Genomic DNA, 143,880 nt, shown 5'->3' on the forward strand with positions numbered 1-143,880 from the left:
GCCGCGCCTGCCCCCCCCCCCCCGCCCCGCGCCGCCACCACCCCTACCCGCGCCGGCTCGCCTGGCCCGGCAGCGGCCCCCGGCCCACTCGGCGGCCACGGCCCCAGCGGACGGCTGGCCCGCGGCGGCGGGCAGCGGAGGCAGCGCGCTCCCTTCCGCCTTTTCCTGGGTCTCTCTCGGGCAGTGACGTGACGTGCTGACGGCGGGCCCGGCCCGGGGAGCTTGGCCGCTTCCACTCAGCTCCGAGCTCGGCCCCTCCCTCCCCTCCCGCCCGCCCGCCCCGCCGCAGCCGCCGCCGCCGCCGCGCTCGGCCCAGTCGCGCTGAGAGAGGCCGCGCCGAGGCGAGCGCCGCCGCCCGCCACCCGCACGGTAAGCAGCCCCGGGGCTGGGCCCCGCCGCCCGGCCCGGCCCGGGCCTTCCCCTGCCCGCACCAGGCCGCAGCGCAGGCCCCGAGGAGGCCGCAGCTAGGCCGCGCCAGAGCTCCGGCAAAAGAGCGGGCCGCAGGGCCTGGGTCGGCGCGTTCCGCACGCCCAGCGCGGCCCTGGGCAGCGGGGGAGGCGGTATGAGGGGAGCGGAAGCGGAGGGGGGTGGTTGCGGGCCCGAGGGGAGACAGACGAGGTCGGTGCCAGGCCCCAGGCCCGGCCGAGGGGGGTTTGGAGAGTGTCTGGAGGAGGAGACAAAATGGCGGCGCGCGGGGGGGGAGGTGGAGGGCGCCGGGCGCCATCTTGAATTAATCGCTCGCCATAGCCTGTGCCTCCGCGCAGGCCGGGCCGGGCCGGAGGGGGGAGCCCCTGGCCCCGCTCATCGCAGCGCCGGGCCGCAGGCTCCGGAGAGGGAGAGCCCGTAGCCTCCCCACCCCCTCTTCTCTCTCCTCTCCCCTGGCTCTCCCTCCTCCCCGCTTCGGCGCCTGCCAGCCAGCGAGTCGCAGCGGAGCTCGGCGCTTTCCGGCCCGTGGCGGCTTCCTGCGCGGCCGCGCCGGGGCTGCCGGCCGTTTCTCGCCAGCCCCGCCATCACCTCTCCTGCCGGCCGGCCGGGAATCCGGGCAGCGGTGCGAGGTTCGCCCTCAGCCTCCTTGGCCCGGCCGCCCCACGGGGTGCGGAGGCGCGGGGCTCCCCAGGCCCCTTGGGGCTCCCCCTTGGTGATGGCTTCTGCTCCCCCCTGGCTGTCCCGTCTCCTGCACAGGCCCCCAGCTGAGTGGAAAGTAGTTTCAAAGGCTCGCCAGGGACTGGTTATTTTCCCTAATTGAGGTTTCGTTAAGAATTAGTTTAGGTGTTGTCTAATGCACAACATCCCTATGAAATATGGAGAGCCCTTCCCCCCCCCCCCTTTTTTATTTTAACTGGTTTCTGGAAATGCCCACACCACTGAACTACAACAAAGAGGAGAATACTTGATTTTTTTTTTTTAAATCAAATGGTAATGAAAACATCAGTACTGATTCTCCTGCCAAAACTGAAGGAGATGCATCAAGAAATAAACAGCTAAATGATTACACTGTCACATTTGTAACATTGTTTATATTCTTCCATTTCTTCACCTAATAATCATGGGACATATTTCCAAGATAAGAATTAGATGCTATAGTTTTTTTGTTTGTTTGGGGTTTTTTTTTAACCCTTCACGTGTATGTGATTGAGAGCGTGTGTGTCCATCGCGTTCTCCCTAAGTGGGTCACGTAGGGAGAGTTGTGACACTGCAGCAAGAGTGTAGACGGAACCCACAGCCGTCTCATAACCACAGCGAAGCTTCGGGTAGCTCGGAGCTCTCGCTCAATTGGGACATGCAAGGCGTGCTGCAATTTTTAATGGGATGTGGCAAGGCACGATGGGAACTTTGTTATAGTCGTACACTAAAGTCATCTCAGCGTTGGTCGTGGCCAGGGCTTGGACGTGGGGAATTTTTGCTGTTTATGCGTTGATTTGGGAAAGGTCAGAGTTTTGCTGCATCGGTATTTGGTTGATGCCCTTACTGCAAATAAGCAGATGTACTTTTCTTTCATTAGGAGCAGGCAAAGGACTATGTTATGCATTTATTTTTCATAAGGATGGCTTTTCTGAAGTTTCCTCTTTTTCCTTTCTTCCCATTTTCGTTTTTTCCTTTTTTTGGTGAGAGCAGAGAAACTGACAGTTTCTGTGGCATATTAAAGCTCTTTCTTCTAAGGAACTCTATTTTTATAGTTGTTCTCTCTTTAAAAAGTGACAGCTTGTCTTTTTTTTTATTTCATCTTTATTACCTTGCTAGGCCTTTTGAGTCAAGGATTGTAATGTGGCAAGAGCTTCTCTTGACTGATTGTACCCAAGATGAGATTTTCAGAAAATATCTGTTTTTATTTTTGGAGGTTACTTTATTGGTCATAGCTTAATACCATTTCTTCCATTAATATATAATTTTTTATGTGTCCTTGTACTTGAAAATACTGCCTCGACTTTCAGAAAAACCAAACCAGCCAAGTCTCCGAATAAATAGGTAAAAATCAATACGTAAGAACTAACCTTACAAGTGGAAATAGGTGTATTTCAGAGTTGTATTAGTTCTCAATCCATGTGAAGCTGGCATAGACCCAAGCCAGGTAAAGAAGATGTAGGTATTTAGTTTTTTTCAAAGGTATAAAACCTGGTTTTATCTGCCTAGGCTTTTTCTGTCATAATCACAGAAGAACAATTCCCGAATTACTGTGATTTGAACAAAATGCCATGTAGATTGGGGCATTGAGAAGGACTAAATGTAGGGACATGGCTGGGCACCTGCTTCTCTTTGGGAGTTTAGGTTCCCAAACTAGAACTGAAAATTGATTCTGTCCGCTTTGGCGCAAGGACCTGCTCCTGAAGTGAGTGTCAGCTGGAATATTTTGACAGAACTGAGAGGAGTTTCTGCCCTTCTGGAAATCTTGCAGGAAGATGAACTACTGGAATTGCTTCTTAGCCTTATGGTACCATGGAGCTTAGGGTGCTTGCCAGAGAATTTGGAGGTGTTCGGTGTGGTGCTCTCAGGAAGCAGCTCTGGTATTTCCTGTGTTGCAGACCAGTGTCTTCCTCATGGAGCTGCCGGTTGGTGCAGAACCACATGCCGTATCTTCCTTTGCCTGGCTGTGTTTTGGGCCCCTGTGCTGGCTCAGAAGAAGAGCAAGCAGCAAGAAAGACAGTGTTTTCTCATCTATTGGTTAGAGTGTCCAAACCTTGAAATTATTTCAGGAAATGTTTGTGGAATTTTTTTTCCCCCATCCATGAATGAATGTCTTGATGCCTTTTTGGACCGCAGATTTCGTTTTAGGCACCTATATAATTTTAGATAATCTAGTTAAATCCTATTTTAAACACTTGCATCCTCTTTTGGTCCTCTTGCCGCAGCAAATTTCTATGGAGGTGGAGTCCGTGCCCTAGTGGAGCGCTTTTAGAAGTCTTGATGGTCCTGCACAGGAGTAAGAATTTGTGCATATGAATTAGTTGGCTGGGTCTGGGTGCAAAAAAGCATTATGGGAAACCTTATTTAGGAAGAAACTCATTCACTCATTTCAGGTTGGGGTTTTTTTCCTTCTCCTTTGGAACGAGTACCAAAGTATACATCTGTGGCCTTTTAAAGACTCAGTCTTGAAAACTCATGCTCCTGGGAAACTTCTTCAGTTTGTGTAGAAACTGAGCCTTCGTTTTGCAGCATATTATGCCCCTGTAGGTGACAAGGCCTTGGCAGTAGAGAAGAGGCCACACTTGTGCAGAACGTGCAGTTGAAGGCCTGCGCCTGTCACTGCTGGTGGCAGTGTCTTCATGGAACTGCGCCATTGCGAACACCTCAGACTTGTTGTTTTTAGTGTTTGTCGGCTGGAATCTGGGCAGCAGTGAAGAAATGGCACGTTCTGGGCGCTGCGAAGTAGTGGTGGCAACCTCTGGGTCTTGCAGGTGAGAAGGGTAGACGGACGATGGAGGAGGGCGTCACTCAGACCTAAGTCAGGAATTTGGAGAGAGGGCGCGTTAGAGAAAGTGTATGCATGAATCATGGGAAGTAGGAATTTGTGGTGGAGCGGTGGTCAGGTGGGTGATGAAAGCAGGAAGTGGAGAAAACGAATGCCAGTTCTTCCAGTAGCTAGTGGTGAACTGGTGCTTCAAGCTGGTTGGGTCCCAGCCAGTCAGAGGCTAATGTGTGTGGTAATACAGTCCTCAAAAGCACAGGCAGAAACAGCATCTTGACTTTTCCCAGAGAGCTGGACAGCAAGTGCTGGCTTCTTATGTGTGTATCACCTGAGGAGAGAGGCCATTTATTTCTTCTAACCCTTAATGCCCCCCCTTGCCTCCTCCAGAAAAAACCTCTCTGAATTGTTGATACAATCTTTGCTACAAATCGATCAGTAGCACAGCTTTGAGTGAATGTTGGGAGTGTTCTGTAGTTACAAGCTGGATAAATTAAATAAGCATGTGAGGAGGTAATGACCATAATACACCCTGTGTCCCTGAAAATAAGATAGGGTCTTATATTAATTTTTGCTCCCAAATATGTCTTTTTTAACATGCATAGCTGCCTGGACACTATTTAAATTGACTTTTTTATGAACTGTAACTAGGGCTTATTGTTGGAGTAGGGCTTATATGTCGAGCATCTTCAAAAATCCTGAAGAATCATGCTAGGGCTTATTTTTGGAGTAGGTCTTGTTTTGGGGGAAATAGGGTAGGTACTGGCACACAAGAAGTTGGAGGAGAAGCAACAGAAAAGATGAAACTAAACACTGAAGACAACACAGAAAAGATGACAAGATTAATAGGAAAGACATTTGTGATAGACCAGCTGGCCATATACTGAATAAATAGAAGTAAACCAGTTTGGATATGAATAATTATTGCTTAAATAACCGTATGAAACCTTGTTATTCCGTTCTTGTTTCTGTGGCATGGTAGAAGTTGGTTGCCATCAGTCAAGCTATGTCTTGTATCTGAGGCTGAGAAACACTTTTCTTCTGCTCTTGGTTCTGGAAAAAAGCATCTGTGTGAAGAGCTGTTCCTGTTAATAGTGGGTGCTTCTGACAGAAACGCTTGACAGAATAATTGTGAGGCGATTTATGTCCAGATGGACACCACAACAATTTGTTAGTGCAGCAATCTTTAAAATATAGGGGCCTTCCAACCAAACATCACACAAATATGGAACCCCTTGGAAAATTAGGAAAGCAAATGTCACTCCGGTCTTCAAAAAGGGCAAGAAGGAGGACCCGGGCAACTATAGACCGGTCAGCCTCACCTCCATCCCTGGGAAAGTGATGGAACACCTTATCCTTGGTGCCATCTTAAGACATATCAAGGATAAGAGGGTCATCAGGGACAGTCAACATGGCTTCACCAAGGGGAAGTCATGTTTGACCAACCTCATAGCCTTTTTTGAAGACGTAACAAGGTGGATTGACGATGGCAGAGCAGTGGATGTGGTCTACCTTGACTTCAGCAAAGCATTTGACACCGTCTCCCACAGCATCCTCACGGCAAAACTGAGGAAGTGTGGACTGGATGATCGGGTAGTGAGGTGGACTGCAAACTGGCTGAAGGAGAGAAGCCAGAGAGTCGTGATCAATGGGGCAGAGTCTGGTTGGAGGCCTGTATCTAGTGGAGTGCTTCAAGGGTCAGTTCTGGGACCAATACTGCTCAATATATTCATCAATGACTTGGATGAGGGAATTGAGTGTACTATCAGCAAGTTTGCTGATGACACCAAGCTGGGAGGAGTGGCTGACACGCCAGAGCGCTGTGCTGCCATCCAGCGAGATCTGGACAGGCTGGAGAGTTGGGTGGGGAAAAATTTAATGAAATATAACAAGGGCAAGTGTAGAGTCTTGCATCTGGGCAGGAACAACCCCAGGTTCCAGTACAGGTTGGGGAATGACCTATTAGAGAGCAGCGTAGGGGAAAGGGACCTGGGGGTCCTGGTGGACAGCAGGATGACCATGAGCCAGCACTGTGCCCTTGTGGCCAAGAAGGCCAATGGCATCCTGGGGTGTATTAGAAGGGGGGTGGTTAGTAGGTCCAGAGAGGTTCTCCTTCCCCTCTACTCTGCCCTGGTGAGACCTCATCTGGAATATTGTGTCCAGTTCTGGGCCCCTCAGTTCAAGAAGGACAGGGAACTGCTGGAGAGAGTCCAGCACAGGGCCACAAAGATGATTAAGGGAGTGGAGCATCTCCCTTACGAGGAAAGGCTGAGGGAGCTGGGTCTCTTTAGCTTGGAGAAGAGGAGACTGAGGGGTGACCTTATCGATGTTTATAAATATATAAAGGGTGGGTGTCACGAGGATGGAGCCAGGCTCTTCTCGGTGACAACCAACAGTAAGACAAGGGGTAATGGGTTCAAGCTGGAACACAAGAGGTTCCACTTAAATTTGAGAGAAACTTCTTCTCAGTGAGGGTGACGGAACGCTGGAACAGGCTGCCCAGGGAGGTTGTGGATTCTCCTTCTCTGGAGACATTCAAAACCCGCCTGGACGCCTTCCTGTGTAACCTCACCTAGGTGTTCCTGCTCTGGCAGGGGGATTGGACTAGATGATCTTTCGAGGTCCCTTCCAATCCCTAACATTCTGTGATTCTGTGATTATTGGACTGCTGTTGCTTTTCCTCCAGTTCAATTTCTGGCTATATTTCTCCCTCAAATTGTAAAAATATTTTTTTCTCATATATAAATTAGCTGGTTAGCTGCAAAGAGCTGAGGAAAGTTGAGCTAGAAAAAATAGTGATGTCTAGAAAATGCTTGCTACAGATTATGGTTGTAGGCCTGTGGTTTGGAATAGTTGTTAACTTTTGTATAGAACTTTTCCCCATGAAGACTTAATTAATATAAATGTTAGTTGATGTAATTTGGAAAGATTATGATTCTTATGGAAACCTTGGGCAGAATCTTAATGTTTTTTCTAGGTCTTTTGTGAAAGGATCGCAGGAATGGGGAGATTTCTGCCTGTCTCTGTGAAAAAAGTTTGAAGGAAGGAGAATTGCATCTTGATCTCTACAGAAACACGAGCAGAAACGTGTAGCAACATTCTCTTGCCTCTCACTGGTTCTGCACTTAAGAAACTAGTTGGACTAAGTGCAAGGAAGTAGTACAAGTTTATGTTAGATCACATTTTACCCAACTAAGTTTGCCTGATCCTAATTATAATGCACATATGTAAGCAGCGAAATTTAGACTGCAGTTTCAGATTTTAGTAGGTATTTTAACTTTGTGGTCTTGTTTGGTAGTTTTGTTAAAAAAATTGAAATCTTAGGTTGTTATTATGCATTGAAGATATGTTAACATTCTGTTCAAAGAAATCTGGTAGCATATGGCATTGGTAATTTTTGAGAACTGGTAATATTTTTTAATACAAAAACAAACAGGTACTTTGTCTTGGGGCAGGAGTTTTTAAAATATTCACACATCTGGGGCTTGAAAACAGATGGTGTTATGTTCTGGAAGCAGTTTACATTTATGATTTCAATTCCTGAAGTCACATGATAGTAACTTCTTCCTGAGTGCCCAAGTATGGACAGAGGGGAATCAAAAGCCATGTGCATTTCAGATTATTGGCTGTCTGCCTTTAACTTACCTTATCAAACTTTATTGATTCGACAACACTGATTTGACAACGACTCATCATCCAAAAGAGACTTGAGAGTGAACTTGTCTAGACTTTGTCTTTTTTTATTTTTTTCTTTGTAAGATTATAAGGAGATCATATTTTCATATCCCTTTATCAGCTGCTTCTATGTTTGTGGAGCTGTGGGGTTTTGAGAAATAGACCTGGAGTGCTGGAGCTCATACTCCCCTTACTCAGACCCTAGGTGTTTGGTGTTCTAGAATAGTATTTCTGGGATCCCAAACAGAAGTACCCTGAGTGAAACCTGGTCCATCTTAAAGTCAAGAGATGTCATCTGTTAACTGCCATGCACCCAAAATTTCTGCTTTTCAGTGCACAGGAAGAGGCAATATTCATAGCATAATACAAGTTAAATAACCTTTCTTCTTTACCTCTTACAGACACTGTGACTGATGAGAATTAAAGGCCATGGATGAAGATGGGCTTGAATTGCAGCCACATGAGCCAAATGCATTTTTTGATCCAACAGGTCAGTTAGGAGATAACATGTGGGTAAGAGTGTTCACATTAGATACTGTTGACTGTTTATCGTTAATTTTGTCTTTGCTTAAGAGTGCTGTGCTGCATCAATGCTTTCGTATAGAGTAGTCACTTTCGATTTTTGGGTGTTTTTGTTACTCAGCAATATGAATGAGTTGCTGTTTTGTCAAGTAATAGTAGTTTGGATATTGGGGAGAGTCTGAAAATTGTAACCTTTTCCAGGAGAGAAAATGTTCATCTTAGTTCTGTTAGCACCTACTGAGGACTTGCTTTATCAGCTCCCCATATATCTGCCTATCTTAAATGCTTATAGGCTATTATGCCTGTTTTACTAAATTGCAGCATAATGCATGACTTGAAGTAAAACAGAAGTAATTCCAATTATTAACCACTTAATCTGAGTTAGTTTTGCAATTTAATTGCTATTCTAATCATGTTTTTCAGGAGCTGATGCAGGACATATGGATGGAGATCAGATTGTTGTGGAAGTACAGGAAACAGTATTTGTTTCAGATGTAGTCGACTCAGATATAACTGTGCATAATTTTGTTCCTGATGATCCAGATTCTGTAGTAATCCAAGATGTCATTGAGGATGTTGTTATCGAGGATGTTCAGTGCCCAGACATCATGGAGGAGCCAGACGTAGCTGAAACTGTCATTATTCCTGAACAAGTGCTGGACACAGACGTAGCCGAAGAGGTTTCTCTGGCTCATTGCACTGTCCCAGATGATGTTTTAGCTTCTGACATAACAGCAGAAGCAATGTCTATACCAGAACATGTACTGACAAGCGAGTCAATGCATGTACCTGAAGTTGGACATGTAGAACACGTAGTTCATGATAACGTTGAAGAGGCAGATATTGTTACTGATACTCTGGGAACAGATGTTGTTTCTGAAGAAGTCTTGGTGGCAGACTGTGCATCAGAGGCAGTGATCGATGCCAATGGAATCCCTGTGGAACATCAAGATGAAAAGGGCAATTGTGAAGATTACCTTATGATTTCCTGTAAGTGTCTGGGTAAAGCCATTGAAATTCTTACTATATGGGCTTAGATGGTGTTTGAAATATCTGAGGGAGATTTTCTGTATTAGTTAATGAAATGCACATCTCACAAATGCACTTAAATGGGGATATTTTTAAGAACATGTACCAGCTAAAAATGCTGGTGAAGTTAATGGAGAGAAATACTGGCAAATGCATGTCTGATTATAAATTATTTCTGTAGCATTTTATAGCATATGAACAAAAGAGTAAGAATTCTGGTAAACTAAATTCCATATATTAGTAAGAACTGAAAGAAAATGAAAGTGACATTGTTTGAAAATGAATGTATATGCAGGTTACTGAGATTACTGCCAAGACATTAAGAAAACAAACAAACAAAAATTCATGGAAAAGGGAAAGTAAAAAACCCCATTTTTTGGAACTCCACGTGACAATTTGTTATCTTTGTCCTGTTTTTTGCTAGGCCCCCTCCACTTCTCTTATAGTTAGATACAGGCAACAATATGGTTTTCTTTGCTGTTAGAATGTGCTTTCTTCTTTTGATTAAGCAAAGGACGGAGGTATGCTGCTAACAAAAAGAGTAGCTATCACTGCTCACAGCTGCGGAGCAACCATGAATATCTTCGTCTACTTTAGGAACACTGGCACAATCATGTTCAATCATATTTCAAAAGATGTAAAAGTAGAGGGTGGAGAAAAACAGAGCATATCATCAGTCCTTTTTCTGCTGAGGATATCCATTCGTGCGAACTAGAGCTTACTCTTAAGTATGTTACTTATAATGCTTATTCAATGCATAACCTGGGAACATCACATCAGTGTCACTGCTGAACATTTGTTTGTCGTAGAAATCAAAAAGCTTTGTTAGGCTGATTTGGTTAATTGCCATTTCAGGCACTTCACTTTTTTCTGTCATTAAATGACTCTGTTGATGAGGCATACTTCATGCTCTGCTTCAGTTACCTTTTTTTTTTTTCTATTTTGTTTTTTCCCCCTTTGGACACTTTTTTGAAATGTATAATAACTTGTTTTAATTTTATATTCTGTACTTATGGATTTTAATGTTGCTTCTCCTTGCCTAGGATCACTGTGTTTCTTAATTTATCATCTCTTGTGTTCCATGAGTAACCTTGTGCAGCCATGTTTTGAGTTTATATGAGATACAGATAATTCTCTATTATCTGGGAAAACAATGAAATGGGATAATGCAAAATATGGATAACACACACAATATTGTAAAATTAAGCTGCAAGATCGTACTGAGGTGAAATAGATCAGGGATGCTGCTCTCTGAAATAGCATTCATCCAAACTCATAAATAAATGCACTCTGTACGTTATGGTACAGATACAACTTTCTGGGTCTGGACCCAAGTTAGGTCAGCTGAAAGCAGCCCAAATGCTTCCACACCTGTGGCATAGTTAGGCAACAAAGTGGATAATCCACTTAAGGATGATTTAGGCCTGACTGTGTCAAGACTCTGGTGGTGATCCTTACCTGGTTCTTATCCCTGACTTAGCTCTTGAAGATGCTGTTGCTCCTGTCTCTCTGCTCACCCCTCTGCTGCAGGTTGTCATCCCACAGCACGGGCAGCAGTGTGAGGCCTGTGGGGCTGCTGTCATGGGAACACTTTGCAAACTGTGTCTGTGTAAATTCAAGTCAGAGGGATGGGTAGGTGCGTGTCCCTTTCAACCATTGCCAGTGGCTGAATGAGGACAGAATGTCTTGGTGGGTGCTGTATTGCATGACCCCTAATGTACCCACTCAGCTAGGAAGTCGTCTTAGATATACCAGGCGTCAACAGGTGGTAACTGGCAGAAGACACAGGAATTTCATTGTTCATCTGTGCTGGGATATTCTCTGTTTTCAGTCATGTGTTTCTGCAGTTTCATACTCTATTTAATATTGCTTCGTGATAGTCTTGCAATGTACTTTGTTTAGATTCAGAACCTTAAATAAGCCAGCATTTAAAATAATGGTTATGCTGCAAAACATGCATCCTCTCTATTTGTGTTTAAAATGTTGAGTATGTTCTACAGTTCATTTTAAAGTGAAGTTCCCTATTACCACCTACTGTGTTTAAAGCCTGCATAACAAGTTCTTCTGGTTGTGAAGCCAGTCTGGTGCTTTTCTGTGAAGTAAAGACTATCTTGCCAAATAGTCTCTTTGTTGTATGGAAAATATTATTTGAATTAATTTTATTCTCTGTGTGTGTGTGTGTTGCTAGTATATGTGTTTATTGATCTGTTGACTGTCTCAGTTCTTCAGTTGAACTTAGATGGTTTTTTAAAGGTAGTAACATCAGCCTAGTTTTTGATTTTTCATCCTGACCTGTAAATTCATGCTTAATTCTGGCAAACCTCCCTGGACTGCTGGGGCAGGTGTTGGAATGTAATTTTGTCTGCCATTGCAGTAGCCTGATGTAGCTGATTCTCAAATCTGGGAGCTAGACTGTGTTCTTCAGGATGCTTTTGCCCATCTTCTTTTATCTAGGCACTTGAGAAACAGAGGATGACAGTTTGTGTTCTTTCTGTGGAAGGTTTCTCAGTTTGTATTCTTCAGTGGAAGTTATTGGCAAAATCTTCTTGCTGTCTTTTTCTTGTGTCTCTCTTTAAGCATTTACATTTTTGTCCCTAATGAACTGAATCTACATAGATTTTCTTAAAATAAGATAATTTTCTTAGCTTTAATGACTAACCTATGTGCACTTTTTTGGTATTGTCTTTTTACCTTGATTTCAGACTGGTTTGTCTTTTCAAAAAGTATAGTCCCAGTAGGTTTCATTCTGTGGCTTTGCTTCAATAAACTCAGTATTATAATATTTCTTTTCCCATTTAGATTTAATTTAGTTTCTGCATTGATATGCCTTTGTTTTTTTCATTTCCAAGATAACGTTTCTTGGCACAGCTTATGTTATCACTTACCTTTTGATGTACTTACCTTTTTTTCTTGGATACTTTGTCTTTGCCCTCAAGCTTCATTTTTGATCAATGGTAGATTTGGGGCACTTAAAGCAGAGCAGAATCAGATACTTATTCAACAAAGCATGCAAACTGCTACTAGTTAGTAGCTTGAAAAGGGCCCAGGAAGTTTGCTAAATCATTTTTTCTTTCACATATGCCATAACAAGCCAGCTCATGAGTTTGGTCAGGAAAGGATAAATTGTGTACTGACTCACACTGGCACTAATTATTTAGTAGCAAATTTTGAGACTTGGAAAATAGTTTCTCCATAAATGAAACAGTAATGGTGAGATTAGCTAGTGTTTGTCAAAACAACAACACTGCCCCTCCCCCCCCCGCCCAGCATTTACTAACCAAGGAAAGTATTGCTTTACACCTGGCCATAAGATGGAAATTAAGATTTTTGCTTGTCTGATTTTATTCTATTTGGCAAAGAAAGACGCATGCTCTGGCATGAACTCGTTCCATAAGACAAAAAGTTGTATTCTGATAATACTCGTGTTTAATTGCAGTAAAAATGGTGAGGCGCAAGGGAGGTTTGACAAGGGGGGTGTGGAGAAAGGGACGAGTGACCTCACAAAGTTTTAGCTGCAGTTTTAGGAAGTTACAAGATGTTTGCTAGTACAAGGGCTTTGTTACGTCCATCCATATCCTTACTTTGCTCTGAGTTAGGCATATCTTTTGTTTGTTGTCTCTGAATTAGCACTTTTCATTACAGAATCAGAACCCAGCGTACTCAGAGAGAATAATGATTGCATCTTTTCATCGCTATGGGTGAAACCTATCTTTTCTCATCCACGTTGGATGCTTAAGTTGAAAGCAGTGGATCTGATCAACAAAGCTATAACGTTCATGCCTTCAGTAGAGCCATCCGGTAGATTTCCAGACAAGAACACAAAATGATTTTATTTGCTTTTTTAGCATGAATAAGTACTCCCCTCTTTTTTCCCTGGAGGTTCTTAAAAGTTGCAGGAAATTACTTTTTCTTTCTGTAAGGTAGAACTTGCTGCCGAGCTTCTGCCTGACCACTGGAACGTCACCAGCCACTGTTGCAACCGAGGCTGCTCAGGAGGTGACCATGAGAGAGAGGTGGGGGAGATGAGAGTTCCCTGAGTGATACCTTGGAGCTTTGTCTGGTTTGTGTGCTGGGGACAGCAGTATGAGAAGGACAAGTGTTAGATACCAGTGTGGTGGTCAGGAAGGTCTCTGCTAGACTGCTGCCCTGAGGGGAGTTTCAGATGCGTAGTGTGTACTGTTGACCATGTGGCAATGGCATTGGCAGAACAGATTTCTGTTTTCCCACAGCTTAGGATACCTGCTTTGCCATTTAAGAAATAACTGGACAGTGAAAATAACTTTTTCAGTGGATGAGAAATTCTCTGCTATCAAGTGAAGTACAAGTCAAATGTTTCTGTCACAGATAACTGAAGAAAGTCTGTCTGGGGAATACAGCATGCTTTTTATCTGTTTGAGAGAAAACATAATAGTTAGCAGTGGCCTTTTTCATTAAGAATGGTTAAATAGGGTTATTTATTTTGTAAGCAGGAAAATATCCCATTATACGCATTTTTTTTAGCAGCAAAGAATCACTTGGGAACATAAAGGCTGATAAAATAGATGATTTCTCATCAAATTGCTCCATAGACAGATTTTAAGATCTGTTAAACTGGTGCAGAGACAGGCTTTCTTAGAATATTTGTAAGAATTGTTTCAGTATGTTATTTAGCAGTGAGCAGTGTATACTTGAAAAAGATGGAAGGTTTCTTAGTCCTTAAGCGAATGTTGTCTTCTACAATCCTTTTATTTCCTCATTAACCCCATATAGAGGAGAAATGGTAGGAAAGAATAAATGTAAAAGCTTATGGAAGCCATTAAAAAATAGGGACAGTTACAAATATTTGGATTTTTGTACTTAGGAGTAAAAGACTGCAAGGAAATGGTGCTTTGTATGATAGATACCCATTCTGTTTCCCCTTGTTTCTCTCAGGGAAAGTGGCTGAGTCACCATCGCTGGAGGTGTTTAAAAGGCGCATAGATGAGGTTCTTAGGGTCATGGTTTAGTGACAGTGTTGGATTAATGCTTGGGCTCTGATCCTGAGGGTGTTTTCCAACCAAAATGATTTTATGATTCTTCTGATTTTTATCTTTTTTCCTACCTTTTTCTTTCCACCCTACTTTTCCTGTTACCTGTTTGCTACTATTCTGCAAATACTATAACTTTTTAAGCCCTTCAGGTACTTCAGTTTTTCAAGTTTTACTACCTGCTGAGAGTGAAATATTTTCCTTTCAGATGAGAAAAGTTTGCCTAATATTCTTACACATGAATTTCCTTACAGTTTAATGGTGCTGTTAAAAATATTTAAGCCAGTTGTTACATTTTGAAAACGCTGTTGAATATAGAGGGAAATCAGGGATAAATAAACTCCAAATTATATCATGACTTTTTTTTTTTCTTTTTAAAATCATGTTGGCTAAAAGATTACTTTGAAGCTTGGAGAACTTACTTCAAAGAGTAAATGGGGCATATTTTTAAGATCTAGAATTCTTCCGTTGTGTGAATGTTATCAATGGATACTTCCATTAATGTACGGAGGTAAAAAACTCACTTGTAGTTAAAAGAAACCAGCCCCTTTCACATGTCGCATATAGGTTTGTTTCCTCTTTTATTGCTACAGCCATAATTTTCCTTCCTCGAGTATGTTCCAGCGTGAGTTGAGCTGGGTGGCAGACGTCCCCCTTGGCTTCAGCAGTGTAAAATCAGTCTACGCTGATTTGAAAGCCTTCCAAGTAGATGTGCGTGACACTGGAAACAGCCAAGTTATGGGAGAGTGACTACATAAATCTAGCATAGGAACGAAAGGAAGTTTTCTTTTTGTCAAGAGTTCCAGTGACGTTTGATATTTCATGCATATGCCAAAGAATTTATGAAATTCTGCTCAATAACTGCATATACGTACTGTGTAGCTATGTTGTTAACATGAGTCAAAAGAACATCTTAAGGTTTTTGCTTCTGAAATGCTTTGGGGTTTCAGCTACAAGATGTTATATTGCCATGTGTGGCACAAAATCATTTTTTAAACATCATACTGCTTGAAACATTCTGTATGGTGGCCATCGATCATGAACTTGCCATAAGAGTATGTAGTGTTTTTTCTGTTGCTCTTTTGGTGAGGAAGGTGATGAATTATGAAGCACTAAAATAAATTTAATGTTATTCATATTTCGTTGTGAATAATGATGCCTGATTGAGAGATTGTACTTAGAGTTGTGTTTGATACCTGAGACAGAACATGTGCTGGTTTATCTAATTCAAAGGCTAATTTATTGACCTAATGACAGGAAAATAATAGTAGATCTTAAAATAAATGGATGACTTGCAGTTACTGAGTAGTAGAGCTATGACTTAGTTAGGAGGCTAGTTAAATGAGTGCTAGTAAAATGAGCATACTTTGTTAAGTATTTTGTATGTGCTAGGCACAGTAGTTAAAAATTGTACAGCATTTATGGGGCAGTTCTTATACCTGGTTTAGTATAAAGTTCATGCCTTGTAATGAATTGAAGTTATGCATGGCTCTGAGGGGAGCCATGTCAGCCTCCAGAAGTGACTTAATCAACAGTGAAGTCACAAATGATGAAAGTATGACATGATGTTAAGAATTCTTAAATAATCTCAACACTCAAGAAACTTCTGAGGCTTCTGAAGTTGAGAGGTTCTCTGAAGGTCTTGAGATGCTGGATTTGATTTTCGTGAATGCGTATTGAAAATCAACTTTCGGTAAAGGAAGGTGGTGCGTGTATGCATGTGCCTCTGTGGAGTACATCTTAAAAATCAGAAATGTGTTCCTCACAAAGCTGGCTGTTGGCCACGTTTGTGTGGGAGGCCAAAGCAAGTCATGGCAAGTCAAACTAAAGCGTGGTGTTGGTGTGCTTCTGGAAGGAAGAGAGCAAAATTTGAGATGGTCGTAAGGAGAATATAGAGGGCTACAGCATAAAATCCAGTGCAATTCCCTTTCAGTAAGGGCACTGTGAACAATTAGTCAAACAGATTCAGCAGTGCTGTAGCGTCAGGGCTGTGCTTTGACACTGCGCTCGATCCCTCAGCTGTTGAGTGCGTGAGAGAGAAGTGGAGAGTTTTCTTCCTGGAGTTTTCACTTTGATTTCCTCTCCAGTCAGCTGAAGAAGCACCAATAACACTGCTTTGCAAGGAACCAGGCCTGACTGGCTTGTGTTAGAGATGGGGTTGAGCCATAGGTAATGCTTTTGAAAAAACCACTTAATAGCATGTTAGTTGTGAAGGAGAATGCAATTACAACTGAGAATAAGTGAAATATGCCACAGAGTAAGTACTAATGTGCAGTTTCTTCCTACCATGATCTTGAGGCCGGTCATTATTTCCCTATTAGCATTGCCTGGTGTGGTCCTCATGCTTCTAGTCATACCACTGCAGCACTCTTGCACTTCCACCTTAACTAGAAGATATGGCTTGAATTTATTTCTGTGGTTATTGTCGTTGTTTTCAAGGATATGAAAAAGATATTTATGCATAGGTTCTTTATCACAATGTAATTTTAAACTGTTTCCAAATTTGAGTAATAACGTCTTTCATATATGTCTGTCTGTAGATGACTGGATAATTGTAATAACTTGTTTTTGTAGTGGATGATGCTGGTAAGATAGAACAAGAAGGTTCTGCTGAAATTACCATGGAAGCAGAGCCAGAAAGTGGCTCTTGTAAAGTGGATGGCATTTGTCCAGAAGTCATCAAGGTCTATATATTCAAAGCAGATCCTGGAGAAGATGATTTAGGTAAAATATGCTCATTTTGGAATACTCCACCCTGACATTTGAAATTTTGCATAAGTAGAGACTGTGGTTTCTCTCAAGTCATCTGTAAAGAGCTGTGGGTCTGATGTTAAAGAGTGAGAAACTTCCAGTTTTCTGTGGTTTAGCACAGAGCTTGAACCAAGTGTATTTAAAATATTTTACTCTGGTCTTCCTAACTAGGGGGCACAGTAGACATTGTGGAGAGCGAGCCAGAGAATGACCACGCAGTCGGATTACTCGATCAAAATAGCAGTATTCGTATTCCAAGGGAGAAAATGGTTTACATGACTGTAAATGATTCTCAGCATGAAGATGAAGACTTAAGTAAGTAGGTGGCTTTCATTTGGGAGCAAGGATTTTAATTTTCGACAGTTCAGTGTTCCTATTAACTTTTTCTTGACTTTTTTTTCTCTTAGATGTTGCAGAAATAGCTGATGAGGTCTATATGGAAGTGATTGTAGGAGAGGAGGATGCAGCAGTGGCCCATGAACAGCAAATTGATGACACTGAAATTAAAACTTTCATGCCAATAGCTTGGGCAGCAGCTTATGGTAGGTAATGCTTAAAGAGTTCTTCCTGGTGATACTGTCTGTAGCAAAATGTTGGGGATTGTTTTTTGGAGGGCAGTATGTTTATTTTTAAAAGTTTAGTTTCAGTTTTCGTTTTAAAGTTGTAGTTTAAGAATGGTTTCTTTGCATAATGAGCCTTAAGCAGAGAGAATCTGTAAGGCAGGCAGGTTCTTATTCCTATTTTAACAGGCATTTTCCTTCATATTTTCATGATGTAGAAGGGGAAGTACACGAGCTTTCAGCTGAAAAATTGCACCTCAAGTACACCTGTCCTTCACAGTTTAGGACACAGTAAGATCTGGCTTGGGAGTAGAACTGAATGTTTTTATTTTGGGGGGGGAAAGAGAAGGCAGATGGGAATATGTGAGATACAGTGTAATAGTGGAAAGCAACACTGACCTCTGGCTTGATTTAAATGCTTTCTAGAAGGAACATATAAATATGTGATTTAACTAATGGAAATAATTAATTGATTCACAAAAAAGAAGCTGGAAGGAGACATCTTAAAATTATAGCAGAACCTCGAGAACATTTCCAGCATGCAGAGCCATGTTTCTTGCACATTAATATCTGAGCACCAACACATGCACAAACTGATTTCCAAAACTCACATAAGCTGGTAGAGCAAAATCTCAGAAATGTTTCTGTGTTGTCCCGTTCTCCTTCGAAACGTACTTTGAGTAAATGAAGCAAAAGAAATAGTGGAGTAGAGGACAGAACTTAGGTTATATGTCTGCATGACGAGGGTTGTGGTGATGATGCCAGCAAACAAATGGCAGAAAAGTGCTGAGAATGCGATGGGGGCTGGAATCACGGATGTAAGTCAAGAGAGGGCAAGATTTTGGGGAGCAGCGTGTGTTGGAGGTTGCTTAGGAGGTGGATGGTAGTGCACCCACAGCCTTATCTTTGGCCATAGACTAGTGAGCATGGTTTGAGTGAAGAAGAAAGGAGAGAAGCTACGGTGAATGCGAATTAAAAAAGGAATGAAGTGAACTCAACAGTTGTAGACTGAAAGTTCAGTGATTTTGGAGAAGAAGAAAATGGAGCAGAGTGTACTGAGAACAGAGAGATGGAATTGAAAGGAGAATTGAAAAATGTGGGAAACAGTGAAGTCATTGCACTGTCAGCAGTAAGCAACCTAACATGCAAGGTGGTGGGAAAGGGAAGGAATAGTGAAGCATGGAGGCATGAAAATGGCGGAGATTTGTCATCTGCACTTCTCAGAACTCTGATGGCAGAGCTGATAACAGTGGCATCTTGAAATGTTAGATGTAGTTTGTTGCTGTATTGTAGCAAAGCCCAGTCCCACTCTGCTTTACATTGCAGAAAGTTTTTGTGATTTTATTCTAGTAGTAGAAGATGTTTGGGGCCTTTTTTGTGTTATACTCTAGAAGGACTCCATGCACCTGTTGCAAACTTCCTGCACGTAAGATGTGAAATGGGTTTTCATTTTCAGCATTTGTCACTTGCCACATTTGCTGTTCAACACTTGAGCCAGCATATAGATCTGAATCTTCAGGCTCTACACGTGCCTGTTTCTGGCTCAGAATCGTGCGTTTATTCTTACGTTAACTGTGACTATTCATTCTCGGCACACTACAAAGGAAACAGCTATTGAGCATCTTGCACTTTTGTCCACTTCAATCTTCCTTTCTCATTTGCGTGCTTTGCTTTCCCTTGGAACTGTTGCCTTCTATTGATTCAAGTAAATACTTAACTGTGAAATTTATTATTAAAATTTATTTATACCCTTAAATGATGAATGTTAAACTGATTGCCAGTAAATACCTTCCCAAATATATAGATATATTTATCTGTAATTTTCTTATTTGTTTTGCATCCAGTGATACCATTTGTGTAGCAAACACGAAGCTCTGTGAGGCAAAGATTATTTCCTTCTTTTTCTATTATACAATACAGAGCATGCTCTTTGTTCCCAGTAGAGAGAATTTGTAAGTGTTAAAGCATCAGGTGTGCAAAGAGTAAGTCGTGTACTTTGTGTGCAAGTTATGGGCTGTTCAGAACGATTCTTTGATCACAGTTCCAGTTCTGAAAGCTGGTGTGTGAGAAACTTCAGTCAGGTGAGTTCAGATGTCCAGAAGTGAATGGGAGCTCACACATGAATGTATTTCAGGACTAGGAAGAAAACAGGGCACAGTAAATACTGTGACGTGCTACTGTTTACTGATGTTAAACATGTTGGGCATAATTAGCAACCAAAGAAATGCAAAAAATCTTGCATTTAAACGAGAACTCTTTGTAAAATGGAAAACCATTAATTGCTGTAAATTGTGTACTCCTGTAAAATTAGCTTAACAAAGCCAGTGCTTCCAGGGTCATAATATCACACATAATTCCTAAGTTACATATAGAGAAGTTTTGCAGCGCATCCTGTGCATCATTATGGTTTGATTAGATGTCCAGATAATAGTTTATAGTTTCTTCCGTTATCATCGTAGAGTCTGTTGCTCGAATAAACTGTAGAGTGATGACGGTAGATAACTGTTTAACTTATCTTGTTAGGTAATAATAATGATGGCATTGAAAGTCGGAATGGCACTGCAAGTGCTCTTTTGCACATAGATGAGTCAGCTGGACTTGGAAGACTGGCTAAGCAAAAACCAAAGAAAAAAAGGAGACCTGAGTCCAGGCAGTATCAAACAGGTGAGTGGCTGGTGATACTCCGGTTCCTCTAGATGCTTATCCAAAACCAGATTTATTTTGCTGGTGGGCTGTGCAGCGTCTTGTAAAAAGCAGCGATTATTTGGGGAGTTACTTTGTTGACAACACTTCTGTATCATAAGGGAATGCGTATTTTATTTTCAAGTTTTTCAATAGACAGTTCATTTGGATTGGGGCGTGATTTACAGGAAACAGTCCCTGATGTAGAAAAAAATCAGTATCATAGCAAAAGGTTAAAAATCTGTATACTTAACTTGCCACACCAATTTTAATGTTAAATGTTACTTTTTTAAAGGTGATGTTAGATAATGTGTTCTGTCCCAGTACTTTTTAAAAACGCTTTTTGAACATATGTAGAACACCACATTTTGTTATATCAGCTCAATAAGTAACTGGAAAATCTGAACATTATGTGTTGTAATAGGTAGTATAACTTCTATACCCTTTTCTGTTTTAATTGTGAAATGAATTGCCTTGATGTTCATGCCAGTGTTCTTAATTGCATCTGTAAGAACAGGTGCGCTGTTTTGGCATGATTTCATTTCTGCTGTTTGTATGTTATGGTCTGAATGATTTATTTGGTCTGATAAAGTTGAAGAAATGCATGACTGTTTTCTTTAGTAGCCTTGCCTTAAATGATACTAAAAGTTTCTTTCCAAATTGTGACTTAACTGTAGGAGTTCTCTTTTGTCTAGCACTGAATTAGTAAACCACGCAAATTTTAATCTTGAAGTTTGCTTTTTCTATTTCCAGCTACCTAGTCAGTTCTCCTTCTAAAACATTTTTGGAAAAGAGAGCTTTTTAGCATGCCTAGACAAATTCAGGGTAAACAAATCAGGCCGATGGATGAGTCCAAATAAGTTCCAAAGCTTTGAGGTGTCTGTAAGTGAAACGTGTTCTCATTGATTCCTGCTCGATGCCTGTTCAGATTGTAACTGTGACAGATGGCACAAGAAGGAGGTGTTAGTTTGGAGACATATGAACTGTAGTCAGCGGTAGGTGATTCAACTACCAGATTAAATTTTACACATTGTGGAAAGTCGAAGAAGGTCATGTATTATGCTTACTATGTAATACTCAGTCTAACAAGTTGGCTGCTGTTCTTTGCACCAACATCCGTTTCTGCGTGTGTTTAATGCGTGAGCTCAGTCAGAATTCTTCAAAGTAGGATTATCTAAAGTGAAGAACAGCTGGGTGATGCTTTGGTTGTCTCCATAAAAAAACAGTATTTCCTTTCTCCTGATAAGAATAATGAATGAAAGTAGTAACTCCCTCAATTTCTCCTACCTGAGTTTATTCTATTATGTAGTGTAGTGTGTGTGTCTGACTCTGATGTTATTTAACAATTCAGCTTATTGTGAAGGTTGAAATATGACATTTATTGAAGCGTAATATTATTGTATAATATTGAGGAAGGGTTTCTTGTTGTTTTTCAGCAATAATCATTGGCCCTGATGGTCACCCATTGACAGTCTACCCCTGCATGATTTGTGGAAAGAAATTTAAATCTAGAGGTTTCTTGAAAAGGCACATGAAAAACCACCCGGAGCACCTTCTTACTAAGAAGAAATACAGGTGTACAGACTGTGATTACACTACAAATAAAAAAATAAGTTTACATAACCACTTAGAGAGTCATAAGCTGACCAACAAAACAGAAAAGCTTATTGAGTGCGATGAGTGTGGGAAAAGCTTCTCTCATGCGGGAACTTTATTTACTCACAAGCTGGTGCACAGGGACAAAGGAGTTAATAAAACGCACAAGTGCAAATTCTGCGATTATGAGACAGCAGAACAAGGATTGCTGAGTCATCACCTTTTAGCTGTCCACAGCAAGAACTTTCCTCACATTTGCGTGGAGTGTGGCAAAGGATTTCGCCATCCGTCAGAGCTCAAGAAGCACATGCGAATCCACACTGGTGAGAAACCCTACCAGTGCCAATATTGTGAATACCGCTCTGCCGACTCTTCTAACTTGAAAACGCACGTAAAGACTAAACACAGTAAGGAAACGCCACTCAAGTGCGATATTTGTTTCCAGACTTTTTCAGATACCAAAGAGCTACAGCAGCATACGCTTATGCATCAAGAAAGTAAAACACATCAGTGTTTGCATTGTGACCATAAGAGCTCAAACTCGAGCGATCTGAAACGACACATAATTTCAGTCCACACAAAAGACTATCCTCATAAGTGTGATATGTGTGACAAAGGCTTTCACAGGCCTTCGGAACTGAAAAAACACGTGGCGGCTCATAAGGGTAAAAAGTTGCACCAATGCAGACATTGTGACTTTAAGATTGCAGATCCCTTCATTCTGAGCCGTCACATACTCTCAGTTCACACAAAGGATCTTCCATTCAGGTGCAAGAGATGTCGGAAGGGATTTAGGCAACAAAATGAGCTGAAAAAACACATGAAAACACACAGCGGCAGGAAGGTTTATCAGTGTGAGTACTGTGAGTATAGCACTACAGACGCCTCAGGCTTCAAACGGCATGTTATTTCCATTCATACAAAAGACTACCCTCACCGGTGTGAGTATTGCAAGAAAGGTTTCCGAAGGCCTTCAGAGAAGAACCAGCACATTATGCGGCATCATAAAGATGTTGGGCTGCCTTAAAGTCTCTTTCACAGACTTACGGCTGGAATTATAAAGGAATTTTGCCTTTCGGGCAGTTAGCTTATTTTAAAGCAAATCACCTGCGATCACACACACACACACAAAACTACAAAAAAAACATACTGTGCATTTGATTTGTTGCTGTATAAAAATAGGATTATTGCTTCTAGTTGACTTTTATACTTTTTGTTCAATAGCGTGTTCTGAATTCTATTCAGTTTGTTTAATAAATGAAGAAAAGATGGCAACAATAAAGTTGCATTTAATAAAGTAAACCCTGTCTCTTACTGAATTTTTCAACCGTAATAGTTTATTTAAGTATATTTGTCTTACTGACCTCGTTGATACTCACAGTGTCCATGTTAATGCAGTTTTGTCGTGAATTTTAAAAATACGAAATTTCTCTTGATAAAATTGTCAGAGGTGTGTATAAAATGGGGAATTGTGATGCTGAAGATGAAGTCAGTAGGGCCCACCTCGTTGTCTTGTTTTGACTATACAGACTTTGTGGAAGGTAAACTATTTTCCATTTGAGGAGTTACACATGTGACTTTATTGCAGAAAACCGTTCTGCATTTTAATTCAGGTTTCACCTATAAAAATTTTTAAAAAGTGGTTTGGGGCATTCGTTAACTTTCTTTGGCGAATTCAAAAGTATGCTCATGTACGCATGTGTTTATTGTTCTGTGCTTCTTTGTCTTTGAAAGGTTTTGCCTGTTAAAAAATGAGTTGGGTTTTTTCCAATTTACTGCTATCTTAGTGTTGGAAACATAAAATACTGTTGTTCCATCCGCAGAGTTAATAGATGGCAGCTGTCTGTACGTGCCAGTAAACGTACCTCAAACGTAATGCTTTTATGTATATCACTATTTCTTTGAAAGAACAGTTTGTGGTTCAAGTCACGCTTTTATTGTGAGTTGGTTGAGAACAAAATTTAAGACCAAGAGGTGCCTCTATTTTGGAAATGAGATCTTTACAGTGAGGGCTTGAGAGGGGGATGGAGTGGAGCAGGTGCATTCAGAAGGAGTAGAGGTGTTCTAATGTAGATATCCTTAATAAGAAAAATAACTTATGATAGAACTGTTTCTAAATTGAATGTTTTTCCTGAGCCATTAGCAGCCGTGTTAAGCTGCTGTTTATTAATTAGTACAGTATCCAGAATTAACCCAGTTCTTGTAATCTGTTTATAGACAGCTGGGAGAACATTACAATTATTATATGCAATTTTGCCACCTGAAGACTATTATAAAATAGCGCCATGTCGTTTGTTAATTGCAGCATAAACGTACCAAGCACGAAGTCGTGTACCTCAACAACAACTGTGGAGCGAAAAACCCAAACCACTTAAGTACATGCCAGATTTTAGGCCCCAGGCCTGCTCCCCTTGCTCGGATTCCCCCCGAAGCCACTGGCTGACGATGGATTGCAGAACTGGGAGGCAGCTGCCTGCCAGCTTAGGGTAGATTTGTGACCAACAATTCGCTAATGGGAAGAGTTTGGAGCATGGCCTGCTGTTGACTCTTGTTTCTAGGCAGGCAAACCTCCTGTTGAAATGGAACAGGAATTTTAGTGACGGTGTCAGGTTTGGGGTGATGGAGGGACAAAGGTTTCCTTTCAGATGTGCATCTTCTAAGCCTTTTGTATTTAGTTATCTTCCCGAGCCCTGTTCCTGCTCAGCCCTTCTGTTTCCCTGTAAGCTGAAATACTTGTGTTTAATTTGCAGTTCAGGAGAGTCAGATGCCGTGTCACTACCTTTATTGTATAATTTTTTTTTTTCTTTTGATGCTTGCTTGGCAGTGCCCCCGGACTTGTCCAATGCGCTCTTGTATAATATTGCTACTAATGGGCTGTGAGCCTTTAGTGTGTAATCCCCAGGTGTGCTGCGCTGTGCCTTCCTTGAAATCCCACGTGAAGTCGAGCAGATTTTCTACGTGGCCGTAGCTGTCTGGCTGTTGCCCACTGGCTGCCAAATCAGATGCAGTAAAACCCAGTGCGCGTTTTCCCTTTGTGTCTTCCCCCCAACCCCACCCCGCCCCTTATGTTCAAGCATTTTCTAACTGGAAACCTGAAAAGTGTACAAAATCTGCATAAACTCCCATAGCATTGCCGAGGATTTTAGCCATTTCGAACTTTATTTTTTTAAATAAGCTGAAAGACAGAGAACACAATTTTACACGTTTTCTTTCTCTTACGTAGCCTGGAATCATACACACTTTTTTTTTTAAAGCACAATGTTGAAACTTTTTTTTAATAATTAAAGGTTTGGTCAAGTGGTTTTTGTAAAATGTATTTGTCTGTATAAAGAGAAAATGAAATTATAGTTATTGTTAATGTACTGACATTAGTTACAGGTTAGTTTTAATTCTTAAATAATTTGCTTAGCAAATGCTATAAAATGGATGTTTCAGTTTAATGTTTAAAAAAGGTACAGATTTTTACAAGGACATAATATAAATTATTGTTCTGTAGAAAATACCCTGTTAAATATTGTATACGTCCTTCCCTCTGTACACTTTGTAAAAAAGACAAAAGAAAAAAACAAAATACATAGAATCATATAGGGATGTGTGACATTATTGTAATTGTGTACTTGATAATAACGTGAAAAAATAAAATTCAAAATATTTTCCTGTTAATGAACGTTCAGTCTATTTGATGCCAGTACTGAGACCAAGCGTTGTTCTGAGGGACACAGCCACCTGCAGCTCTCGCGCGCTTCAGTTTATATTTCTGCTCCCCGTTTTTCAGCTCATTCTGTGTAGTGCTGAGGCGCAGGTGATTCAGTCCCTCATTCGGTTGAATTGTATCTGTGCGTGGAGAGCGAGGGGCTTTGTGGTGGTTTTTCCCACATATTAAACTCTGCACATGGGAACTGTTTTGGTAATGGTTCATCGGGCACAGGTTGTCCTGCGTTAGCCGTGTGTGTGACCTCATGTCAACCCCCTGCCCCCACTAACCTAATGACAGAGGTGCTGTTGGGTGTCCCTGCCCTCCCTACCTGCCTGCCTGAGAAGGGAGGAGGTGAAACGTGGAGGTGGTGCATCTGCTGGCCCACATACCGCCAGGGTATTCAGTCCAGCTAGTTTGCTCTCACTGGATACCTTTAGGAAATGCTGACTCCTTCACCCCTCATCTTGGTTCGTCGTGCAGCCAGATGAGCACTGGGTAACTCTTGCCAGTAAGAAGCTGTCATGCCGAGTTGCCATCAACCTGCTTTGGTTTGATTTGTTTTCTTGTGGGTTTTTTTTCCATCTACCTGGTGTTCCTCAGCTACTCATCATGAAACTGCATGTTGAGTACCAGAGACGTTCAGGGCACTGAAGAACAAATATCCCCATTCCTGGCTGCTGTGAGGAAGAACCAGGAGGAGTTATGAGTTCTTCCAGCTCGTGCAGACTAACAAATCTCTCCCTCCCCTTGGACCTACTCCCTTCCTCTTGGATTCCCTTAGCTGTGAAAGCCTCACTGCTTGGCCGCCAGGCTCTGCTGAAGGCTCCTCAGCTTGCCCAGGTGCCTGCAGCCCCTGCAGGTGACGTCCCCCTCGCTGGGACACGGCAGCAAAGGCACCCGAGTGATGAGGCAGGAGAGCCTGGACGCCATCCTGGGAGTTCTTTGACAGCCTTATTTGCGAGCCAAAAGGCTGCATCACTAATTAGGAAAAGAAGCATCTGGCTAACAGCTTACTGCAGTTCCCCGGCTTATTAAAGGCGGTAATTAAAATTAAATAATATATCATTAATAGGAAACACAATTAATACCTTAACAATTGTGACAGGTAGAAAACAGACCAAGGAGTGGCTGACTGGAACTAATAAGCAGGTCAGCAGAGGGGTCAGGAGCGAAGAAGTAGTTGTCAATATACATAAAAGGCAAGCACGCCAAAAAGGCTCTTAGTAGGTGGAGAGGATTGAAGGGAGGGTTGTTGTGGTTTCCTTGAAATGACGATGCAGAAAAGGCAAGCGTTTCGATGGCGTTTTTTATTTTCTAGAAGTAGCAGAAGCATTAAATGAGGCTGGGGATTTTTGTTTGTTTTTTCTGGACCTGTGCCAGTCAAGAGTGCTATTAATTTCTATAAGGCAATAAGCACTTTAAAAACTGCAAGCACAGGTGGTTCGGAGGCCACGTAGCACACAGGCTTTGTAGTAGTTACCAGAATCCCACAGAAACTACATGAATCTGGAAAAAATGTTACTATTGTATTGAAGACAAAACTTACCAGATCATCTCAGCACGATCCTGGCGAAAACATCAGGATAAGAATTGCTGCCATTAGGACCAAGTAAAGAACCTGACAGGAAACAGCAAAAGAGGCAAACACAATGAACGCATCCTATGTTATAGATATAAGGCATATATATATATATATATATATATATGCCTTTTGAACAAGCTCATTCGACCCTTGGTAGCACAAGTACCGCCACACCTGCTCACCCCTGCTCTGTCTCTCACCTTATTTTCTGCTGCAGTTTAACTATGGATTGAAGCTGACTTCAACCAGTTCCAGCATGGACCCCAGGGTGGGGTGTCAGGAGCTTCGGGACAGGTGACTGCCATTGTGGTGCCAGTCTCTGCTTGTCCCCTAGCTGGGGGATGTCTGTCCATCCCACCACCCAGAGATGCCGATACTGCTGGCCAGGGGCTGAGGTGCCCAACTGAGCATCCTGGAGTCTCTTTTGAGGAGCTAAGTGCTTGAAATCAGGGTTTTGATGGAAAAACTTAACATTCCATAATCAAAGTCCAAAATGGGTCACCAGAGAGCACTGGCACTGATGAGGACATTTCCAATAGGGACCACAGAGATGTTCATGCCTTAAGAAAGAGAAAGCCACGCAAAGTGCTCATTTTGAGATCTTTAAGCCAAAGTCTACTGCATTGGCTGGGCGCTTGGAGGACAACCTACAAGTACAGTGGCATGGGTCCAAAAGTCCTGCCTCATTCTACTTAGGCTTCTTGGTCTCAGTTCAGTAGCTCACGCCTAGGCACCAAAAGCCACACCTTGGGACTGGCAGGTGATCCGCAGTCGCCCCGGGGGACCCGCACCCCAGTGGTGTGGTGCCCAGGAGCTAGAGCACCTCCCACAGCACTTGGAACCCATGGAGGGGCAGCCACATCCTCCAATTGGCTTGCGCCCAGTTGACAAGATGAGTCCTTTGAGACAAACACGGGTGAAAAGACACTCCACGTGACACGCAAAAAAGGAGGTAACATGGACCTGATTTTTCCCTTGCGTTGGCATGAATCAGGAGTTTTGTTAAGGCTGGTATGGTGAAGGTAGCTTTAAGAAGTCTGGGAGATGTTTTGTCTGACACAGCCCAGGAAAACAGGGAATGCTAGGATTGTATCCATTTGAAAGGATGAGTCATAACTAACAAGCTCTCACAGGTACAGGAGCTGGGATGGGAGCTGGGATGTTACAGTAGGTCAAGTGACTGGCAGAAGCAGAGAGTGCTAAGAATAAAGAAGTGCTTGAAACTGAGAAAATTAATATATACTTTATATATTTACTATATTTTTAATGTAATTATGGTATCACTAATACCATTTTACCTCTCTATCATAGAGCTATTAATAAAGTACTTTAGTTTCCTCACTTGTTAGGCTTTCGATGCAGTAGTTTTGCTGGGAAGCCTCTGCCAAGGAGCAGTGTGAACTCTCTGTGGGCAGCCAGAGCAACGCTGACACTTGACCAGACCCACTAAGCTCCTTTGCAGCAGTACCCAAAGCTGTCACCTCTCTGGACAGCTGACCAGTATCAAAATAAACCTACCATGGATGCAAGGAAAAAGACTTCCACAAGCCTATATTGCCATGCGACAGACCTTTCTATGGTACAACATACACCTTGCAAAAAGACGCCAGCAATGAGGCGATGCCGCCTCACGGCAGCTGCAGAGGAAGGAGAGCCCCATTCCTTCTCTTTTTAGAGCAGGTCTGGGGCTTGGGGCTGTCACCACAAATTCAGATGCTTCACACATGCAGGCACAGGGCCTGGGAAGCCTCAAGAGAAGCTGGTGGCTGCAGAAGGGCAAACAGCCCGCGTTCCAAGTGCCCTGTGCCGGGATTTCTGTGCAAGCCTGAAGAGAACCAGCAAAGGAGGGCAGGATCCACTTCTGGATACCAGAAGGGACGGGGGAGCTATATCGCTGAGACCAGGGAGCTCTTACCTGCAAACACGGACCAAAACCTGCCCTGTAACGTGGGCGTGAAGCACTTGCTCCGGCGTGGCTGGCAAGCAGGATCCCTGTTTGGCCACCTTCCTGGGAGTCCGAATGGCTGGTTCTGGGTGGTGGGGCCTCCCGAGGGCTGAGGGGCGAGGAGCTAAGCCCCTCTCCTCCTCTGGCTCTGGCTGGAGGGAGGGACGGCCGCTGGGCTGGCAGGAGTGGCTGAGCAGCAACTCCTTTTCTTACCACACGTCCCTTTTTGTAGCGTAGAGCTTTTGGAATGAGCTGCAGGCAAACCAAATGCAATGTAAGTACCGGCTTGGGCATTTACTTACAGGGGGTGGTTACAGAAAGGACTGGCAAAAAAGAGGTTTCCTTCCTGCTGCAGGGTGACAAGGAGGCTGGGAAGGGGACACCAGCAGTCAGGCACTGGCTGTGTCGTATTTCCCAATGCAAAGGACCCATTCACAGCAAAGAGAAACCCCCTGTATTTGAACTGACATCCCTGGCTCCCCAGGGAGGGGAAGGACTTGATTTACCACCTCTGTTTAAATAAACACAAGTCAGAGAAGGTAAGAGAGGTCCCCCAGAACATACACCCGCCTGTGGAATACAGGTGTGCTTGAGAGGTAAAAATATTTGGCAAGCGACGTCTGTTCAGTGTGTCACAGATCTTGATCTTGACTCTGAAACTTGCAAAAAAAGGATCAGATTACAGAGGAGCCTCTTAGAGTTGAGTTTCAAGAGTCTAAAAATAGTGCGGGTTTTTTCTGTTTTTTCTTCTTTCTTTTTGTTTTTTTTTTACGGAAGAACATACAACAAGCTGTAATGCAAGTGGCAGGTAACATACAACTAGCCCCAAAGGCTCTGCCTACATTAACCAGCAGGCTGCATTGTTAGAAGAGGACCTGTCGAGAAAAAGGGTCAATGCTGAGGGCACAATGTCCACCCATTAGTCATCCTGGTGGCTTTTGTATGGTTTGTATGCCCAGGGCCACTTCTGGGCTGCAAGATCACCCCTGCAGGGCTGGGGACACCATGTCAACCTCCAAGACCCAAAGTGAACCCTGTGCTGGCATCTCCCAGCCAAGCACCTTGCTTCTCTGCAGGTGAGTTTTCCTTCCCAACCCCAGGATTAAGTAAATTCTAGTATCCAAAGCCTCGTCAGACCTGCCATGCTTAGCTCGTTAACACTAAGAGGCTTGTGAGCCTTAAATCAGTGATCCCTTTGATGGACCAGTGGTAGGAACCTGTAGGGGTCCTGTTCCCTCTTGGGGCTGCCCAGTTCAAAGGCTAGACGGAAATCACTGGGGGCTGTTTCCTTTGGTTTTCAGTTGGCCTGGCCAAGATCAAGCTAAACCATAGAATCACGGGATGCTTTGGGTTGGAAGGGACCTTCAAAGGTCATCTAGTCCAACCCGCTGCAATGAGCAGGGACATCTGCAACTAGATCAGGTTGCTCAGAGCCCCGTCCAGTCTGGCCTGGAATGTCTCCAGGGATGGGGCATCCACCACCTCCCTGGGCAACCTGGGCCAGTGTTGTACCATAGAATCATAGAATCATTTCAGTTGGAAGAGACCCTCAGGATCATCAAGTCCAACCATAACCTAACCTAACTCTAGTACTAAAACGTGTCCCTAAGAACCTTGTCTAAACGCCTTTTAAACATCTCCAGGGATGGTGAATCCACCACTTCCCTGGTCCGCCTATTCCAGTGCTTTGCAACCCTTTCTGTGAATAAGTTTTTCCTACTATCCAATCTGAACCTCCCCTGGCACAACTTGAGGCCATTTCCTCTTGTCCTATCACTTGCTACTTGGGAGAAGAGACCAACCCCCTCCATGCTACAACCTCCTTTCAGGTAGTTGTAGACAGCGATCAGGTCTCCCCTCAGCCTCCTTTTCTCAAGGCTAAACAGCCACCTTCATCATAAAAAATTTCTTCCTTATATATAGTCTGAATCTCCCCTTTTTTAGTTTAAAGCCATTACCCCTTGTGCTATCACAACTGGCCCTGCTAAAAAGTCTGTCCCAGTCTTTCCTATAGGCCCCTTCTTAGTACTGAAAGGCCACAATAAGGTCTCCCTGGAGCCTTCATTTCTCCAGGCTGAACAACCCCAACTCTCTCAGCCTGTCTTCACACGAGAGGTGCTTCAGCCTTCTGATCATCTTTGTGCCCCCCTCTGGATTCACTCCAACAGTGCTTCTCATGTTGGAGGCCCTAGAACTGGATGCAGAACTCCAGGTGGGGTCTCACCAGAGCAGAGCAGAGGGGCAGAACCACCTCCCGCAACCCGCTGGCCATGCTCCGCAGCCTGTATCGATACTAGGGGTGCCCCAAGCCATGTGCAAGACCTTGCACTTGGCCTTGTTGAACCTCCAGAGGTTCACATGGGCCCACTTCTCAAGCTTGTCCAAGTCCCTCTGAATGGCATCCCATTGGCCCTGCCAACAAATACAACGATGGCATAGAATCACAGAATCACAGAATGTTAGGGATTGGAAGGGACCTCGAAAGATCATCTAGTCCAATCCCCCTGCCAGAGCAGGAACACCTAGGTGAGGTTACACAGGAAGGCATCCAGGCGGGTTTTGAATGTCTCCAGAGAAGGAGAATCCACAACCTCCCTGGGCAGCCTGTTCCAGTGTTCCGTCACCCTCACTGAGAAGAAGTTTCTTCTCAAATTTAAGTGGAACCTCTTGTGTTCCAGCTTGAACCCATTACCCCTTGTCTTACTGTTGGTTGTCACCGAGAAGAGCCTGGCTCCATCCTCGTGACACCCACCCTTTATATATTTATAAACATTGATGAGGTCACCCCTCAGTCTCCTCTTCTCCAAGCTAAAGAGACCCAGCTCCCTCAGCCTTTCCTCATAAGGGAGATGCTCCACTCCCTTCATCATCTTTGTGGCCCTGCGCTGGACTCTCTCCAGCAGTTCCCTGTCCTTCTTGAACTGAGGGGCCCAGAACTGGACACAATATTCCAGATGCGGTCTCACCAGGGCAGAGTAGAGGGGAAGGAGAACCTCTCTCGACCTACTAACCACCCCGCTTCTAATACACCCCAGGATGCCATTGGCCTTCTTGGCCACAAGGGCACAGTGCTGGCTCATGGTCATCCTGCTGTCCACCAGGACCCCCAGGTCCCTTTGCCCTATACTGCTCTCTAATAGGTCATTCCCCAACCTGTACTGGAACCTGGGGTTGTTCCTGCCCAGATGCAAGACTCTACACTTGCCCTTGTTCTATTTCATTAAATTTTTCCCCGCCCAACTCTCTAGCCTGTCCAGATCTCGCTGGATGGCAGCACAGCGCTCTGGCGTGTCAGCCACTCCTCCCAGCTTGGTGTCATCAGCAAACTTGATAGTTCAGCTTTCTGAGGAGGGCATGGCTTTTCCTCTAAGCACTGAGGAGGTCTCACCAGTGTGTGAAGCTCCCGGCTGCAGAGACTGGGTTTGAACACCAAACCAACCCTGAAACCAATACTTTGAAAGCTTTGGGGAGAGGTGTTGAGGGGTGTCTCCAAATGAAGAGAAGATTGTGCAGCTTTCCTGGCCCATGGGTACTCAGAAAGCTTGTGGTACTCCTGACTTGCTAGGCTCCTGCTGCTGGGACCGTTCTGTTTGGAGCTGTTAGGAGCAGGATGCAGAAGTGGTGAGCAGCAGGAATTGCTCTGATAGAGCTGGAAAGCCCCCTGCCTGCAAAGCTTGCCCTAACTTCTGCACCTCTCACTGACTCACTGGCAGCAACCCCTCTATGACAATCCCGGGCTTTTCCACGGCAAAAGCCCCGCCGTCACCAGCTTGCCAACGCCAAAATGACGTGCAGAGGTCCTGCTGCTCCCGGGCACGGTGAGTGGCCATTTGTGTCCCCACGGACAAGGGCGGTTTTGCCGGGATGCCCTGCGGCTGCAGCGCTGGGCTCCCCCTGTGCAGACGGGCTTTCTCCTTCCTGAGGTCTCCCCACCTCAGCGTTCAGCCCAGAGCCGCACTCCCCCTGCCTGGCCCCTGCCTGCAGCCCATGCCTGCGGCTCCCCGGCCGGGCAGCCGAGCCACCGCCGAGCGCAGCCTCTCGCCCCCCAAAGCCGGAGCTCGACATCTCCACCTCTCCCTCGCCCATCGCCCCCGCTGTCCATCAGCCCTGCCCCCGCCCGGGGCAGCGCCCCGGGACAGGTACCGCCCGCGGCCGCCGGGCGCCCCGGGGCCGTGTCACTAGGTGGCGGTGGCGGATAAGGCCGGCGGCAGCGCGCAGGGAGCTTCTCCGAGCCCCAGGACCCCCACTCCACCGAGCCCTTGTCCCCCGCCACAAGGGCTCTTCACCCACCCTCGCTCCGCTCCGGGACCCCTCTCGCCCCGCGGGGGACGGGGGGAGCGCCCCAACGCCCCCCGACACACGGTGTGAATTTTAGGGTTGTCCTGTGCAGGGACAGGAGTTGGACTCGACGATCCTTGTGGGTCCCTTCTAACTCAGGGCATTCCACGATTCTGTTAAACCTGTTTTCACCGCGTAGTTTGGGGGACCCCATCAGCAAAGGTGTTTCCCAGGGGTGTAAGACCCGAGGGAGTCTGGGTGTTTGAAAGAGACCTCCCTGCAGAGGTATCGCCCTGCAGGGAATAGGAACACCAGCCCCTATAGGCATTAGTTACCTTATTCCCAGGAAAAAGTTAAATGCATGGCTCTGCACTGGCAGCAAAGGGAAACAGACCTTACCCCAAAACTCTTGCTCAGGCTCGGTGTAAGTGGTACCTTGCCGAGTCCCCAAGAGCGAGACAAAACAAAGATGCCCACTCCATGGGCCATGGCAGTGAGCGAGGAGACCAGGACACCATCCCGTGTGAAAGCAAGCTCAAATCAGTGCTGGCAATTCACTAGCGAGGGGTATTGGTTAATGCAAAGCGAGGATGGGATGGGATTATACATTGTCTCCATCATACAGGCAAATACCTTCATCACAGCTATTGTTGTTACAGCAAGTACTAAAGGAATTAATGATTCACCACTTAATTTCCTCTTCCCCTACTCCATCTTTCTTTTGCTTTAATAAACTGGTCTGGAGCCAACTGCAGCATCAGGTTAGTAATGACTTTAAGCACCAGTTATGCTGCTATCATGGCAATTTAAATTGTCACTTTCTATTAAAAGGTCTAACTTCAAATAGTTTTAGCTGAAAGCATCGGCACTGACAGTGCAATTAAATAAAGAAACTCTTTTCTTGGGATGTCAGGGCAAATACATTTTAAATAAGGGTTCAGAAGCACCTTGCTAATTTAAACTACAGTATAGCTTTCTAGTGAAGAATAATACCTGGTGCAGAGATTTTTTTTTTCCATGCTGTGTGATGGTTTTCATTGTCATGGCAAGACATTAAAGGAGTGATGTGCCAAAGGAGTCCAGCAGCCTTTGAAAACCTCTTCTCTTCACAATAAATACAGGCAGTGCTGCATAAGCAAAAGGCATCATTTCTCAGCAGATACCTATGAAAATATATTCCTCATATTCCTAAAGGACTCTGATTTACAGTCTTGCTTTCCTCCAGACAGTTCATAAAAACAAATCGCTTTACTGGGCATCCACCTGTTTCTTTGTCTCTAGCTACACTGGTTATCTCTCAGAAACATACTATGTATGGCGCACTTGTCATGTCTCGTGTTCCTTTTTTGTAGGGCTCTTAAGTCATTTATAAACCATATTGTTCTGTGGCAAAAGAAACTCCATCTGTATTGCAGCTCACCTGTAAAAAACACATGCGGTTCCTCAACTGGCTGCAAAAAAAAGGCACTATTTTGCAAGCTGTGTGCAGCAGCTGCAGTGCCCATGCCAGGCTGGCCAGTCAGCTCTTCCTTCCCCATCTGCTCTGCCTCCACATCACCTTCCCTCTAGGTCTGGCCCTTTCCTTCTGTGCTGGGCACAGGCTGGTCCTCCTTTATTTAGCAAACACCTCTGGGCTTCTGATCTTCTACTCTACTCGGCATGTTACGCTGTTTATCTTTTGGTACCAAATAAAAATCCTTTTGCTGCAAGAGGGCAGAATGTAGTGCTATTTCACATGTAAAAAGTGTTTAACATCCTAACTGAATTACCTAGCATAAGTATTATAAATCACAGCATCACAAAGATACCTTGGCTCAACTTGGGTTGATTTTCCTTAGTCCTACAGAAGAGGCAGCCTGACAGCATGGCCTTTTTAGTTTTTTATAAGAATTACTAGACATCAGACAGAATAATATAACTGCAATCTTCAATGTCTGTGCTTTAAATAAGAAGTTGAAAAATACCTGAACAGCTGTAATGGTTCGTATTTTATTTTAATGGCTTCAAAGCTTCTCTAGTACATGAGAGTGTCCCTTATGTGTTATGACCACTATAGTTTATCTGAAGTGCAGTTTCACCTGCTGGAAATAAATGAGCCATAACAGTTAAGCTCCTCCTGTCCCATTCTCAGTTGCTACAGTTATTGCTCTGAAGGACATAGAGACACATCTTGAGATAAGTATTCGTACGATGGTTATGGATATGATTTTTATGTCTACACAATTGCATTTCTAGCTACAGAGCACTCCACATTTTACCATTTCACTGCAAAGAAAAAATGCAGCAAGAAAGATTGATTTATGGCTGACCTTTACAAAAATAATATGCAAGGGAATAGGATTGAAAGTAATTTTATTTACAGAATTATGAATATCATTCTGCTTAATTTCTTTTTAAGAAAGGGAGAAGAAGAAGAAAAATATACTGGTGTTCTGAGGAGAATTGAAAGAATGGTACTGCATAGTTGTAGAAGAAGGGAATTGGGTGAACATGTGCTGTGCTGGTTTGACTGAAACAAGTTAATTTCTCTTCATGCAGTTAGAAACTTTTCTTTTTTGTTGCTAGCACAGTTATTGTTTGGATTTAGTTTGAGAACAAGAAGATAACACCCTGGGACAGAGTTAATGTTTTTAATTGTTGTTGTCTGCCAAGGACTTTTTTTGAGCGCTCTGCCCACAGGTGTGAAGCAGCTAGGAAAGGGGGCATAGATGGGGCAGACCTTGATGGACATCCAGACTGATCAATAGGAATATTCCATGCCATTACTGCTGTGCTTCATATTTAAGGAGAGCTGGGATCTTCCAGCTAGGTTCAGGTTTCCTTGGAGCCGGGATGGAGACCTATTTGGGGAAGTTCTGTTTGGGACTTCCTTTGGTTCAGCCTTTTTGCCATTCTGTTGTTTCGCAGAGGTCTCTGGGCCTTTTTGCCTTTTTCTGTCTTTTCTCTCCAGGATCAGCTGTTGGGACCCAGTGCTGTTGCCTGGGGCTGGCTGCTCAGTGCGGACAGACTTCATGAGGAATTGCTTTACTTTTACTCCTACTTTCAAAGACCTCCATTTTCCAAAGCTTAATTTTTTTTTTCTTTTTTTAAATATAAAAATATTTTTACGAGGCAGAAGAAGTAATTTACTGACCAAGTCTAAGTTTGGATTAGAAAATAAAGAGATCTGGGAAATGTGATCAGACAGAAGCACTCTTCGAGGACAAATTGTACATGCAGGATGGCTATGGGAATGTGCAATGCCAACGTGCCCAAACATTAGTCAAAGCAGGTGATGGAAAGTGAAAGAAATTTGCAAAAAAATAAGTTACCCTCTTCATTCTGCAAATATCCACATGGGTCTGAAACTCAGAGACAGAGTGTGAGAATACTATATGATAAAGCGGGGCTCTACCTTCAGCAGCATTTTAACAGCAGCGGGCCTCACCCCTGTACTGGAGAGCACGTCTTCATCCAAGCCCTGGGCAGGCGGAAGGGTGCTCCCATTTTCATAGGCATAGTAGTAAACGAGAAAACTGGACCCAGGTTTCCCAAGGAGATCTTCTAGTGACGAGTTCTGTGTAGCTATTTCTTGGGCTTCACTGTGGTTAGGTGGAGCGAGCGCCTCCTCTCTCCGCATTTCTCTTCCCCAGGGCCTTTCCATCAGTGAAAAGTAAGGGAGGCCCCGGGTGCTGGGTCCTCAGAGCTGGATGCTGGAGGCTAGGAGAGGAAAAAGAGGAGAAAAAAGGGCTTCCTGGCATTTTGTGTGTGCACAACCTAGCCAGAAACAGCAGGGTGCCAAATTCCACGGCTCCATCCCTCCACACCCCATTCTTTCTGCCGGTGGATGATGATCACTGTGGTGATGATGGATCACCACGACAGATCACCATGATGAGAGAGATGACGACCACAACGGACGCCCTTTGTGGGAGGCAGTCCAGCCTTGCCATGTTGCAAGGCCTGGGTGTGGATGCGTCCCTGTGCTGCCTCTGCTATGGCGGAAATGTACCTATGGCACGGCCTTGGCCTTCTGGTGTCGTGTCTCCTTCAGCGGTGGGGTCACGGCACAGCCCCACAGCCTGGCCATGGGCTTTAGAGCATGTGTAACTCCACCCTGGCTCAGGCTGGTTCATCTGGAGGGGCTTCCCCTTCACCCAGCTTCAATCTCACTGGGGCAGAGGTTCACCTGTTGCTAGCAAGGAGCTCGCACTAGTTTTGAGCCTCTCCACCCTTTATGGAGCACCTTTCATTTTGGGAAGAAAATTAACTCTATCCCAGCCAAAACCGGGACACCAGCTTACACGACCAATAGGAAATTTTTGTTCATGGGCACTTAGTGCAATGAAATAACACTTCCAAAAAAGTGGCTAGACAGGATTGTACAATCAATGGTTTTACAATGATTTTGTCAGAACAACCCTCACTGCAGGTAGTGGATCTGTCCTGCAATACACAGGTAACCTGCCAAAATTAAACCAAGTAAATGGCTCAGATAGGCAATCTAAAGGAACCTCTTTTTCCTGTCTAGCCCTTCTGCTATGGTTTGGTTGGGAGGACGAAGGGTTCTATTTACGTGGTGTTATGCTCCCTTCCTCCACTTCTCATCCTCCGTGAGAAAATGCATCTAACCATCCTCATCCTCAGAGGGTTCATTTTCCCAACTCATTCTTGGAGATAAATCAGTTGCCTTCACAACATTATTTTATCTGACGATAAAAAAAAGAAAGCATTTGCAAGGTCAACATAAAGGGCAACAGAAGTTATTTAAGTTTATCTATAGCTTTTTTACCCTCTTCTGTCCTCTGGTGGGGCAACTGTTGCCATGCCCTCCAGAGTAACCCTAGCCTGGGTGTTTGGGATCATCAGTTGCTGTGGCTTAGGCTGGCACCCCAGCTTTAGAGCTTGGCCACTGAGGTTGTATCATATATACAAAATATAATGTGAGTCATTTTTCATTACTTTTTCAGGTATATGGGAAGACCCTGATAGTGTAGTTTACTTCTTGTTGACCAGTATGTATCTGCTGCAGATGCAGAGGTAAGAACATAATGGCATTTTAAAATTATTTGAGCATACAAAACACACACAGATACACCCCAAAATCAGAGAAGTACCCATGTTCTATAAACACGCATCTAGAAACCAGAATATTCCAAGGATGCAGCTGAGCATGTGAAATGCTTAGTGGGTATACATTATAGCACATATACAAGGAAAACCCGAGAGACCTGGGACCGTTCAGCCTGAAGAAGACTCAGTGGGATCTTCTCCATGTAAAAAAAGGCCTGATAGTTTTTATATATGGTGGTGGTCGTGTGTCTATATATATATAAATACCTGATGATATCTATAGAGCAGTAAAGATTATGGAGCCAGACCCTTCTCAGTGGTGCCCAGTGACAGGACGAGAGGCAACAGGCGCCAAGTGAAACACGGGAGGTTCCATTGAACATAAAAAGACACTTCTTTACTCTGAGGCTGATCAAGCCCTGGCACAGGCTGCCCAGAGGGGTTGCAGAGTCTCTGTCCATGGAGGTATTAAAAACCGAGCTGTATATGGCCTGGAGCAACCTGCTCTGACTGACCCTGCCCTGAGCAGGGGGACAGCACAGATGATCTCTGAGGCTGACGTCCCTCCTCAGCCGGTCTGCAATTCTGCGTCATCCAGCATGACAGCGTGGTGTTTCTCTAAGACAACATCACGTGCTGTTTCCTGGGTGTCCTGCACACAGGTGGTAGGGGTGGATGGAGAACCGGTGCTGGAACACAGCTGAGAGATGCTCTCCACTGGCACACGCACAGAAGCAGTGAGTTGCTTGGGTGCAAGTTTATCTTTAATCTCCTGCAATGGTTAATGATTTTGCTGCATCGTGGCTTCTCAGGGGCACTCTCAGCTCCACACAGTTTTGTACAGGTCAATAACTTTCCAGTGGGATAGGAACAGCTTCCACAAAGGCTGCTACGGGCAGTGGGAACTGCAGACAGAAAGAAAGTAAAGGCAAGGAAACACCCCTTCTTCCAGAACTGTAAGAACTAGAAGCACATGACTGTATCTGGGAACTGTACTGAGTATATAACAATGCTGTGCTTCATGTCTGTCTATTTTTAAACACCAGAGGCATTATACCTGACTTTTTAAAAGGGAACAGGTTTGCCAAGTGTTGCAAAAATAGCCCAAGAATCATCAAGAGCATGCTTTTGGTTTGAATACACTTTCTTCAGCATTCTCACTTATTAGACTAAGCTGTTACAAGCCTGGTTCACAGAATTATGAGATTTAAAGAGATATATACCTTTTATTGTATTCTTGTGGGGTTTTGTTCTGTGGGGTTTTTTTGCTTTGGTTTGGTTTTTAATCTTTAGGATATAGATCACATTTTCAATTTTTTTTTCTGATAAAATATCTTCAAAAATGGATTTCTATTTCAAGCAAAAGCTCACATTCTTGCAGAAAATAAGACTTCAAGAGAAACGCCAAGTATTGTGAAGTTTCTAGACAGATCGCAATGTGCCTTTTTACAAGCATTTCACTGAATTCGTTTTACTGACGTGAATGTTTTCAGCCATAGTAAATTCCAAGCAATTGTTCTGAAATGTTTATATAAATTACTTTCAGGCCATGCAAATGTTTGCACTGCAGAAATTGGACCCTAAGTATTACCTGTCAGTCAGACAAGATAATAATTTTCTCTCATGAGACTTGAATGCCTCCCCCCAAAATACCCAGCTCAGCATTTGGGTAGAACTTATTCAGCTTCTTGCTTCCGCTTACAAAGCTAGAATGAATTGCTGGGGAGTAAATATTGGAGAAACTGTAAACTGACTATGTGGGATTGGGGGATGGAGGAAAAAGAAACAAAGGGCATCAGAGAAATTACTCTTGGAAAATTATTATGTGGGAATGACAGTTCTGAAACAGGACAGATACCATATTATTCAGCTGTCAGCAAGGGATGAATGATGCTGGGGAGCTGTGATAGTTGCTATCTGAAGGTGCTAGTCAACTTGTCAGATGCCAGGAAAAAGGAAATTGGTGGCAAGAGGAGATAATAGAAGAGGCAAGTGGAGGTAAATCAGAAAGATGTTAGACGAAGGCACAACTACCAGATGCTGCCATGGGAACTGCCAAGCAAGAGCAGGAAAGCTTGCTTGGGTCTTAGATAGACCACACACCCTGCAAGTTTTACATTAACATGAACAATTTCTCCTGTAGAAGAAAAAGGTATTCTAACAAAAAAACAAAAAGCTGAGGGGAAGACAAAAGGAGGCTACCAGAAATGTAAGAAAGTATCTGAAAATATTTAGTGAATTCATCAAACTCAAGAGCAAGATGTGCAGAAAATGTCTCTCTAGGGGCTAGCTCACAGTATGTTAAAACAGTTTCTGCTTTCTGAGTCTACCTGCAGTTAAAAAGCTGCCTAAGGTTACTGTATTTGAGCCATAAATTTTATTGGGGAAGCAAATATATCTGTTACAATGTCACTGACATGTCGCTTCCTCAGATCTGAAGGTTCTTCACATCTGGAAGCTTTCTTGGTTTTTCCCAGCTTACTCAAGTTGGTCTACTAAAACTTATTATCTCTTCCTATAAACTTTGCCTCACTAGCATGCAAAACATCTGCTTTTCTTTCTCTTTCTTTTCTATGACTTCTTTATTTAACAATCTCTCAGTAGTGATGTTTGCCCCTTCAGAAACATATCTACTGCATGTCCTGAGATGAGATGATGAAATGTAAGAGGAATATGTAACATCTGTTTTGAAAATGGTTCAAGAAATTTAAAAAAGTGCCCAGCAGTACAGTTTCTAGCTGCTCTAAAGCATCTCTTTCCTTCCTGAAACAGATGCTGATGAAATTCACCATGACAAAGTGTGTGCGTATATATTGACAGGTTTGTCTGGGAGAATAGTGTCCTGGGACAAGCATTAAAAGAGGTTTTGCTGGTGTTGAAACAAGGTGGACATCTGGGATACGTTGCTGTAGCTATCCTCAATCATGCCAAAATGCCATAGAAATTGGCTTGCTAACTTCAGAGCAGCCTGAAGGCATGGGAGCTTTGGAAAGACGTGGCTAGTTTTCTACTAAATCTCAGCTGCTGGCTCTTGCGTGAGAGCCCAAGGCAAGACCTGCACCCTTAAGGTGCACCAAAAACACAGCACACATCTCTCCTTCTGGTCTTCAGCCCCAGCCTCCCTACCCCTCTCAAGTTTGCTGTGAAGGTGCCGAAATAACAGTTCTAAGCACTGGGTGCAGCGTTGTGTGGGAGTGATGTCCTCCTCTCAGGTTGGTTACAAGCCTGCCTGTGGCCAAGCTGAGGCCAGTTTACTGCCACATCCAACACACGTAGCACCAGCAGTAGAGTCGGGATGGGCTGCCAGGCTGTGCCTTTTGCCTCACCAAAGCTGCACAAGTGGAATGTGCAAGGTGCACCCTACTCAAAAGAGTTGCCCCAATGTGTCTTTTTTGCCCCAGTCTTCCACCAGCTCAGATGTGGACCTTCTGGAAATGCAGGAGTACCAAAACTCTGACATTCAGAGCGGGAATTTCTATCATGGCTTGAAAGACATAATCAGGGACTCCCCAGCTGTCTACTGGCAGATACTACTTTTGCTTCCTTATGGAAAGCCTGGGCTTGAGTTTCACCCAATGAAACAGGTACTGAGCTTTTGCTCCAGAAACCCCGCCAGAGTTAAGCCAGATATGATCTCCTGAAAGTCCTGCTCTGCAGGTAAAAGGCAAAAAGCACAGTTTCAGGCGGTAGCACTGATTTTGTAGGTAGACAGTCCAGGATTTTGTCTGTGCCCAGGCTACTGGCACAGGCAGTCTCACTGCTTTTGTGACTAAACCCCACACTGACAAGGTTTCACAGTCATACATGTATGCTCTTTTCTGCTTCTTTGCTACTGGGTGGTCTGCTTGCTACACAAAACAAGATACGTCTAGTTTTGGAGGGTGTTCTGTTTTATTTTTTTTTATTATGTTATTCTGTTACAGTTTTACTGTTGTATGTGCATGTTCTGGTTTAGTATTTTGTTTTCCTTCCCAGTAACAGCAATACAGAAGGAGCAAAAACCGTTTCTGTCATGTTATGACCTGTGGGAAGAAATGCATGATCTGTCTTGCTCAGCACCTGACTGCTGAGGAAAAGCAGACTTAGTCATTAATGGCAGCAGGCCTGAGAAGCCGTTTTCCAGTCAGAATAACATCAGTAACTTCTGAAGATATTCCCCTCCACAAAACAGCTGTAAAACACGATTTTAAGCGTGCTCGTCTTTACTCCACATACCCTATTTCATAAAGAGGTCCTTAGCTTCTGTTTATCCTGTTCCATAAAGAGGTCCTTAGCTATTCTTAAGGTCTGGTGTCCTGAATTAAGCTGAAAAGCAGAAACTTCTATAAACAAAAAATAAATCAATAAATCTGTGTGCAATTTCCTCATTTTGAAACATTGCATTTTGATTTCCGTTTCTTTTAATTTTTATTTTAATGAGTTTCAAAATGTTTCAGATTTGAAAATTTGCTTTGAACAGCAGATGCAGAACAGTTCACATAGGAAATGTCACGTTGAAATGTTTCCACATAAACTAAAGTTAAAAAACAGTTTTCTGTCAATACATCTTTTAAAAATATTTTCTTTTATCAGAAGCTTCAGTTCAGATGAACTGGCATTTTTGACACAAAAACTTCTCAAAACTCTTGACATCCCTCCTCTAGAAACTGGGAACTATAAACCAAGACTGGGAAAGAAAAATCTACAGAAACTCACTCTAGGGAAAGAACTTCTTAATCGTAATCTATTATTTTTGATGATGAAGATCTGTGAGGTTTGTCTTTGCCCATCAGTGCCCTTGGACACATATGAGATGCTCACAAAGTGGCATTTACTTGGTCCTTAGGACATATTTGTCTTACTGCTCATCAACACTCCTTTGGGGAAAAACTTCTTCCATTGCTGAAAAGCTCTGCAATCAAATATGTGTGCTTTATCACAGCGATGGCAGAGAAAATGCACTACCTGCCTCTATTCTCCTTCAGGATGCTGATTGTTGGCTACCCCCCTTACCACCAATTTGGGGTCCTAATTTTATAAGGTTCTTCCAGCTCTTTGTCCTACTATGAAGTGCTGTGAATTTCCTTTCTGTTGTTCTGCTGCCACATCCAATTGCTTGCAAGTTACTTTAAAAAGGTAAGACAACGCAAATAATTACTCATGTCTGGATTAAAGCGTAACAGTATATTACAAAAATAATAGTTTGATTCTGCTGCTTTATATTTCTCCCCTATATTGACTGCCAGAAACTGATTTGCTACTTTGGAAGCGAGATAAAATCAAACTTGTTACCTTCAGATTTAATGAGTCTCTCCCTTTTCTCTTTTATTGCTTCTCTACTGATAAGAGTCTTTGACTAAGCTTTCTTCTTAAAAGCACAGATGTAAAGCTTCTGGCACACCTGATATTCTTTTTCATGCAGAAATTTCTCCATCTGAATAGGCATCAAAATTACAATTTAGTTTTGTTATCTTAATTTATTTCATTGTAGTCACTTTTTTCTTTATTTTTACAGTTGCTGCCAGAGTCCAAGTAACAAGTAAATCCCATTATTAATTTATTTAACAGTGATATATATATATGTTCTTTCCCTCACATTAATGAGCCACCTTTTCTGAAATGAGTAGTTTATTACTGGCAGTAGATGAAAAGTCAATGGCTTTATAGTGGAAAAGGCCAAGCTGCATCTAAGTTCAATTGCATAATATGCTATAGCTGAGAAACAGGATTTGGTTTCATTATTAAATCTGTACATACCTTTGGAAGCTGGACAATTTTAGCCGATTTTTCTTAGCTGGCTGCGTATCCAAACTTGTGAGAAATCTGATGTGCAGTCCCACGGCACTGAAAATTGTTGATATATTTTGCTTATACAAACTTTTAGTGCTAGGCTGAACTCAGCTGAATATAATTCGCCCCCCCAGGAAAGGTCTTTGCCTGTATTTCCCATCTGCACTGATGAGGATGATGATGTCTGCTAGACTTCCCTATAACCAAAATACGTTATTATATCCCATGTGGTGGAACTTTGAGTTTGTCCTGTGAGATAGCCTGCAGGATCTCCTGCTGTTCAGTTTCTGAGCCGGGGCTGACATCAGGATTTCTGTCTATAGGCTTGGTCCACCAATATGGGATAGAAGGACTGTGTCACCTTCTGAAGGCCAGTGAGCCTCCTTTGGGGAGAAACCACAGATGGCATCAGCTCCTCCAGACCATGTGCCATGGGGGCAATGATCACAACAGGCACCCTGTTCAACAGAACTGAGAGTATCTAGTTATTGCTGCAGCGAGGCAGGTGGAAATGAAAGGCATCATAAAAATGGAAGAAAGATAAACAACTGCGGTGCTCTTTAAAGGAAGAGCACACTGGTGGAAGCAAAGGGGCATGTTCCTTGAAGAGAAACAAATCCGAGCAGTGCACTGTCTGGAAGGGGCTGAGCCACAAAGTACTCGAAAGCCCCTGGTAAGCAGAGGCAGAGAAATGCATTCACATGTGTTTTTTATTCTGAGGAACTGTGTAAATCCTCGGTGCATCTAAATGGAGAGGTGATCCATTTATAAATACTTTTCTACTGCTGAAGGTGGGTTTTTTGTGACAAATGTCACCTATTAACGCAACAGGTTAAACCAAAAACTGGAATAGTGAAGCTGGGAGGCTCCTGGGGATCTAAAGGGTTTGTTGTTGATGTAGAGACTCAGCATTTGGCTCAGAGGTCAGTGCAGAGAGGGCACTGCAGAGGAGCCTGGGCTAAGAAAGTGCACAAAGCAGCAGACCTCCAACTGCAGCAGCTGAGGGGTCATGGCATGTTCTTCAGTTTGATTTATTAAATTTAAGGACTATCAGGCACATATTGTTGCCAAGAAATAGCCCAGAATGTGAGGAAGAGGTGACGCATGCCCCTCTAAGATGTATGGCAGCTTTTAATGAAGTGGATCTAATATTCAGTTCAAAGATGGTAAATGGTGTTTCTAACAAAAAGGAAACAGAGTAGATTTGTGGTTTTGTTTTTAGACTCTATTCTGTGAAAGAGACTTCAGTAGAAGAAAGAGTAGGATGGATCTCTACAACAGAAGCTGAGAATTAATCTTTAACCTCTAAACTTTAACCTGTTACTTTTCTATAGGTTTGAGACAGGAAATTCTCTAATGCCACGTCCCATGTATGCTGCAGTATTTGCTCCAAAGTGGTAGTGCTGAACGACTAAATATGACTGTGAAGTCCGAAGTTGTTACTGTGTGGATTCTTCAGACTCTGGGTTTCTTTTAAACATGGTAAAATAGCCTAGTAGTTTCGCCACTCCTACACTTAACATGTGAATTTCTTTAACAAAAGCATTGACAGACCTGTCTCATTCAAAAAAGGGATTAACAGGAAAGGAAGTTTTATTTTTAGCTTTCAGGGAATACAAGGAGCTGGCAACCAAAAGAGCAGCAGATGGGAATCCTGTTGTCTCTGCTCAGGAAGAACCTTCAAAGGCCTTGGGCCATCTTTCCATCTCAGCAAATCCTCACTTGAGCTTTTGGTCACATTTTGGAGTGTGTGATCACCATCAAATAGTTCGATTAAAAAAAAAAAATCAAGCAAACTGGGTAGAAAATGCTTGGTGTGTTAAGGCTATTTCCCCCTCTACCACCAACTGTTCCTTCAGGATGAGTAAACAGACTTCCAAATAGAAGGTAAGCTGGAATGACATTTCAAGAATTTTGCCTGTATCTTTCTGCAGCTGTGCAGCAAAAGATGTGCTGGATGGAGGATGCTCTGAGCAGCCTGTGAAGACAGGGCAGATACCACATTCTAACAGCCAGTTACTGCCGCATCCCTCTCAGTGAAACTGCAAAACTGTCCTCTTCACCTTGCAATGCAGTGAAAACAAGGACAGCAATGACAAAGAGGACTCAAAAGAAATGGCTTTGGTCTACCACCAAGCCCTCCTGACCGTAACAGAACAGGCTGTCTGTAGCCTCACCTGTCTCACTCCCAAATCCTGCTGCATTGAAAGAGATCTGCCTTTTCTCAACCAAGTACCTGCTGATGTTAGCCACTGAGCAGTTCAGTTCTCCTCTGCATCCCTGTGTTCTTGCTGGCAGCGTTTCAGTGTCCAGCCTGTCCTTCCCATAAAACTTTTGGGAATCCTGTGAAAGGTGGTAGCTTTTACCACAAGGGCCCATGGTGCTTACGAATGTCCCACAGTCCCTAAATTCCCCACTTCCCCTCTATTTGTTTGAGTTCGTGGAACACCACCTTGATGAAGGGAGGCTTCCATGTGTATTTTAGCTGGTTTGTGTCTTCTCTTCTTTACCCTTTAATTCCTGCCACTCCATTGCATTTTCTCCCATGTTGATTCCTCAGCTGTCATTTCTGAGGACTATCCACTGTGGCCCCAAGATCTTTTTCCTGAGAGGCAATAGCTCATCATAGCATAGGTAGTTAGGGCCATCCTCCTCCCCTGAACACTACTTTGTGTTTATTGAGACAGTGTTGTCACCTGCTATTTTGTCACCTGGCACTGTAGCCATCCTTCTGCTGCTTCTCACAGCCAGCTTTCAGTCTGACTATCCAGAATAACTCAGTGGGTCACCAAACTCCACCATTCCATTACTCTTACCTTTTCCTGAAAAGGCTCGGGCTGCAGAAAGGATCCTTCCAGCAGGAGAAACGTGGGAAAGTGGAGAATCCCTCCAAGCACAGCATGGCCAGCCGGGCAGGGAGGGGATTGTCCCGCTCTGCTCCGCACTGGTGCGGCCTCACCTGGAGCACTGTGTGCATTTCTGGGCGCCACAGGATAAAAAAAGGTATTAAGCTGCTAGAGAGTGTTCAGAAGAGGGCTACAAAGTTGGTGAAGGGTTTGGAGAGGAAGCCGTATGAGGAGTGGCTAAAGTCACTTGGTTTGTTCAGCCTGGAGAAGACTGAGGGGAGACCTCATGGTGGCTACAGCTGCCTCACAAGGGGAGGAGGCGGCACAGGAGCTGATCTTTTCTCTGGCGACCAATGACAGAACCCGAGGGAAGGGCAGGAAGATGTGCCAGGGGAGGTTTAGGTTGGACATGAGGAAAAGGTTCTTCCCCCAGAGGGTGGTGGACACTGGAACAGGCTCCCCAGGGAGGTGTCACGGCCCCAAGCCTGGCAGTGTTCAAGAAGAGACTGGACAAGCCCTCAGACACATGGTGTGAACTGTGGGGTTGTCCTGTGCAGGGACAGGAGTTGGACTCCATGATCCTTGTGGATCCCTTCCGACTCAGGACATCCTATGATTCTACCCTTGACGTGCATTCCTTCTGCCAGTGTAGAAAATGGTGCAGCTTTCCACCTCGTTGCAGCCAAGATTATTGGGAAGTCTTTGGTGAAGGGCTCCATGGAAAGTCCTTTGAATGTCTGCTGCGTTGACCAAGCAACTTTCCACCTCCACAGGTCCCTGCAGAGAGCACAGCGTCTGGAGCTGCTCTGACTGGCTTGGGACGGAGGTGGAGACGCCACTGGGGAACCCAGCCTGACCCCCCATCCCTCCTCGGCTGGCAGCCTACACTTCTGTGCGAGACCCGACTCCCGACGCCCTGACACCCCGGGCCTGTGAAAGCAGGCGGGACGCGGCTTCTGCAGGAGCCCCTCCACGGGGGGACCATGGCTCCTCGCAGGTGGAGCAGGGAGCGAGTTGGGCGCGTTGCCCGCCGGGCTGGGCACTGTCCAACCCCGCCGGGGCTGCCGGGCGCCAGAAGGCAGCGCGGAGACGGGGCCCTGCCCGCCGCCTGCCCGGCCCCGGCTCCCCGACTAATCATTAACCGGCCCTCGGCGGCCCCGAGCAGCCGGGCTGCGCATCGCGGCTGCCGCGCTCCCCAGGGACCAGCGGGCGGGCACTGACCCCCGCCGCCGCTCGTCCTTCGTCCGTTCGGCGCTGCCAGGACACCGCGGCGGGGGCCGGCGGCCGCTCCGCCATGGAGAGTGAGGGGAACGAGACCCTCCACCCGTCCTGCAGCGCCAGCGAGCCGCCCTACTCGGAGGAGCTTCTCCGGAGTAAGTGCGGCCGCCCGCCCGGGCCGGGGCGAGACGGAGAGGCGTAACGGGGGGGAGGCATGAGGGAGCCGGCGGCTGCCCCTGCCCTGCATCTGCCCCTGCTCTGCATCTGCCCCTGCCCTGCATCTGCCCCTGCCCTGCATCTGCCCCTGCTCTGCATCTGCGCCTGCATCTGCCCCTGCCCTGCATCTGCCCCTGCTCTGCATCTGCCCCTGCTCTGCATCTGCCCCTGCCCTGCATCTGTCCTGCCTGTGCCCCTACCTCTGCCTCTGCCCCAGCATCTGCCCCTGCATCCACCTCTGCCCCGGCATGTGCTATTGCCCTTGCCCCTGCCCTTCCCTCCGCCCCGCCGCCGTTCTTCCCCGGCGAGGAAATCTCCCGGGCGGAGGCAGGCGGCCGCCAGCCCCGGCGTTACCTCCGCCTGGCAGGGGGCTGAGCTGCTTCTGTCTTCGGGGAAGGGAGGGAGGGCGGCAAGGCCCCCAGCCCGGAGCTGCGGGTGGGGACCTGAGAGAGCTGGGGGGCGAGGGGAAGGGTGGTCAGAGAGAAGCGCCCGGGTCGCCTGGTACCTGCGGCACTGGGCACGGGACCAAGCCCATAGACCTGCCTCTGGTCTCAGGTTTCCCTGCAATGGGATCTGTGGTGCCGGGATGTTCATCGAGGTGTGGACTGCTCCACCGGCAGCCAACTCTAGAAGTGTTGGGGTTTTTTGAAGCAGGTTATGTTGAAGAAGCTGGGGCAGAGGCTCTCCTTTGCTGGCACTGCATGGTATGCCTTTAGGTAGGCTACAGCCACAGTGGGAGTTAGTGCCAGTGCTGGGCATGAGCTTCTCCTAAAGTAAGCATGACTCCATTGTAGTGCTTTCTTCTGTCTCCAGAAGCACCTTTCTTGGAAGAAAATCCTCCTCAACCATTAGCCTGTGGGTAAAAGTCGATATCCATACCCAGGGTCAAGGGAGATGTAAAACACACCAGCCTTGGGTAAAAGTTGTTATCCATACCCAGTATTAAGGAAGAAGTAAAGAAATATTTGGTGAAGGCATCGAGTTTATCTCAGGCTCGACATATCAGGAGCCTATCTTTACATTGTTCATGTACCCTAGAAACTTCCACCGAGCCTCTAATAAGGAAGTTATGCACAAACATGCCTATAAACATACAATGGAAACAAAGAACTAATACTGATTAAATACATTTTTGCTTGTAGTCTGCCTGGAAAAGTTCCCAGAGTATGTATTTACTGTATTTGTGTACATTATGTATTACATATTTATTTATATTCTGTTACGTATTTACATTCATGTAAGGACATTTGTCCTGGAACTCTGTCTTTCTGAAGGGGATTTTTGCATAATGCTTTGAGAACATGGAGGCATATTCTTCCCATGTGCTGTCTGTGGATCCTGGAAATATTTAGTCACGAACTTAAGTATTTGAATCATCCTGTGGAGTCAATGGTCAATCTATGTAGCTAAGGATGAGTAAAAGTCCTTGCAGGAACAGGGCTAAGAAGCCTCTCGGAGATGGTATCTTTACATAAAATGTTTGGAATGCTTATGAAATAAATCAGAACTTTGTGTTTTCTTTTCCCTCTTTGCAGGCCTTGATCTACCAGGGAGATTTCTCTTTGCAATCTTGACTCTGATGACGCTAATTGCCAATGTGGTATTTATAGAGGAAGCACTCTACATCTACAGGAAAACCCCCTCCTCCAAAAGATCAATTATAATTTGGGTCAATGCTGCAGCTCCAGTAAGTTATCACAGAAAAGAAATAAAATTGAATTTTGAAAATGGGAGTTTCCCTGAAAATCCACATGAACCAGCTTTTTCTCTGACCTTCGTACAACCCTCCTCCCTTTCTCTGTAGGTGATTGCTACTACTTCATGCATTGGCATGTGGATTCCTCGCTCAACAATGTTTACAGATTTCACAGCAGCAGTGTGAGTATTCTGCTTGATTCTAGACAGTTGCCCCAAACCCCGAATTTCTTCCCTTTAAACATCTGCCGCTCTTGGTAAACACAGTCATTTTGTAAATTTAACAATTTAGTAATTTTTGGTTTGAGTTGAAATCTCTTGGCAGCTCTTTTCTGGGAGGTAGAAAATGCCAAAGCAGTTCCCAGTACTACAGTCCCCTAGTGTGTGAACCTCAGTATGAAAGATCTGTGACTCGCATGTAATTGATCCCTCAGATTGACAGCAGCTTTGAAGCAGTACTCTTTCTTTCCTCTCTCTGCATGTCATGTGGAATGAGACTCTGACCTGTGACTTCTCTGTGCTTTTATTAATGATGAGCCGGGGAGGTCTATTATTAATGGTGGCAAGTGAACCTCCGATGAGTATATCAATGTAAAAATGTTCCACGGTTGTCCTGATAAAAGCACTTTCATGACAGCTCTGACATGCACAGAGAAGAACGGAGAAACATAGTCCTTGCTTTCTGGAGGTGATGGCATGGCCCTGGTAGGCAGAGCCAGGTCAGGAGGTGCTCTGGCCTTGGGCACTCCACAGTTGATTTTGGGATGATTTTGGAACCCACTGCGGGATAGTTAACACAGACTGTCATTAATAGCCTCATCCCTTGTTGCAGTAGGGTAGGGTAGGGTAGGGTAGAGTAGAGTAGAGTAGAGTAGAGTAGAGTAGAGTAGAGTAGAGTAGAGTAAAAAAGGAGGGAAAACACAGCAGTAAGGAACACTGTGAGCATGCAGCAATTTGTGCAGGTAGTGCAGATTACCAAAATCTTCCAAGGATCCAGCCCTATGGCATGTTGAGCCTATCTGCATCCCCCCTCCTCTCTTGTCCAAGCTACAGGTTCCCGTCCCCTCAATTGCATCCACTTCCACACACAGGTTCCAGCTGCACAGCAAGCTCCTTCAAGGAGACAGTGCAGATGAAGAGGACCTCTTTTATTTGGTGAGACTGGATTTCAGTGAATCAGTTCCCTAAATCAGTTTGAGACATGGGAGGAAAGTGCGGTTGCACAATCTGTAGTTCCTGGGATGGGTTGAGAATGTGCAGGTGGTGAAGGCGGGAGAGGTGGGGCTGCGGCAGTCGGTGCTTGGATCAGCTTTGGTTGCAGAGGAACCACACCCTGACTGCGGCAGCACATACAATGATAGCGAGATATATATATACATATATCTGTATAAACCTAGCCATGTTTGTTGGTGGTGGTTGGTCGATCTTTTGTTGTAGTTTTTTTTGTTTTGTTTTGCTTTGTTTTGTTTTTAAAGGAGGAATAGGTCTTGTTCTGTAAAGTTTGGACCAGTCAGGACTAGGTAATAGATAGAAAAATATGGCCATAATGATTTGGGCTGGAAAAGCCTGTGCTTTAATACTGACTCTGCCACCATCCACAAGTGCAGGTAGTCTGTGCCTCAGTTTATTCCCCTTTTGGTGAGGTTTAGGGCAGTTCTGGTCCTCCAAGGTGATGGAAAACTGAAGGTTTTTCACAGGTAGTGTGTTGCTTGCAAAGTGCAAGCTGTAAAAGCCCTGGACAGAAGGCAGCACTAGCATACAAGAAACACACAAGCAAGTTCAAGCTGGCATTTTCTTCTTCTCCTAGATTTTTCGCCATAGTTATCCACAAGTTCCTGCTGATGATGATTAAGGAGTGCGGAGGTCAAAAGCTGCTCCTCAGGCGGTTTGAAAATGATCGCTTCAAGATCAGCACCGGTCCCTGCTGCTGCTGCTGCCTTTGCCTCCCTCGTGTGCGCATCACTAGGTGAGTCGCCCTTTAAGATTTCCCAGCTGGAAAACGGCTGCTGGAATTCAGCCAACTTGGCAAGGCCAAGCTTACAGCAAAGGGCCTCCCTTGCTTCCCGAAAGTCAGTCTTCAGCCGTCTCTTTTAAACGCGGCCATCACTTTGGGGCTGTATGCCTCCATTAATTTATTTTGGTTTTATAATGCAGAATTTTGCATAAGAGTCGAGAGCATGAGCTCTCTCGATTTAATCCAGCGCAGTGTTTCAACTTGCAGTAATGTTGAGCACTGTGGCATCTCCCCAACTAATCTCATTCTCTTCCAAGAAAACATTTCTGCAGTAAGCAGTGTGTGTGGGAGGAGGAATTTCTACTCTAGAAAACCTAATAATTGAGATTTCAGTTACTTTTCATTCCAGAAGGGAACAAATGTCTCCAAATTGGGTATTTTTCTCAAGCAGCATTGTCAAATTGAGGCTGTATTGAAATAAATTTCTCTTACTTTGATAAAACTGAAATGTTTCATTCTGATTTTGACTTTAGAACTACTTCAAATTAAAATAATTTTTAGAACAAAAAATAGGTTTAATTCCCAGAAAGCTTTGATCTCAATGAAACAGCATTGTCTGGTGAGGCAAAAGCGATTTCTTTCTTCTGTTAAACTTAATATTAAAGCACCTTTGAGAAGTGGGGTGAGGATGGAGATCCGTACCTGTAGGAGCCAATGTGCTGTAACATAAACCTTGCCTCCTTTGAGCATTGCCTGGTGGGGCTCCTCCTCTGGCTAGTGTCACCCTGTCATTTACATACTGCTCTACAGCCTGGAAGCCTCATGTATTTCCCAGGGCTTTCCTACTGGCACGGAGTATGAGAATGTTTCTCTCATTAAAAGCAAAAGCTGAAGGACTGAATGTGCAAGACAGAGACTTTTCTATGAGGGCCTGGACATTAGTGTCAGAGGGACCTTGGGGACTTCACAGTCTGATTAAATGAAAGCAGCAAACAGAATGCAACATAGCAATTTGTGCTGCTTTTGCAAAAAATCGTATTTTTATTGTAACAATTATTCCTTAAACTGCCTCATGCAGTATTAGAATTTAAACTCTTATTTCCATCATTTTTTTAAATGGAATAACAGTAAGTATTTACATGGAGGAGGCATCAAGAAGAAGAGGTAGTAAACCAACTGAAAAATACACATCCAAAAATGGATGTAATACAACAACATAAAACCAGTAACTACTGATATGGATCTAAAAGACTCCCGGTTTTCATGGGCATTGATTTAAGCATGTTTCAGCACAGCTGAAGAAATGCCATCGGACAGATCTATGCTATAGATGTAACACATCACCAGTATATTTGTTTTTCTTTCCGTGTCTGTCACCCTCTGTATAGGTTGTTGTATCTGCGAGCTTGGGAGATGATCCTCTACTCACCCTCCTGTTGATCAGTCCAGTGACAGCTTACCGAGGATGATATTAGCTGATATTAACTCCTTTCAGGAGCTAGATAGTTCCTACTACTGTTGGGAGGAAAGACATCTGCCTGTTTGAAAAAAAAAAAAAAAAGGCTTTTTGTTCTGCAAGCAGGCTTAGGGCTCCTTCTCCAGCATCTGTAGCACCAGGAAGCCCATCTGCTGCCTCTGCTTCTGACTTCTAGCCTTTTTCCATTGCAGTGTACAATTTTTAAAAAATATGAGCAACCTATACCAGAGAAAGGTCAGTCTCATATTCCTCTCATAGGTATCTTCTGGTGAAACAGGGAGCTACTCCAAGGGAGGGATTCATTCTTTAAAAAAGCCATGTGCTATCGACAAGTCCTGGGAAAGCTAACAAGGTACAGTAGACAAATGAGGCAAAGTAACAAACCATACAGTGGGGAGAGACATGGCAGAAGAGGTCTGATGGTTAAGACAGACCTGTGTCAACAAGGAAGACAACTCCTGGTCTTGCAGTGGCTGCCCTGTTTGTCATATTATTCTTTAAAGCCCATTTGGGAGCAAAAATTATCTGAAAAGGCACACGCACTAAATGGCTGGCCAGTTGTAGGCCCTTCCATGTGTAGGGAAACTAAGGAAATCCTGAGCTGCTCTGCTGGCCTTTTGTGGTTGGCCAAGTGAAATATCTTTTCTCGTGCTAGAGTACAAAGGAGCAAAACCACATGCTTACATGGCAGTATTAGCGATGCATTGAAGAACTACCAGTCCTGTCACCTAGGTCTGCATGATTCCCTTTCTTGATCTACCACAGGACTAGGAAGTGTCTGAGGAGGAAGGCTAAATTGCCCAATTTAATCAGAAAACTGAAATAGTAAGGCAACAAGGCAAGAGAAAGTGGCATTATTGTTCAGAAACCAATTATGCTGCTACTGGCTCTCTGGTTAGCTTCAGGGCAGAGAAATACATCACGTTTTGCCCAGCTTTCATTAGTATGTAATTGCTGCAGAACAGGAAAAGTACTATTTTTATAGAGACTTAACAAAATAAACACAGGGTAATTCCTGGAAAGGTTTTCTAATCTTGAAGCTGTTCCTCCCTGGATTTTAGCCATGTGCTACAAGACTGGAAAAGTTTCGCAGTTGACAGTATCCAAAAAATGTTATTAAGGTTGCTAATAAGATTTTTGCCTATGTGATTATGTGATTTTTTTTTTTTTGGCTAGGCAAACCCTCTTTTGGCTGAAGCTGGGCACCTTTCAGTTTGCTTTCCTTCGACCTGTGCTGATGTTTTTATCAATAGTGCTTTGGACTAATGGCATTTACAGCCCTTACGATGTAAGTAAATATTTGAATTGGAGATGGTCCACAAAATCCATAGGTTTTATGGCTGATGTTAGTATCTTAGCCTGCAACTAAACTGTGAAATCTGGGAGCACTTCCAGCTGAGTCCTTCCCGTGTTCTTTTGAGACCCTGAAGTACATAATATCTGTCTTCCCCCCAGACTCTCCTGTCTTGGCTTGGAAAGAAACTGGGCATCAAGGTGGGCTCGGCATCAGATTGTGCTCCAGTATGTTTCCCAGATTGTGTGGTTAGAACAGCAGGACTGCAGGGTGCCCTGTGGGATGTACCTGCCCTGTGTTTTGTAAGGTACATCCTTAAGAAAAAGGCATTGCTGGGGTCAGATTGAGGGTTGTGTCACTTGTTGCCTTCCCAGGCTGAACAGATTTGCATGTCGGTGCCTGTTGGGCACGAGCACTGTGCTAGTGCTCCGGTTGGTACTGTGTGGCTTCCCCTTGCAAACCCCAGCAACTGCTGCTGCCATCAGCTTTCATGGAGACAAAACCAAGCATTTTAACATCTGCATCATCCAGTTCACCATTTCTTCCTGGAAATATAATAGTAAAATGCGCTGTAAAGTTTTATAGGTACGCTTGTTTTATTTGCTTCTCAGTTATCTCTCAAAGGAGCTGCAATATGGATTAGCTGCTTCATTGGTGTCATCACCATTATTGCTCTGTGGCCAGTTGGAATCATGTTTCAACAAGTTAGGACTCTCCTTATCTGTAAGAAGATCATCCCAAAGTTCGCTCTTTATCAGGTGAGACATTTAATATTTCTGATAAGAATTTCTCTTAACTGCAGGCATAACACTATCTCTCTGGTTCTTGGTCCTTTGTTGAAAAGTTATAGTATTGTTTTTCCCATTAAATGCACTGTGAAAAGGCGTATTTTTACCTGATTAAAGCTGCATCCCTTTGAAGCACTCTCCTTGGCTTCTGTTGGGTTTCAGCTTGAGCCGATTTACCTCTATTCTCTCAGGGGCGCTGGAGATGTGAAAGCCACATAAAATCCATTCAACTTCAGGCAAATGAAATCAAAACAGCACCTTCTGCAGGGCTTGAAAGAAGCTTTGTAGACATAGTATCCTTAAACAATGTTAAAATGCTGGTGTGCACTTCTAAATACTAGGAGAGGATGTGGAGCATTGTGTGGGTGGCTGTTGTTTGAGCTGTTTCAGCACGTCACAATGTTCTGTTTTGCCAATATTTTTCTTGGCCATTCTGCACTTCAGAGTTAGATGATAATGAAAATACTGGCTGGGAATCATTAAGCGGTAAGGAACAGAACCAGATAGGTCAGATTGAAAAAGCCCAGGGACAGGGCCACCCCCTTCCACATCACCCTGAAGAGAATACAACAGAATCCTTGGATATGCATCGTTCTTGAACAGGGCATGTAGAAAAGCTGATGCACTAAGGTTTCTGTTAAGTAAATTATTAAACATTTATAAATGCAATAAACAGGGTAGTCATACGTGCAAAGATGCATTAGGGTGAATCCAGGTGTAAGATGGCAAAGTCTCTTAATGTGAGGGTTTATACTCATGCAGTTACACCAGCAGCTAGAGAGACACTTGGATGTCTCCAAGGCAGCGAAGGCCTGGCTCAGCAAATAGCAGGTAATAAGATGCGTCAGTGATGGTTGCTGAAGCCAAGCTGTGAAGAGTCCTTCATCCCTTCTGGCAAAGAAACCAGTCCCATTTAAGTTGGGGAGCACCACATCTCCCAGCTGTGGCAAAAAGAGGAGACAACAGAAAAAACATTCTTTGAGTCCTTCCTCCACTAAGGGAGACCATAAACTCACCAATTAGATTAACAGGAAGTTTTAAAAACATTGTTACCTATTATTCAGAGCTCAGTTGTTGTTTAAAATCTCAGCTGTGAGCTCTGTGTATATTGCAGCTCTCAAATTAGGGGCTGAGAAGAAACACTTTTCAAATAGAGGTTTAATTTAACACTCCCATTCAGAGCAGTATCATCCTGTCCTAAAGGCGAATCCTGCAGAATGGCAGGCAGCCTGCTGGTGGGTGAGAGGAGAGGGAGGGCAAGAAAGGAGAAATGAGGCAAAAGAGGGTCTGTTATGAAAGCAGAGTTGTTGTGTGAAATATAAACCTTTTCCTGGTAGCTAAGGCATCTGTTTTCTCTTTCTGGTGCAGTTTATCCTCATTCTGAACCACTTGCAGGCAGCTATTATCAACATCTTGGCCATGCAAGAAGTTATTCCCTGTACTCCACCACTCTCCTCTTCGGCAAGAGGAGCATGTAAGTTCTTTTGGGAAGGATCTTGTCCATTTACATATAAAGGTGCCAGTTCAGCTTTGGTAACTGCAGTATCTGGTGTTTCCGCAAAATATTAATTTCCTGGGATCATGTAGCTTTTGGAGAATCTCAGCTTTTACTAAAAAACAATAACAAAAGTTTTATAGCTGTTATAATAACAGAGAAGAACTTGATAATTAGAAGATTTGGAATTAGAAATGAGAGGACAAGAAGTCAACCTGCATAATTACTGTTCAAGCTTTTGTGTTTTGAATGCATAACTTATTGCGTGCTCGTTGATGGGCAATGCTCTGTAACTTATTTTGTTGCCAAGTGTGGGAGACACCCAGTTATGGGGATAGAATAGTAAAGTTTGTTCCTTTCGCACAGATGAAAATTAGTAAGCCAGGTATCCATTTTATGTATGGTAGTCATTTGCCCCTTTCGGGGGCTTTTCTTTGCCTCTTTTTTTTTTCTTTTTTTTTTGGCAGACACGACCCAGCAGCTCCTCATCATGGAGATGTTTCTCATAACCCTAATCTCAAGGGTGGTCTATCGGAGAAGATGTGATGATCTGGAGCCCCCAGAGCGTACGGCTGAAGAAGCTGGTGACAACAAGCAGACTCCTAAGATTATCGTGAACGGTGCAATTAGTGAACATGGGTTGCCAAGGGTTTAGAAGCCCTCTGAGCTCCTGTTCTGCAGGAGCTGGTAGCTCAGCTGCAGCAGCTTGTACGTTCTTGCACCGCAAATAGCCACTGTCCAGGTGGGAACAACTGACATAAACACCTGTGAGCTATAGGACTGAAAGGACCACTAGTGGAAAGATAATCCTGTTTATTCTCTGGTGATACATACATGGTGTGTTTTCATACCATGTAATTTAGTAAGATTTCTTACCATGTACTTTTATGCTGTTATTGAGCATTATTTTTTAGCTATTAGAATGGCTATGCTTTGGAGTTAATCCACAGTCCTTCCTCTTCATCTCTTTTGATTTTTAAGAAATTTCATCTCACCCTGGATTGCTGTTGTATGTCCAACACAACATTTTCTCATCCTTACCCCATTAAAATTTATTAGCTCTCACTGTATGCTACAAGCTCACCATAGCTGATTCTGATCAGCAAATACATTTGCGTATGTTTGTTCTGAAATCCCCAAGCCCGTCTGGGCTCTCCACCTTCATGAATGATGATTTCTTTAGGGCAAGACTTTTTACATTCATTGGCAATTCACCTCCTGATAAACACACAGTTGCTGTTTGTAGATGTGTCACTGGCAGATGTTCTTCCCAGGTACAGCAGATTCCCTGTCACTGGCCTGGAAAAAGAAAGTAGGAGTTAGAGTCTGAGATGTCTTCTGCCACAGCTCTGTGATGGTACGTGGTGCTTGGTTCTCTGCTTGGAAAATGGGAACAATGATACTCAGGATCCTTGCACTAATGGTGTCTGTGTGGAGAAGAGCTATGGAAAGGAATCTCTTTTTAAAATTATTTTTAGTTTACAAGGAATTTTAAAAATACTATTGGTTTGGGAGTTGGTGGCAAATGAAATATTCTGAAAACAGCTGCTGAGCAACCTGGAAGTGTGAAAGGAGGCTGAATTAAAGAAAATGTTTTCTTCTTTCTCAATGAGGTCAGAAATAGTATTTTTTAACAATAGAAGGATTCCATTTTAGTAGAAAAATGGAGTTGTTGTTTTTTAAGTCATTGAAACAATTTTTATATTTAATTTTTTTATGCAGACAGCCTGGGAAATTTAATGGATTCATGAACTCATTACTGTGAGAGAATCTACACTTTTCCCTTGAAAAATAATTTAGGTGAAAATTTTCACTCTGCATTAGAGTGTGTCAGTAGAATTAGCTGGGATCAGCTGACATATTCGTAACATGAGAAATCTTCTTAATGTATTTTAACATAATGGCTATTAGCATATTCCTAATGTTACTTTATATCAGTGTAGTCTAGGACACAGGTACGTTTGTAGACTTGCAGAGCAGTACTTAATTTCACAATGGCATTGGGAATGATTGGCTGTGAGTTTGAGCAGCCTTAAAGCCGGAAAATACAATATTTTGAATTGGTAAGGAATCTTTGTGAATTGCTGTGGAAAAGACTTTAATTACTAGAGCAAATGGTGTGACAGACACATGGTGTGAACTGTGGGGTTGTCCTATGCAGGGACAGGAGTTGGACTCGGTGATCCTTTTGGGTCCGTTCCAACTCAGGACATTCTGTGATTCTAAATGAGACACATGAGCATTACTGGAATATGTGTTCTGTAGCTGTTCTGTGGGGGACATGCCATGCTGGGTGGGATCTGTGGTACAGAAGAGCAGATCCATGTGCTGTGCAGGGACAGTGCATGTGGAATCACGTGGAGCGTGGGGAGAAGTGGTGGTCTCTGCAGGTCCAGCGAAGGCAGCTGCTGGGGAACAGTGAGAGCCTTCACCCATCACTGCGGGTCTGGTATCTGTCGTGTCTCTGAAGTGCCTGTTAAATAGGTCTTGTAAGCATCAGTGTGGGCCTGATTTAGCCACAGGTATCACTGGTGGGTTTGGTTTTGGGTAGATATCTAATATTTGTTGTGATCTTCGTCTGACATATTTCAGTAATAAAATGTACCATGGTGATTGTCAAGCAGACTTCAGATTTGGCAGGAAAGACATTTCTTTTTACTATGTACAGTCATGGAGGTCTCATTCAAAAAATAACTTGCTTACACAGAACCCTTTTCAGAGCAAAACTTGACATACTTAATCTGAAATATGCGCCTAAGAGCTTTCCTGAGTTATATCTTATGTGAATGCAGCAGAACGTATGGGTCTTATTGTTACAAATTTCTTTCTTTTTTTTTTTTTTTCTTTTGGAGCCTTTTAAATTAAGAATTTCTTCCCCACCTCTGGCTCAGATCAATAGCTGCAGCCTGCCTAGTCTTGGTGCAGCATCCAGGTAGGTGTCTGGGAGCTGCCAACCAGGGGCAGCAGGTGGCCTGCACTACCGTGCATTCATTCAGGTGCTCTGGAAATTAAAGCATTGCAAATCACAGCCTCCAGGTTGGACCTTAGGTAGTCTGAGTATGAAAAAAAACCAAACCAGAAAACTGGAAATTCCTTCTATCTCAGTTCTGGTAAGGATCTCTTTCAGGTCAGTGAAAAAAAGAAATCACTTTCACTTATGTATTTGTGATTAAAGCGTCTGAAAACATTTTACGAAAGCTAGAAGATAATTTAAGAACTCATTTTATACAGCTGCTGTAAAGTAAGGTATGTTAAGGTGAGCGCATAACCTTTATGCTATGTTTGCTTGAGATTATCATGTGAGGAAGGATAAAGGTAATTTTATTGTTGTCCTTTGTGATGATAAAAGGCACCAACACCATTAAACAGAAGGTTACGAGAGCTTAGGCATTTGGAAGCAATTTATGAGAACACAGGGGAAAAGAATAGTTATGTGTTTTGGGCGGCCATGCGCTAAGGATGTGGGTGTGAAGGTGACCACTAGCCTTGAAGCCTCCTGGAGCGTGACACAGGGATGTGCAGCGTGAGCAGCACACGTACAAGCACTGGAGAATGAACACAAGCACCTTGTAATGTTGCAGGAGTGGACTGGCAAACAAAAGCTGCTCAGCACTCTTCTTTTCCATCTGTCATTCACGCTATTATTTTTAAAACAACACTAATGGAGTGCCTCCTGTTCCAGAAGACCGTGGTGCAGGCTCCTGTTGGTTGCAGCATGGGCAGCACTTGAAGCACTTGAAGAGGTCCCCCCAGCAGACCTCCTGTCATTCCCTAGGTAGGGCAGTGAAGAGTGTGTTTAAGTGTGTGCCTTTGCGTTTTACATGTGTCAGCAGCAGAGACCTAGCAACTTAATACCCAAAGGATTTGTTTCAGATGCTAAGAGGGTGCTCTGCTGATGATAGACCTCTCTGTCCCTGCATCTCCCCTCCTGCCTGTTCCTGCACCCTCACACTTGCCCCTGCCTCATTCTCCCTGCTCAAGAGAAAAAGCCGGAGTGCTCCTGGGGCTGGACTCTGTGTGGAGGTGCAAGGGTGTCAGTTCACGCCTCCAGACCCAGGTCAGCCAGATGATGGATCATCCTTTCTACGCAGTGTCTGTTCCCTAAGAAGGGCCAAGAAAACAACACAAAAGAGTGCAAGAGCTGAATCGTGGTCTGATGGTTCCCAGAGTTGGAGTAGGGGAAGAAGTAACACAGCAAGGATACAAACAAGAGTAAATTGAGCAAGCTTGGGAATAAGCAGATTTCATGTAAGCAGTAGAGAAGCCCAGAAGAAGACTCATGGATAACTGAGAGAGGAACACAGCAGCCATTTGATACACAGCTAATGAAAACGCTGAAACAGCTCAGTTGCAACGAGTCCACCTGTTCAACACATTGACGTGTGGCTTCCTTATTCTTTTTAACAAGGTCTGACTGCTGTGATAGTTTGAATGCTACCACTTTTACTGACAGCTATCCACGTGTTCCTTCAGGACAGTTCATGAATCCGCTTGCACCTCCCTAGCTCCCAGGTTAAAGGGATCACTATTTTCAAGGCACAATTTGTGGAGGAAGAGGGCTAGATAACACACTGATTTTTTTACTGCTTTAGATCCCTTTAAAAGCGTTAAATAGATAATTCTAACAGTTGTTTGAACTTGGTGAGCATGATCATCTTTGTTTTAGCAAAGGGAAACTGAGGCAGAGAAATCTAAAGATCTTGCTCAAAGCCACACAGAGGAACTTTGTATCAGCTAGGATCATACTGCAGAAGCTACCCAGTCTCACCCCCTTGCTCTGAAAAATAACACCTCTTACATGTGGTAAGATCACAAATTAAACTAAGAGTGTCTGAGTTAAGCAATAGTTAGGGGAATTAGATCACAGTTAGATAGTGTGTCCACCAGAACAATAAAATTAGTTGCTCTTGGTTTTCATAACCTCATTTGAGTAAGAGCTACAGGTCAGAGCGTCTCTTTGTTGGTTGTGGAATTGGCGTGAAGAACAGATCTGTATATCCTTGACTTGCAAGAGAAGGTACACAGCATATCTTAGGCTATTTGTCTCTGCTAAGTCACACCTTAGTATAACTCCCCACAAATCATCATGCAGCCTTATTAGTAGATATGCAGAAACTTTTCATTCTTCTCAAAATAACAGTTCCTATTAAAATGTGTATACATAATGACAATCAAAATGGCACACTGAAAGAGCTCAGAACTCTATTTTTGCAGAAAAAATTTTTGTACCATTTTTATATTCTTCTTACCCTTTCTTTACATTCAAAAAGCTTGTTACGCCTATTGCGATGCTACTTGCTGCCAAATAATCAAGCAGTTGGTGTGCCAGCATAGCACTTGAGGGCACAGGTGCTTTGTGACGTACCTAAGGCAGCATGAAGTCTCTGAAAAATCTTCTTCAAACAAAGAAAAGAAATCCCTCCAGCAGAAAGTCCACTGAAGAACAGGAAGAAGATTTTATTGAATAATTTTTACATTTTTTGTGAGAGAAATCAGACTTAAATTTTGGCCATATATTGGATGTTCTAGGTCAGTTTTAGGCAGAGAGAAAAACTGTTCAAAGGCAATTTCTCTTTCATTTGTGGATGTCTCTTCCCTTCAGAACTACAAATAGGCCACCTTATTTAAGACCTGACTGCCCAGCATCCATTACGCAGATAAGGTCACGGCACATGTAGTAAACTAAGGATAGCATAAAGTTACTTTTTTTTTTTCCCCCCCCTTTAACACAATTTAACAGTTGAAAAAATGCCAGTTTGCCCTTTAGAAATTCAGGCATCAGGTCAGAGATGCCTTCTGGAATCTAAGGCATAGTTTTGGTCCAGACTGAAGTCGGTTCAGACATCTAAGAGAACCGCTAAGCTGTGAGAAAGCGCTGCAAGACATTCTGCAAAGCAGAGCCACGAGAAGAAAGGTAAGATTACTGGCAAAAGGTGAGACTGTTGACACAGGGATAGCTAGCAGCTCAAGGGCTCTTGAAGAGAAAGATCGGCATGAAAACAATACAGAATCCTACAGAAAGTAGCCTGAGGATGGCAGTTTAGTAATGCCACTGATCAGCCTGTTCCAAAACCTCCCTTCCTGGCTGTGGGCTGCCCAGCCAGCTGTGACTCCTTGGGTGCCTTATCGGAGTGGCAAGCACTTTTGTTTGTCAGCTCTACCTACGAATTGTGTATATTGACCAATAAATCAGAAGTTTTATTCTCTTGAGCTCTGAAAACCTTTTTGCAGTGGCTTTGCACGTAGCAAAAGACACACAAATGAACTGACCTGGGGCAGGGGGATGTTACAAAACAAGGGACAACTATTCAGTATAGGCAGCACTTCCTCCTCTATCACCCTTTGAGAATCACTGCCATAAAAATCAAAAGAGGGGTTAGAAATAGCATGAAAACAACAACAGAGTTTATGTTCATCCTTTATTGCAAATTACTGAAAAAAGGTGAGTTTATATGTCTCCTTGTAGCCTTTCCATACACAGCCAGCAAAGGGTATGAGCTAATTGTTAAATTCAGTTCAACAAGTTCCTCATTAGGGGGAAATTACCTGAGTTTGAAATCTGCTAATTTTCCAATCAGGGTGAGTGTTTGCACTTGTGGTTTGGAAATAATTAACACATGGTGTAACATAAAATCCTATGTAAAGGCTAATGGTAGAAGGACTAATTTTCTTGGCATGAAAATGGTGTGCTTGGTTTCCCCCAGAGCTCTATTACTATCCTTTCAGTATCAGTATCTGCTGTGTAGGGTGTTCTAGTACTTATTTAGATTGTTTCTCTGCAGAGTTGTACTTTAAAATTATTTTCCAGGGCTATGAATATTTTTTTTGTTATTTTGAAAGTTGCTGTATTTATTTCTTTTTCTTCCTGTCAATATAGACTTTCCCACAATTACTTGCTTTTATTGTCTTTAAAAGGAGATCATAAACTGTCATTTTAGACTGGGGCTTTAGCCTGAGTTCTGCAAATTTTAAAATGCACATTCCCAGGAGACCCATGTTCTGATCCTTAAGGGCATCCCTAGGAATGTGAATGCCCTGTAGTATTTAGAAAGAAAGGATGTCCAGGTGGGACAACTAATTAGGAAAGCAGACACATATATGGGAGAAATAAATGTAGCTGGAAAGCATAAACCAATTTTCTACCTGAAAGTTTCAGCTATTGATATAACCCTGATCATCCCCACTTCTATGTATTATCAGATAACATTAGCTAGTCTAACCCAGATATTGTTTCTGGTAAATGATGCTGCTCTTACATCTTAGAGCATGGCACTAGTACAACTCAGTGCCTTAGTGACCTCTCACCACAAAGCGTGCAAGGGAGAGGAGTGATTTAATCTCCTGTAGCTGCGATTTAATCTCCTGTAGCTGAGACAACTCCACCCAAGGGTGTTGATAGCCCCGCCGCTGTGGGCACACTGTGACTTGTTGACAAGGAGGGTGTGACTTGGCAGCTATAGACAAGAAGAGCCCATTCCAGGCAGTGTGCAGCAGAGCTCAGGTGTACTGGCTGGACTAATGTCTAGTCTAGAAGCAATCCAGTTTTGGCCACAGGTACAGTGACACAGAGCATGGCATGTGAGCTCTGCTTGCCCATGATCAGCACCTGGAGCTTTTCATTGCCTTTTGTCACCACATTGCTTTTAAACCCCTTGGACCTCCAAGAAGAGCCTCTTACCAAAAAAAAAAAAAAAAAAAGAAAAGAAAAAAAAAGGCAAGCCAACAGAGGTAGAGTAGTTTTAAATGGCATCTGATCTACCAAGGCTTCATCAAGCAGCATCCCTTAGGCAGAAAGGCTGCCCCACGAAACCCTAGGAGGGAAATGTGGCTCTTTCTGTATAGCCCTGTCTTCTCACATGCCCAGAAATATCTATTGCAGATGTTTGCACTGAGATAGGAATTGTGGTTCAGGTATATGTAAGTCAGCACTTGGGAATTCTCTTACTGGATTAATATCTCTGACTTAGGTAACCTGTTTTGAACACTTCTAGTATCTTAATTGTATGGAGCTTCCTGTTCTCAGCGGATTTTTTTGCATGTAAATAGAGCTCGCATTTCTTCTTTCACAGAAGATGCATTTGAGATTTGTGTCCATGCCCATCAAGGAGCATTCACACTGCCAGAAATGCTACGCACAGGTGGTAGGGACCAGCATTTTCATGCAAGCTGACGACAACTCCCTTTCTTGGTCAGTATTGCTTTTTATAAGCTTTTTATAAGTTGTGCTTATAAATTGAATTACTGTTGCTTCTGAAATTCTGGACTGGTGGAAAGGTGATGGAACAACTTATCCTTGGTGCCATCTCCAGGCATATCAAGAATAGGAGGGTCATTAGGGGCAGTCAACATGGCTTCACCAAGGGGAAGTCGTGCTTGACCAACCTCATAGCCTTTTATGAGAACATATAACCAGGTGGACAGATGATGGCAAAGCAGTGGATGTGGTCTATCTTGATTTCAGTAAAGCATTTGACACAGTCTCCCACAGCATCCTCACTGCTAAACTGAGGAAGTGTGGTCTGGATGATTGGGTAGGGAGGTGGACTGTGAACTGGCTGGAGGAAAGAAGCCAGAGAGTTGTGGTCAATGGGGCAGAGTCTAGCTGGAGACCGGTATCTAGTGGAATCCCTCAAGGGTCAGTACTGGGACCAGTACTATTCAATATATTCATCAATGACTTGGATGAGGGAATTGAGTGCACTGTCAGCAAGTTTGCTGATGACACCAAGCTGGGAGGGGTGGCTGACACGCCAGAGGGCTGTGCTGCCATCCAGCGAGATCTGGACAGGCTGGAGAGTTGAGTGGGGAAAAATTTAATGAAATATAACAAGGGCAAGTGTAGAGTCTTGCATCTGGGCAGGAACAACCCCAGGTGCTGGTATAAGTTGGGGAATGACCTGTTGGAGAGCAGTGTAGGGGAAAGGGACCTGGGGGTCCTGGTGGACAGCAGGATGACCATGAGCCAGCACTGTGCCCTTGTGGCCAAGAAGGCCAATGGCATCCTGGGGTGTATTAGAAGGGAGGTGGTTAGTAGGTCAAGAGAGGTTCTCCTCCCCCTCTACTCTGCCCTGGTGAGACCTCATCTGGAATATTGTGTCCAGTTCTGGGCCCCTCAGTTCAAGAAGGACAGGGAACTGCTGGAGAGAGTCCAGCGCAGGGCCACAAAGATGATGAAGGGAGTGGAGCATCTCCCTTATGAGGAAAGGCTGAGGGAGCTGGGCCTCTAGCTTGGAGGAGACTGAGGGGTGACCTCATTAATGTTTTATAAATATGTAAAGGGTGAGTGTCAGGAGGATGGAGCCAGGCTCTTCTCGGTGACAACCAATGATAGGACAAGGGGCAATGGGTACAAACTAGAACACAAGAGGTACCACTTAAATATGAGAAGAAACTTCTTCTCAGTGAGGGTGACAGAGCACTGGAACAGGCTGCCCAGGGAGGTTGTGGAGTCTCCTTCTCTGGAGACATTCAAAACCCACCTGGACATGTTCCTGTGTAACCTCATCTAGGTGTTCCTGCTCTGGCAGGGGGATCGGACTAGATGATCTTTCGAGGTCCCTTCCAATCCCTAACATTTTGTGATTCTGTGACTGCTATTCTCATAGCTGCTTTTCTGTTGCTCTATTTTTGTTCACCTGCCTACTTTTGTTTACGACACCAGCTGCTGGTGCTTCTGTGCATCAAGAGGAATTGCTCACACATGAACCGGTTGCTTTGGTTATAGGCAACACTTCCTGTGCCAAATCCCCAGAGCTGTGAGAGCATCTTCTTTTTTTCTCTCTTGTATGGAGCATCACCCATCGCAGCTCACATGTAATGTGAAAAAGAGAACATGAGCGAGTGATTCTGGGGACTAATACATTAAAATTCTTTTATTTGTTTAGAGATAATTGCTTATTTTTCTGAAGCTATTTATTTTCCCTATGTTCCTTGTCTTTTACTTCCAAAAAGGATCAAATTTCAAGCTCTGGTCAAGTAACCCTTATTTCACAAGAAATACATCGGCCATTTTGCTCTGATTCTTACCAAAGAGATGTGTTACAGAAGACACACCTGGCAACTTTGGGCTGTTTTTTTCTGAACTGCCAGCTGCCTTGGGAGTTGCTGAAGAACCCACACTGAAGGAGAAAGTAACATCAAAGCCTTCAGGTCATCTACCTGACCAAGTCCTGCCTGTTGTCTGTCTGGGAATAATGTTAAGGAGATAAAGCTCAACCAACTGCTTCTTTCTTCCTCTCTTATCCTTTCGGTTACATGCTGCTTTCTACTAGGCAACCTGTTTGTGCTCCCTCCTCCCTTTGAAATTCTCTTCTTGGAGTCCTAAAGATAGCAACCTCCTGGAAACAGACCGCCTGGGGAGAACAGCCCGTTCCACTGAAATGGGAGATGTCTGACGACATCCCCTGGTGAGGTGCCACCTTGTTTGGCTGCCTGTTGGGGACTCAAGGCTGCTCTGAGCCCTCAGGTAAGTGGCTGTGAGGTTCTGATGCTCTTTGCTGTCAGTGTAATTATGCATCAGAAAATCAGCCAGCTTCAGGAAGCTAATAGTCGTCTCTTAAAAATAGTAATGAGATAAATGTCAGTTGGTTTCTTACCAGAAAATTGTGGATGTCAAATGTAAATTACTTTGCTACCCAGCAGTACCAGAAAAAAAAAAAAAAAACAAAACCTCTTGGTGATTTTCCCAATGTGTGCACGCACATGCACAAATCCCTCCTATAATTTCTCTATTTGTAACTACTTACATGGGTTTAACTGAACGGCATGCAAAACTGGCATCAAAGCCATACAAAGTAGCATATGTACACTCAGCTGAGCATGCTAAATGAAGGGTTTGGGGAATTATTTATGTGCAATCCAACATTAAAACTATTTGACTATAATTTTTACACCAATATTTCCAAATCACCATCGGGGCCATCAAGACATTCTTTGTTTTTTATGTAAATTGGCCTGTTGTTAAGTGTTGGCCAAACAGCCCTTCAAAGGGCCCAGGCAGATCCTCCAGCCCCTGAACAGCCGAGGCAGCTCATCAGGTTACATTGCAGCAGCCGGGTGCATCAGAAACCAGCCGGCAGTTCAGCCTTGCTTCTGCTGTAGGGTGCCCTCAGCCATAACATCTTCAGTAAAACCATGTTCCTGAATCCCTTGCAAAGAAATGAATTAAATTTTTTCTTGTAATTATTGTAATGGGATTTTGAATGGCTTTTTAATGTTAAAGAAGAGAGTAGTATCGTACCAACACCCCCATCGTCATTTTTAGCCTGTCTCGCCCTCAAGGAAAAGAATGCTGACAAATGAAGAGAGATTAAAAAGATTTAATTTGGATCTATCATTCTTAATTTTCTAGACTTAAACCCACCCTTTGAATGGCTCTTTTTGAGGAAGCAATCTGAATCCTTTATTAGTTTAATAGTATTTGGCTAATATTACTCACCTTATCCCATCCTCAAGCTGGATTTCCACCAATAGTCTAAACAGATTTCCCTGACACTAAGGCAAATCCTCTCTGTAAACAGTTGTAGCTGTCTGAGATAAGACTTGCTACCGGTGCTTTCCCTCCATGTGAGTAAGCAATCTCTGTTGAAACCCTTTCATAAGGAGAGGTGAGACACGTGTGACTAAGTGCCAGATGGCTGTTTGGGTTTTCTTAAAAATCGTCTCATTAATTACTTCCAAACTTTCTTATCTTATTCTGTATTCTTTTGCCATCAAAGTTGGGTGAAGAAGCTCTGTAATTGCGCTTCACAAAAGAATTTGCAGTGAGAGATGATTAGTAAAATTTCACCTACCTTCTTCCCTCCTGCCTGAATTCCTGTATTCCTGGGAAGCTACGGGCTGCCTGCCCGGCAATGTGCAACTGCTGTCCCCATCCCTGAGTCTCTTGCAGGGTTTTCTGTCTTTTCCAGCTATTGGGAGTAGTTGAAAATGGCAAGAATGTGCAATGTGGTGTTCCCCCTGCCCCTTGCATCTCTTACCGTTCTATATTGCAGGTAGAAGAACACCTGGGTTTGCATTCTACACTGTCCTGTCTTTCAAGTATTTTTTAGCAGAGAACAAATACCCATTTTGATTTTCTAGGAAATATCAAAGAACACACTATGACAGATGTAAATTTTTAAATTGTTAAAATAATTATCAGAAAAGTAAAATATTTCTAATGGAAAAATATTAAGCATCCCCCACGATGTTCTCAATAAGCAAAGTGACTCATTTTTTTTCTGATGCATAACATCTGCATTGCATGTGTCCCCAGGAAAAGCCTGTTTGGTCTAGTCTTTAGTGATTATTTAAGTCAGTAAGAGCTAAATCAAGTTAACTTAATTATTTTTTGCAGCTAATATGTTTGGCTTTTCAGCTTGCATGTGCAGAGGTGACTTACAGAGCAAGGGAAGTGGAGCTACTAGAGAAGTGTCAGTGAAGGAGGGCCAGTCACCAAGGATAAGAGTTGTAATTCTCCAGCAGCCTCCATTGCAGTGGTTCCAGCACACTGTCATGGGGATAGCAAAAGAGACTGGAGTTTATATGTGTGCCATGTTATATACGTGTTCCATGTTATATACGTGTTCCACATTTAATTTATTTTTATTCTACAGTCTCTCCAGGGGCTTTAGTACCTTGAGAAGGAACTTCATTCTGCTCATGAAGTCAAAATCACTGTTTCTGAGATAATGCCCCGCTCTGATTCGAAAGGAAGAAAAAAGAGGAATATGCTAAAATAATGGTGTGTCACCTCCCTTCTTGCCCCTCCCATTTCCTTCTTTCTTCGCAAATGAGGAACTGAATGTAGCACCACAAGGTAGGTTATTTCACAGGTGACAGAGCGACTATCACTGTTGAACGCTCAGTGGCTCCACCTGAGAGTAAGTGGCCTCTAAATACTGAACCCACTCCCTCTTTCCTTCCCTAATAACCCCATTACCAGCAACTGCAGTTTGAAGCATTCAGCGTAACATCTGGGGCAGCCGAATGTTCTGTAGAACAGAAATGCAAGGAATTCTTACATATAGGTGCTGCAAGTGGTGGTTTATCCATAGGCAGCCTCAGCCCAGCAGACTCCATCACTAGATGGCACACTTAAACAACGCACAGTGCTCCTTACCTGGCTCTGCAGGTGCTGGAGAGCTTCTCCCACGGGAGACAAGGGATTCTTTGATGTGCAGTCTAGTTCTGACGATATGGTATTTTTACTGCAGTTTCCTGCCTTCATTGCTAAGCTTACAATTTATTATTAGTACGCAAAGCTCAATTTCTTTGCCCTCAGTTATAGTTAAATTAGTTTTGCTGCCTTTAATGCTGGAGGATGGCTTTTTTTTTTTGGCTGCTTTGAGGAATGTCTGCAAATAGTGACATGAACCTGGCTTGTCACTCCAGCAGCGCTCACACAGCTGCACGGTTAGGGGGATCTGTGATTTATTTGGGGGGGAGGAATAACGCATTGTGTGGCCCATCCTGGATACTGTTTTGAAATAACAATTTTTACAGAATATTTGTATCCCTTCCATCATTTTACTTACACTCCCCAAAATACTTAGTAGGAGTTACTGTTGTTATCACTGCCAACAGTAGCATAAGCAGTAAGAATGAAAATTGGGTTACCTTCTAACCATTCCTGCAGAGGAAAAACATATATCAAACCAGGTGATGGGTGCCAGTTTCAGCTGTTCTTGCTCAGATCCTACTGTATTAGTCCCGTCAGGTGGGCAAGACCTCTCCTTTACCGCACAGTACACCTTTGAGTTGCAAAGATCACAAACGCAGTACAGTTACTCCTATTGCACCTTCGGCTCTGACCTTCAGCCTTGCCAGCTCAAGACCATTTATGGGAAATGAAGCTATATGCACATATAGTTCTTGAATCCTGCCCTCCAACTGGAGGCACTGGTGCTGAGGCCTTGGTTCTTCAGCTTGTCTTGAAGTCAACCCCCTGCCTGGCACAAAGCAAACAACTCCTGGGTGGTGCGTTTTTAGAGCTGGCCAGGCTGGATGTGTCTACAGTTTTAAACTGAATTAGCATTTGTGAAGTAGATCTCCTAATGGTGTTTCTAATAATGCCTTAGGCTGACCAGGGGGCTGATCTCTGAGCACTCTGGCTGGATGACTTTTGGGGGAAGCTCAAGTGAGAGATGTGCTCCAGGACTGCACCTAGGGCTCCTCAGCTGCCAGCAGGCTTTCAGCCCACAGAACCAGCATAAAGCTGGCAAAAATGTGAATAATGGAGATATTGAGTCCTCATAACAAATTGTTGCATTTTACAGATTTAATCCTATGGTGCCGTGCTACCTACCGAAAGTATGTGGAGATACTGTTCGTGATGCTTGATGTGAAATTCCCCCCAGTCTTCATTTGGGAGTCCTTGAATTTGTCCATCACCAATCTCTATACTATATGCTGTTTCCTTCAAATTAAAGCCTTTAGGGAATTTTGCCATCAATTAGTGAGAAAGTGCCCACTGTGCGATATTTTTCTTTCCTCTCTTCTCTTTGCCCATGTACGAAATACCAGTCATGGCTGTTCCAGGGATTTGTTCTTCCACAGTGCTGAAGGACATGGTACTAGACACAGGAAAAATTCTACTTCATTGCATACAGAGAAGTGGCGTACCCCACTGCCCTACCTTGCAGTCTGTGGTGCCAAGGGCTTGGAGCACTTTAAAGCCATCCGCAGTTTGCCGTCTAGGATGATGCAGTCATACAGAGTAGCTGTTTGGAATAATATGTATAAAAATCCAAGCTCAAATGCCCTCTAGGGAGAGCCTTTTCCTTCCTTCTCCTGGTTAAAGAGGCACTGTTAGAATTTAATGTCCTAGTTTAGTCTCCCTTTAAATAAGAGCCTGCTGGTACCACTTACTAGTGGGGAAAAAAATTCTTCACAGCAGCCCCTTCTGTTAGACAGCAATACTATCTAGTGATAGATAGTGATAGATATCTAGTGATATCTATCCAGCTCCATTTTAGTTGCTGGTATGTCACAACTTCAGGCCCTGAATTCTTACTGCCTGGCAAGAAGAAATGAAGCAGGGGCAGAGGGAGAGGAGGAAGAGAGACAGGACTAGTGCTCACATCTGCGATCTTGTCTCAATGGGCCATATTTCCTTGGGCACCTTGGCCAAAACACTGCAGGGTTTTAAAAGATATGGCAACGGTTGGCTAATGGATACAGTACGTAGGCTACTCAAAGTATTACTTAAGTATTACTTACGTACAGGCTAATCAGCTGAGTATTACAAGTATTACCAGGCAAGCAGGCAGCTGTTGGTCACGAGGGGAAGTTTTCATTTCCATGCTCTTTGGAGAGAATCATGATCCCTCACCCAGCCAAGCTGCTCTCTGCTGAGCCTCTGCCCTCTTTCTTAGGGTACTGAGTTTTTACCCCTCCCCAGTATTTTCCAGCTAACTCTCACTGCCGCTACAACTTCACTTCTGCCTGTGTACTTACTTTCATGTGGCTTTAGCTTACAGTCTTCCTTGCAGCTGGACAACAACTTTCTAAGCAAAACTCAGCCAAGGCATCACAGCTGTGCCACTGCAAAAGCAGGTCTTGGGTCACAGGCAGCTGAACATCTGGGCTGCTGTGTGGCATTTGAAAGTTGGCTGCACATTCGCACCAGAAAAAAGGCAAAGCTATAATATTGCCCTCTGTCATGACACCTGGACTGATGTCATACTGATCGTTAGCACTGGGGTTTTTTTATTGTGATTAGGACAGGTTAGACTACTAGCTCTTTGGATATTTCGGCACCGTCGTGAAGTTCAAGCTAGATGGCTCATCATAATACCAGCGATGGAGTCCTTGAGCTATCCCAGAAGATCTTTCAGATAAACACACTGGGTTTGATTTCTGAAAAAATCTTCTAGTGATCCAAAATGTCCCACAGGCTCAGATAGATTGTCCCAGTGGTCGCTTTAACACATTAAGAATGGCCGAGCGCACCGGAACACTTTCAGCAAGACATGCTGGTTTTGAAATAGGCTGTAAAAGATCTGAACAACACATTTTGTGGTGGAGTCTTTTGTAGAGAGCAAAGAGAATATTGGAATCCACCTTTGGAAAGTTCAGACCTACAGGAAGAAGACCAAGTTTTTTGGATAGCAGAGCAGAAAAGCCCCCGGGCATCTGATAACTAAAAGAAGCACTTACTTATCAGAAGGCACACACAGAGAGAATGAAGAATGTGATCTTGGTAGGGCAGCTGGAAAAAACCTCTTTGATTTGCTGGTTAATCAGAATGTACTGCAGAGAAATCAATATAGGGATAATCTCATTTGCCATTTATCTCCGGCTCGTATTTTCACAGGCTTGGAAATGTGCATTTCATCAGTCATTTACTCTGGAAAGGAATGGCATGAATTTCAACACTTCTGATATTTTTGCCTGCAAAATATTCAAAATTGTTTCTGCAGAAGCTATAGGCAGCAGTGGGGGATATTTATTTAAAGAAATGTGAACAATGGATCACTAGTGATTAAAATAAAAATGGAAATTACATTCTGGATGCAGGGGGCAAAGGAGTATTGCATTTATTATATCATACTTGGGCATTTTGCATGTATGAACCATCCCTGAGTAGCTGCATTTTGGAAATTCTGAAACCTAGTTCTCTTTTGAAGCCTATGAAAAATGCAGATTCAAGCTCCTTGTTTTATGCTAGTGTCAATAGGTGAGGAGAATACCAGTTTGTTGAAACAAGGGAATTAGCATGTGAATGGGGAGTATTGGACTTCTCCCTCTTGAAAGGCAGCTTTCAAAGTAGAAATTAGGATTTAAATCTCACACTGTGATTTTTCTCTTTCATACTCCCAAACCTTGCTACTTGCAGTGTGTTAACAGCTTTTGAGCCTGTACCCCATCGGGCTACAGATGCTGTCATTTTAACTAATAGCCATAATCCACAAATATAACAATCAATGAGCCAGTCTGTTCTCTCTCTTCCGTCCTAATTGTTCTTTTGGATCTCAGTTTCAGTTTTCAGGAATGACAGTTATAAAACTACTTGCAAATTAAGAATCTGACTGGGAGACCAGTCTGGACTCCCTCCTTCCCTGTCAAATCCTTTTTTTCAGAGGACTGCACTGTCAGCCTCCCCAGAGAGGTTTGCCTTCCGTACTGATGTATTCCTTGTGAACAACACAAGCTTGCAGTAGTATGTTGCTGAGTAAGCCAGATTGCAGTGACACAGAAGAATTAGTGCCTACTGAAGGGGAAAGATTGTGGAGACAGTTTCAGGAACGTTTCCAGCACAAGTGGGCATCCTCTTGTCTAAAACTGCACCGCTCAAACAACCTAGTCCCACATTTTAACGTGTCAAGCCACCTTCAGCTGAGACTATGACGTTCTTTGCTCACATGAAGTAAAAACTCACAAATCTCTGCTGCGAATGCAGTTCCCCAATGAAAGCAAATTTTTGCCTTCCAAGCTTCTCTCCTCCCTCTACCCCAGGTCAAGTCCCTCCAATTAGCTATGGTAACCTGCCCTGCATTTCAAACACCTGCTTGCATTTGAGTGATGTGGTGTGTGCTTGCTTTCTTTCCTTGCATTATATTTGCCTTTGATTAATGATTAAAGCAAAACAAAACCATTGTAGCTTGTTTTAATGCCTCCTTTAGCAGAGAACAGAGCTTGCAGTAAGTCTGTTCTGGCAGCACAACACTCCTGTCTCTTCCAGAACCAGAGCTGCTCTTGAGCTGAGTCACTGAATCACAGAAAGTTAGGGATTGGAAGTGACCTCAAAAGATCATCTAGTCCAATTCCCCCTGCCAGAGCAGGAACACCTAGGTGGGGTTACACAGGAACATGTCCAGGTGGGTTTTGAATGTCTCCAGAGAAGGAGACTCCACAACCTCCCTGGGCAGCCTGTTCCAGTGCTCTGTCACCCTCACTGAGAAGAAGTTTCTTCTCATATTTAAGTGGAACCTCCTGTGTTCCAGTTTGTACTCATTGCCCCTTGTGTCCTATCATTGGTTGTCACCAAGAAGAGCCTGGCTCCATCCTCCTGACACTCACCCTTTACATATTTATAAACATTAATAAGGTCACTCCTCAATCTCCTCCAAGCTAAAGAGACCCAGCTCCCTCAGCCTTTCCTCATACGGGAGATGCTCCACTCCCTTAATCATCTTTGTGGCCCTGCGCTGGACTCTCTCCAGCAGTTCCCTGTCCTTCTTGAACTGAGGGGCCCAGAAATGGACACAATATTCCAGATGAGGTCTCACCAGGGCAGAGTAGAGGGGGAGGAGAACCTCTCTTGACCTACTGACCGCATCCCTTCTAATCCACCCCAGGATGCCATTGGCCTTCTTGGCCACAAGGGCACAGTGCTGGCTCATGGTCATCCTGCTGTCCACCAGGACCCCCAGGTCCCTTTGCCCTATGCTGCTCTCCAACAGATCATTCCCCAACTTACAAAATCCACTTCTGCTGCTCGGACAGTCAGAAAGGTAGCAGGAAGCACAGTTATATTATGCTGCTTTAAAGGTTTTAAAGCTCTTATTTCTCCTGGCAATGCCAATGTTTTTCTAACTAAATGACTGACTTTTTGATGCAACAGCACCTTTGCTCCCTAGGGGGAATGTAAGTCACTCAATAAAATAAGTGTTTACAGTTATAAGATTACAAAGGTTGTTTGGTTTTGTTTGTTTTTAAAATGGATGTGTACTTGTCTTAATTGACCAACTGGGCAATAAAAGTTTTCTAATCAGTTCAGTGAAAATCTTGGTTGGTACAGGACCAGTGTTAGTGTTGCTTTGTAATGAGATGTAGTGTCTCCCAAAAGGATTTATCGTAAAACACCTGTAATCTTCTCAAGAGAAAGCAATTTATGTGGTAGCTGGTGGGAAAGAATGTGTAATTTTTCAGTTCAAGTCACCCTGACCATCCTTTGAAAGCAGTAACTGGTGTCATGTTCCTAAATCTGCTTTACAGTTTGCTGATTTCAATGAACTCTCACCCAGTATCCACATCAGAGAATCAGAAAGTTACTGCTGTAGTTACAGTCAGGCCTTACTTAAAGATGAGATACTACAACATGGCTGAGCAAATCTCACACTGAAAGGAGTAGCTCTACTATTACCCTGGTTTCTCTGCAGCTCTGGAGAGGATCTGTAACCTCTTCCTCTCTTTAGGATGAGAGGAAATGGCCTCAAGTTGCACCAGGGCAGGTGCAGGATAGGATATTAGAAAAAAATTTTCACAGAAACAGTTGTCAGGCACTGGAACAGGCTGGCCAGGGTTGAGTGGTTGAGTTACCATCCCTGGAGATGTTTAAAAGATGTGTAGATGTGGTGCTTAGGGACACGGTTTAGTGCCAGAGTTAGGTTGATGTTTGGAGTGGATGATCTTGAGGGTCTCTTCCAACCAAAATGATTCTATGATTCCCTTCACTATTTTGGTGAGGAACGGGGAAGGAGGACCATCTCTCTGCTTCTGCAGATGTACCTCCCTCAGCTGCACAGCCTGAGGTCGGGCCTGTACCCTCAGCGGGGCAAGGAGGCACAGCCGGGAATGGGAGGAGGGGAGGCAGGACAGCCCCTTGCTGCGGTTGGGGTGCTTGTGGCAAGGGGTGAGCCTGATACAGCCACTTTTCACTTGTTAGACCAAGAGGCTCAAAATTAGGCGGCACTGCAAAGTCCAGCTGTTTGCAGATAGCACTCCATGACAACTCACAACGGGCTTATTTAGAGCCATTAACTACTGGGCACCCTTTGATTCTTAAGCCTGAGCATTAGCAAGGCAGCTGAGTGACTTTCAGCTGGGGCCAGGACACATATTCTTCCTCAGAGCTGTCTCAGCTTCCTACCTGCCTTGAAATTGTTTACCAAGAGATGTCTCAAGCTATTTTTCTATATCCTGGATATTATTCTCCAGAGCTTTTGGTTTGTTCAGTGTGGTGAGGCAGAATTGAGCTGTATCGAGCTCTACGTTTAATGTGCACTTTTCTCCCACATACCTGCATATACAGATGTGCCTCACATTTGTCTTTGTCTCTGTGTGAACCTATTTCAAATCATAAAGGTTGAGTGGAATGTCTATATTTTACTAAAATGACAAAGGAGCCCCTGTGATAGCAGAATATATGACTAGGAGACTTTTTGGCAAAACATTTTAATGAAAGGTATTTGTCAAAAATTTAGATGTTGAAATACCTTGGTGGAGGGAATGGACTGAGACAATAAATGAATACGGGAACATTTACAAAAAAATTCTCAGTGTTAATGCTGACTAACAAATATGAAAATCAACTTCATAATTCCTGTTTCATGATCACAGGCTTACAGACTGGTTGAGGTTGGAAGAACATCTTTCTTATGAGACTGAGAGAACTGGGTCTGTTCAGCCTGGAGAATACTGAGAGGGGATCTCATCAATGCCTACAAATATCTGAAGGGCGTGTGTCAAGAGGATGGGACCAGACTCCTTTCAGTGGTGCCCAACCATAGGATAAGGGGCAATGGCCACAGACTGAAGCACAGGAGGTTCCATCTAAACACTAGGAGAAACTTCTCTACTTTGGGGGTGCCAGAGCCCTGGAACAGGCTGCCCAGAGGGTTGTGGAGTCTCCTTCTCTGGAGAAATTCAAAACCTGCCTGGATACATTCCGGTGTGATCTGCCCTGGGTGAACCTGTTTTAGCAGGTGGGTTGGACTAGATGATCTCCAGAGGTCCCTTCCAACCCCAACCATTCTGTGATTCTGTGATCTCTGGAGGTCATCTCGTCCAATCCCCCCGCTCAAGTGGAGCCACCTAGAGTGGGTTGCCTAAGACTATGTCCAGACTTCTTTGAGTATCTCCAAGGATGGAGATTCCACGATGTCTCTGGGAAACCTGTGCCAGGGCTTGGTCAGCCTCACAGGGAGTAGTTCCCAATGTTGAGGGAACCTCCTGTGTTTCACTTTGTGCCTGTTGCCTCTGGTTCTGCCATTGGGCAACACTGAAAAGAGCCTGCCTCTGTTTCTGTGCACTCTCCCTTCTGGTATTTATGTATATTAAGATCCACGTGAGCCTCCCCTTCTCCAGGCTCAGCCCTCTCAACCTGTCCTCATAGGAGAGGTGCTCCAGTTCCAGTTCCTTCATCATCTTTGTGGCCCTTCATTGGACTCCCTCCAGTATGTCCATGTTTCTCTTGTACTGGGGAGCCCAGAGCTGCACACACCACTTCAGATGTAGCCTCACCAGTGCTGATAGAGAGGAAGAATCCCCTCCTTCCAGCTGCTCGCAATGCTGGCAATAGTCATAACAACTATTAACATGACCAGCAGGTCGAGGGAGGTGATTCTCCCCCTCTGTTCTGCTCTTGTGGGAGCCTACCTGGAGTAGTGCGTTCAGCTCTGGGGCCACCAGCATAAGAGAGACAGACCTGTTGGAGCAAGTCCAGAGGAGGCCACGAAGATGATCAGAGGGCTGGAGTACATCTCCTGAGAAGACAGGCTGAGAGAGTTGGGGTTGTTCAGCCTGGAGAAGGCTCCAGGGAGACCTTCTAGTACCAGCCTTCTAGTACCTAAATGGGGCCTACAAGAAAGCTGGAGAGGGACTTTTTACAAGGGTGTGTAGTGACAGAGCAAGGGGTGATGGTTTCGATCTGAAAGAGCCTAGATTTAGATTAGATATAAAGAAGAAATTCTTCACTATGAGGGTGGCGAGGCACTAGAACAGGCTGCCTGGAGAAGCTGTGGATGCCCGATCCCTGGGAGTGTTCAAGACCAGGCTGGATGGGGCTTTGAGCAACCTGGTCTGGTGGAAGGTGTCCCTGCCCATGGCAGGGGGGTTGGAACTAGATGATCTTTAAATTCCCTTCAAATCCAAACCATTCTATGATGATTCTATGATAATGATTTTCACAAAAATACTTAGAAGGATGTTACTAAGTGAATTTGTAGAAGAGAAACATTTTACATTTAGGTTTCCTGATAACTTAGTGAATTCAAGCATGTGAGATCAGAATTGCAACTATGATACTCATGAATATGTGAGATGTGATATGGAAGGGAGATGTAGTTTGAATGAAAAGGACAGAAGAGTATCCTAGAAAAGGACAGAAAAATATATTAGAAATTGTGTGCATTGCCTAATATTTCTACAGTCAGAATCTAATCACAGAATCACAGAATCACAGAATGTTAGGGATTGGAAGGGACCTCGAAAGATCATCTAGTCCAATCCCCCTGCCAGAGCAGGAACACCTAGGTGAGGTTACACAGGAAGGCGTCCAGGCGGGTTTTGAATGTCTCCAGAGAAGGAGAATCCACAACCTCCCTGGGCAGCCTGTTCCAGCGTTCCGTCACCCTCACTGAGAAGAAGTTTCTTCTCAAATTTAAGTGGAACCTCTTGTGTTCCAGCTTGAACCCATTACCCCTTGTCTTACTGTTGGTTGTCACCGAGAAGAGCCTGGCTCCATCCTCGTGACACCCACCCTTTATATATTTATAAACATTGATGAGGTCACCCCTCAGTCTCCTCTTCTCCAAGCTAAAGAGACCCAGCTCCCTCAACCTTTCCTCATAAGGGAGATGCTCCACTCCCTTCATCATCTTCATGGCCCTGCGCTGGACTCTCTCCAGCAGTTCCCTGTCCTTCTTGAACTGAGGGGCCCAGAACTGGACACAATATTCCAGATGAGGTCTCACCAGGGCAGAGTAGAGGGGAAGGAGAACCTCTCTTGACCTACTAACCACCCCCCTTCTAATCCACCCCAGGATGCCATTGGCCTTCTTGGCCACAAGGGCACAGTGCTGGCTCATGGTCATCCTGCTGTCTACCAGGACCCCCAAGGTCCCTTTCCCCTACACTGCTCTCTAATAGGTCATTCCCCAACCTGTACTGGAACCTGGGGTTGTTCCTGCCCAGATGCAAGACTCTACATTTTCCCTTGTTATATTTCATTAAATTTTTCCCCGCCCAACTCTCCAGCCTGTCCAGATCTCGCTGGATGGCAGCACAGCCCTCTGGCGTGTCAGCCACTCCTCCCAGCTTGGTGTCATCAGCAAACTTGCTGATAGTACACTCAATTCCCTCATTCCCTAATACCCTGCTGACCGTCACTGCAGCACATCTAAAACATTTCATACACATAGCAGTCATATAGTCAGTTTGTGTCACTTATAACATGTCTGTGAGTAGGAAAGGAGCTCAGTTTCACTTGTATAGTAAGGCATTTATTTGTGAGAAACGACATTTAATACTCTTCTGGCATTAATTTTTCATCTGTTACTGAATAGCAATGAAAACATTTTTTCATGTAAAAATACAAACTACAATAAAACAATCAAAGTCTGATCTTAACAGGTAAAAAATTATACAATAGGTCTAAGTGTGACAAACAACCTGCTAAATACCACACCATTATAAACAGCGAGTCAGGAGAAAAAAGCAAAACACCTGAAAAATGCAGTCTTACATCTATTATTGTGATCTTTCCCTTCACTGTGCCTGGCTCAAAAAAATTATTTTTCATGTTAACAGAACTGGACTCCAGCTTTAACTTAGACGCATTAAAAAAGGATAGTGAGGAGTGACACTAGTCCCCTTATGTCCACCTCAGAGTGACGTGTCAGTACCAAGCAAAGGACAATCTCTGAGAGCAACACCCTCCAGTGCTGCTTTATCTCAGGTGGTTTCTCATGCCCAGGCTGCCTGGACCCTTTCTGTAGAGAAGTCCAGCTCATATTTGACACTGTATCATATCTGGAAACATAAAATTCAATAGTTGTGCTCCTCCAAGGATTATAGCTGTAGCACAAACAAGACATAGCCCCTTTGAGCTATAGGTTGTAGATACCTAGGTCTGCTTATGCTGTAACTTCAGTCATGAGTGCACCTCAGGAACCATTTTTTCCTTTCCCCTGATTTAGAAAAGTCATTGTGTATTTGTATCTTATTTATTATGCAAGTGTTACATCAAACTACCAGAAGTCAATACAGGTCAAGTGGTTGAGGTTTGGTGAACCTCTGCTGAACACAACTGAAAATGGTTTATAAAGGCAAGCATTCAGCAACCTTAATAATCAAAACGGTCTGTGCTCTTCATTCTGCTTTTCAGTGTGCCTATCACACACCACTCCCGGCTTCGGCCGAGAAGGAAAGCATTGAAACTACACTGATGTGGAAATGTTGTTAATCATTTGAGCATGACACCCTCATGTTTAATGATCAGTTGCTTAAGGAAGTGCAAAGATGACTTTGGACCATCAATAATTCCATTCTTATCCATGTCCACATCCATATCTAATCTTTCAAAGCTAATCCATCCTACAACAAACATGCAGACCTGAAGGATGGTGCAACGTGGAGAAAGTAAGACTTCCAGGTAGTTAGGTCTCTGCATAGAATCCATTTTTCACCTGAAGAATGGCATGTTACTACTCCTGTTATCTCAAAGCATGTATCTACAAGCAAACACTGACGCAAAAGTTTTCTCCCCATCCATGAAGCTCTTGGGCTATACTTTCCCACTGATCATCAGAATGATTTGCAAAACAAGCTGCATAGTATGTTTAATAGGCAGAACAGTTGGAAGAAATATTTGTTTGTTTCTCTTGCTATATTACAGTATTTTCCAGTCATCATCTTCGAGGAGGCTCTGTAGAGAGACCCAGGATATTTTGTCACATGGTACTCCTGGAAAAGCCACCAGTTGTTGGCAGCAGCCCTTCAAGCCTGAATTGAGGCCTACTACGTTTACCAGAATCAGATGCATGGATATGCCAAATGAACATGGAGCATTTACTTCTCCTGGGGACTAGATATATAAAGACAAATTAAAATGCTGTGGGATTCTTATTTGGCATTGGTTTTGAGCCCCACCATAGGCATGGATCGGAGCAACCATGCTTGCATCCTGATGTCACTCCCCACTGGCATGAGGAACTGGAAACTAGGATCGTGATGCAAAAAAGGGTTGTACAAATCCTACCAAAAAAGTTTATTTCTAACCAAAACCTAGTCCTGTTATAATGCCAACAAAGGTTTCTTGTATTAGTGAGGAGACACAATCTTCCTTTAATGGTTCTTTCTCCTTGCAGAACTTCATCTGCTGGAAGTTATGCTTAGGGCTAATTTGTAAGTCACGGTACATAAACATAACCACTCTGTTTGCCTATTTTCTTATCTAGACCAATCTACAAGGTACACTTTGCAAACTATTACAGAAAATCAAGCAAAATACATCTTGCTATTTACTCCACAGTGAAGAGGAACTCCAAAATCTGGAAAAAAGCAGTATCAGCAAAAGGTGCAAATGTATATTTGAAGTCCAGGATGTCACAAAAAGCTTAAAGATGACATTTAAATTGTGCTGTGTAAACCACTTCAGTTTCTTTCCTTTCAAATCAGTAATAAATAAACTGAATAATTATATGAAAATCAGAATAATAAAAGCTTAATGGTTGAATAAATGCAGAAAAGTGTTTTTAGCAGAGAAACTGGAGAAACTACAATAATTAGTTTAAACTTTGAATGGGCTCAAATTAAAAAAATTAAAATTAAATTTTCAAATTAAAATTAAATTTTCAAATTAAAATTAAATTTTCAAATTAAAAAAACCACCAATTCATGTATAAAAAAGCCCAATAACAGTGAGAACCATGGGTTAATAAAACGTCAGGCCAGACAAACCTGATACCCAACCCACTGTAATTGCATGTGTGCGATATAAAGGCATTCTAGTGCACGCAATGCTTATTTATTTCAGAAAAGCACTTGATATGATACTGAATTTTAAAGCTTCTAGCATTTGGTGCATGAGATACAAGGAAATATCATAATGGGGTGAAAAGGAGACTTGATCAACGCAGACGAACAAAGTGATGTATCACTGCATCCTCAGAGGGCAGAGCTGCTATTGGAACAGAGGCTCTTCTCTCAACACATTTTCTATTGCCAAGATCTGGGAGAGCAGGCAATCAGAAAATGCACTTGTGCTTCCCTAAAATGTCTTTTTCTTTTCTTTTTTTTTTTCTTTTTTTTTTGAGAGAGGAAAATGGCTGATAATTCATTACAAAGGGTATATTGTGACTCAGAACTTTTTATTAATTTGTTTGTCTCTTGGCACACAGATACCTTTGGAAAGTGCAGTTCAGGAGCAGGAATTACTCTCTGAAAGATTTTTAACATTCAGAAAACTCCACAATGACATGCATGACAGCTCTTATTCCCAGTTGTTTGTGGAGCTGAACTTCTATGTTATTTTCTTTTCTTCTATTTTCTTCATTAAATGAGTGGATTCTCAAAGAAGAATGTTTCAATGTTTCTATAAAAACTATGATATTTCCTGAGATTTTTAGTTCTCACATCATGGATTGCAGTGAACCCAAAATGCCCCAGTTTCTGGACAGTCCATACAGCAGACCTGTCAATGTTGGGGCATGAAAACCTTGGGAAATGTGCTTCTCCAGTCCTCCAGCCTGCTCGATAGGGTGTCAAGTATCAGCATAGGTGGGAACAACTTCCTGTGAGATTATGGTGATTTTCACAAAAAACTGGCAGTTTCTTCTTGAAGGTTTGAGTGTATAGAAAATGAATGTTCTACGCAAAATGAACAAAAAGTGCATTTCTCTCCAGCTGAGAATTTTCGGAGCCAAGATGACTCAAATCTACTCCTCTAAATGGCAGATTTTATTCCATTTATCTGAGTATACAAGAACTTCTCCTGCTGTATAGAAAATTCCATGTAGCAAGATCTAACACCATTTCAGCTTTTTCCTCACAAGGCCCCTGTAGGCTTCAGTTTCTGCAAACAAAAAGGTGCTGAGGTAATTTTCCCCAAAGATAAAGGTATACCAGGGTGTGGTCACAGCAACTCAAACAAAGTTTTGAATTTTCCCCTAGCAGACTCCCTAGCAAAGGAAGAAAAAAAATCATGAGATGGAATTTATTTCAGGGGCACTCCTGTCCTACTAATGCCAGACTGGTGCTGTCCTCCTCCTCAAAGCAGGCTGACAACCCCATTTTAAAGGATCTAGTACAAAACCCAATGACGTATTTCTCACGTATATCTAGTGACTCTTCCTCAGCTGGTGTTCTTGCAAGCTGTTTCTAGAAGAGAAGATTAAATGTAAATCCTGGGCATAATTGTACTGACTGCTGGTTAGATTCAGGTTTGCACGTTTTCGATGTGAGTTAGGACCTGGCTGTGGGGGTTTTTGTTCATTTGAATGGTAAAAGAAGCACCAAGACATAGTGTTAGAAGGAAGAGGTTGTTCTGATATGGTTCTGTGCCACCCAGTCATAGCTCTAACTCACTTGTTCCAATGGTCCCTCTTATGGCACAGGTAGGACAAAATATCATGGCAAAATACTCCTCCTAGACAGTTTCCTTGTTTCTTTCTGACAACGGTTACTGCACTTAACCCTGTCTGTTAGGTTAAAATGAGAGTTTCCACCTCACCGACATTTTTACCTGCCTGCTGGAAGAACAGCCTCCTGCCACCGGAGTGCTGGGTTCAGAACCTTGCTCGTGTATTTGGGGTGCTAGCGGGGCACTTGGACAACCACAAAGACTGGCTCCTGCCTGGAGTCCAAGAAGACTTGTCCTTCTTCCCCTAAAATGCATTTGAGAAAGGACCAGATGTGAAACTCTGTTGAGGAAAGAAAGAGAGAGGAACACCCATGAAACAAAAGGAAAAAGCGTGGCTAATGGTGTAGCCTTAAATAAGAGTAGGTAAACTCATACAGTGAGTTTTCCTCACTGCCAAGAGGAGTGAGTAAACTCTTTTTCTCTGGATTTACTTTGTTATCTCAGTGGCAAGGATGTTCTCTCCTGTGTGCCTTAATTTCAAAGTAGAATCACCTGTTTGTTTTTCCTTAGAGATGACATTTTTATAGGCTACTAAAGAATAACGTAGCTCTGTCCATTAATACTGGACACACAGATGGTGTAACCTGACAGAGAGCCGACATCACCACCATGGTGGCACCAGCTCTACTTACTCTAAAGCAAATTACTGAGGATAGCTGTGTAATTGTAGGAGTCATGGAGTACATATTCTAAAAAATTCTGACACATCTGAGCGAGCTAATTATAAACAGTTTGACAAGCCACGGTATTTTAATTAACAAAGAGAGTCAAGAATTTCTTTAGTTTCCTAACTCTTAGATTTGCTCAAGGTATATTTTGATAGTCCCTGATGAAAAGAAAGACTTTAGAAATACTGCTGAACTTTGCTGGTCAACTAACTAGGATGAGGGTATGCAATAACTACCAGCTTTTGCCGGTAAAAAAACTTTGTTTTCTTGTGTAATAGACAAGAATGGCTGGAAATGCAGACTATGATAATAACAGAATCTAATACTATATGTACATTCTCAAATGTGATGACGATATTTAATTTAAACTCATGCCCCTGAGTGCTATCAGTCTTCCTCTTACCCATCTGAGTGCATAAATACTAGGAAAAGATGAATTATTAAAAATAAAATCAGGTCTCTTTTGAAGTTTACAAAAGCTTCATTAAGAAACCTTAACCCTTTCTAACTCCATGTGTTCCCAATGGGGCTTTACATGATCCACTACTTGAATCTACTCTTGAAAGCAAATAACAGCAGGTGAGAAAATACAATGGTGTTATTGAGAAAAATTAATACTATGAACAGAAGAAATTGGTATGAAACTTCACACTACCCTATGCTAGTTTCTCCTGTTCTGTGCTGTTTTTCTCTGTCATCTTGGAAAATGTACTTTGGGACTATAATTCTCTGTGTGAATTTATCCCAAATAACTGTTATTGGTTCCTGTTATTGTTAGTGTTTCAATTGTATTACACCCATTCTCAATGAGTGCTTCTGAACTTTAAGATATAGGGGTTACAATAACTTCAATACAGGCGTTTTTTTGGTTAAAAAAATTACTATGGATTCCACAAAGTCAATGTATCTAGAAAACACTAATAACCATGTTTTCTGGGTTTACAGTTTAACACTCCTTTTCCCCTCCTCTGACATCCATACAAAGAAGTTCATTATGCTGAATCCCCTGCAGCTATTTTATAGACCTACCAAGTGTTCTGCAGAGAAGAAAAACAAGCTTTGTTAAGGAGATTATGGCTCTGGTGTTTTAACAATCTGAAATTTTCATTGTGAATAAATCTTAATTGGACGAAATATTAAATGCAAAAGCTTTGATCCCTGAAAACAGAAGTGCATGTAACACAAAGGCCAGGAAAGAACAAGGTCTGAAAATGTAACAGAAATGTGTCTTCTAAATTGTCCAGATGAAGTTTTGCTACAAATTTATGTAGGAGTGTATCTCTAATCATAACCAAGCGCTAAGAAAACTCAAACTTAGGATGACCTTTCTTTTCCAGTAATTAATTTTCTGACTACTAGTCATATAAGTGTTCCTTATTTACCTCTGTGGCTCCACTGAATTAACGTATAAAGCCTAGTCCGATACGGAGAGCAGCAAAGGCTCTTCCATGTACACTCTGCCATTAGGGTATACAACCCCCCTGCCCATCATAGCCAAAACACAAAACAAGGGGAAGCCAGTTTTTAAAATACCAGCACTGAATTCAGTGGGAAGCAGTCAGCACTTAAATTTTCTGAGGGTAGGAAACACCAGAAAGCTTTTGGTTATGCAAATATGTTCTACAACAGATCCCTTCTTTTAGGGAATCACTCCGCAGCAAAACCTGACATTGCTGCTTTTCCCTTTCAAAGTGTCTGTGGTTTGTGGGTCAGAAGCATTGATTTTACGCCAACTCCAACAGAGAAAACCTAGAAAAATAATTAAGGCAAGACAGGCTACTCAGATCAAATTACCCATCTCCTTTGTCACAGTGATGACCCAACAAGATCTAATCTGATGTGTCAGGGTGCTGTGAAGGCTGGGGCTGCCAGAGAGGTCCCCAGGGGGGCACTGGCAGGGGCAGCGGGGCTGGGTGGTGCCCTTGAGGCCAGGACGCTCCGATCATCTCGTCCTCAACGCAGGCTTCTGGCAAGTGTCCATACCAAGATCCTACTTCACTTAACAGGTGCTGAGGTTTCCAATTGCCTGCTCACCCAGCACTTTTAAACTGAACGGGAACTAAGATGTTCTGGCTACTAAGGGGCCATGTAAAACTGGGGCATCTTTGACCCCCAGCCTACTTCTGGTTATTCCGGTTTTGAATTTAACTGGGAAATATGAAAATAATACCCTTGATAACAGCGAGATGCTAAGCACCCAAGAAATTCAGCAGCGTTAGGTGTCTTATTAATGTTATAATTAACTTTTCCTAAGAGGCAAATCCTTTCTTCCCAGCACACCAGTAGAGGCTCTTTATCACATAAACAAAAATTGAGGGAGGCACTTGCAGAACAAGCTGCAGGAAGCATTTCTGTGCCAGATGTGTGCTGAAATACATAAAATGGTCCAAAAACCTGCTCTTAGCAAAACTCAGCTTGTACTTTAAGTCTATCAATCCCAGTGACTTTTTCTATTTAGCATGGTTTATGCCACTAACTTCTCTTTATTTAGGTAGATCGTTTAAGAACTAGGTTTACATGTATGCTCAGATTACTTAAAAAAATGAAAGGTATATGAAATCAAGTGGCTTAAATTTTTACAGTGTATCATCCTTTGAAGTTGCTAATTTCATCTTAGTTTGGGGAAATATTGTTCTATCTTTAACACAAAATGATACCATTTTCTGCCAGATAATTCTGCAACTCATTTCAGAGTTATGCTATAGATAAATCGGGATCAAATCCTGAAGAGTATATAACAAAAGTTTTAAAACACTTTCCCTCATCTTCTAAAATAGCTTCAGAATTACAGATGCTTTACTTTGTCAGCCTTGATTACATGGCATGCCTCTTCAAGATGGCCATTTCTACAACCTGAAATTGAAGTGATTTTAAAACATTTTCCAGCTATTATAAGTTATTTTGTACATTAGGTCAGGATTCCTCAATCTCAAAGTCTGTAAGGACAATCACGATCGGAAGGATGGAGAGAGACTTTCAGTAACCGAAGAGTACATGTTTCTTTTGTGAGTCAGTTATAAAATTAGAGTATTATTATCTTGTATGTGCTGAAGTTTATATTGAATTCCTTGGGGAAAAAAGAAAGCAATTTGTGACGGGTTACTTGTCATCAGACGCATTTGTCATAAATGTACCTAAAGTACATCGTAGCAAGGCAGGAAAAAACGGACAGTGATTTCACTCGGTGCTACGTTTGAGCTCTCAAATACCTGGCTTTGCTTTTGATTTTGCCCATCGAAATTAATTTTAAGCACTTTCTCAGATAAAAAATGGACTTATGAGGAAATTAAGTATTATTAAGATCTGAAACTTGCCAGGCCCTGGCATGAACTGTCTTCACAGGGAGCACAGGGTTTTAAGAGATTCAGTAGGGCCCCATCCAGAGCAGGCCCCGTGTCCTGATGTGGTGGAGTCTTTCACCTTTAAACCTTGTTCTCTCCATCACTTAAAACTCATTTTGTTACGTAAAACGCAAGCCTTTCTTCTACCGGCCCCGCGCCCTGAGGCACATTAACTCAACTGCAGGAGATCGATTCCAAACACGCTATCAACGCCTGCGGCTGAACGAACGTCACAGGGCAGAAACGGGCTGTGCCGAGGGGCCGCCGGGGCCCCTCCACCGTTTCGGGACAAGCCCCCAGCGCACCCCGCTCGCCGCCGAGGGGTCGCTGTCCCCCCGCCGGCCGCCCCTCCCCGCGAGGCGCCTGCGCCTCAGGGCGCCCCGGCCGCTGGGAAACGCTGGCGGACGCACACACGGACGCAGACACCGTCGCTGCCGCCGCAGCCACGCGGGGCGGGCAGCGGAGGGGCGGATCCCTCCGCTGGCCCCTCCCGCCGGGCCGGGCCGGGCTGCGCTGCAGAGGGTGACGGGCGCCGCCGGGCCGGGCTGGTCTGGTCTGGTCGCTCCGTCCGTCCCCTGGCATGAGCGCGGGTGCCTGCCCCGCTGCGCCCCCAGCGCCTTAGTGCCGCTGCCGGGGAGGGGAGAGCAGCGGAGAAGGAGCCGGGCGGGCCGCGCCATGCGGCTGTGCGGGGCGCTGCTGAAGAGCCCCATCCCCAAGCAGATCGAGTACTACTCCCGCTTCTCCCCCTCGCCCCTCTCCATCAAGCAGTTCCTCGACTTCGGTGAGTGACGGGGCCGCCCGCCGCTGCGGGAGCGGGGCGGGGGTGGCGGTCACCCCGGCTCTCCCACCGCGCAGGAGCGGTGAAGGCCCGCTCGGGGCGGGGGGAGCGGCGGCGGAGGCCGGCCGCCTAGGCCTCGGCTCCTCGCCGAGCATCTGCGCGGCGGGGCCTGCCCCTGCGTGCGGCCCGGGGAGCCCGGGGGGCGCAGTGCCGGCGGCCGGGCCGTGCGCGCTGCTGCGGGGCGGGGCGGGGGCGGCCTGGCCGCGGCTCCCCCGCGCCGGGAGGCCCCGCAGGCTGGTGGAGGCCGTCGTGTGGCGGTTGCGTGCCAGGCGGGGCCCTGCGGGGACTAGTGCGTGGTCGCCGGCAGCCGGCGGTAACCAGCCCAGCACCGCTGCTCTGCCGGGCCGCCCCGGCCTCCGGAGGCGAGGTGCCGGGGGGCTGGAGCGGCGGGTGTGCCGGGCTCTCTTCGTGTTGTTCCTAGACTGCAAGCTCCGTGGGGAAGTGGGTCAAAATAAGCGTTTCTGACCGTCAATTTTGTGAGCTTAGCGACTGAAGGAGAGAGTAAGTTACTGGTCTTGAATGTGAAGTTTTTAATGTGCCATGCGGAGGTTGGCTTAGTTAAACCTCAGGCATGAACTCTGGCAGTACTTTTGTAGGAGACCTGTTATGGAAAATTCATGCGCTTTAGGAAGTGTTGCTAATGAATAAATAGCATTTTTCTTTTCAGGAGCACTGGACCGAAACCCAGGAATTACTTCCGTTCCTACTAGAAAACTGACATTTTGATCTAGATAACAATAAACTTCTCATATCTGTATCAGAAGTTATTTGGCTCCTGTCCTCTAACACAACAGTTGTTTAGATTTTATTATCCTGTCAACGTTGCTGGTAAATATAAAGGCTGTGTGTACCATAGTCAAGCTTAATAGAGTATTCCTTTGTTCTAGTATTACACTAAAGGTAGAAGAAAAAAAATGAGCCAGTGGTGTTAAGCCAGAAGGTGATTAAAAGTGGAAACAGTTGCAGATTTATGGCAGTGGTATTAGTGAAAGAATGCTACAAATACAAAGAGTTTGTTACTGTATCTCAGTGAGACAGGGTTTTCTACCATTTTGAAAAAACATCACACCTTATCCCATGTGACATTAAAATGAGAACCTGACTAGTACCCATGCTTTTCTTCCCTGGTTGCTGCCCACATGAGTCTGTTCTCACTTCCCCAGCCTTTCCTTTGCTGCTGTGGTTCCCCTACTCTGGCAGTTGTGCTCCTTATGCTATGTCTTTCTGTACTGGCAAGAGCAATGGCCTAAAACTCAGACTGTGTTTATTTTAGCTGTGGCACTAAACAAATCATTTTACCATTGTTTGAAAGTTGAGTTTCTAAATTTTTGCTGGGGAAGTATTAGTATTAATGAGACTTTTCATTTGTGACTAGAAAGGTATGAAGATTTCAGCCTTTAGTTGTTGTTCAGGCAAATCTTTGCTTTTTGGTAGGGATTTCTACTGTTCTGCTTTGTCCATGCATTACTGATTACTTTTGGACCTCTCCTGTGTGTCAGACTTTTAGTAATGCTTTTTTTTAACCTTGTAGTATCTGTATTACTTTATGGTTCGGCAAGCATCTAATGATTCTCCAGGAAGGAGTACTCTTATGGTTTTAAGCACGGTTTACATTAGTGGAAATGGAGTAAGAACAGTATGTTACAGCCTGGCCAGCCCTGTGCTTTGGATGTGCTCCAGTCTGTTGTCACTGGATGTGTCTATGGAATCTTGTGTGTGTGCAGGCTATGTATTTAAGTGTATTCATATCTTAAGACCGACAGAAAACTATGTAGCCTTCGACACTTAAAACCTCGGAAGAAAAATATGCCTACGGTTTAGGCTTTGAAGATCACCATCAGTTTCTAAGATTAGTAGTTTTATGTCACATCAGCCTTGTTAAAACTATCAGCTTGATCTTAATAAGTCTTATGGGCCACTTAACATCTCCACTTACTACTTTCACTTCAGTGCCTCTATTTTCTTAGGAAACCCTGAGTAGGAAGATTACAGCAGTTTAATCAAGTAGATTAAAAATAATGTAGTTACTTGTATGTTCCTAGGTGTTGATGGCTTTGGGTAATTTCAAGTTCTGTTGGAGACTTCAGAGACCTAGAGGAGAAATTGGCAACAAAATACACAATGTTGGTGCAAGAATTTTTACCACTGGAGGCATGGGAGGCCTGGCCAATAAACATTTTATCAGGGAACTATGTTACTTATACCTGAATTACTGAAAAAATAATTTCCTGGCGGCACAGGGCACAAGTATTCACGAGACCAAATGTGCTAAGCATAAGGAGTGGGATACTAAAGGTACAGTTCAGTTGTGTTTACCTAGCCTGAATATTTGATGGCGAGAAGGTGCCACTTTGTAATCGGCTTGCAGAGGCTACTAATGTCTTACTTAAAAAGAAGTGGCACTTCTATTGAGCTACGTAAATGTAGTGCTTGTGTTACAAAAGCAGGACTAAATTTTCAACAAATGTTAAGGAAGAAAAAGCCCAAAGGAAATGTGTGAATAACCTCACGGCAGTCTGTGATTTTGTTGTCTGATGTATGTGTGTTTCTTGTACATATATATATATATATATGTAAATGAGGAATTTGCATTTGCTGTAATTCAAATGTATTTGGAGAAATATTTTTTTAAAGTTTATTTCTGACAATAATGAAACTAGAATATGGTCTTTATGTTGTCTTTTTTTGTATTGATTTTATTGGTTTAGACTGAACTGGCTTCTAGATTTTGCAAAATCCTGATGAGAAGGGGAATGGAAACTTTATTTCTTGTGGGCTGAAGAGTCTCTTCAGACACAGTGATGAAAATGTATATAAGACATACAGCTTAGGATTTTTAAAATTACTGAATAACAGTGTGGGTTCTATGGAATACATTTGTGTGCATAGTGGGGCTGTCGAATCTCTATTCTTTTCCAATTATATAAATTAATTACTTTTTAAAACTTTCTGAGGTAACTTAATTCAGCTAATTAAACCACTATAAAAGACAATTTGGCTGTTTAGGCCAACTCACTAGTACTAAAAAACCTGTGAAACAAAACAGAAAGCAATACTTAAAGCAGTGATTCTCAGTTAGCTTTTATAGCTGAGTCCTGTTTGTGTCTACATACCATATTCTGCTGTATGTGATTTATTATACTTTCTGTTGAGCTGGCAACTACCTTTGTAACTGCCACAACTGTGTAAGAGGTTACTGTGTCATGGGCTTGGGGCCTCTGTGTCGCAAAGTATGAGTACTCAGATTGTCTGTTCTTGAATACTGTTCATTCCGTTTCTTCTTACAAAGTGCAGGTCCCAAGATTCTTGTGCAATCTCATTCCTTTGCAAAAGAATGACCTTCCCAAAGTGTGTTTTAATATAAATAAGTTTTGACCTTGTTTAATGTTAGCATGTCATTCTAGGTTTATCTAGGCCTCCATAATTATTTTGGTCTGGAAAACAAACCAAAACCAACTCACTGGATTCAGCTCTGGAAGTTACTTTGGTAGATTTCCTAGTGTGGGCATTCCTAAATGACCCAGTCTGCTATAATTACTAAAATGTCTTTTCTGAAATAAACTTGTAAGCAGAGGTGTAGTTTAACATTGAGGTACCTGAATCTTTGTACACTTTTGGGCCTAGACTGTTTGGGGAAAAAAATGCAGCTACTGGAGATCCATCTTTTGTGTCAGCTTTGATACAGCATCTCATTTTAGATTTACTTCAGCTGTGTAAGGTGGGCTTTAGAGGATGACAGGTTAATCCAAAATACCTAGTAATCTTAATTGGCGGCTACATAGATGGGTAACTCATCAGTCATGTATGCCTGGGGAAAGTAAATAACACATCAATCAGACAGGTCTGCTTGAGCAAAGTAGAGTTTCTATGTCTAGGAGTATCCTAGCATTTAAAAAAAGACACAAAGGAGATTTGAGCTCATTCTGCCTGTGCTACAGGCTGGCTTGATAAGGGCAAAACCCTTACAGCCGTGCTTGAGCTAGTGAGCTCCATGAAACTATTAATACTTGTTTTGGGTCACGTTGGGGTACCTCAGTTGACAGTAAAGATATTAATGGATATTTCATGAAAGGAATGGTTCTACTGAAAAGGTTACATATAAAATAATTAAGCACAAATGAGAGTCATTTGAAGTTGTGCTAGTGCTATATTGTGAATGTATGCCAGTATATTATACCCATCTAATACTTTCATTGCTACTGCTCAGCTGGTGAAGCGCCTTAGGCTTTTGTGAGTCTGTGGTTGGTTTCATCAAAAACATGGACCATGTGCTTTTGGAGCTTGTTTATTTCTGAAGCTATCTTGGCCAGTTGTACTTAGCTATATTCTAGCCTTTTCTGTTTTAAGCCTCAAACCCAATGTGGGTTAATTTTGTACCGATGGTGTTAAACTTTGCTTTTGGTTAGCTCTTTGTGCGTGTAGGTAAAACTTAACAAAATGGCACCCTTCCTTGTTTGTCATATGTTAGCATTCATGTACCATGTAGTTGCTAAGAAGTTTGGACAAAAAAAGTTGTGCGTATACTTAAGATAGACAGTGAATGATAGTCAATTCTTGTTGTGGAATGTGGCTTGGGAGATCCTGATTTTGTAGGTTATAATCAAAATATCTGTGGCAACTGCTACAGCTACTGGCATTGAAAAATATCACAAAGGTTGCAATTTAGTAATTTTACTGTGCTGTGAACAGCTGAGCATGCAGCAGATAATTACAGTGAGTGCATCCAGTTTGGAAATCTCGTGTCGTGGGGCATATTTGAAGGAAAAGGTGAGCAATGGATCCTCCCCATTTCTGAATGTAATTTTTAGTATGAAATTGTTTAATTTATGTGGTACCTATTAAGCTTACCTATCTTGAGGAAATTTGTCAACCTCTTCCAAAACTGACATAAAGAATAAACGAGGTATTGGCATTGCTGTTAGTTGTATGTGCAGTATTAGATCAGGTTTCTGCAAGAGTGTTTACACTGCGTGTTATCTTGTTGGCAGCAGGCATGTGTCAGGGCTGGAACTGAAAACTGGCATTGAAAAGGTAGCTAGCAGACACAAATCGAACAATAAGATGTGGGGGTAGATAAGTAGAGATTGAAAGAAGCCTTACATCTCTAAACATGATTATTAATCTTCTGATGGAAGATGACCATTGGAAGATTTTTTTTTTTAATACAAAAAGATGTTAGAAGTTCTTTTTTTTTAACGTGGTGGTCATGGAGAGACTGTATCTAAGACATTGACAAAGTTTAGGGCTAAAAGATACTGCTAAATAATTACCTCCCATTTATTGCCTGCAGCTGTGTTTTTTTTCTACTGCTGTCTGTGCATTGACCGTAAAACCTTACAGTTGATTTAAATGCATCTTCAAAAAAAATTTCTTCTTAGCATGGATGTTAACCATTGGTATTCTAATCACTGAATAGGATCAGAAAGATGAATGCTAGTCAGACATTACTGTCTCTTATTTTCACCTGACTGGCTTCAGCTTTCAACCAGCAATTTTGTTATAGCTTTCATTGGTAGCCTGGGATCCTTTGATGCCTGGAATTTTTTCATTATGAGGTATTTGTACACTGTGATGGAGTAATTTGTCTTGATTTGGTAAAGCTAAACACATTTGTTAAATGAGTTATTTTAAGCCTTAAGAAAAAAACCCATGGAATTATATTTTTTGGCTTTTCCAGGCTTTTCAATATTATTCTTCAAATATGTCTGTTAGAGCTTTAAATAGAATCCCAATATGAGTTTTGCCTAGCACTGGAATAGAATAATTTTACTGCTGTTTTGTTTTTACCTTGCAAGACTAGGCTCTTGTCACAGTGAAAGCTGGATGTACAAGCTGGATTGTGTGTCTGCTTTTGGTCTTGAATTGTTTGGGAGTTATTGCTATTCTGTATTCAGTCCTTCATTCTCTAGATCTGAGCGTGGATGAAGTTTGCATTTCCTAATATTAAAAAGGGTTTTGTTTGAATGGGCTGTAGCACAGCAAGTAGCTGGAAGGCTTTGTTAGATGTAACTGTTATTTGTTACTTGTTACTATTTACAACTCTGCTAGTCTCTGGCAGGCAGTGATATTCCAATGCTATATATAATACAGAAGGTTTTTATAGGGCCTAATATTGATTGTTGTGAAGGTCTGGAAGAGTCATTGTGGTTAGATAACTTTGTTTGGTAGTCACTATTGAACTGTGATATGATAGTACTCCCACACACACAACTATCTTTATGTAATATTAGATAATGGTGCATTTCATTTACAGAATTATCTGTATCAGTCACTTTTGGAGGTTATTTCAGAAATTAAATGTTCTTGTTTGATACTCACTTTTTTTTTTTAAGAAAAGGTTTGTTTTCAAATTTTATACTACTAGTGCAGTTCTGCAAAGGTCTCAAGAAAAATTTTAGCTTTCATTTAGATTTTTAACTATTTTGATTATGTGATAAAGGAACACTTCATTTCTATGAGTAATTGAGACTTCAGAGATTCTGAATTCAGTATTTTAGTATAGTTATAGTACAAATTCCATAAATTGCTGTGGATGATTGACCTAAGGCAGTAGATTTCTTTAATTTTATTTTTATTTTTGGCTCTCACAATGCCTAGACATTGGAAATTCTGCCTTCAGTGATCTGACTGGCTACTTGTCTGTAAGCACAGACTTATAGTCTGCAAGTGAACATCCTCCAACTGATGGAATTGATTATGTTTTGCCTCCCTAAATGGCAGAAAAATTTGTAGTCTGCATTCTGTTTGTCTTTGGACTGTCCAAAGGTGCCGCTGCAATCCTCTGCCTTCAGGTACTCAGAAAAAGGAGATGATGTTATGCTGTGTACATACATATGTGCACACTCCTGCATTTTCTTGCTGAAGCCCATATGGCATTGAAACAGATGGTTGAATACCTTTTGGTGAAAGAAAGAGGACAAGAACACCAAATCTGCATGAAGCAGCAAACAGTGCTAGTTGCTGTGGGTGTTTTTATGTTTGTTTGGTTTTTTAGCAAGTAACAGAAGTGATAGAGAATACAGCTTGACAGAAATTGAGGGCTTGGCAAAACTGCTTTCTGGAAGGACAGAAAGGTAGGATTTGTAGTTTTTGAAGATCTAAGAACGTTTGGGACACCTTTTTCTTCCAGAAACTGGTAGAAATTAGTGAAGTGCCTGCTTTAGTCCAGATTTGGACTGATGAGCAGGTACTTGGAAATCTGAGACATAATTAAATTTTGATGAAAATTATAATGAATTGATAGCATTCCTTCCCCTCAGGAATGGAAGAAGTGACAGGTGGTGATTTTAAAGTAGTGTAACATTTACAGGCTAAGGAAATAGGTAGGGTCTCTCCTAAGATATAAGGATTATAAGATGATCTGTCAGTTTCTGAAGGAGAAATTCTGATGCAGGCAAAAATAAGAGTGTGGTAGAGCAGTGGTAGGAATTCCAGAAATACTGTTTGTTAAAAAGGAATCATAGGAAAACTTGAAGCAAGGACCTATATCTCAGGTTGTGGTACAGATAACAGCTAAGGTGAAAAGTCAGGGGATAGAAAAGCAGAGACAAAGATGCTAAGATAATTTATAGTAATTGGGGAGAATGCTGAAGCATAGTGTTTACTTGATTAAAGTACGTACATAATGATAAAGACTGCTGAATTCGTCTTTGCTTTGATCTTCAGAAGAAGATAAATTGTACCCAGAAACTTAAAGGAAATCCCAACTCTCCTGACCACTTTCTTCTGCAAACGTGAGTGGCCTGGTGCGGCGCAGCTGTTGCTTATGGGCTTTGTGGAAATAACTGATGGTAATGGCCCCAGGGCTATGGAAGTGGGAAAAATATGCTACTTGTCTTTTAAAGAAAAGAAAGAGGAGGACACTAGGGTAAGTCAGATTGACTGAAGTAGCTGAGAAAATGATAGAGCTGAGAATGAAGTAATGCATAGGTAAGCACCAAGAGATAATAAGGTGCTAAAGAGACAATAAATTATGTTAAGGCAGTCTGATTTCCAGGTTAATTTGATGTTTGCTAAGACAGTAGCAGGAGATACTGTACTGGCTTTTTGTCAAGTTTTGGCACAGTCTGTGTGAAATCGGTGATTTAAAACAAACAGACACCACAAAAAAAAAATGGAGTAACTTTAAGATGAGATTGCTACATAGTAGATGTCCAGCGTTCTGGTGGTTGACCCTGTCCAGCAGCTGAGCACGCACACAGGTACTTGTTCCCCTCCTTCCACTCCCTGCTGGCATGGGGGTGAGAGAACAGGGAGGGCACAAGTGAAGTGACTCCTGGGTTGAGATAAAGACAGTTTAATAAGAAGGGAAAGAGGAAGAGAAACCAGTGATGCAAAGGCAGTCACTTGGCACCTCCCACAGGCAGAGCAATGCCCAGCCAGTCACAGTGGGCATGGCTGTCTTGGGAGACTGAGCCCCCTAGGTTTGTATTGCTGGGCATGACATCATGTAATGTGGAACATCCCTTTGTCCAGTTTATTTCAGCTGTCCTGGCTTTGTCCCCTGCCAGCCTCTTACCCATCCCCAAACCTACTTGCTGGGGTAGAAGCTGAGTGCAGGAGAGAGAAAGCCCTCATGCTGTTCAAGTACTGCTCGGCAATAGCCAAAACATGGGTGCGTCATCAACACTTCTAGTCAAAAATCCAAAACATAGCACCTTGTGGGTTGCTGTCAGGAAAGCTGACTCCATCTCAGCCAGGCTCAGTACACGTTTATGTGGAATAGTTTATCATATATACTCTACGTTTCACTGGCAGTTATTGATCTTCACAGTACTATTCTGTGGAGAGTTGTACTTCTCCAGTTCACCATAGCCTGAAAGAATATAATCCATAATGGAATTAGGAATAGATATAAGAATTGTTTTATCTAATTCCATAGTTACTATATTAAAGCAGCTTTACTTGATGCCAGTTATCCTCAATATATTAGGGGTTTTTAAAGGTCTCCTTTTTCCCAAAATTGCTACAGTACTTTACAGGTTGCTACTTATCCTTTTAAAAATGTTTAGGATTTTGTGTGTGTTCCTGGAATCAGTTAAATGTTATTTTTCTTCTTGGAATAGTAGGTTGAAAGGGCAGATTAGAGCACTGAATGGTGACTCATGAAAGATACAATTCTCCCTTTTCTGATGCTTTGTGTGTTATAAGAGACTATTATATTAACCCTTTTTTCCTCTGAACCTTTCTGTGTGATATTTTCTCTCACATACATGTTTCTTTGTGCTATTTGTTTAAATTATTTTCTTTGCCTGGGCAGAGTCTACTCTTAATCTGTGTGTGTATATATATATATATAAAAACTGGCACATTAGTTTGTAGTCAATGTAGAATAAGTAATACAGTATTATAAATACTTTCGCTGACTTAATTCCTTAAAATAGTGCGTGTACAAATTTTAGTCAATATTTTTCAGGATCAGGTTTAAGACTGTGTAAACAGAGAAAGATGTAAAGAAGTTACAAAATGACTTTTTGCTAGAAAATAATTTACATTTTAACTGCTGCTACTTTGATTTAGTCCTTGTTTATTCTTTTCTTAAAGATTTTGTAGACTGAACAAATACATTTCAACCCTGGCAAGTAACAGTGGCATAGAGGAATCCTCTAATCTCTTTTGAAATGTGGTTTGTTAATCATCAAAAGCATTTTGCAACAAGATGTTTAACAGTCTAATACATTTCACCTCACTGAGTCTGAAGGGGAAACTGGACCGTGTGGTACTGGCAGTATTTTTATGTAATTGGTATTACCTGTGTGAGTCTTTGCTCACAAACATTAATTTTATTTATACTGGAGATTTGGAATATGTTTCCCTTTGGCACATTGACAGGGACTAAAGGATAAAGTGGAGATTTGTATTTGGCTGGAACAGTTAATGGGAATTACGGAAGTTTTCCATAAAGGTCAGCAAGGAAGTCGTCAAAGCTGTGAGAGCTAGGGAGAGTGTTAAAAAATTGGAATATCTAGTTATAACCTTCAATATGAAATAGATCTTCACCTTTTATGGGAGGAAAAGGTGATTATAAGGTCATAGGAGCAAAATTCAGTCTTTTCCGGTCAGTTTATTGTAACAGAATCTGATCAGAGAGCAATAAACAGGTTTCTTTGGCTTACTCTTTTAAGCCTCATCTCCATTTGGAAGAAAAAAAATTAAATTTGTTTTAAAATCTTAAGTCTGACCAGAACAAAACACTAAATGTCTTTTGTCCGGGATCTCCTGTTTGAAAGCCATAGAGCCCCTTTGCCATGTGGGCCAGGATTGATGTGCTGCACAGTGTGCACACCCCTTTCCTGCTCTTGGACTCTTTCCTGCTTGGGTCTTAGGAGCGTTTGTAGAAAAGGAGCTGGTGGAGGCTGAAGAGACACTTTATTTTTTTTTTTTTTTTTTTTAGAGGCTGCTTGTGCTTGGTTAGGGACGGAGTCTTTGGGTTGCTTGAATAGCTCTAGGATCAGGAACCTGATCTGGGCCATGGTTTCTCTTGAGAGCATTTTGGCTCTTTGCCTGTCATGTGCTATGGAGAGTGCCTGTGATATGAGCAAGACAAAGCTTAGCTGCTAAAATGATTCATCTGACTTTCAACCTACTCAAAAATTCCCCAGGGAAAGATGACCTTGGGCCTATGTGTCTAAAAAATAATACAGACGGTGGGTAATTGCTCGAGCACCTCTGCATTAAACTTATCGATCCTTTTTATTACTGTGCTTTCTCTTGGCAAATGCTTTAAAATACTCAAAGTTATTTCATTATTAATAGAACTGAGTGGTAGGCAGTTGAACATTAGTTTTAGATCAAGGAAACTTATTTTAAAAATTCATGCTCTTATTTTAATTTGGGTTGTTCTATATAATACATGGTACTGGTTTACAGCTTTTACAAGTGAATGTCTGATAACCCATTGCTCTTGAGAGAGAAACGTATGTCTTCGCTTGAGTCTTTTCTGTGACAGGAAGGCTGTGGCTTTAAGACTTAAAATTAATGATGGCAGTTTGACTAAGACTTCAATAGATCTGCAGCGTCGTGTGCATCTGTTAATTGCTTCTGTTTATCTGTTCCAGTTCAGTAGTAAGTTAAGCTGCTTTCCAGCACAGTTTCATTTGGAGGACCATTTACTTGAAACAGGCTTACTGCAGTTTGAAAATTGTATATTATTATTATGTTGTTATTACATTAGTATACAGCTAATGTAATAATAAATGTAATGATTTTGTCCATGTTGAGCTGTCCAGCTGTGGTAATGACAGCTGTCTGACATTTTGTCCTTAACCTGCATTTACATGAAAATGTGAACTTTATTTTGGCACCAGTGGTAATCATCTATATGGCCATAGTAATTTAGACACATAAGACATAAACAAGTTGACTCTTTCCGAGATTTTTGAAATAAGTATCTCTTTTTCTGTACACAAATCGTAGTTATTCTTATTTAATTTTGAACTTAAGTTGAAGCCTAGACCTGTGATTGTGAATAGGATTTGGACTGGTAATTTAGACAACACAGTATAGGCTAATAGATTCTAATTAATGAATGGTATCCTGAAATTTTAATTTGGAATAGAAAGTACTGAAGTGGGTCTGGCAGTCAAAGAATGCTTGAGTCTGTTGTCAGTTCAGTTGCATAAATCAGAAATGGTTTATTAAGCTCAACTGTTTCTGTACTTACTTCAGCTCTGGTAATTTATCCATATGCTGTGTCACATGAGTGTTAGAAAGTTTAACTGGAAAGCTAACTAGCATGTGAGCTTCCTAGTTTGGATTGCACTTAGCAGTGAAATAGCATAGAGTGGAAATCAGTGGTTGTACAGTGTTAACTAAATTCTCATCTATGAGCATAAATAATTTAGCTAGAGAAGACTTGAGCACCTGTATCAGTGTGCTTTCCCTTGGACTGCAAAGGTACAACTAGTAATGGGAACTGGACTGAAGAACAGAAACAAGTTAGGTGGGAAGGCTTACTTGCAGACTAATTCCTTTGGCTTTAGCTGATTTTTCTGGCAGTAGTTATTTAACAAAACTTAATTGTTCAGACTTCATAAAAGTGATATGTTTATTGTAGTGCAGTAAGATCTAAAAATATTTTCTTGTCCTTAGTTCTCCAAGTTTTATTTTTTGAAACTTCAGTTTCTCCAGTCTCTTAATATGCTAATCATATGTGCCAAGTGAAACCATGTCCTTTAAAAAGGCCAATTTAATGAAGTTATTGTAAGTGTTGGTGGAAGTAGCCTCAGACAGCAGTGAAGAAACTTGAGCTGAAGCTTAGGTCTGAGCTCTGTAAAAACAGGCCGAAAACCTAAGGTTAGTTTAGGCTAGATCCTTAAATTGGGCCATCTGCTGGCTACCTGTGTTGCAACAGCTGTACAGGCGGTGAGTGCTTTCCTGTAGCACAACATGGTAGGTCAGAAAAGGGAATCCAATTTCAATATATGGCTTTCTTGGAGGCAGCCTGTGGTACAGAGTGAGGGTCAGCAAGAGTCAGCATCTCCAGTTATGTTGTGTGTGTTCTTTTTCCCCTTTGCTTCATCATCTTCATTGGGTTTTTCAAGGCCCTGTCTATTACCAAACAAACAAACCCTGTATGCTTTTTGTGGGAATGATATTTTTAGTGGTTGGTGAGATAAATACCTAGAGAGTATGCTGAAAATGTCTTTATTTCTATTGGGGAATAGGAATGCTTTGGGGGTTATAGTTGTTTTGGTTTTATATTGGTGTGTGGTGTGGTTTTCTGTTGGTTGTGTTTTTCTTTTGGTTTTGGTTGTGGGTTTTGTTGTTTGTTTTTGGTTTGGGGTTTTTTTGTGTTTTTCTGTGTGTGTGTTGTGGTGCTGTTTGGTTTTGTAGCCACATTTATTTGGGCTCTGCAAGCATAGCTTGTTTGCCATTTAATATATAGCACATGCTCCTGAAGTAGTGTAGAATCAGTGGAATTAATTGATCCGTCTTTAGTTCTGTTTTCCTAGCTTTGGCAGCAAGTTATTAAGTTTTAGCCTTTGCTCAGTCTGCTCTGATGCCTTGATCTTTTTATGTGTTCTTTTGAAGCTTTCTCCCATCCCTCTGCTTCATTTTTTGTTTGTTTGTTTTGTTTGCCTGTTGGAGCTAAAAAGTATTTTGGAAGTTCCAGAGAAGAGAGCAGATATGGTTGATCACTCCTGCCTTTCTGTCTGTCTTCCTTTATTTTGCCCTAGATAAAATCAATAATAGTTTCAGAGGGATAGGAGGTGTAAGGCTTCTGATCTTGTTTTTATGGATTCTGAATGGAGTCCCTCCTCTCAGACATACAACAGGTGAGACTTTGCTGCTTTTGGGTCTTAAAGTAGTGTGGTATCTAATGTCTCAGCTCTGTGTTAGATATGTAGTTAATGGAGAGAGCTAGACCTCTGAGTGCAGTGAAAAGACTAAAAGGAGCACTTTTTTGTCCCATCTTTTCTGACGGTTAAGTGTAAATACTCAATAACTACTGATGCTTTTATGATGTGACTCTGACAGTACAGTACCTGCTGGGGATGGGACAGCCATATTAGGCTTTCAATGCAGGTGACTTTGATTGTCATTGATGAAGGGCTACTACTGTCATCTGTTCTCAAATGGGTATTTCATGAACGTGGGAATCTGACAGCTAAACTGAGAGCGTTTGATAATGTTCTGGAGGAATGAGAGTTCACGGTCTCGTGTGGAGTTTTTTCCTCTCATCTGCAGGAAAATCAATGTTTGTGTACAGCCTTCTGTATGCAGCTAATCCTTTTGTACTCTGAATCTTGGACAGCATAGTGTTGCTCTGGCAATTTGTAGAATTGGCCAGAATTGAATCAAGGTCTGCTGCATGTGTGTGAATAGCCTCTACGTTGTGATGCTTGGTCCAGCTTTGCAATGATTGTCTAGTTGCATGATTGCAATGGAAGGAGCTAAAAAGATACTGGTTCAGAGGGAGCACTGTGGTGAGTGCTTGTTCCTTCCAGTTGAAAGATACTTTTTTTTTTTTCTCTTACATGCTACAGGGATATGATCCTAGAGCCTGAGTGGGCCTTGTTGTCAATGTTACCTTTGTTTTCCATTTCTTAGCACTATAGGTTAAAAGGTGAAAGAGAAAAACAGGAAAGAGATGAGTAAAAGTTCAGAGAAAAGTTGAATCCCAGAGAGGGGAAAATAGGTTACTAGAGAAAACTGTCTGAAAGTAGAACTCTGCTTCCTGAATTTCCTTTAGATTGAAGGTCCTCCAGTGGTAATATTGATGTATAACCTTGAAACATTCTACTTTTTAATCTTTTCCCATCTGATGGTGTTACATTTAGAAGACCTAATGCATTCAAGCCTGCTTCTGTTACCTGTGTTACCTCGAAGCTTCTGGATCATGTTTTATTTATGTTTTCTTATCCTTTTTTTTTCCTCTGATACCTGTCCAATTGAATAAATGGCATGATTTATTTTTAGTGGAAATGTCAAACACCTTATCACATCTAAGAAAATAGAATTGATACTAAATGCCAACTTCAGGGTGAACTTTTTATGAAAACTTCATCTCTTACTGTGTTATTTAAGTACATTTATGTGTATTCGCAACTTAAACTTGAGCAAGGACAGACAAAACAGTTCTTCAGGTGTGCAATACTTCGCTCCATAAGCAAATTCACCGTCACTGGGAGACACACTCTCTCTCGTGGATGGTGACTATTCCAAATGCAGCAATGTGTGTGTGTGTACCATTCAACCTGTATGGTTACAAACTCTGGCTTGTTTCAATCATCTGTAAGGTTGTTATGTGGAAGGTTGTCCATAGAATATTCTTCACTGACCTTAGTTTGGTGTAAAGTCTGGGAGATCACTGCTTAGATCCTTGTTTGACTAATGTATCTTCTTTTCACTATGTTGAAGGCTGTATCTGTTGTCAGTTTGTTATATTGCACTTAAAAAAAAAACTCTCAAGATTGGCATCACAATCTCTCTTTGGTACTAGTTTTGAACTGAAAATTTGAAGGTGGCAGAGAGGAGGCCATGAGTATGCTTTTCTATATGACTTTTGTATAGAGTGACTGACTAGCCCAGACAGGTAAGATTGTTCAGAAAATTGCAGACGGTAGAGCATTTATTACAGAATCACAGAATGGTTGGGGTTGGAAGGGACCTCTGGAGATCATCTAGTCCAACCCACCTGCTAAAGCAGGTTCACCCATAGTAGATCACACAGGAATGTGTCCAGGCAGGTTTTGAATGTCTCCAGAGAAGGAGACTCCACAACCTCTCTGGGCAGCCTGTTCCAGGGCTCTGGCACCCTCAAAGTAAAGAAGTTTTTCCTCATATTCGGATTGAACCTCCTATGCTTCAGTCTGTGTGCATTGCCCCTCATCCTTTCGCTGGGCACCACTGAAAAGAGTCTGGTCCCATCTTCTTGACACCCACCCTTGAGATATTTATAAACATTGATGAGATCCCCTCTCAGCTTTCTCTTCTCCAGGCTGAACAAACCCAGCTCTCTCAGTCTCTCTTAATAAGAAAGGTGCTCTAGGCCCCTCATCGTCTTTGTAGCCTGCTGCTGGACTCCCTCCAGTAATTCCTTGTCCTTCTTAAACTGGAGAGGCCAGAACTGGACTCAGTACTCCAGATGCAGCCTCACCAGGGCAGAGTAGAGTGGGGAGGATAACCTCTCTCGACCTCTTTTTTTTTTTTTAAACATTTTTAAAGATCTGCTGTGGTGGCACTTGACATTTCTTTCAGTTTTTACGCTAGGTATGCATGCTGTAGTAATGGTTTGAAATAATTTGAAGATTACTTCCTTCACAAATATCTTGCTTCTTATTGCAATTTTTCTGTCAAAGTAACTTCTATTGTATAACTTAATTTACGCAATCCGTGTTGCATTTTTACTAACTCTGCTTGGCGTCAGAGTTTTCACTTTTTGCTTGTTTCTGTCCCTGTGCAAAATTGTACTGTTTCTTTTTGCAGGTGATTGGTGATCACTTTTTTCCTCACGAGAGGTCATGGGAAGATTAGGGCTCTAAAGAATGTTAGGTGGTCTTCAGTCTAATCTCCAGTTCCGAGACTGAATCTCAGCTAGCTTTGGGCAGATGTCTGACTTAACTAGTGGAAGAGGTGGCAAAAAATCAGAGCAGGTTGCTGTCTTTGACAGTGTTTACCATCAGGAAGTTTCTGTCATATCATGACTTGAATCTTCTGCAGTTTGAGTCTGCTACTTGTTTGGTCCTTGGTGGACTATAGGTTACTGCTGCTTCCTCTGTAGAAAACTGTAAGGCTCTGAAGAGTGTTGCTGTATTCTTTATCTCTTCTTGGGTAAATCCAGTCTGATTCATCAATTTCTTTGTCACAGACTGTTTTACTGTTGTGGTTGTCTGTGTTTCTGCTTGGTCCATCTACTCTTCTAGAAGATGCTCAGAAATTGATGTAATTTACCACTGTTGAGTGGGTTATTTTACATGTGCTTTTTCTTCATCCTCTTTTGTCAAATTCTGGGTTAAGTTGTAAGCACCATAGGTATGATCTGGGAGTTTCTTAATCAGCTTGAAAGAATAATTTCATTAAGAAGAGTAAAAATTTGAAGATAATCTAGCCTCTTGAGCCTGAATTAAAATCTAGTCCCTTAGAAAGCAGAATTACTTTACAGGGTTATTTTCTACCTTGAAGAGCAGTACAGGGCTGCTTTGTTCCCTGCAGCAGAGTAGACCTATGGCAAGGAGGTAGGTAGTATGCTGTATGGCTTGTTCTGTATATTGCCTCAGTGTGATACTCCTCATTGAAGGAAACCTGTTTCAGTGCCTGACTTAAGAATTTGGTCTGCATATTTTTTTTCCACTTAAAGCAACAGAACTGAATTATTGTTCAACCAAAATCAAGTATTGCTGTATTACAAACATGGGGAAATAAATATTGATGGAGTGTTTAAGATTGTGAATCCCATATATCATGTGATGTCTTACTTTGCTTTCTCCTTGGCTTTGTGAATAAGAAGTGTTTCGCTTTCAGTGAGTCTTCTAATATTTCCATTTTCAGTTTTTTAAATGCATGCTTTTAGAGAGGTCTGTTTGCTTTGTGTGTTTCTGGGTATGTATTAATAAATGTATATGTACGAAATAAAATGGATGCTGTCCACTAGAATGTCACTTTTTGGCTGTTCTGCCTGCATTAAACATAGATTATCAGGTTGGGCAGAATGAGTTTTAACGAAGTATAATTAATTCTAGAGATTACTTGCATATTCAATGAAAGGGTCAAATAACTAAACTTGCTCTCAGTCAGTTTCAGGAAGAAACAATCATTGTCTTTGTTCTTGAGAGTTTCTCCAGCTCAGAGGGTGTTGGGTGCACTAGTTGGAGAGTCTTTCCTCCTGTCCAGCCAGTCTTCCAAAAGACCTACTATATACAATGAGTTGTGAACAAGCAAGTGTCTGTCCTCTATTGTAGGTGAATTGGTATCTAACTTCATTGAAGGACTGAGCTCTGAAATCATTACTGTACTTCACAGAAAACAACCATGTAATGTCTTGTTTCCTTTGTCTAATTTTGACAGGATGTCTGTTTTTGTAATTGAAGATGTGAAAATGCAATTAAGTAAAATAGGTCCAAATGTTTGCTGGAAGAAAAATAATAGAATTGCTGACACTAATAGAAAGTAATGATCTGCCGATTGATGAAACCTAAATGAGCAAGAAAAAAGGGAAACCTAATCCTTCCTGCATATCCCCCCAAGCTTGTGTTACCGTTTGGAAACTAATCCATCAATGCATGTTACCTATGCAAAGAAGGTGAAAACTGCTGTTCAGCTGATTATAATGGGACTGTCTTTAAAAGTATCACCTTGATTGTGCTTGGTTGCATTATACTTGAGTCTTTCAAATTGCAAATCACAGTGATTGTGTGCCTAGTAGTGCTTTTAACACTTTCTGGTTTGCTTGTACATCATTTATAGCTCTTGTATTATGCCTTCACTCACAAATTTTGCAGGTGATTGTACTGGTTATCATCACAAAAGACATTTGCTGTATTTCTAAATTAAAGCAGGATAGTGACCATTACAAGTAAAACACGGATATATTTTTTTTTCCTTTTAATTTACCTGGACTCTTTAGAAATTAGTTATGGTGTGGAGTTCCCCACCTGTGAAACACTGCAAAATACAGAAAAGTATGTCAAGTCAGGTCTGATCTCCCATCTGAATTACTTGGGGAAGAGACTTCTTATCCTTTCAAGTATTTGTAGTTGAAGTTTATAGGTTATTTCCAGTAACTAGCTTAAGAATACTGTTAGTTATGTTACTCTTCTGGTTTGTGTAGGGTAGCACCAGAGAATTATTACTGTTCCAACTGTGTCCTCAGCAAAATATTGTTATTTGGCTGGATCCCTTTCATTTGCTTTCTGATTTCCTGCCCCACCCCGCCCCCCAGAAAAAAAAAAAAAATTGTGCTGGATATAAACCTGTTTTAAAAGTGAAAGACCAAGATAATCCCAGCTGCAGCTGTTCCAAATGGGAATGTGTTAACAAGCACTGCACTTCCCTTCCAGGTGGCAAGTGAGCATCTTGTGGGCTGGTCATAGGAGGGATGATGACCTTTGCTGCTCTTTCCTGGTGCTGCTGAAATGTTTAAGTACTTAGTAGGTTTGAAGAGCTTGTGATGTGAAACATCAGCCAGCTGTTGCCGTTCTGGTTTGCCCCTTTGTTTTCACTCCCTAGCCTTGGTTATGTGTGTGGCACGCACTTTTTGAAAGCTCACTTTGGTAGAAGAGTCATACTGATAAAAGCTAGTATTTTGGCACCTTATTTCCAGCTAATATCAGGTCTTCGGTATTTGATTTTTATTTATAGGGCAAGAGATTTTTATTTACAGGAGAGAGGATGAGGTGATGTGAAAAGAGGAAGAATGTCAGATAAAGGGGGTTAAGCTCTAGGTAGGTAAAAGTATACTACCTGTCTTCAGAGTGAGATGGAAGTGAAGGTGGCAAGTAAAAGAAATTATTTGCACAAGTTTGGGGTTTTTTTAATCTTCTAGCAATATGAAGTCTAAAATTTGGTCTGCTGCAATTAACATGGTGGTTTTTTTTCCCTTTGAACAGGTCGTGACAATGCATGTGAGAAGACTTCATACATGTTTCTGCGAAAAGAACTTCCTGTGCGACTAGCTAACACCATGAGAGAAGTCAATTTGTTGCCTGATAACTTACTTAACAGGCCTTCAGTTGGACTAGTACAGAGTTGGTAAGTTAAAAAAAAAAGTGGATTGAAAAATTAATGTAAAACTAACACTGTGTTGCTTTACTTGCAGCTCAGCCTGAATTGTCTTGAACTGAGGTCTGATTTCTGCCTTGAATTGTTTATAATGAGTGTTTCTTGTCAGACAGTTTCATTTTCTTCTGTCTAATGTTAAGTAAATATTCTGTTATGGATCTTAGAGATAAGAATTCTTAAGTTAGTCTTGTAAGTTAGTAGAAGCATACTGTTGTCTCCCAGATAGTTAGAATCAGTCAATAACTTCCAAGAGTGAGCTTTTAAAATATTCCTTACTGTATGTGATTCAAAGTCCTGACATCTTTTCCACAGTAATTAATTTCTAGCCTACTTACATGTTCGGTAAGGTTTGGAGACGACTGCCTTGTATGTATTAAAGTCTAAAAAATTGTTTTTCATGGAGTATTTATTGCCTCTCTACCTGCAAATACTTAATCCAAAGAATTTATGTAAAAATATCTTTGCAGCGTCCAACAAACTTCTTGTGAATAATAGCTGATCTAACTGTAACAGCAACTAATGTTGTAGGCTTCTGTTAAGTTCAGTCATAGCCCTTGAGCCAAGAGTCTGTACATTGACTGCTGCACTTGGTCTCATATTTATCCAGCTTCAGACTTAGAAAATATAAATTAGGATATGTGATATTGTCCATGATAGGTAACACTAGCTGTCTTGATGACCACTTCAAACATAGTGATTAAGTGCTTGAAATAAGTGTAAATGCTGTGGAGCCACACAATGACAATTACTTGGTGGTTAAGTGGCAGCTTGCAAGCTTTGAAGGCTTCTATCCATCTGTCTGATATTGCCAGAAGCTCTTAAGCCAAATAGGAAAGAGGGGATAATATGGAGGCCATTTAGGCTTTTCTAATCTAGATGACTTGTGAAGCTGTCTTTAGTGAAATGTAGACAGATAGATGAATGAAGAAAATGGAATAATTCTTTTTTAGTGACTCTACAGCATAACTCTTCTTGTCCAAATATACGTTCTGTGGCATATGCTTCTGCCCTGCTAATAGAGAATCAAGCAACAATTGGATCACTTCTGGCAAAGGAGCTGAATGGGGGCTTAGAATAGATGCCCCCTTCAGAATTGTTACTTAGAGGTTTAAGAACTCATGGGATAAATTTATGACTACAATGCATACTACCAGTTTAAAGAAAAACAATCAGTCTTGAGCGTATTAGAATATATAATGCCTGTAAAATACTTGTCCAAATTGTATGTTTTGTATGATAATGTGATTTGCACTATCACAGCTGTAGACTGATAGCTCTCTGTTAAATGGACCACAATATGAGACTTTAATGTGATGAAGAAGTTTAAGTGGATATCCAGCCCAGAGACAGTAGTTCGAAATGAAAATATTTGTCATAGTGTTCTTCTCATGTTGATCCTCAGTTAACTAACAGTTTTTTTGGGAAGGAATATCTTCACTGAGATTATGTAGGAGTATTTTTGTGATCTTATGTCAAAAGTAGTAAAAGTAACAGTGGTGTGTTGTTTTCCTGATTATAGATGTGAACTTTAAAGAGTTTATTTCTTATTTTCTGTTTTGAGTTTTTTTCATTGCTTTTTTAAACTTTCGCCAGTAGATTATAAAACCTAGTGATATACTCATGATGAACCTTGGACAAAATTTACTGTATCAGTTAGCTTCCAAGACAAAAGTTTTATTAACTTCAGCGTGAATGACCTCAAGTGTTATGCAGCTGTGTTATGCAAGTGTTATAGCAGGTTTTGAAACATATTTATAATTTCTTAACCCGAAGTTTAGATATATCGAGAGATTTCTGAATTTTGTGTGTTAGAAAAATAAATATCAGTTTAGCTGTTCAGCTGTATTGTGAACTTGTAAAATGAAGAAACCTCTTCTTGATGCACTTGTTTGATATTTCAGGAAATTTTTTTTTCGGATCAGATTTCGTGATCCCTGCTGCTACTATGCCATAGGTTGGGGAAGCTTGACAATTTATTAATATGCAAACAAAAACTTTTAATGTATATTTACCACAAGTGACCCAAGGCATAATTTAGTGTATTATTCACCTTAAACTGTTTATTTGCTGATTTCCAGTAATTTATGTGATCACCAGCATATTTCATTTATTTATGCTACCACATTGTCCTAGAAGCCTATATTTTTATGTGCTTTTGGTGAGACTCAAAATCAGCTAGAGTTTTAAAATTTGAGTACCCAGTCTATTTGTTAATGTCAGTGTGCAAAAAAATACAAGAAGCTCCTAATCTTTAAAGCAGGTTTTATTAAACTTTTAAATTAGGGTACGGTGACTCTGTAAATAGATTGAACTTTGGTTTGATGGAGTGAGAAAACAAATTAATGCTGCCTACTGTACAGCATGGATCCTTTCCTGTCAGTTCTCTGTCCAGCCAAGCAGTGAGATTCTGGATTGCATGAATTTCCCAGTCCCCTTATAGGTCCCTTGGGAAGCAACCTCATCTTGTCACTTCTGAGAATTTGCTCCCTGGGGCAGGCAAGCCCTGTTCTCCTCTCCATTCTGTAATCCATCTTCACACTCACGCTGCAGGCACTTTGCTTCCTGTACCCCTCGCTTCTTGACTGCATTGCTTGACTGCACTGCGCTGCCTGGCAGATTTTACAACTGATTGCTTGATTGCTCTCAGGAAAGGTGCATTTTGTTTGTTCTCCTTCCTTTCTGGGTTCCTTAGCCTGATGTGTGCCGCAATAAGGGCACACAAGACAGCTGTTCTTCCTTTGTGCTGCTCAGCTACGCTTTTCTGAATAAAGCTGGCATAACCCACAGAGTGAATTGTGAACAAAAAAAAAAAATTTTGCGTTTCAGACTGCAAAGGTAAAACATTAGCTCTGTCCCCGTTCAGGTTTATAACTTAGTTTATGTATATGTTTTGCATGGAGTAGCAAGAGAAGGAATAAAGTGAATGAAAAGAATAACACAGTTAATGTGTTCTGGCTGTGAACTGCGGCAATTCCAAATAACAGACAGAGCAACAACCAGTGTTCTAGGGTTCAGCAACATATTTTCAGTTTTTCAAAATTAATGAGCAACTTCCTTGTTCCAAAGAAGTGGGCCTTTTTTAGGCCAGCTTTGAGAGGGCACTCTCTAGCTGAAGTATACGGTAAGTAGGATATTGAACATGTGGCAGAATTGCATAATAAAGGATATCATCACTAATGTGGTGTGATGAGGGAAAACAGTTACAATAAAACCTTATAATGGATAAGGTCAGAGCTTGTAAAATATCTGAAGTGAGTGGGAGGTCTGCACAATATGCTATTCAGTCATATCTAAAATACAGATTTTAATTAACCCTGACCAAATTTCTTTTCTTTAGTACTTTTCCCTGGAAAAGACTATAAGTTTCCATTTATCTAATTGGAAAGACCCATTGGAGAAATAAGTACAGCTTGGGGATGAGCAATTATTTTTCCTCTTATTTTTTACATTCAGATTATGCTAACAAGATTGTGTTACCATCTTTTCAGTGCTTTGGTGTTAAAGAGGTTCTAAAGGAAAATCTTAGTTAAGCACACATAGGGAAAAAGCAAATGTATCTTGCATGAGCTGAAAAAAGTAATCTGGAGTTGACATATGGGCATTTACAGTGATATCGTGTATGAAAAGTGCCATTCTAGAGTTATTGCATTTGGCAGACTAACAAGAAATCAATCTACCTGGTAGTAATTAATAAAGGAACAGGGCTAAAGGGTGCTTGAAACCAAAGAGCTTGCCCAATGAATTGTGGTATATTGTGATAAAAAATTGAACACCAAATCCTATGTCCTTCAAATCTGTTGTCGTCTTAATTTCTGCTTTTGATGACTCACCAAAGACAGCAAAATATAACTGTGGTTTGTTGGGTTTTTTTAAGTCTATGCTTTTTTTGGTGTGTGGATTTGAGTCCTGTATAGTTGTATTCATTTACTAATAATATAGCAAGTCAACCATTATTCTGGTATTTTTCTTGTTTATTCTGGCTGGCTGGTAATTGGTGTGAAGTGTGTTTAAAACATCACAAGGTCTTTTCAGTGCTTGATAAATCCTGCAGTTACCACCTTCATTTATCCATATCTGCAGCCACAGTTCAACTAAAAAGAAAATTCAAGGAAATAGATAAATTGTGTGAAAGGGGAATGATATTTTTTTACACATCCTGGCTATTACCAGAGTGAGCTGCATTGCTGACTGCTCCCCATCAGAGAGATTGTAATGTTGGTGATGGTTAAAACAATGTTGCAAATTCTTTGTTACAGCTAACCAGAGTTATAAATTTCCTTTTAAACACCTTTGTTGTTGTTGTTACTTAATTTCTTTAATTTTGAGCTGCTTAGGAGGCAGTGGGGGGGAGAAATTTTGTGTGAAAACTGGAAATCACAATAGGATAAAAGAAAAAGATGTACAGTATTTGCAGCTCTGAGTTTTTAATTAGAGACTTGGGATAATATACAGGGTATTACAACATCCCAGGTTTGGTGACATTTGATGGTAGCCATTGGACAGCAGGTTAGATTTGACATAAGGTTACTTTTTTACAGCTTCTTTTAGTCAAGGGTTTAGAAGAAACAGTAAAAGTGATGGAAGAAATTTGAGCAACTTAGATTTGAAGTTAATAAGCTTTTCTCTGAGCTGGCCCTTCTAACTTACTGGATACCGTGCTTGTGCTAATGAACTTCACTTCTGAAGTAATATTAATTTATTTTAGAATCAGACATCTATATATTTTTGATAACTCTAAAAGAAAAGCATTGCCTGTTTCCTCATTTCTCCATCATCACATATTAAAGGGAAATTACTTTAGCACATTTATAAATATCCTTAGAGTATTTTTTGGTGTAATTTTCCTTTGTTTCAGGAACTTTCAGTTCCTCATTGGTGCTGTGACTTCAGAAGCTGTTCTACCTGCTGGCTCTTCTGAAGACTGGTGACCATGTTTGTCAGCTTTTTTCTACTTGATGCCTGGTTTAGTCTTTTTCTGACTGAGAGAGTTTTCTGCACAATTACTTCCTGCATTAGATGAAACACTGGACTTACCCCTACCAGATAATCTAGTAAAAGTGCTGATCCTTCAGCACAGAAGTGGTGACGTTTGATTATTCCAGGGGCTGCACTCTTAGGCCAAATGTCCCAATAAGCTAGTGGAGAGTATGAATCTCAGTCAAGTCCAGAGAGCACAAAAACCAGCTGCCTTCAGTACCAGAAATACCCATTGCTGTTCTGTCATCTGCTTCAGCACAGGATTGCTGATGTTCAAGACTTTTAGTGGGAGGTCTGTAGTAAAAAGCACCTGCTGTGTTGCTTCTCAAGTGTAGTGGTTTTCCTGCATCCTCAGAAACAGGACTTTCATAATATTATATGATTACAGATGGAGATGAGCATCTTCCTAATAACCTCCTCTGGCTTACTTTGCCATGAGAGAAGCTGTCACTCTGTCGTGACAGAAATTTATTGAAGCATCTTTTGTATGGGAAGAAGCTGAGAGAGCTGTCTGGACTGTTCAACCTGAAGAAGAGAAGGCTTGTGGGGGTGTGGAATATTAACATTGTGTATAAATACCTAATGGTAGAGAGCAAAGATAAGGGAGCCAGGCTTTTTTCAGTAGTGGTTAGTGACAGGACAAGAGGCAATGAATACAAATCAAAGTACATGAAACTCCATCTGAACATAAGAAAAAACTTTTTACAGTGGGAGGGATCAAATGCCTCAAGAAGGTTTGGCCAGAGAGGCTGTGGGGTCTCTATCTGTGGAGATACTCCAAGCCCCACTGGGCATGGTCCTGGACAGCCTGCTCTAGCCGACCCTGCTTGAGCAGGGAGGTTGCCCTAGATGAATTCAAGAGGTCTCTTCCAACCTAAATGGTTCTGTGAGTCTGAATTTCCTTGGAAAGCTGTTTTGTGGTCTTGGGTGTTCTGGGAGGCAGAAAGGGCTGTTGCTGCCTTTATGAAAATGGGTGTAGAAGAGTGAGCTGGGTGTGTGTGGTGGAAAAACAAAAAGAGGGCAAGAAAAAAAACTAAAGGCCTCTGCAAAACAGAGAGGATGGCAACATAAATTAAAGTAGGAAGGGAAAGCATTTCAAACCATGAGGAAGGTTTGAAAGGATGAGAGAGGGGAGCATAAAGAATAGAGGAGTAGCTGTTGGCAAACTTGCTGACACCAACAGCATTTGGTCTTTTATGTGGAGTACTTGTGAGAGTCCATAGCCCACCTCCTGGCCTGGATTGTGTCTGTGCTGGAGAAATCATAGCGTTTTGGCCCACTCATTGGCTTCAGTCATGGTGGCTGCCTTGAGTTTCACATGTTTGCTGCACATCTACAGTAGCTTCCAGTTTCATTTCTTCTGAGAAGAACCTGATCTACTTAGAAGTGTCAAAAAAACTTTGCAAATATAAGCCGTGTGGATTAAGTGAAGATGATTAGGACATTCCTTTCAAAACTATACCACAGGTTTAGCTTTGAAAGTAAAAATACTAATGTAGACAGAGTCATTGAATGGCAAGAGATCAACCTACATTTGAGGAATAGAATAATACTCCACAGAAATCATGCAGGTATTTTTTTGATAGGTTGCTTTTCTCTGTGGAATCAAATATTTTGCTTGATTTCCTTTTACCACCCAAATTTAAGATGGCAGATATTTATTTAATTACAAAGGAAGATCTTGGCTTTCTTGTTATATTAGAACCTGCAGGGTGAAGGAACTAGTCCAATCTAACAATACTGGTGGTCTTAAGTTACATGGCTTTTTTTCATGCACAGATGTATTTGCAAGAAAAGGACACCACATGAATGATACACCTCTTTCTATTCACAGAAACAGTCTAGGAAGTTAGTTTCCTCTTTGAGACAATTAGAGATTGAATGCCTTAAATATGTTCTCATCAACCATTGAGGAAATGGTGAAGGAGGTAGCACAGACTTGTGGAGTGTCACATATTCACTAGAGGCAGAGTAGAATTGGGCACAGGAAAGGGTCTTAAGCATTGCTTCTGCATGAGATTGCCTGGTTTGGCAAGAAGTCAAAAGCTCACCTTACTGCCTCCATAGAGCCAAACTGATGACACCCTGAATTGCCTCAGTGTCTTGTCTACCGCTTTCCCATCTTTCATCTTGGAGTTCTTTTGCTGATTGTTTATTACTGTGTTTTGCTTGCTGTAATAATGGCACCTTTTTTCCCATCCTGTACCTATGATTAACTTGATAGACATTGATTCATATGAGGCCGATTATGTTAAAGAACATGTACCTCTTTGAAACAAAGGAGTGAGAGTGATCACAGTTTGTTACATGTTAAGTCTTGCAGGTGAAGCAGCTGAGTTCAGAGAGTAAAGCAGTTTTGTCCAGTGAGAATTAATAAAAGGGCAGTGTGTGCAAGGATGCATTCTCCAAGGAGGTTACTTCTTATTCACTGTTTCAGAAACTCAGTCCCTTCTCCAACTGATTGTCCTGATGATTCTTCCCCTGCCTCTCTATTCTCTACATCATGTTGCTGCATAGTTAGAACTTCTTCAGTATCTTTCTAAATGCTGGATGTTACACTTCTCAGGAACTCATCTTCAGTAGATAGTGGGTTGTGGCTCCTTAAGTTCCCTGAAGTGACCTTAGGCAATTTCTTGAATTCCTGGGAGTGTGGCATGAGGATTGTTCTAAACTGGTACTATCTCTTAGCAGTGTAAAAGCACATGTTTTAAAATAAGCAGTACTAGAGACACGAACTACTTCCCAGACTTGTAACTGACAAACATTTGGGATATTTCTGTAGCCATTTGTTACAGTTGCAGTGGGGCAAAAATGCACAGAGGAACAGGAGCCAGCGTTACTGTGCTGACCATGTTGAAAATGTCAGTCTCCCTGGAGAAGTGACGTGGTGACCTGTGGTGGCTGCATCTGAAATGGAGGGTGGAGGAGCAGCATGTGGTTCTGGAGGTAGTCATGTAGACAACGGTGCTGTCTTAGGCTTTGCTGTAGCTTGGAGATGTAGGGTGAAGTTTCATAGCATGCTTAAACTGATCTTAAGATAAAACTGCTACCAAAAGCGATTTTGTTTTAATGTGAGGTTGTCCAAGCCTCAGTGACTGGGGTCGGCCTCGTAGGCGCTGAGCTTATGCACAGACCATTCTGTTGAGCTGATCTAATGGGTTGCTGCCACTGAGAGGGGAAAGGCTTGGTCACTTCTTTTGTTGGTGTGTTTTGGTTTTTTTTTTCCTTATGTAGGCTCTACGGTTATCTTTTCTCTCTTGTGCTAGCTTTAGCTGGTTAGACCTTTCTGTGAGTTGTTTTCAGGTGCGAGAATGAAGAAAACAAATGGACACACACATCTGATTAGCACTGGTGTTATCATAGTGTAAGTGGCAGTGCTTAACCAGGAGTGAAGGGAGGGCAAAAGGGAGAGGAATGACAGCTCCTTCTGGAGAGGATGAAACCCTGTCTATTATGTGTGTGATTGACACCTTGTGTTATTTACTTCAGGAAATAGACTCCAATTCTGTAATCTTTAATGCTACATCTATACTGCTAAGTGCACCTGCTTCAGGGGGTGAAACCTGGTCCATAGGACCAGTAGTGTGAGGTGGTAGCATTTATACTGGTGTGGGGCTGGTTTCCTACAGAGCAGCCTGGCCATGTTCATATTGAGTGGTACTTTGCCCTAAATATTTTTTGGGTCCTGTGTGGTACCTCTGCGGCTCTAAGCCTTAGTTAATATCTCACATGTGCCAAATGTCTGAACTAGAGAGAGCAGTGTTGTGTAAGAGCGGTGTGTTTGAAAAACTGAGGGTTATGTTATGTAGCCCTGAGGTATGATACAACATATGACGAGATGTGGGAGTGTGAAGGGGTGTACTCTTCTGGAGTGCTGTGGTAGAACCAGCTGGGTGCAGTTTTGCTAGCACAGCTTTTAGGGGGTGTGCCCTGGATGCAAGGTTGGATGGCTCTCTGAGGAACATGGGAACAAACTAACATCTGCACAAAGTGGATGACCAGGAAATCAAGGTCCAGAGATGAACTAAATTACCTGAAGTTACAGACCTACCTGAAGAGAGGATTTGCTCCTGTTAACTTCAGCTTGATTTATGTAGCAGTTTTCCTGAATCGTGGACTGTAGTGTCATATATAATACTTTTAAACTCAATATAATATATTGTATTATAGTTGCCTTCTTTCCCTTTGTTGCAGTGTCCCACTTCATTTTTGCCTGTGCAGAGAACTGTGTACTATGCTTCTGTTGTTTCAGATGAGGTTGTAGTCTTAATATAAAAAAAAATTCTAAAGTAATTTACATTTAAGTATTTTAACTCCTTCTTTACTGTTTTTTTCTTATTTCAGGTACATGCAGAGTTTCCTTGAGCTTTTAGAATATGAAAATAAAAGTCCTGAGGATCCTCATGTTCTGGATGAGTGAGTAATTTGTTTTCTTGTGATGGTTCATTTAAAAATAGTCTGTCTCAAAAAACAAGTGGTTTTGTTTTATAGTATAGCAGTCATCTTATTTCTAAGGTAAAATTTGTTCAGCAAAAGCCAGAATTGTAATCTGGAGCAGAATATAAGAATCTAAGTGCTTTTGAGCAATATAGTTTGCATTTATACAGTCTGGTAGTTTAAGAAATGACATGAAATGCTTCCTCCAAGGTGGTATTGAGAAGACAACATACACGTGAGAATATATTTGCACATCAAATACTTAGGACTAAAATGTCATTTTGGTAGACATTGAGCTTAGCACTCTGTATGTAATGTATATTACACATTAATAATTTGAGTTTTTCCACTTCGTGTGAGTTGTTTTTATCTAAAAGATTTTTTTAATGGATTTCAATTATTGGTGCTCACCTGCCTCATTGAATAATATTACTTATGTTTTGAGAAGATAGGAAAGCTTAGTCATTTTTCTTTATTAACAAAACCATACTAAAATGGTCATTAGAATGTTTCCTTGAAACTTGTATGCATACAACAAAACAAAAACCACATGTGAGAATAACAGGTACATCATATGCATCAGACTTAACCCCAAAACATGCACACAGACACACACACCATGACACTAAGGTCTGTGGTTACCCTGTACTGTGTAACAATCAACTTTGTTTCAGGAGATTACTTGTTGCAGGTTTTTTTTGTTCCATTGATTAGTTCTTAGGGTAGTTTGTCTGTTAAACTTGAATTTTTTTTTTTTTAAGCTCTGGAAATCCTCCCTGGTCAAGTAGTGCTTCATAGGAAGTGTTTCATAAAACATCTTGTAGTCCAACAGATGCTCTCTTTGTGCAAGATGTGGCCTGTACTGTGCAAAAATGGTGTTTTGCCTTCGGTTAGTTTTAGATATATTAACTGCTATGTTGTGTTACGTTAAGTAAGGGTTTTATTTGGTAATGCATTTTAGATGTTATGCTCTTCTGGTTGTGAGCATGTTGTCTGAGATCTTTACACTTTATTTTTTAAGTATGAAGCAATACATGCGGGAGAAACTCAAGTGCATGAGTACCAAATTCCCTGTGTGGCAGAACTGTAGGAGGAGCTGTAAGGGTTATAGACTGGCTGAATTGTAGTGTTCTTGAACAAGGGGAAAGTAACTCTTTTCTCAGTGTGAGTCCTAAGATGGAATATTGTCTTAATTTCTTTATAGGTAGTACCCAGAACTGAAAACACACATGGGCAGTCTTGGTGTGAAAGGAACAAGAATTAGAGACTTGGAGAGTTCCACTTCTGAATAACGTTGAAGGCATTTGTTTAGACTGGCAAAAAAAGTGATCGAGGTGCGAGACACTGGAAGTCTGAATGTGCCAAAAAAAAGTCACTGTAGTAAAGGATGATTGGTTGCTCTAACTGAAGAACTGGAGAATTAAAAAATGGTCCATTTCTATTAAAGTTGAGGTTGTATACAGAGCAAAAAGTACAAATTCTAATATTAGTGAGAGCAGACTGAAATAGAGCATTTCAGAAGGCTGTAGAGAATCCCATTTTAAAAGCTTTTAAGAATAGACTAGATAGTTTTGAGTGACATTCTAGGCATGCATATTCTGTAGTGGGTAAATAAGATGAACTTTTTGACTGCTTCTAGTTTGTTACATTTTGTGATTCTGTATTTACAGCCTGTTTGCTGATCGGACAAGAATTTCTGTTTGTGACTAATTTAGCAGTAAGTTTTCCTACTGCTTGACCTTTAAAAAAAAAAAAACAAAAAACAAACAAAATACCCCCCCAAAACAACAACAACAACCCCCCCCACACACAAAAAAAACCCAACAACAAAACATTTTGAGTGGGGTTAGGTTACCAAAATTTAGGCGTCTGTTGCCTTTTGTGGTGGCACAAGCTGTCCTAGACATCTGAGCAAGCCTGACAAGTGTAACCCAGGTCCTGTTAAGCCTATAACATCCTGGGTGTGCAGGTGGAGGCAAGGGGGTTGTGTAGCTTCTGGTACCATCTTAGATGTTCTGTATTTAAGTAACTGAATTTCAGCTTTTTATGGACTTCAGAGGTTCAAGGTAGATCACTATATACATATATATATATACACACGCACGTATTTTAAAAGGTTGATCAATGTTTTTCTTGGAGATCTGTTTTTAGTCTGTTCATAATTTTCACATGAATTATCTGATTTTGTCATATGGATAACAGGCATTCTTGACATTGTTTCATGGCAATGAGAAATATTGTTTGAGATGTTCTATATTAGTATGAAATACCAAATATTTGATGAACCAAATATTTACTCATTCAGTATAAATGTTTGTTAAAATCTTTGAAATCTTGCAATTATTGTATCATGTAATTAAGTACATATAATAAGGATCTTGGGAATTTTTTGCTACCTACTGAAGTGAAGTCCAGTTAGGGACTTTGACAGTAAGCATCATCTTTTATATAAAGCTTGGCCTATGAAAAGAGACAAAAGCTGCATTATTTGATTAAATATCAAATTTATTCTTCTTGACAGTATAGGGTAGGCTACCTAAGATTAGAAAGTCAGATTTACTTTCCTCCTTTTTACATGTTATCTATTTCTAACTTTCTGAAGGCTATGCTATTCAACCTATATATTGAGCTGTAATTAGCTATTATTTTAATATTATTGGCAAACTACATCTTTCAAGAATAATCTTAACTACATTCATAATTATCTAAGAAAAATGTCTCAACTTCTGTACCAGTGTTTCATGTTGCTGCTGTCTAGCCCTATCCTACCTTTATGCCTTATGGTCAGAGGAAAAATATTAGGAACTCTAATAGTTAACAAACTATTTTTCAGTGGAAAAAAACCACTCAAAAAACCACGAAGACTTACAGGGCAGTTGATTTTTGGATACTGAGTTAGTGTCTTCCTGGTCTTTCTGTCAGCTGAGGTGGATTTCAGTTTCTGTTACGACTAATCCAGGTAACAGTAGCACAGGAGAGAAGGGGAACTAAAACGATCTTATAAAAAGGTTCAGTATCCACAGATATGCTGTAGCAATGTTGGCAGTAGTTCTTCAGTTAATGCTTTCTACAGTGTTGGAATGGCTTGGTCAGTTGAACATAATACTGTCCCCTGACTATTTGTGTTACACAATGACAGCAGTGACAACGCAGTAGAGAGGCTGAGCGTTTAGGAGTAGGTGCAGAGACTAAACTAAAGCTGATGTTTTTCAGTGGCCCAACTAGTCTCTGCTCTTAGTGTATGAATTTGAGGACAAAGGTGTGTTCATGAATGTTACTTTGATGAATGTTGGACAAAATCCTTTAAAGGGATTTTTTGTCTCAGTATTTCTGTGAAGAGGTTCAGAGATGCTTCAGTTTCTCTATTATGTTCTGTTGGTTAGCAGACCTTGTGAAGACTTAGTACAACATTGCCAGATTACTGTCACTGCCAGTAGCGTGGGTGTTTGCCAAAAGGTCAGGTTACTTTTGTGTTTTCGATAGCACAAATATCTTTCCTCAAGCTGCAGGGTGGTCAAGTGAAAGTCCACAGTTCTGTCAAACGGTGATTGCAGGAGTGTTAAGATAAGGTGTCCAGGCTTGGTAGAGGCAGAAAAGTTGGAAATTTCCTGTGGTGTCAGTATGCATCCGGATAAACACACAGAGGCAGAAGATGTTTTTTAAAAATTGAAGTGTTTGTAAAACGTGCTGTTCACATGTACTTTCAAAGAACACTTACTCCATCCCCTATACCCATGAGTTTCTTTGCTGATTTTTCTCTTTGTGGCGCTCTCATGGGACGGTGTGCGGGGGAGTGTCCTGGAACTGAGAGCAACTGGAGTAGTAAGCTGCCAGTGTGTCTAGAGCTAACACACACAAGAAACTTAGTAAATAAGAAGTAACTTTCCTTTCTGCAGCATGAAGGTTAAAATAGTGATTCTGTTAGCAATTTGAAATAAGTAAATATTGGAGTCAATTAGATTAAGAAGGTGCCATTTTGTTACTTTCAAGTAATGTGAAATGCTATTGCAAAGTAGCTACGCTTTCTAGTAGAGAAATCTTTCAGAGTGTGAACTTGTACCTGTCTTTCTGGTGATTTTCAGCTACCTCTTCTTTTTTAAAGAGCAGCCAACTGAAAAAACTCCATTGCATGTCTGTTCCATTTAAAAGGATTTTTTTCAGTCTACTCATCACATTCTTGTCTTTTGTCTTTCAGATAATACTACCCATAAAAGAGACATAGCAAAAATTCCCTTTGTTTTTATATTGATTTTCTTATGAGTTGCTTTCTTGCACTGTGATGACAGATCAAAACAGAATAATGTATACAGTCATTAGGGAGTTAAATAATAACTTGGGACATTCCTTAATTGTCTTTGCAGAAGTCTAAAGGCTTAATTTATTTAACAGCAATGGTAAGGCCTTAAATATTCTTAATACACAAGCCACTGAAGCTCACTTGACTAAAATAGTTTCATATTAATAATTTCTCATCTGTCGAACCAATGACATTATTTATTCATTGTGGTTTTGAAAATACGATTCACTGAATTTTGAAAAAAACAGTTATTGCTAAATAAAATTTTCAGAGCTATTCTGGAGTACTCCCCACTCAGCTAATCCCATAAACATTTTAAAAATTCCTTGATATGGTCTCCCACGTTTTTGAGCACAGTAAAAGCTTTGTGTCTTTCAGGGGGGTGGGGGGTGGTAAGAAATGAGTGGTAAAATTAAGGAAATGTGTTTTGATTTCTGCCCTGCTGCTTTGAAACATGCCTATGTACTTTCATGTATTGGGTCCTTTAAAAGCATCTGCTTTACGGAAGCACTTGAATGAACTCAGTTATCTTTGAAGATGGAACTGGAGGCTTGTCATAGCACTGTAATAATGAAGAATTCCTTTATTTTGTGTATTTGCACACTAAACTTCAGCTCCGATTTGCTGGTCTGTAGCAGATAAACCTCTTAGCCCTTGGTTTGCCTGTCGGCGTGCTCTGTGCTTTCAAGCACTTTAGTAGTGAACAGTTTGCCCTCGTGGAGCATGTAGGCATCATGTTTTATATTGTGGATAGTGGAGGTATTTAAAAACAAATAGCAAAGCTGCCAACAAATAGCAGTTAGTAGAGTGTTGTCAGCTGTCTTTCAGATGTGACTGTAAATGTTGCTTCTCAGCTCTGGTTTTAGGTGGCATCTTGTTGCTCTGACACAGAGAAGCAGCATGAGTACAGCCAGGCAGGAGCCTTGTCTCAGTCTCGGTGGTTACAGGTCACACAGAATTAGGACTTAATAAACATGAAAGGAGTTTACAAACCTTTTAAACATTAAAATATTTTAAGCTGTCCAGTCAGCAAGATCAGTAAGTAAGAGAACAGTCATTCTGTACTGTGATACTCTTTAGGTTGGGGACAGTTAAAACTTCCCCTTTTCTATGCAACAAAATAGTGTTGAAAGGCTGACGTTAACACATAGGCAAAAACTGGTGCTTAGACTGAGGGTGATGAAAAAAGCTATTAAAAATCCTACATTCCTTTGGAGCTGGCACTACAGAGTGGCAGAAATAATTTTAAAAGCATATCACTTGATAAGAGTGGTATGATGCACAATCAAATGATTGTCTTGGCCAAGTGGTTATGAAAAGGAAGGAAGCACCTCTTTTAAATGTGGTGAGTAACTGGTGGCCTTTTTTACTTTTGGTAGTCTTAATGTTATTTCCTTCCTTAGCTGGTGTATATTCTACTTTTGATAAAAGTAATTTATACATCTCTTTTCCATGTTCATTATAAATCTACTGAGAATGTTTTGGTGTTGTGTTTGTGTGTTGTGTGTTGTTTGGTTTGGTGTGTTGGTTTTTTTTAAGGCATCTGTAGATTTGCAGATACAGGCATAGCTGAATGAGTTTCCCAGCTGTGCTTTCTTTTGAAAGCTGCATTTCACTTTGTGCACTTTTTTAAACAAGATCATGTAATCGTTGTGGTGTTAATATTCATTAAGATTAAAGAATGTAGCAGAGTTGACTAGTACTGATTTTCTGTATCTAGGCTTCAGAAAGCTAATAATAATAAACATTTCAAGTATGCATGAGTCTGCATGCATGGGGGGGTAAAAAAGGATGAGCACTTTGAAGATTGTAGTTGTTGAGCTGCATTGGCAGGAGAAACAAAAATCCTCCAAGCAGTTTCAAAGTAAGTGCTTGTTACCAGGTGCTTGTTAAAAGCCATGGAAGTGATATTCTAAAACTACCAGAGGAATATTCGAGCTACCAGAGGGAAGAGCCCATCCGAGCAGCGTTATATGCGCTCTGCCATCCAGCGGTTTAAAGGGAAACTGAACAGCAGTCCCACTGATGATAATAGTTACCTACCTTGACACTCAGCCAGAATAGATGCCAGGTCAAGAAAATGCATTCAAAAGTTACACTGCGCCGGCTGAGGTGTTGGAAAGAAAATACGAAGTGTAAAACTTCTCGGGGAATTATGAAGGGCAGTCAGGTTGTTTTTCCTGAGTTTCCTTTCCAATCTCCCAGCTACTGTTGTTTGCAGAGAATGAGAGTTACCACAGTGCATATGACTGCAATAAAAGAAAATCTTTTGTTCTCTGTTCACGTCGAAGAGAGATTTAAAGGAATGTTTTGGGGAGGAATAACTTAATTGGAGGCCCTAAATATTTCACAGATCTCATGAGTGAGAGGTTGACCAAATATTTCTCTTTAAATAGGTTTGTTTAGATACTGCTATATTTTTATCTTCCGATATTTTTTTTGTTAACTAGGAGGGATAGTAAACAGCTAAAATAGTTATGCTGTGGGAAGTTGAAAACAAGTGAGATTGAGTTTAATTATACTTTTAACAAGCTGTTTCTAATTTTGTTTCCTCTAGCTTTTTAGATGTTTTAATTAAAGTCAGGAACAGACACAATGATGTGGTTCCAACCATGGCACAAGGAGTGATTGAATACAAGGAAAAATATGGCTTTGATCCATTTGTTAGCAGTAACATCCAGTATTTTCTAGATAGATTCTACACCAACCGCATCTCTTTCCGTATGCTTATTAACCAGCACAGTAAGTAACTCCTTTTTTCATCTTTGAGAATTCATTAGTTATTGCTTGTAAACCTGAAGCCATAGGCTTGTGGGGTTTTTGTTTGTTTTTGTGTGCGTGGGTTGTGGTTTTTTTTAATACTCATGACTAATTCTTAATATTCTGTGCTAATTATGGTTGAAAGATGACAACCGGTTTATTTGGTACTTCACAGGTACCAGAAATGAATCCAAGCCACCAGTACACTTTGTTTTAGAATTGTCAGACTTCATCAGCGTGGCTGTCACTTTCTAATCTTGTTGGCAGAGACAACTTGCGCAGTGATACACGAAGTATTTTTAGGTAGTAGTAGAGTAGCTGTATCTTTCTTCTCATGAATCTCTCAACATAGTTTGTAGAGCTGATGTTTATTTCCTAATGAAATGCAAGGATGCCATAAATATTGAATAGGTTATGCACTGTATGCACTATATGTATTTTTATTGATTTTTTTTTTTCAGCAAGCTATCTGGACTTTCTCACCTTATAAAGAGGTTCAGTATTTCTAGCTTACATTTTAAATTATATCACTTGTGCTCTTTCATTTGTTGTTACTAACAGACTTACATTTTTATATTCGTATTACAGAGTGAAAGGAGTTACTTGCACAGCTCTTATAATCCAGTATGTGCAACCATGCAGGAAGGGATCTGTATAAAGTTAAGGACAGTCTTGTGATCTCTTTTAGTGTATCTTGTGCCTTTTAGCTCTAGAGCTTCATTCAGTGTTCTGCTTTCGTGAGCTCTTAAACTGTAGTACACCACAGCTAATGCATATTCTAGAGTAGTGTAAGGTACTTTCCTACAAGTTGTGTGTCTTTCCAGTAACCTTTTATGTGACCAACAAATGCCTTGCAGTGTGTGTACAAATAAGTTTGATGTGGCAAAGCATACAAAATAAAATAAATGTGTACTTTGTACTGCATCTGCTTCTTATCAGAGCTGACTATCTTGCTAAAAGTGCAGAAAATTACTTCTGAAAAAAAGTGTGAAGCCTTTCTGCTTCCTGGAGAGCTAAACTCTCCATGAAGGATCTGGTGAGTGCCAGACCTTTGTGCAAAGGAGGGAGTGGGGAGCAAACAGCTGAGAGTCAGGGAGAAAGTCAAGTGCGTGAGACCTCTGTGCCAGCTGTGAAATTGCAGCTTAGGTGAGTGTAAAAGGCTTTTAATGCTGTCTTGTAGTTCCTCAGTCCTTTCTACTGTGATATTTTCATTGTTGTGAGGGCTTCTGTTCTGACATAATGGCATGAACAAAGCGTTTTGCATTTTAGTTTTATCTAACTTTTGATAGTCCACTTCAAAATGTAGGTTTTCACCTTAACCCTCCTACACCACTATTTCTGTTTTAATTAGTTGTAGCTATGTAAAAAAAAAAAAAAAAAAAAAAAGAGAGAGAAAAAGGAGGGGGAAAAAAAAAAGAAAAAGGAGTGAAGCAAGTAGTCTTCCTAAACAAGGATTCTGGCAATTTACTAGAGTATCTTTTTTACAAAATTATGCACTATCCAGTAAGTTTCAGATACCATCAGATTTAAACTTTCTGGGCTGCCTCAAGTGTAATAGACAACTTACTGCCATTTCTTTTTCCTTTTAGCACTTCTTTTTGGTGGAGATATTAATCCTGCTCATCCGAAACATATTGGAAGTATTGATCCTAATTGTGATGTGGCAGAGGTGGTTAAAGGTAAGATGAAGTTAATACTTTTGTTGAGAAAAAAACTCCACAACTTAGAATATGCATAAATACGTTATTGAGATACAAGAGACCAAAAGTGATTTACATTCATTCAATGAAATTAAAAAAAAAAAAAAAAAGAAAAAAAGAAAAAAAAGAAGAAATGGAAGTTCTGCAGTTACTCACAATAAAGCCATGGGCTTAATGAGGCTTACTAATGTATTTATTATTGAGAATGGCTAATAATTTGGTATGTTAACAGAACTAAGAAAACAATGGAATTTTTTAATAACTTTAATTGGTCCTTTTAAGTATCAGATTAAGTATCTAAGTGTTTTGTTAAAATTTAGATGCTTTCTTCTCTAAAATAGTTAGAAGCACGTTCTCAGATACTGCTTCTTTATCTAATGCTGGCACTAAAGAAAATGGAGAACAAGTGAAAGTTTCCAATTTGTTCAGCTAGGCCTTTGAATAAAATGTCTTCAGGTGTACAGATATTCCAGTGCAACTCCCCACTACTATGTGCATCTGATCACATCAGTCTCCCTATACAGCAGACATATATGTCATGGTTGTATCCGAATGATCTGGCACAGCCCCATTTGAAATCCTGTTTGCTTAATAAATCCATTTTGCTTCATGTTGTGAATGTTCATAGGCTTTCAGAATGTTAGTAAGTAGGTATGAGGCAATGCTGTCTGCTTCAAGAACTTGTTTATTGAAGGTTCACACTCCTTGTGTATCTGTTTACAAATACAGGTCTTGCTGTAGGAGTGAATTTTACCCTCTGTCCTCTGCTGTTTGTGCAGCTGCAAGAGGGGAAGAATGTTTCTCCCCTTCACTTTCAGCCTTTGGGTGAAGTAAGAGGGAAACCATTCTTATGTCAGACTTTGTGCCTGGTAGCTGGTTTTATAATGTAGGTGCTTTTTGCTGTTATTAGGGCTTCTTGGGTTCTAGCTCTCTTTGGCTCAAAGATGGCCTTTTTTCAGCAGCTTTCTTTTCTTTTGATTCATCTTACTCCACTTTGACCTCAGCATTTTATATGTTACAGTCATGTTGTTTATTTAGATATTCATTCTAATGAATCTATTTGATCATCAAATCAATAGTTGCTGCCTTGGATAGAGGAGTGCATAGTGTCAGAAGGTGCTCATTCCAGTTCAAGCCAGTAGCTAAAATACATCTTCCACATCTGAAGAAATAATCACTAACAAAACAAGGGCATTGTAAACAGTGTTGTCTTTCCAAGAAACAAGCCTGTCTGGAGTCAAGGTGATTGAGGCCATTTCCTTGTAGAAATGTTGGAGGGATTAATGTACGTTCTGTGTACTCTGCTAGGTCCAAAATGTTCTGCTTCACAGGCAGCATTCTGAGCAATTCGTCAAAGTTAAGATGTTGATTTTGGCACTGTGTGTGGCAACTACAAGCTCTGTATGCCCTTCAGACATAAAAGAAATTATTTAAACAGCCACTTCTTTCTTCAAGCAGCTCCACCAAGTGTTGTGTCTGTAACTGCCTGAGGTAGGTCTCTGTATCTCACTGACTGTCCTACAATAAGCTTTTTGAGCTTACAGCAAATCCTGCCTTGTTCCTGAAGCCAGGATTTTAGATGTACTGGTAGATCCTTTGCTCTTGTTGCTGCTTACCTCCAGCTACAACACGAAGCGTGCTTTGAACTTCGCAGTCTCTTTTACAGTCTTAGGACTCTGCCAAAGAGTTGGCTTTTAGAGGAAGGTAAAATGTAGGACCGCACTTAGCCTCTGTTTGACATAGTTTTGCTTGGGGCTGGATATTTTACTGGATCATGAAATGATAGTACCTTCCTGTTCGTCTTGAGGGTGTTAAGTTGGCTACTCCTTGAAAACAGGTGAGAATGATATATAATATATAATTTAGGGAGGCTAAATGGATTTATTCAGGGCCTTTTTGTTCTCTCAAGTTTTGCGTAGTGACTGTGTCTGCTCCACATCTATGTATTTGAGGACTTCTGGTTTATTCCCACACAGTTATTGATTTGCTTTTTAGAGGCCTTGAAGTTTTTCTCCACAATAAGAATTCAACTCCTGCCCCCTGGATCCATATCTAATTTTCACTTCTGTGATGTGGAAACTCTTTGAAATGTCCTTGACATATTCCTTTCTTTATGTAGATAGGCTTATGGTCATACTAGCTATATTGCTATCTTCAGCTTTTGATGACTGAGTCAAGATTGTGGCTGTGCTTATACCACTTTTTTTTCTAAAGCACAGGATCATTCCCAAGACCATCAAGTTCTGAGATGATCTTAGAATATGGTGTAAGTGTAGGTATTACTTCACATTTTTTTTCCTAGATTATGCACACCCCAGACTGAGGTTCTCTGTACAGCTTGGAAATTAAATGGGATTTTGATCTTTTTACTAGAGTATGTTTTACTGTGTTAATGACAGGACCCTTTTAGAAAGTCTTTGGAGCTGGTCATCTTGACACAAAAGATTCCTACTGGATAGCTGATTTTGTGAGACATTCCTGGGATTCGATGAAGAATATTTCCAGTGTTGATTAGCTCCATTTTACTAGACCTCAAGCAGCATTTGTGTCAACCTTGTGTGATGTGTCCAGCCTTGCAGATGTCAGAAAAACTGATAGAAATATTTCTTCAGAAAACAGGGCACATTATAGATATCTCTGTAGCCATCTTGAAGGAGGACAATTATAGGTAATCAACACTTTCTGGGGACTAGTGATTTTACTTTTTGTGCTTGTCACATAGCCCTGAGTCTCGGCAGGGACTGTTTTCTTTCATAGTGTCACTTGGGGCAGGAGGAAGAAGGTCCATGTGGGGTGAGGTCAAATGCAATTGTTATGGTATCTGAGCAAATTTTTCTCTGTCTGCAGAACTGCCCATCTGTGTTTGCTCTTAGCCCACACTTGCTACAGAGAAGCTATTTCTGTTAACTGCAATGCTTAAGCTAGGTTAAAACATCTTTGAGTTTGTGTTTTCTCTTTAACGCTGCTTGTTTCTAAAACACTTTTGCAAATGAGATGCCAATGAATATTTAGAACCACTAAGAAATCTTTCAAAGAAAAGAGGACTTAAACTTTTGTGCTGTAACTTGACAATATATAAAGCCTGATTTGGATTATGGGGAGGGATTTTATTTTTGTTCAGTAGGAAAGAATGAAAAATCTTAAATATTCCAGCTTTCCCCCCAAAAGACCTTGAAAATCAAGTATTGTAAACAGTTATTGTGTTTGGAAAAAACTGAATTTATGGTTGCAATGTTATCCTTTTTTATTTGGGATGGAAAGAACAAGCATTAAATAGTGATTGGGACATGACAAATAAGTAGATATTACGGCCAGCCTAAGATTGTACCCTTCTGGTTTTCAGGCTCTGAACAAAGACAAAAAATAGTTTGTCTCTAGTAATTTGCTTTTGTTTATAGAGCTTTAAATAGAATTCGCCCTTTCTTGACAAATGGGCTATAAGCATACAGAGAAAAAGGGATTCGAATGAATACTAGTTTCACACTTGTAAACTAGTTACTAAAATTAGTGTTCTGCTTGTAGTCCTTTACTTAGAGGATGAACTTTACTAGTTGTTTCTGGATGATTTTGCTAAGTCCATGCTCTGTTCTGCTGTTTTGTAGATGCCTATGAAACAGCAAAGATGTTATGTGAACAGTACTATCAGGTGGCACCTGATCTGGAAGTCGAAGAATTCAATGGTAATGGTGAAATTAATTTAACTGATGTACTTAAGAGAAAGCATTTCTCATATCTGTGATTTCTAGTTTTGTTAATGAATTGTAAGTTATAATTTGAACTCTGCAGTTCTATATGCAGAGCTATTTTTCTTCTAATGTGTCTACATGGGCGCCTGAATTATAGTTTATCATCATGAGGTTTACTTTTGATGATGATTGCAGAGTGCTATCTGCTGAATTTGCTATCACTTTAAGGAAGATCACTTTAAGTGATCAAGAATCCTCATAACTGGGAAGGAAATATGCCTGCCTTCTAAGTAATCTTTTAATAGAGCTGAAATTTCTTTCATTTTGAAGTATGCTTATGAATTCCACTGTCAGTCTCTGTACCAGTGGTGAGCTCTTCTGTGTGAGATGGCAAAAATAGAATTTTTTTTTGCATAGTCTATACCTTAAGTCCTATCAAACTTCTCACATGAAAATCTGTTTCAAGTTGATTGTAAAGATGAAAATTGGATGCTATGAATCTGATAGGACAGTCCTTGTCAGTGTATTGACTGATTTTTTTTTTTTTTTTTTTTTTTTTTGGTTTGGTTTGGTTTTTTTGTTCATCATTTATATTGACAAAAGGGAGATTATTTTTTTCAAGTTAAAAAAATAAATTGTCTTAAGTGATCCTCTCACACATTTGGGACAGCTGTTCAAACATAAGAATAAGGGGTTTCCAAACTTCAGCAGAAGAATTGCAAAAGTCTCAGAAATGGGTAACACTCAAAATGGAGAGTATGACATATGAGAACATATGTTGCTCTAAGTGCTATTTAATATTGTAGAAATACTTCTTTACATAAAGTGATATTGTCAACCAGCCCCCTCTGCAAAACCAAAGGACCCAACCTTCCTCCCTCCAAAACTACGTGATTTTTAGAGCTAAAAGTACCAAGTGTAGCAGAGGAATCAATGCAAAATTCATTTGAAGGCTTAAGCAAAAAGATCAAACAGTAGAGAAACAAGTTGCTGGATCTCATTTAAAAAAACCAAAAAACCCCCACAAAAACAAGGAAAGAATTGCTTGTTTCCTTTAAAGTAGCTTGGTATCAACACGAGGAAAGTGACTTTGCGAATTATGTCACAAGAGCAACAATAACTTGTTTTCTACATGTACTCTGCCTCAAATGAGTGTGAATCAGCCTGCCTTGGTTTTGGTGGTGCATAAGAGAATTGGAATATGGGCTCTGACAAAATTAACATAAACCAGCAAGTTGCCTTGCAACTAATTATGCACAGCATTGTTTTGGGCTTCTCTTTTTTGTAGGAGTTTTCACTACTGTGCCTCTTAAAGTAATAACTGGTAGTATTCTCAGCCCTCAGTGCCAAAAAGGATGAAGTTGACTCCAGTCACATTTTGTATGCATGTTGAATCTTCCTGCAGTTTATGAAGCAAGCATTTAGAGACTTTTCTTCAATCTGAGCTGCTGCTGAGTCTCACAAGCTGTGACTATATAATTTATGCCAGCAGATATTTTATATTTGGTGTTTGTTTAGGGATTACTGCATCTTCAGCGCCAAAACTGTCCTGGAATGTGTTAAATGCAGCTCTATTATTTCCTGCCAAATCAATTAGCACTCTGGCACTCAGAGCTGTGCCAAGCCATACGCCTCTGCTGAAACACTAACAACAGTACAACAGTGGACAAACAATTCAGTTATGATTTGGAGTAAGAAAACTGTGATATTGTTTGAAATATATTTTGACAATTTTTATGAATACTTTACATTTTATGTGTTTTAATTAAGGGAAAATATGTAGATGTTTTTAGACTATTTAAGCAGTGATTTTTTTTCTTTTTTAGTTTAATCTTTTTGTGCAGCAAATATTATGCTTAAATACTATGTGTGTTAAAGTGGGAAAGTTCTCTTAGTTCAGCATATATTGTTAGTACTAAACCAACTACAGCTTTGTGAAGTTTCATATCTAAACAAAGTCTACTGACATAGATGTCTGAATCTCTTCCAACCTAAATGATTCTATGATTAGAATGTGTTATTTCAGGTGATAGCAGTAACTGAAATTTATGTTTTTACTCATGGAGCTAATCTTGCACTTGGAAAATTAGAACATGCTTGCATACTTGTCTTCACCTACAGTTTCATGTTATTCTTGTAAATAGAAATGGTACAAAACACTGTTTTGAAAAAAAAAAATAATTATTTTTTTTTTTTTTTAGCTAAAGCTCCAAACAAGCCTATTCAAGTAGTCTATGTACCTTCTCATTTGTTTCATATGTTATTTGAATTATTCAAGGTAGGTTGCACTTGTTAATATTTGGAAGGGTTTAGTGAACTTACATTACTGTTGAACTTGAGATTATTTTCAGTTACAGCTCTTAAATATTATTTCAGTTTTCCTTTCTTAAGCTTATTCTTAAACAAGTGAAGAGGGTTTGAAACTGTTAAAAGCTATGCTTACAACCCTCTCTTATGCCCTTGTGTACTTAAAAAAATGTTCTGTATTCCCACTCCTTTTGTGCTTCTACAGCTGATTAACTGAAACCTCTCATGATAGTCTATTTTTGCAATGATGATATAGCTTGCAGTTTTCGTGAGCTTGCTTCTTTATTGGGTATTTGAGGACTGGTTAGGATCAGTGTCTTTTGTTTATTGTGGAAATGGCCCATACGGAATGACAGTGAAAAGGGGAACATGTGAAAGCTATTGTATGCTTTCCAATAAGATAGGTTGTCTCTAGGTGGTGCAATTGAACACTAGAAATTCAGGGGAAAAATGTATTTGGTCTGAGAGGAACTTTTCCTAAGTAATGATATTTTGGGTTTGATTTCTGGTATTTTTCAAGTATGTTCATTTAAGTCTTCCTGTATTTTGCCATTTGTAATATTAGTTCTAGGACAGAACAGGTGAGAATTTGTACACTACTTGTAGGTATGTTTTGGTATGAGTCATGAAACAGTATGAAACCAGTAAATTGTAGCTGTAAGTAACGGTAATCCGTGACAGATCGGCAGTGGAAACTCTGTTAATTGATATTATAAAGCCAGATTGATAGATGGTAATCTACCAATTATGTGACCCAGGCTGAGAAAATCAAAGCTTGTTCTCTGTGGTGAATGTCATTTTTGTTGTTCTGCAAGGTGAAGGTGAAGGACATTGTCTGTCATGCCTTAGGTATAACTACTTGATTTCACAATCGAGTTCTGTGGCTGTATATCAAATAGATAAAAGTATGTATAGTGGAGTTCTGATGTAAAAGTTTAACTGGATAATTAATAGGCTTGAAAGCACTTCTTGAATTGGTTTTAAATACGGCCTTTTCTGTGTTGTGTACAAATGTAGGACAAAGTATCTAGATTTAAGAAAATAAATGGTAGTTCTAAGTTGTAGCAAAAAGCATGTATGATGAAGTTAGAATCAAAGGCACTTTTTTTTTCTTTTATCTTCAGAATTCAATGAGAGCTACGGTGGAATTGCATGAAGGTAAGAAAGAAGGCTATCCATCGATCAAAACCTTAGTCACTTTGGGGAAAGAAGATCTATCTATTAAGGTAAATGCCTAAAAATAATATGCAGTTTACACACCTGCTAGGTTTAGAATAGTATGAATTGTAATTTGAAAAGGCAAATTATCACTTCTGACACTTGCTTTGTACTCATTAGAATAGAATTTTTCCAGTTGGGAGGAACCTGCAATGACCATCTAGTCCGACTACCTGACCACTTCAGGGCTGACCCAAAGTTAAAGCATGTTGTTAAGGGCTTTGTCCAAATGCCCAACACTGACAGGCATGGGGCATCAACCACCTCTCGAGGGAGCCTGTTCCAGTGTTTGGCCACCCTCTCAGTAAAGAAATGCTTCATTACGTTGAGTTTGAACCTCCCCTGGTGCAGCGTTGAGCCATTCCCATGCATCCTGTCCCTGGACACCAGGGAGGAAGAGCTCAGCACCTCCCTCTCCACTTCCCCCCTCAGCCTCCTTTATTCCAAACTAGAAGAGCCCAAAGTATTTCTAAAGTTACCTAGATAATGCTGCTTGAATTTTCCAGGTTTTTTTCAGAACACAATGTTTAAAGCTCTTAACTTTTCATTCCTTAGATAAGTGATCAAGGTGGAGGTGTACCTTTAAGAAAAATAGACAGATTGTTTAACTACATGTACTCAACAGCACCCAAGCCTAGTTTGGAGCCTTCGAGAGCTGTGCCTTTGGTAAGCAATTGCAGTATGTATTTAAGTGTCCCTTTGCACTACTCTGGTTGTACATTTCCCTTTACTGCAATATACTGGATCAGGTTTTTCATTGAAGAAATTGTTTATCATTAGCAATTCTATGCAGGTAAAACATATCAGGAGAAAATGGGTTCTGTTGTCACCACTTAGTCTTTGGAAGAGAAAATTGCTTTTCTTTGTCTTGACATTATATTCTTGGAAACAGGCATATCTGCATAAGCACAATATTTTCACAGGTTAATGGACAGGATTTTTAGTGTCGTATTACTGAGAAGGTGGATAACCTAATGAGCTCCTCTTTGGTGTGTAAATTACTGTTTATTTAAGTTTCCTACAATAAATGTATTGAAAAAGTGAGCCACGCTGACAGAATTATAGCACTTGAGAAGCCTCCTGGTAATGCAGAAGCTTATATTGAACTTTGAAAATTGTTTTTATATAAGTTATGGACTGTAAAAACACATGAAAAGAAATTGCCAAACCTGTATGTGATATGAACAGTTCTGGTATGTTCCTGTTCAGTTGGAAATACCTCTTGTGATATTCCCTTCTGAGATGTATCAGGGTCAGATTTCAAACAAACAGAATTTCCCCCAGTTTCTTCTGAGCAGAGAATTATTTCAGTGTTGAATGTGTAGATTCTTTTAGCAAGTATGAGTTTTAAAGTTATAATTAAAATTAAATTATTTCTAAATTTATTAAATTACGTATTGGCTCTTTGTGATAAAAATGATATAGCTACTGTTCCATTTGACTGGCTTTCAATAAGTGTATTAATACTGATACAGTGTTCTTGCCTCTTAGCTTTGTTCTCTGTTGCTTCTGACGCAATCCTTTATCTTCAAGGATGTCGAGAAAAAGTTAATTCTTTGAGAAATTTCCTTTCCCTATTTAGGAACACTCTCATCTAGCTTGTTCTTGGGTGATTTTCTTTTTTTTTTCCTGCTGTGATACTTTTCTTAGCTGCCTGAAAGCACTGCAAGCAGAGAATGTGGCACAGAGAGTATGGGATTATTTCTGATATAAAATAATCCAGTGGACTGAGGGTGAAACCAGTTCAGAGTGGTTCAGAGATAATAAAATTCCTTTTAGATTTTTAGCAGAAAGTCTTTATGGTACTGTCTTAGTCCACAGTTCAGAACGTGGTGACAGGTAAGTGTATTGCATTGTTTTTATTGCATTGTTTGATGTCAGTGTGGTGGATGTGAAACCCAGTTTTGTGTCTGCATTGACTTGATATTAAACCCTCACAGCTCCTACCTCTCTCTACAACACATTTTAGTAATACGTTTCAAACTTCTGTTTTTTCATAGAAAATATTCTTGAACAGAATGAGTGATAGGGAACATGTCTTAATTCTAATATAAATTTGTCTCTTTATGTCAAGAAGGGTAGAATCTTTCTTGATTCAAAATCTGCCTTTATTCTGTCTCACTTTTTATCAGCAATTTACTGTATCAGCCTACAAGGATTTCCTGAAACTTGTTCTCACTATAAACTTACACCTTGATTACCAGTTGTATTCACTATTAAAATGTCTCTTCCTTCGTGGCTCTCTGATTGTAAAATGTGTTCATCTTAGGATTGACAGTATTTTTTTTCTCTGTACATCTGTAGCTATGTATTCCTGTGTTTATTTCTTCATCTTCAAGACTGCTTGTTTTGATTCTGTGGCATTTATGCTTAGTATTCTTCTACTGTACCCTATTTTCAGGCCTGGTTTTCCTCTTCAGTCTAAAAGTCATTGCGGTCAGACCGGCAAAATATCCCCCTCTTTTGTGAACCTGCCAGCTTTTGCCCTGTCAGTCTGACCGGTGCCTGTACGTGACTGAACATCACAAAGAGTCGTTAAACTCTGTTATTTATATGTGTGTGCAGAAAAAGTCAAGAACTGGGAGTCTGTGGCATATCTTTTCACTAAAAGGAAAAAGGATTTAGCAGTGAAGCTTGACACATTATGTGTTATGGCCCAGATCCAGTTATAAAAACAATTATGCTATACTTTGTATGTCAGTCTAGAAATAAAACTCCTTCAGCAGAAAGGTTCCACGAAAATCCTCTTCAAAGCCCATATAGAAAGAGTTTCTTTATTCCTTAGTGCCAAATACCAAACCACTTAATAATTGTGGTGCTCCAGAAGGTAGCTTGTGTCATTCTTGACTTAGATAGTATTCTAAACTGAATTGCAGTGCAGTGTAAATAAGACATTTTTCTGTTCTAACACTTCTTCCCTTTGTTATATGATCCCCTGTCTAGTTTATGAAACATTCATGGATTTGGGGAGTGGAAGAGAGATCTTTTTGTTGACTGGTGAAAATTCTTTCTCAGTGTCATTGCAAATGTTGTTTACAAACTGCCAAAACCCCTTGTTACCATGGCAGCATTCGGATTCTAGCAGGTCTTGTGTTCATCTATACTGCTATACTCATAGTGGAAACATTAGAAACACATGGTAATGTTTCATGATAATTAGGTTTTCTTAGAGGATTTAGTGATTCTCTCTGGCAGCATTTGTTTATAGTGGGAGAAACATGGCTTAAATTAGGTTTGATTAAACCTGTACACTAGTAACACAGAAATTTAATAATTTTCTATTTGTACAATGCATACTGTAATATTTAATGAGAAATTGACTCTAAAAAGCTTTCCCTTCTCAAAGTAGATGTGCTGTCATTGACTATATTCTGTCCTCTAGGGCAAGCACAGACCTGTGTAGTGATCACTTCTTGTTAGTTGTCTTTTGCAAAATAGACCTTTTTGCAAGGTTTTGCCTCTCATCTGGGACCTGTTGTCTTCATACTTTTCATAAGTTAGCTGGTTTGGAAAATACTCTGAAGACAATGTAGAGAAGAGACTGACAGGAAATTTTTGGAAGAGGGCTGTATGAAATAAGTACGTGGGCTAGCACAGAGCATTAAAAGATCTTCCTGAAAGGAGGAGGAAGCAAACACAAGTTGAGCATAGGTTCTAAGGAGGTGTAATTCTGGAGAGAGGAAAGTATAATGTGTGTTCAGGATTGCTTGATACTGTCCTTTACTTGAGCTGTTCCTGGGGGCATGTACAATCTACAATTTGTCTTTTGGTTGCTGCGCTTTTTAATTTCTGTAATGTATTTTTTGTCTGGTCTCCAGAAAAGATACTAGTCAACTTTTGGTATTTTTTTAGTTCTTTCTAAGATAGTCAAATACTTTCCATTATTTAGAGGTTAAGAAAGAAATGCATCTACCTTCAAGCCCACACATTTGAAAGTGGTGCATGTGTCTCTAATGGGAGTCTTTGAGAATTACATTTTTAAAGCATACTGTTCGAAAAAGTGCAGCTAAGTAACTGTTTTAGCTGTGGAAAGGGGCACTAATAACTGTGACAAATGGTGTGAGTTGAGAAGGGCATCTCTGGCATTTGTTTCTCATTTTGCTCATAAAAACTGAGTGAGCAACTCTAACCCATTTAAGATCACTATATTTAGACTTCTGTAAAAACAAGGCAAAGAGGTCAAAAGATACTGTAGAGATAATAGATGATAGCAAGAGAATTTGGGATGGATACTGTACTACAAAGTTCTTAAATGTTCACCCCTTCCTGAAGAGATTTCCTGTAAAGTGATACCACATATTAGCTATGTCAAATGCTCACAAGGCCTTCTCTCTTTTGTATAATTTTGGGGCTTTGTTTTTAAGATTCAGGGCATGATTCTCAGTTATCTGTCAGGTTGCTTTTGTAGAAATATTATCGTGGAATTGAGTTTATCGGTTTTCTGAAAACTTTAGGTGTCTAATTCTGCTTGTAATCCACCCTTACAGAAAAGTTGTATTACTCCATTGGCTTGTGTATCCTTCTTTTCAAATGCTTGTGTGTCTGGAGTCCTTCCTTTATTGCTCTGGATAGTCCTGAAAAATTAAGGGGGGGTTCAGGTGAGTAATCAATCACGGTGATTCTCAGCACGTACCCAGTCATCTGAAAGATATGTAGACCAAAATCTTACTCCCTAGCTGCAGTGAGAGACTTGGGTGTTATTATAACTTTTTCTGACAAGAGTGGGTTGGAAAAGGTGCCAAATATTGACCTTGTTGCAGCTATGGTTATGAATATCAGTGTTGTAAATTTAAAATCTAAAATTTGTACCTGTCAAGTCTTCCGTGCTTTGAAAATTGTGTGGTCTGTACAGGGGTCTCAGTCCTCAGGTCATTTAGTGCTGTGGAATCCTCATCTTTTGTTAAATGGGGAACAACAGCGAGGATTCTTTGCTTGTATTGCTTTGTATGTAGTCTTCTGCAGTAGCCTCCTGATCTCTATTGCAGTGTGGCATCAGCAATCACTTAATAGTGTGACCTAGATGAAGTAAACACAATTGTCTGTGGCTTTCTTATGTAGTCTCCTAAGTGTGGAGAAATTTGAGAATAATAATCCTGGGCTTGGAGTAGAAAAAAAGTGCTGTCAAGATTTGATTTTTACCAATGAAAGAATGGAATATTACAGCGATGGTAATCATAGTGAGGAAGCAGCAGAGAGTATCGGTTTGCTTTGATGATTGGTGGCACCATGTACTGTATGCTACACCTACCTACCTATTTGAGAAAACGCAAAATGGACAAGGTAATCCTAACAAAGGACTGACGTTTTTCCCTTTTCTGTACTTAAACTAAAAAAATATGCCTAGGGAAAAAAAAAGATTGCTCAAAAGGCTGAATACCAACTTATAGTGTTGGCTGAGTAATGAAGGAAATCTTGAAAAGTAATGATCGCAAATCTAATATTTAGGCATCTTCTGGTTTTTATAAGTGATTGCAGTGATTGCATGTTTTTTAACTTTCCATCATGATTTTTGTTTTGTTTCTTGTTTTTGTAGGCTGGGTTTGGCTATGGCTTGCCAATTTCTCGTCTGTATGCAAGGTACTTTCAAGGTGACCTTAAACTCTACTCAATGGAAGGCGTTGGTTCAGATGCTGTAATTTATTTGAAGGTATGAATCTGACCCTTTTATAGACTAGTAATGCAGTGCAATTTGTTCATAGCAGGCTGAATAAGTGACCTTTCTCTCTTTTCACTCTTCAACTTGTTTTCAAACTTGTAATTGCCATGTTTGTTGTTTTTTGTCTAAATCAGTTATACAGAACTCTAAAAATCAAGGTTATAAATATTAATGTGGCACTAATAATACTTAGTATGCTTTGATTTTTTTTTTTTCAGTGCTCCGTGCTGGATCTTTGCATTTTGTTAATCCGTCATAAGTGCTGAATTTTCAAAGAACTGTGTGATGAGAGATAATTTTGGTTAATATTTTTTGATTGCAAAAAATTTTGACCACTGAAAACTGATAAGATTGACTAACTCCTGACTAGTACAGATGTTATTTTTCTATGCAGTTCTTGACCTCTGTGCAATAGACTGTATTGACCCTGTTGTCATTTTTGGGGAGATTCCAGACTACTCAGGGTTCTGAATGTAACATGTAGCTCATGTGCAGGTCACTGGCTTAGCATTGTCACTGTGCCTTGCTGTGTGTCGTAGTTGTGGAATCCCGTGCAAACTTCAGTTTCTGGTGCATTTAATCCTCTGTGTGTGTGTGCAAAGGAAAAAGGTGTGATCTTTCTCAGGGACATGTTAATGGACTGACCCAGATCAGTCCTCACACATCAGTGCACCGACAGAGTCAGAGTCTGCTAGAGAAGTGAAATGTTTCAGTAAAGTAGCTGTCTGCCCCATGTCAACGACAAATCTCTCTAAAATGTTTTTGACCAAAACGTGTTTTCTTGCTATCTTTGTAGGCACTACTCCCTCGAAAGAAGGGAAATATTTTAAAGTGTTATTATTTTCTTTTACCTTTTACTGTGACTAGAGCAATTAAGCACAGCTGAAGTATTTTCAAAATAGTGTTGTGACAGGTAGCATTTGGTTAACTGAGACAGCTGTTCGATGCAGAAGTTGTGACTGTAGAACCCTGCAGAATAAGATCTTGGTCTTGGTATCTCTGATGACATCTTACCATTGCTTTTGTTTTTCCATAGGCCCTTTCAAGTGAATCATTTGAAAGACTTCCCGTTTTTAATAAGTCAGCATGGCGGCACTACAAGACCACACCTGAAGCAGATGACTGGAGCAATCCTAGCAGTGAACCAAGGGATGCTTCTAAATATAAAGCTAATCGATAAGTTGCCGCCTTTTGTCTCTGTTGGAGATGACCTCTACATTCAGTAAAAAGTCTCTGCTTTGTTCCAAGATCCTTCAAACCACAATAGCTAGTTACTTCCAAACAAAGACCTAATCAGGGCATTGAAAAATACTAAGAACAAAGTGATGATTGGGACTTAAAGGAAGGCACTAAGCACGTTTGGTATGTGAATCCTGTCTGCTTCACCAGAATATGCTTGGTTGCTTCAGTCATGCATTGGCAACAGGGATCACACTGTGATTGCACTTAAGAATACAATGTTGTAGCAAAAAATACTATTGGAAATGGCCAATTTTTATTCCAATATAAGGATTGGCAAGATGTGCAGAATCCCTTTAAATGGTGAATAGTATCTTGCACAGCAATATGGTGTAAGATAAAAATTCTAATGTAGTTAAACATATGCTTTGAAAATCCACTTTTTGCTGCGTTTTATATTGCACAGTGTCACCTTTTACAGAAAATCCCTTTGAGCTCTCCAGATCTTATATCTAATGGGCTTATAAATGCATAGTTCTAAAAAGGGTTGTGCAGCTTTAAACTGATGCTTTCCCCAATTCCCAAATCCATTCATCAAGTGCATACAAACATTATGTGGTTATGAGACATTGGGACTTCCACTTCATGGTATGCACCTTAACAATTTTCTTGGCACGCAAACACAGAAATGCATTTCTATACATTTTTCCTTGTTTGGGGGAAAGATCGTAAGTAGTTAGATCATCTCTCCATGCAAGAAATTCTGTCAATATGGGGCAGAGGGGTAATTACAATTCATGTTTATTTCCCATCATTTCTGGGGAGGTTGGGAAGGGGAGAGAAATGCCGAAATGCCAGACAGCCAGTCATACAAATGAATTTGCCTTAAGAGTGTTGGTTGCTTAGAACCTGATTAGTTTAAAACCTGTAAATAGTTTGCAAAGTTATTTATATATTCAATGTCTGACTATAGTCTGGTAATTGAATTTGTAGTGTATATAAAGATGTTGTACACCATCTTTTGGAAAGTGTCATTGCTCTAAATACATGAAACTGGAAATATCATAGAAATGGGAGGAACAAAACATAGCTAGTACCTGATTTAAGGAAAAAAAATCAAAGAGAAAAAAACCTAAGTATTTTCCCCTTAAACGTATTGTAAGAGTTACTGCTGACTATTAGGAAACTGTTCTTCACCAAGCCTTTGCCAAATACTGTTTCTGATACTATGAAAAATGTGTGAAGTTTAGAAGTTCTGGTGATATCCTAGCTACGAGAATAAAGTAGATGAGTTGTAAGCAACTGCACCCTCAGTTTCTCCTAGGTGTTTTCGTAGTTTTTTGGAAGATACTGCAGATTTTGGCATGGAAAAATGAGACTTGTTTACTAATATTGTGGGAGAAGTGTCCCTTTTGTCATCCCAGTATTTATTTTTACAAAGAACTGCTCTGTTAGGTAAACAGGGATATGTTGAGAAATTCCTAGGTATTTTTTAAAAAAAATAAAATCTTAGTTTGACTTAATGATAATACTTTGCACTTCCATAGCACATTTCCTCAAAGGATTACAAAGTGCTTTGAGCAATAAACTTCATGTAGCCCTGTTTCTGAATAGTCGGAGTCCTTACCTTGCAGACAAACAATTTGTACGTGAACAGTTCAGGAGTTTGCAGGGCTTGAGGTTTGGTGGGCTTCACTGCACCCTACAGATAAGTCACATTGGAGCTCCAGGTTGGTTGTGGCACAGGTCTCTGCAGAGCTGGTCTGCGGGGGCCTCCCCCAGCCCCCTCTGCCAGCAGGGAGGGAGGGGGAATGTGCTGATGGGGACATGCTCTTCTGGTCCCAAACTGGACTCGTTTGGCCCTGGCTGGGGCATCTTTAGGTGGCAGGGTGAGGATGAAACACCTTGTAGCCTCCAGAGCAATAATTTCCTAAAATTGCAGGCACTGCTGCAGAGAAGGCAAATTGCTATTCAAGCAACACAGCTGTGCTGCTGGGGTGAAATTGGAGCAATAGGTTGACTGAAACACCAGTTGGAAGTCATATCTACTAAAATTTAAACACTTCTGCTCTCACCCATAACTTCCTACTGTTTTTTAAATTCATTTCAAGCTGTATGTGTTTGCTAGTAATCGCAGAGGAGGGCTTGCTTAAAAACAGAAATTCGTAATGAAGCTATTTTCGCAGTTGCATCTGGTCAGTTTTTCCCAGAATATTACCTAAAACATTCCAAGGAAGAAGATAGTTTGTCTAAGAAGCTGAGTTTCAGCTTTTGTTGGCAGTTGTATTTTGAAGTAGTAAATACTGACCTGGTGCCTATTTTTGGCTGTCTCCTTGTACATAGAGAGGAGAGGGAACAGAAAGAAAAGAAAGGTTGCAGGCATATTGAACTTGTTTTCATGAAGTGAATATAAACCATGGAAGCCAATGAATGAAAGGCGAAGATACTGTGGAGGGTGTTATGGTGTGTTAGTAATTTCACTTTTTTTATTCACAAAAGCAACTGGCTGACTTTCAGGACTGAAGTGCTCTAGTACTTGAAAACTTGTCCCTTCAAGTCCCTTGAAACAGCACCTATTTCCAAGAACCCTGAGCATGTACAAGCAGCTCAAAGCAGGAAGGTGGAGCACGAGGAATGCATTTTCTTTCCATTTCCCAAGGTCTGTTCATGAGCATTACAGTCAATATAAGTGAGAAGCAACTTTTCTCCTCTCTGACCTTGTCTAGGCAGCCTGTTCTTTAGGGGAGATCCCAGGTATGCCTTAAGCTGTTCTTCACTCGTTGTCCTCATGCCATACTTCTGTATAGGGGTATTAGTCTGAAAACTGTCTTAAAAAATAACAGCAGCAGACCTTTGATTAGAAGAGAGGGGTTTTTGTTAGTGACTATGTGTGAAAAATGAGGGTGGATGGATTTTTCATATGGCTAGTTTAACTACAGGTACTGATCTTTTTTTCACTACTTCTACCTTTGATTGGAGTCTGTTATAAGTATCTGTTTTAATATCTTGGGGTTGTTAATTCAAACTTTCTGGTGATATAAAAGTATATTTTGTTTTTATGGCTTTCAGATGTATGGCCTGATAATGTTATTGCAACCTGCTTTGTCTTGAGTTACAGGGCATATAAATAGAAAAAAAAAATGTTTTCAGTGAAAATGCTTCCTATCTGCTGTGTTTAGTGATTAACAGAAACAAACTGAGCAAGAGATGTTTCCTCCTCAATTCTTCCTGAGAATTTACAAACAACTTCTGTGTGTTGTAGTGTAAGAAATAGTTTTACT

At 41.5% G+C, this 143,880-nt stretch overlaps 3 protein-coding genes across 4 annotated transcripts in view; all 3 read left to right on the top strand.

The window, feature by feature from the left end:
* Positions 1–213: 213 nt before the first annotated feature.
* ZFX (zinc finger protein X-linked) lies at positions 214–25,344 on the top strand. 2 transcript variants are annotated; one of them, XM_065628697.1, is made up of 8 exons: positions 214–369; positions 7,978–8,066; positions 8,522–9,088; positions 16,708–16,857; positions 17,056–17,199; positions 17,292–17,426; positions 19,968–20,108; positions 21,563–25,344. In XM_065628697.1, exons 2-8 carry the CDS (start codon positions 8,006–8,008, stop codon positions 22,747–22,749), a joined length of 2,385 nt encoding a protein of 794 aa, XP_065484769.1. In that variant the 5' UTR covers positions 214–369; positions 7,978–8,005; the 3' UTR covers positions 22,750–25,344. The 2 variants fall into 2 exon arrangements, with proteins under 2 accessions (XP_065484769.1, XP_065484779.1); XM_065628707.1 differs by lacking the exon at positions 16,708–16,857.
* Positions 25,345–48,185: 22,841 nt separating this feature from the next.
* LOC136003134 (organic solute transporter subunit alpha-like) lies at positions 48,186–57,683 on the top strand. The gene is made up of 8 exons (XM_065658455.1): positions 48,186–48,264; positions 49,861–50,012; positions 50,130–50,203; positions 51,828–51,986; positions 54,628–54,739; positions 55,357–55,503; positions 56,902–57,007; positions 57,496–57,683. Exons 1-8 carry the CDS (start codon positions 48,186–48,188, stop codon positions 57,681–57,683), a joined length of 1,017 nt encoding a protein of 338 aa, XP_065514527.1.
* Positions 57,684–88,800: 31,117 nt separating this feature from the next.
* Positions 88,801–143,880, top strand: part of PDK3 (pyruvate dehydrogenase kinase 3) — a 56,970-nt gene continuing 1,890 nt past the window's right edge. Inside the window, exons 1-11 of the mRNA XM_065630165.1 lie at positions 88,801–89,104; positions 108,211–108,352; positions 117,704–117,775; positions 124,651–124,835; positions 126,443–126,532; positions 130,156–130,233; positions 132,441–132,517; positions 133,671–133,772; positions 134,320–134,430; positions 139,298–139,411; positions 140,457–143,880. The exon at positions 140,457–143,880 is cut by the window's right edge and continues 1,890 nt beyond it. Coding sequence (XP_065486237.1) covers positions 88,999–89,104; positions 108,211–108,352; positions 117,704–117,775; positions 124,651–124,835; positions 126,443–126,532; positions 130,156–130,233; positions 132,441–132,517; positions 133,671–133,772; positions 134,320–134,430; positions 139,298–139,411; positions 140,457–140,600 — 1,221 coding nt within the window. The 5' untranslated portion in view covers positions 88,801–88,998 and the 3' untranslated portion in view covers positions 140,601–143,880. The remainder of the gene's footprint in view (positions 89,105–108,210; positions 108,353–117,703; positions 117,776–124,650; positions 124,836–126,442; positions 126,533–130,155; positions 130,234–132,440; positions 132,518–133,670; positions 133,773–134,319; positions 134,431–139,297; positions 139,412–140,456) is intronic.

The sequence above is a fragment of the Caloenas nicobarica genome, chromosome 1 (genome assembly GCF_036013445.1).
Source record: "Caloenas nicobarica isolate bCalNic1 chromosome 1, bCalNic1.hap1, whole genome shotgun sequence".
In the NCBI taxonomy this organism is placed as follows: Eukaryota; Metazoa; Chordata; class Aves; order Columbiformes; family Columbidae; genus Caloenas; species Caloenas nicobarica.

Coding starts and splice junctions, on each gene's coding strand:
- LOC136003134 (XM_065658455.1), top strand. CDS start 48,186: ATGGAGAGTGAGGGGAACGAGACCCTCCACCCGTCCTGCAGCGCCAGC. Junction 50,013..50,129: donor GGGTCAATGCTGCAGCTCCA/GTAAGTTATCAC, acceptor CTTTCTCTGTAG/GTGATTGCTACTACTTCATG. Junction 55,504..56,901: donor CAAAGTTCGCTCTTTATCAG/GTGAGACATTTA, acceptor TTTCTGGTGCAG/TTTATCCTCATTCTGAACCA.
- ZFX (XM_065628697.1), top strand. CDS start 8,006: ATGGATGAAGATGGGCTTGAATTGCAGCCACATGAGCCAAATGCATTT. Junction 8,067..8,521: donor TGCATTTTTTGATCCAACAG/GTCAGTTAGGAG, acceptor CATGTTTTTCAG/GAGCTGATGCAGGACATATG. Junction 17,200..17,291: donor GCATGAAGATGAAGACTTAA/GTAAGTAGGTGG, acceptor TTTTTCTCTTAG/ATGTTGCAGAAATAGCTGAT.